Source organism: Lithobates pipiens, unplaced genomic scaffold (genome assembly GCF_037356315.1).
Source record: "Lithobates pipiens isolate NorthernLeopardFrog02 unplaced genomic scaffold, aLitPip1_a1.2 Scaffold_18, whole genome shotgun sequence".
NCBI lineage: Eukaryota > Metazoa > Chordata > Amphibia > Anura > Ranidae > Lithobates > Lithobates pipiens.
In genome coordinates, this window is record NW_027507758.1 from 576,838,223 (window position 1) to 576,944,936 (window position 106,714).

General features: G+C 45.0%; 1 protein-coding gene across 2 annotated transcripts; it reads left to right on the top strand.

Moving 5' to 3' along the window:
• Positions 1–358: 358 nt before the first annotated feature.
• LOC143989070 (cytochrome P450 2K1-like) lies at positions 359–66,449 on the top strand. Of its 2 annotated transcripts, XM_077489081.1 has the most exons (11): positions 359–426; positions 1,618–1,757; positions 9,470–9,662; positions 11,429–11,591; positions 18,349–18,498; positions 19,073–19,233; positions 29,418–29,594; positions 32,040–32,181; positions 52,119–52,303; positions 61,793–61,934; positions 63,549–66,449. In XM_077489081.1, exons 3-11 carry the CDS (start codon positions 9,489–9,491, stop codon positions 63,725–63,727), a joined length of 1,473 nt encoding a protein of 490 aa, XP_077345207.1. In that variant the 5' UTR covers positions 359–426; positions 1,618–1,757; positions 9,470–9,488; the 3' UTR covers positions 63,728–66,449. The 2 variants fall into 2 exon arrangements, with proteins under 2 accessions (XP_077345207.1, XP_077345208.1); XM_077489082.1 differs by lacking the exon at positions 29,418–29,594.
• The last annotated feature ends 40,265 nt before the right edge of the window (positions 66,450–106,714 follow it).

The window sequence follows — 106,714 nt, forward strand, 5'->3', positions numbered from 1 at the left end:
TTCTAATGCTGAAAATTTTACTACACTGCTGTCACCAGCATGCATTTGATACACATATCATCCTATAGGTGTCAGCAATTGATTACCATTAAAGAAAAATACAGTGAATTCTAGGCCTCCTTCCTCTATCTCAGCACTATGAATGTGTCAGATTTCATAAAAGAACTATCATGGTTGCAGTAATAAACACGACCACTGTATACCAATAACCCCTCAGCAGCCGCCTAAAATGCAAACACATAACATAATAAAAAATGTATAGGTATGAGTAGTAGGAAAGACAATCTGAGTGGGATACCTGGTTTCTCTAGGTGCCTACATATAGGAGGGGCTTCACAAGACTTCTTTCACCCTGTGTCCTGCAGGTCTATGTGTGGAATGGATGCTGAGGTCAGCTGTGGTCTATCATCCCATACCATCCCTTTGGTAAGTGTGTTGCATACACATGAAAACATATCATAGACTTTGTGATAGTAGTGCTACTATAACAATCTAAGCCCTTGTACACACGGTCGGACATTCTGACGGAAAATGTCCGTTCGGACCGTGCTGTCGGATAATCTGACTGTGTGTGGGCTTCATCTGACTTTTTCCGTCGGAATGTTCGACCAACAAAGTTTGAGAGCTGGATATAAAATTTTTCTGACAACATGATCCGATCGGACTTTGTCTGATCGTTTGTAGAGAAATCCGATCGGACAAAGTGCCACGCATGCTCAGATCAAATTCCTAGACCAAAGCTATTGGCTACTAGCCTGAACGTAGTCCCGTCGTAACTAATGTCATCACGTTACGAACGATCGGATTTTCTGACCGTGTGTATGTAACACCAGTTTCGAACAAAATCCGACGGATTTTGTTGTCGGAATGTCCCACCGTGTGTACAAGGGCTTAGACGCCTGTGTTGATCTTGGGCCATTTTTATTGTTATACATTTTTTTAGTTGATTTCTAATAATGTAATATATATGATCCTTGATTTGACGCCAAAAAGCTTGTTTGGTTTTGCCCAGGTAGAAACGACTGCATTCACAAAACATAATGTACACCATGCCCTCCGTCTCACAGTTGTCGTGGTGTATTGTAGAGTGTAATCTGCCGTTTGGCAGATACATTGCATGATTTTCATATATCCATGGACAAAGAGCGCATGAACCAAATTGCCAAGTTCCTCTCGAGTTGCAACCTCATCCCTTTAAACCCAAACACATATGAATTACACAGGTTCTGAGACTAATTAAATGCAGATAAGGCACCAAAGTGAGTTTAATTACCACCTTAATCAGCCACAGAACCTGTGTAATTCATATGTGTTCAGGTTTAAAGGGATGAGGTGGCAACCATATCTTGAGGTGGTATCTTCCCTGGCTGTCTCGGTAAAATGGTGCTGTATCAATCTATCCCTAAGTGATCTTACCCTTCTAAAAGTAATATTGGGTTTAGAGCCTGTATATTTGCAAAGGATGGGGTCATTGCTAAGGAGATACTTGTGTGTCTTAAGTATTTCTCATATACATGAGTGTTGGTGGGTATAGTGTTAAACAGTGTTATCCAAAACAAATGTTCTGCTTGGTCACCCTGTGGACATTGTACTGCATGTTGTGTGTTTTTGCTCCAGGGGAGATATAGCCTGGAGCTTTGTGGAGTAGAATATCAACAGGCTGTTAATATAAAGCTCCACACAAATATACAAAGCAGGACAACAGAGAGGAACACCCAAGAAGAGACCAGCCTGTTTTCAGAACACCAGCAGTGAAGGTTAGGAACTCTACAATTGTTGATTTTGTTTATGTTTGTGTGAACAATATAAGCATACACAATATAGATACCGATAGCATACCTTTTCATTGTATCAACGCAAAGATAAAGATTACAGAGCTGATCAATGTGTCCTCCCTACAATTGAGACTACCAGATAAGGAATTGTGCAGAGTGTCCCATGTAAAACCCAAATGGCTCAGGGTAACTATCATGATGCTGTGCCCTACAGCTGAAAAAAAAAAGTCGACACTAACAAGTGAAAACACTGCAGTGTGGATAAATTATAGAGACTGGATGGATGATGCTGTGCGTGGATGTGGATACTGGAGGGGTGGATGGATGGATGGATGGATGGATGGATGATGCTGGATGTGGATACATTGTGGAGAGGGATGGATGATGCTTAGCATATATAAAGGAACCACCTCAAAGTCTTGCCCATAGTGAAGCATATATTACAAAGGGACCCTGTCAAGGTCTTGTCTACAATGTAGTGTGCATTGCAAAGTGTACCTGTCACAGTCCTGTCTGGTGTATGTTAGTTACAGGAAGGTGGGTTCTGGTGTATGTTAGGTTAAGGGTTCAAGAGAACACTCATCCAGGGCTGGTACAAGGATTTTTGACACCCTAGGCGCACCTTAATTTTGCTGCCCCCATTGGCTCCACCCCCTTTGCCCCACCCATGTGACAGAAGGTGCCGCTATACAGGAAGCATTGGCTCTGCTTCCTCTAGTGCTGGCTCCAGTGCTGTGCTGCACCTCTAATTACACTACCAGTCGGACTGAGCTAGTTACATACTGCAACTTGCAGAGCATGCAAACCTGGAGGGAAACTGGCAGCCTGGGCACCCCTAGGCAGCAGTGCGTCCTAGGCGGCTGCCTAGTTTGCCCAGTGGTAGCACCCGCCCTGCATTTATCCATGTACATCCCAATACTGCACCTCTCCTCCCCTGCTACAACCTCTGCAATACACATACACACTTTTCTGTACACTCCTTTTCAGCTTCTGAACTCCCTGACCAGATAGGAGATAAGGATCGTTGTGCAGAGCAAGGAGGCTATTGAAGGAGCTGTGGGAGAGCTGCTCTACCCCCACTTTCAACTACTGCAGAAACTGAAAGCAGGAAAAACCCTGCCTTGGTACCTTTTCCCCAGCCAGTAATGTAGGAATGCCTCTTCCCCTATACACTGGTTGCTTGACAAAGGGGGCGGGTATGAGTAGTAGTCACGCCCATACCCGACATCCCAGCTCTGATCTGACAGGTGAAGTGTCTCATCGGGGCTGCACAGTGGACATCCAGCTGGCTTGCTCCTCCATCCCTGGATGTTATGATATCAGCAACAGGATATGCATGCTCCCTTCTTCCTCTCTGTTGCGGCCCCTGGAGGGGGGAAGGGGGGGCAGCCAGGCAGGCCCTTTGGGATGCTGGGGCCCCCTACAGGAGTACTGCCTGTACCCCCTGATGGCGGCCCTGCAGACAAGAAATTAGAGTGAACATGCAAACATGTCAACGTCTATGGGGCGCGAACATAAAAAGTGCTAATTTTAAAGGCTTTAATGCAAACCATTGCCATAAAAAGTGTTTGGAGATCCAGATACTGCCCCAGGGGACATGTATCAATGCAAAAAAGTTTTTAAAGCAGACATTTTTTTTTCAGGAGCAGTGATTTTAATAATGTGAAACAATAAAAAATATTCCTTTAAATATCGTGAGGGTCCCCTTAGTCTGCCTGTAAAGTAACACATCTTTCCCATGTTTACAACAGTACTGCAACAAAATGACATTTCTAATGGAAAAAATGTCATTTAAAATTGCTTGCAGCTATAATGTATTGTCATATCCCGGCAATATTCATAAAAAAGCTGTTAAAAAAAAGTGTCCCCCCCCCCCCCCAGTCCATTAGCAGGTCTTTCGGGTCTGGTATAGATATTAAGGGTAACTCCAAGCCAAAATTAAAAATAAATAAATGGCGTGGGCCCCCCCCAAAATCCATATCATACCCTTGCCCTTAACATGGGGGGTGTTTTTTGTTGATGGGGACAAGGGCCTAATCCCCACAACCCTTGCCTGGTGGTTTTGAGGGTCTGTGGGTGAGGGGCTTGTTGAAATCTGCAAGCCCCCTTTAACAAGTGGGCTCCCAGATCCCGGCCCCCACCATGTGAATGGGTATGGGGGTGCATTGTACCCCTACTCATTCATCCAAAAAGTGTCAGAAAAGTAAAAATGACAGTTTTTGACAATTCCTTTATTTAAAAAAAAAAAAAGTGTCCCACAATGTAAATCCATCGTCACTCACGGCACCGACGGTCCAGAGAAAAAAAATGAAAAACTCCAAGGGAGGCGTCCCGACGACTGCAGTCTTTTCCCAGTGACAGCTGTTCTATACCTTGGCTATATAACAGCTGTCAAAGCGAAAAGACTGCAGTTGGTGGGACGCCTCCCATGGAGTTTTTCAGTTTTTTTTCTCTGGACCATCAGTGCCGTGAGTGACAAGGGATTTACATTGCGGGACACTTTATTTTTTTAATAAAGGAATAGTCAAAAACTCCTGTCGTTTTTACTTTTTTGGAGAATGGGTAGGGGTACAATGTACCCATAGGTGGGGGGTGGTATCTGGGGGGGCCCCCTTGTCGAAGGGGACTTCCAGATTCTGATAAGACCCCCAAAACCACTGGGCAAGGGTTGTGGGGATGAGACCCTTGCCCCATCAACATGGGGGGGAAAGCTGCGTTGGGGGGACCCCAAAGCACCCTCCCCATGTTGAGGGCTTGTGGCCTGGTACATGGTTCAGGAGAGGGGGTGCTCTCACGCCCCCCTTTTCCTCTGCAGCCTGCCATGTTGCATGCTCCGATAAGAGTCTGTTATGGATTTTAGGGGGACCCCCACGTCATTTTTAAAAAGAACATTGGTGCGGTGTTCCCCTTAAAATGCATATCATACCTGAAGGGCCTGGTATGGATTTTTGGGGTGACCCCCCCATGCCATTTATTGTTAAAATTTAGGCTCAGGGTTCCCTTTAACAACTGTGTTATATATACTACACTGACTGAATATAGAGTCTACATTGAACATCTAGTCTACACTAAGGCCGCGTACACACGGGCGGACTGTTCGCCCAACCTTGTCCGCTGAACAGTGTTTGGGCGGACAGTCCGCTCGTGTGTGGGCTTTCAGCGGACAGTTTCAGCGGACAGTTGGACGGACAAAGTCTTTCGGAAATTCCGAAAAACTGTCCGCTGAAACTGTGTTTGAGCGAACAGTCCGCCCGTGTGTGGGCTTGTCCGCTGTACTTTCGAAATGAGCGGACTGTTCCCGCTCGGAAAGTCCGCCCATTTCGAGCGCGTGTACAGGTAGGCGGGGCCCGCGAAGGAGACGTCGCGGGCTCCGCCGCCTGGAATGGGCTTAAAGGGGAACCCCAACGCCGAAAAAAATCGGCGTGGGGGTTCCCCCCAAGTCCAGACCAGACCCTTGTCCGAGCACGCTACCCGGCTGGCCAGGAAAGGGGGGCGAGCGAGCGCGCCCCCCCTCCTGAGCCGTACCAGGCCGCGTGCCCTCAACATGGGGGGTGCCTTGGGGAAGGGGGGGCCGCGCGGCCCCCCCACCCCAAAGCACCTTGTCCCCATGTTGATGAGGACAAGGGCCTCTTCCCGACAACCCTGGCCGTTGGTTGTCGGGGTCTGCGGGCGGGGGGCTTATCGGAATCCGGGAGCCCCCTTTAAGAAGGGGGCCCCCGGATACCGGCCCCCCACCCTATGTGAATGAGTATGGGGTACAATGTACCCCTACCCATTCACCTGTGAAATGAAGTACAAAAAAAAACACAACACATGGAAAAAGTATTTTATTGCACAGCTCCGGGGGTCTTCCGTCTTCGGGGGTCTTCTCGCCGGACTCCTCCGCTATGTGTGTGTAGCTCTTTTACTAGCGGAGGAGTCCGGCTTTCTTCCTCCCCGCCGCCGGCCTCTTCTCCCGACTTCGGGGGTCTTGTCCCCCTCTTCGGTTCTTCTGCCGGGCCACCGCGCCTGGTCCGGTGGCCCGGTCTTCTGTCGCCGTCTTCCGTTCTTCTGTCGCCGCCTTCGGTTCTTCTGCCGGGCCACCGCGCCTTCTTGTAGCTCTTTTACAGGCGGTGGCCCGGTCTTCTGTCGCCGCCGCTGTCGTCGCCGCCGCCGCCGCCTTCCGTTCTTGTTCTTCTTCTTGTTCTTCTTCTTGTTCTTCTCCTGGAGATGTTGACTCGACGATCTCTCCGGCCGGAATGCCAGAGCCGCGCTGTGCGGTCACTTATATAGTGACAATGGGGCGGTGTCACATGGTATATGTCACATGGGTTGGTCACATGGTGACCCCGCCCCCTTACGATGTCATAGTCCCCATGTGACATCAACCCATGTGACCAACCCATGTGACATATACCATGTGACACCGCCCCATTGTCACTATATAAGTGGCAGCGGAGCGTGTCCCTGGCATTCCGGCCGGAGAGCTCGTCGAGTCAACATCTCCAGGAGAAGAAGAAGAAGAACAAGAAGAAGAACAAGAACGGAAGGCGGCGGCGGCGGCGGCGACGACAGCGGCGGCGGCGACAGAAGACCGGGCCACCGCCTGTAAAAGAGCTACAAGAAGGCGCGGTGGCCCGGCAGAAGAACCGAAGGCGGCGACAGAAGAACGGAAGACGGCGACAGAAGACCGGGCCACCGGACCAGGCGCGGTGGCCCGGCAGAAGAACCGAAGAGGGGGACAAGACCCCCGAAGTCGGGAGAAGAGGCCGGCGGCGGGGAGGAAGAAAGCCGGACTCCTCCGCTAGTAAAAGAGCTACACACACATAGCGGAGGAGTCCGGCGAGAAGACCCCCGAAGACGGAAGACCCCCGGAGCTGTGCAATAAAATACTTTTTCCATGTGTTGTGTTTTTTTTTGTACTTTATTTCACAGGTGAATGGGTAGGGGTACATTGTACCCCATACTCATTCACATAGGGTGGGGGGCCGGTATCCGGGGGCCCCCTTCTTAAAGGGGGCTCCCGGATTCCGATAAGCCCCCCGCCCGCAGACCCCGACAACCAACGGCCAGGGTTGTCGGGAAGAGGCCCTTGTCCTCATCAACATGGGGACAAGGTGCTTTGGGGTGGGGGGGCCGCGCGGCCCCCCCTTCCCCAAGGCACCCCCCATGTTGAGGGCACGCGGCCTGGTACGGCTCAGGAGGGGGGGCGCGCTCGCTCGCCCCCCTTTCCTGGCCGGCCGGGTAGCGTGCTCGGACAAGGGTCTGGTCTGGACTTGGGGGGAACCCCCACGCCGATTTTTTTTCGGCGTTGGGGTTCCCCTTTAAGCCCATTCCAGGCGGCGGAGCCCGCGACGTCTCCTTCGCGGGCCCCGCCTACCTGTACACGCGCTCGAAATGGGCGGATTTGCCTCCTCCTTACGTGGGCGAGTCCGTTCATTTCAAAAGTTGAGCGAACTGTTTGCCCAACCTTGTTCGTCAAACAGTCCGCTCGTGTGTGGGCAAGTCCGCTCATGCAAATTTTGAGCGGACTGTTTGCCGAAACTGTTTGACGAACAAGGTTGGGCAAACAGTCCGTGCGTGTGTACGCGGCCTAAATGCAGTGTGTGTGTGTGTGATTATATATATATATATATATATATATATATATATATATATATATATATTACACACTGCCACTAACTAGCCTGCCTAATCTCAATCTATCTCCATCCACACACTATACACGCCCTCTATGTAAGCAGCCTTATAATGTGTGGACTTAGTTCACCTGAGCCATGATTGGCCAAACTTTTAATGCCCCATACACACGATCAGAAATTCTGCCAGCAAAAGTCGGATGTGAGCTTTTGGTCACAAATTCTGACCGTGTGTATGCTCCATCTGACTTTTGCTGGCAGAAATCCATCCAGCAAAATATTGAGAGCAGGTTCTCTATTTTTCGGTTGGAAAAGTTCCTATCCGAAAATACGATCGCCTGTATGCAATTCGGACATGCAAAAAATCACGCATGCTCTGAAACAATTTGACGCATGCTCAGAAGCATTGAACTTAATTTTCTCGGCTCATCGTAGTATTGGACGTCACCGCGTTCTTGACGGCCGAAAGTTCCGCGAACTTTTGTGTGACCGTGTGTATGCAAGCTAAGCTTGAGCGGAATTCCGTCGGAAAAATCAGTTTTTTTCTGATGGAATTTCTGATTGTGTGTATGGGACATTAAAGTTTGAATAAAGAAGATGCCTTTTATATGATATTGGCATGGTATCATCCCAGTTTTCCTTAATGCATCTACACAGTCACGAGCTGGACCTGCACCCAGTGTGGATTGGGCTGTAAAGACAGACTCACTTGGAGCTTCCTTTTTTCTTTTTTTTTCTTTTTTTTTATTCTATCTCACCATGTTATGAAGTACTGTAGATTTGTAACGTGGCCAAGAGGAGGGTGAAGCAAGTCAGACAGGCACAGCCTGTAATGCTGAAGGCTTTTTTAAGGACACCGGTTTTACAGGAGAAATCCAAGCTGCAAATGGGAGTAGACATCCTAGAAATGAAATAACTATCTAATAACAGCCTTTGCAAGCAGCCTCTGGATCGAGAGCATCTCCCAGTGTCTGGCCTTGAGAAAATCAAGACATAGATGGGTCGATTTACTAAAACTTGAGAGTGCAAAATCTGGTGCAGCTGTGCATGGTAGCCAATTAGCTTCTAACTTCAGTTTTTTTCAATTAAGCTTGGACAATGAAAGCTGATTGGTGTGTATTGTCTACATTGACTGTGATTGTAGCTGATGTCAATTACCATCTGGGAGAGGAGGCTGCAGAGAATCCCTTGCTCTAGGATCTGTTGCGCTGATCTTTGCGTGACAGTGAATGATGCTGCCTATAGGAGATATTGGGTGTGCCATACACTCATATGCTGGTTATTTCTCGCTTTCTGGTAAGGAGATTAGATGTGAGCACGGCGGTGTGTTATGGAGATACACTGAAGTTGGTGTGTGGGTCTTGGCTCCTTTGCTCCCCTCTGTTCACCGTTTGTCCTTCATCTACTTCCTACTTTTTAGCCCTTGTACACACGGTCGGAGATTCCAACGGAACGTGTCCTATCGGAGCGTTTTGTCAGATATTCCGACTGTGTGTGGTCTCCATCGGACTGTTTCCGTCAGAATATCCGACAGACCAACTTTTCCAACTTGCTGGTAAAATTTTCTGACAAAATGCTCCAAACGGACATACTCCGATCATGTGTAGCCTACTCCGACGGACAAAGTGCTACGCATGCTCAGATCAAATTCCTAGACCAAAGCTATTGGCTACTAGCCTGAACGTAGCCCAGTCGTAACGAAATAACGTCATCCCGTTATGTACAATCGGATTTTCCGTCAACTTTGTCCGACCGTGTGTACCAACGGATTTGATTGTCAGAATGTCCGACCGTGTGTACAAGGGCTTAGCGATGCATACAGACTATTTATGCTATATTTTAATCATAATAATTATGCGGACTGCTGTTATTTCTTATGTACCTTACTATTTTGAGCGCGGATATTACCCCTTGTTATTTACCAATATTAAAAATATGAAATATGAAACTTTTCACTGCTTTATCCTAACCAGAATATTTTTTTTCTGATACAACCAAACAAGCAAACTCATATTGTCTATTACAATGAGCAGTGCTCCTTGTTAATTCTCTATGTTGTTTTCCCATTCCCTCTAGACTTGAAGACACATTTGCCATGGATCCTGTGACAATTCTCCTGTCCGTCATAGTCATCTTGTTTTTGGTCAAAACCTATAAAGACCAAAAAAAACAAAAGTACAAAAACTACCCTCCAGGGCCGAAGCCTCTACCACTCATTGGAAGCTTGCATATGATTGACTTACAAAAACCTCACTATGCCTTTATGAAGGTAATAAAACATATTCTGCTGGTCTTTGTAAACAAAATTCAACTTATTAAAAAGAACAGTAAACAAATTACAAATTTTGGTCACATGTGATGTTAGTAACACTAATGCAAAAATATGAAGTGTGGTGAAAGCAAGTGACAATACTAGAGCTAACACATAAACTAGATGAGTTCTAATCCAGATAAGTAGTGTTAAACATGGAGTACTGTGGCCATTGTACAGTAAATGGCACAATAGATCAGTCAACAAAGCTCCAGTAAAAGGACTATGGTAGACAAATATGGTTAATACCTTTTTCAGGTAGACATTGTTCGATGTCCATGTAATCACTGAATTGACAGAACGTTGTCTAGACTCTGCCATCCAACTTAATACCATCATCTGTTTTAACAGGAGAATCACTTCAAGTGGTTTGATCACACTAGGTCCTCCAACTTAAAGACCCTCTTATATTTCTGGTATTTTGGGCTCTATGCCCCACACAAAACCCAAATGAACTACAATTGCCTGTGCCTCTTCCTTAACAGCCATTATCTGCTGCAAAAATAAATGGGGTGATGGAGCAGAGGGTTGGGGATCAACACCAGTCACATTTAGGCATTTTTCCTGTTCAGGTAATAGTAGTAGTTGTAGTAGTAGTAGTATTATTATAGAGGAATTTTACAGTGCCAACAGTTTGTGTAGCTCTTTACAAAATGGAGGCAGGAAGTACAATTATAATACAATTTAATACAAGAGGGCCCAGAGAGCCCTTCTCATTAGGGCTTACAATCTTGAAGGGTGCGTCAAGTGTTACAAAAGGTAATAGCTGTTATGGATGAGCTATACTACCTTCTACTCTAGAAAGTAAAAGAAGCTGGGAGTATAATAGGAGCAACATGAAACTCTTTGCATAAGAATGCATTACAAAAATATATACATTTCATTTAGATAATAAGGGTAGTCTTTAGTGCATGGGAGCCATGCAGACCCCTTTCACACTGAGGCAGTTTTCAGGCGTTTTGGCACTAGCAGTAGCACCTGTAAAGTGCCTGAAAACTGCCTCTCCAGTCACCCCAGTGTAAAACCCAGAGTGCTTTCACACTGAGGTGGTGCGCTTGCAGGACGGGAAAATAAGTCTTGCAAGTAGCCTCTTTGCTACCGCCCCTGCCCATTGGAATGCTTGGGCAGTGCTTCCAAAGCGCCTGAAAAGTGCTTCGGAAGCGCCTCATCGCGGGCACTTTTAACCCCCTCTTGGGGGTTAAAAGCACCCCGCTATCACCTGAAAAGTGGCGGTAAAGAGCCGCTAAAACAAGCAATGCTTTACCGCTAGCGCTGGCACCGCCCCAGTGTGAAAGTATGCTTATATGGTTTAATGGACAACTGTATATAAAAAGGCAATGATACAGAGCACATATAAGCAAAAATTCTAGACGCATGCATTCCAATTTACTGTTTTACATTTTTTGACCATCCTAACTGAGATGGTATGGAGACACTGGCACTAAAAACGATTGCTTGGATTAGACATAAAAAGTAACCAAATGTAAATACTGTAAAGTACATGGCAATTTTAAATAAGGCATCAATCCTATAAACTTCTTTAAAGTGATCATATTAGATTGCATCTAATCTAAAGGTAATGGAATCTAAGGGCTGTTGGTCACGTAAGTACGCATCTCAAAGAAGACCTAAAATCTCCCTGTAGGTATCTATCAGCATGCATGTCATAGTTTCCATGATGTTTGTCAATATATGATAAATTTTTTGTTGCATTGTTTTTATAGCTGTCTGAGGAGTATGGTTCCGTGTATAGCATCCAGCTGGGTACAGAGAAGATGGTTGTCCTATGTGGTTATGATACCGTTAAAGATGCACTTATCAACCATGCCGAGGAAATTTATGAAAGACCATATACTGCATTGTCTGCTAGAGCATCCAATGGAAATGGTAAATCGGAGAATGTTCTATTAAAAAAAAGCCCTACAGTTTTAAAATTAGTAGACGGTACATGTTATGTATTAGAGCTGCATTCAGTATATAAATATCCTGAATAGAAAATTCTAAATTATGTTACATACATATTTAAAACTCAACTCCAGCCAAAACTTTTGATTTCCTTTTGGATAGTATTCAGAAGGGGTTTAGCCTCTGTCAGGTTTTCATTACTGTTTACTAATCTACTAAGAACATTTTTCCTAAAACTAATGTCACGGTTCTGTGATAATGAGCCCTTGTAGATTGCTAACTCGGAGGTTCCCCAGGGTGCGGAGTCTAAGTCCCAGCCTGTTTCTTCACCAGAGCCCCTGATGATGGGGATGGACTTGCAGTAAGGTGGAACTAGGTCGCCCAGCTGAGGAAGTGGAGACCGCTCACCTGTGCAGAGTGCAAGCAGCAAACAAAAGGAAATCCAGGAGACAAGCCGAGGTCAGGGCAGGTAGCGAACAAGCATAGATGATAAACAAAGCCAGGGTACATACCTGGATAGTCAGACACAATACAAGCAGACGAGAACTGTGAAGTTGCTCATTTAATGTGGGTTACCCAGAGCATGTCTTGTATAGGCAAGCAAACTAGGAGGCAGGCTAGGAAGTGATCAAAGGGAAGGAAATAAAGGTCCACAAATTAGCAGGTGATGCCCGTAGGTGAGCACAGTCAAACCACACATGTGAAATGAATCAGGGTAGAGAAGCAATTACGCAAGCAGTAAACTGCAGGCTAACTTGTGACACCTAATTCAGGTTCCTGCACATTCTCTCACATACTTCCAATACACTTCTCTTCTACAGAGGATTTTAAAAGAACACAGTGGGTGGGATGTCACATCTTGGTTCATGAATGATCTGCCTCCCATAACAGCATGAGCACACAGGCTGTAGTAGAAATCTCCTCCTACCTGAACACTCACCACTAGGGCGGACCCTGAAGTTTATCATGTGACCATGGTATACAGAACAGCCAAAAGATTTATAAACTGTGGGCACTGCGGCGGTGGGGGGCGGTTCACATGAACTCTTTTATTTTCATATTACATGGCTTAGTAACCCTTTAACAAAAAAGGGCTGTGCACATTTGAATAGTGATGGACGAACTTCCGACGGGATGTTTCGCGAACGCGGCCGAAAGTTTGCGGCGGGCCCCATTGACTTCAATGGCAGGCGAACTTTACAAACCTACAGGTCATATTTCCAGCCACAAAATAATTACTAGCTGTGCACACCTAGTCCCACCACATGGCCACTGACATAACATGAAGTGAATCTGGGATCAACAACTACAAGCATTATTTATGGTATAAGGAAGTATTACAGAAAATTGATTACTTACAATTTTTTAGAGTATGACATTAAAAATAATTAAACCCAAGTACAAATTATATATATATATATATATATATATATATATATATATATAATATAAAATATATTGCACGTTACCAGTCCTTAACTAGTTGATGACGGCCAGGCGGCGCACCTATTGTGGCAGGAGGCCGTCATATGACGGCCTCCCGTTTAAACAGGGAATGCGCGCGATCGTGCGCGCATCCCTGTTTCTTCGGTGGCGGCGTGTCACGGAGACACCGCTCGCCACCGAAGGGGGTGAACAGCCATTCGTTATGGCTGTTTACCACGTGATCGGCCGTGATGAAGTCACGGCCGATCACAGATGGTCACACCCCGAACGTGCACGGCGCATGCGCGCGAGCACGTCGGTGGCGGCGTGTTCCCCGGGAACACTGCTCGTCACCGACGCTGGTAAACAGCCATTGGCCGGCTGTTTACCCACGTGATCGGCTGTGATCCTTTCACAGCCGATCACAAAAATGTAAACAAACTGCGGTAACGGGATGTTACCGGGTTCTCCTCCTCACACACCGATCGTGTGTGAGGAGGAGATTGCGGTAACATCTCGTTACCGCATACAGTGTACACCAATCATACTGATTGCCCCCCCCCCCCCAATAAAGAGGACCTGTCACCACCCCTCATAGTACCTGTCAATCACAGTCCATCAGAGTACCTGTCACAGTCCATCAGAGTACCCGAGTACCTGTCACGGCCCATCAGGGTACCCGAGTACCTGTCACGGCCCATCAGGGTACCCGAGTACCTGTCACGGCCCATCAGGGTACCCGAGTACCTGTCACGGCCCATCAGGGTACCCGAGTACCTGTCACGGCCCATCAGGGTACCCGAGTACCTGTCACGGCCCATCAGGGTACCCGAGTACCTGTCACGGCCCATCAGGGTACCCGAGTACCTGTCACGGCCCATCAGGGTACCCGAGTACCTGTCACGGCCCATCAGGGTACCCGAGTACCTGTCACGGCCCATCAGGGTACCCGAGTACCTGTCACGGTCCATTAGAGTACCGAGTACCTGTCACGGTCCATTAGAGTACCGAGTACCTGTCACGGTCCATCAGGGTACCCGAGTACCTGTCACAGTCCATCAGGGTACCCGAGTACCTGTCACAGTCCATCAGGGTACCCGAGTACCTGTCACAGTCCATCAGGGTACCCGAGTACCTGTCACAGTCCATATGAGTACCTGTCACCGCCCTTCAGAGTACCCGAGTACCTGTCACCAGGCCATCAGAGTACCCGAGTACCTGTCACCAGGCCATCAGAGTGTGTGAGGAGGAGATTGCGGTAACATCTCGTTACCGCATACAGTGTACACCAATCATACTGATTGCCCCCCCCCCCCAATAAAGAGGACCTGTCACCACCCCTCATAGTACCTGTCAATCACAGTCCATCAGAGTACCTGTCACAGTCCATCAGAGTACCCGAGTACCTGTCACGGCCCATCAGGGTACCCGAGTACCTGTCACGGCCCATCAGGGTACCCGAGTACCTGTCACGGCCCATCAGGGTACCCGAGTACCTGTCACGGCCCATCAGGGTACCCGAGTACCTGTCACGGCCCATCAGGGTACCCGAGTACCTGTCACGGCCCATCAGGGTACCCGAGTACCTGTCACGGCCCATCAGGGTACCCGAGTACCTGTCACGGCCCATCAGGGTACCCGAGTACCTGTCACGGCCCATCAGGGTACCCGAGTACCTGTCACGGCCCATCAGGGTACCCGAGTACCTGTCACGGCCCATCAGGGTACCCGAGTACCTGTCACGGTCCATTAGAGTACCGAGTACCTGTCACGGTCCATTAGAGTACCGAGTACCTGTCACAGTCCATCAGGGTACCCGAGTACCTGTCACAGTCCATCAGGGTACCCGAGTACCTGTCACAGTCCATCAGGGTACCCGAGTACCTGTCACAGTCCATCAGGGTACCCGAGTACCTGTCACAGTCCATATGAGTACCTGTCACCGCCCTTCAGAGTACCCGAGTACCTGTCACCAGGCCATCAGAGTACCCGAGTACCTGTCACCAGGCCATCAGAGTACCCGAGTACCTGTCACCAGGCCATCAGAGTACCCGAGTACCTATCTCCAGCCCATGTCTCATAGAATATACGTTGGGGTGTTTGCTTTCCAAAATGGGGTCATTTTGTGGGTAATTTCACTGTCCTGGTGGTCCAGGACCTTCAAAAGTGTGATGGGTAGGAATGAAATGAGATGTGTCATTTATGCTCCTAGAACGCCTGAACGTACTACTTCAATGTTCGGCCTCTCTATGTGGCCAGGCTGTGTAAAAGTCCTACACATGTGGTATCGCCATACTCGGGAGGAGTAGCAGAATGTATTTTGGGGTGTAATTTTTGCTATATACATGCTATGTGTTAGAAATATCTTATAAATTGACAATTTTGTGTAAAAAAAAAAAAAATGCGTTTAAATTTTTTTCCACATATTCCAAAAACTGCTGGAAAAAAATGAACCGTTCAAAAGACTCATTATGCCTCACAGATTATACGTTGGGGTGTTTGCTTTCCAAAATGGGGTAATTTTATGGGAAATTCCATTGTCCTGGTACTCCAGGGCCTTCAAAAATGTAATAGGTGGTTGAGAAATGAGATGCGTAATTTTTGCTCGTAGAACGTCTGAAGGTACTACATCAATGTTAGTGCTCTGTATGTGGCCAGGCTGTGTAAAAGTCCTACACATGTGGTATCGCCGTACTCGGGAAGAGTAGCAAAATGTATTTTGGGGTGTAATTTGTTGTATGCATATGCTGTGTGTGAGAAATAACCTGATTAATATGACAATTTAGTAAAAAAAAATAAAAAATCTTCATTTTGCAAAGAATTGTGGGAAAAAATGACAACTTAAAAAAACTCACCATGCTACTTACTTAATACCTTGGGATGTCTACTTTGTAAAAAGGGGTCATTTGGGGGGTATTTGTACTTTCCTGACTTGTTAGTGTCTCAAGAAATGAGGTACACCTGATGTACTGAAGGCCTGATCAGAAGTGATCAATTTTCAGTGATTGGCACCATAGTTTGTAGACTCTATAACTTTCACAAAGACCAAATAAGATATACTAATGTGGGTTATTTTTACCAAAGATATGTAGCAGTATAAATTTTGGCCAAAATTTATGAAGAAAAATTACTAATTGGCAAAAATTTATGACAGAAACGAAGAAAAAGGCATTTTTTTTCACAAAATTTACGTTTTATTTTATTTATAGCACAAAAAATAAAAAACCCACTAGTGATTAAATACCACTAAAAGAAAGCTCTATTTGTGTGGAAAAAAGGACGCAAGTTTCATATGGATACAGTGTAGGATGACTGAGTAATTGTCATTCAAACTGTGAGAGCGCTGAAAGCTGAAAATTGGTCTGGTCAGGAAGGGGGTGTAACTGCACTGTACTGAGGTGGTTAAAGTGGTTATAAAGTCTAATGCCGTGTACACACGACCTGACTTTCCGGCAGATTAGGTCTGATGGTCTTCCCGACAGACTTTCTGTGGAGTTCCAATGGACTTGGCCACACATGAATGGACTAAGTCCATATGAAAATCCATTTGTTTTGAACGTGATGACGTAAATGGGACTAAACAAGGGAGTTCCATAGCCAGTAGCCAATAGCTGCCCTTGCGTCATATTTGGTCCATCGGACTAGCACACAGACCAACGGTTTTCCCGATTTATAGTCCGTCTGAATTGAGTACATCAGATAGATTTGAAACATGTTCCATTTCTAGGTCCATTGGAATATTTTTTTAGAAAAATGATCCGACTGGCCCCGCACACGATCGGATTACCCGACAGACTGATCCCGTCGCACCTAGTCTACTGGAAAGTCTGGTCGGGTGTACATGGCATTAGGGTTTTCTACCTTATTGCGTTCTATGTATTAAGGTAAAAAAACTTTCTGTGCTACATATGTCCCCCAGTCACCCCTTATACTTACATGAGCCTCCTCTTGATCCAGCGATGCGCATGAGAGCAGCGGCTCTCCCAGCTCTATTCCTCCTCACTGCACAAATATCAGCAGGAGCCAATCAATCAAATTCTGTGACAAAGAAGTGGGGGGGGGGGGGCAGGACTGAGCTGCCCTGTCTGTGTGTCAATGGACACAGACAGGGTGGCTTGGGAGGGAGCCTGCACAAGTGCCCCCATAGGAAGCAGCTTCCTAAGGGGGTACTTGCCAAAGAGTAGAAGCCAGGAGTGCCGGGGGGATCCCAGAAGATGATGTTACTTTAAAGCCCCACTCCAGGATAAAATCCTATCTCCACCCTCCAGCCTCGAACAAATCGCTAAATTATTTAACAGCAACCTTAACTAAATACCATTTTTGCTTACCAGTAGCCTCGGCATGTAATACTCCAGTCCAAGCTTAAATTCTTCTGTTTACTTCCTGGTTTGGGTGTCCACATCACATCAGGCAGGCACTGAACACTTACTTTATGATAGACATGTGCGCCGTCAATAAACTTGTTTTGTTTCATTCCGTTCCATTTCGTATTAGCCGTTAATTCATATTTTGTAATTCGTGTCCGAAATTCGATTTGGATTCGTACGAAATACAAATTTTCACTAGGTTCATTAACTTTTCGTAACAATTACGAATGTTCATTATGATGAATTTAAAAAGCAAAAAATACCTTTCTCAGTATGGCAGTCGTCAACTCATTATGAGGGGCTCCCACCATCCCTGAGCTGTGCTGACTTCCTCCTGGACCTGTATCCCTGCTATGCTCATTATGAGGGGCTTCCACCCTCCCTGTCCTGTACTGCCTTCCTGTGTTATAACTTCATCATACTGAATAATGGTAATTATTATGACAATTATAAAACGATATTAATGACATTCTTATTTTGTCCGATTCTGAATCTCCCATCGACTACCAGTACCAGTCTCCCACTCCCATATTAAAAAAGGTAATTTTCCCAACCCTCACTCAGCAGCAGCAGCAGAAAACCTCTGATTGGTCAACAAAACACCAGTCACATTTCCGTTGTAATGGAATTTGGATCTTAAATTAGTCGACGAAATTTCGTATTTCGTATACAATTCAGAAGCATAGAAATTCGTATTTTGGATGCTTCCAAATGTACGAATTTTCAGAAATCAATTTTTGATTCATACGAAACTAACCACACATGTCTACTATATAATGGGCTGCAGGGACCTGGTGGCATCACACCTTTGGATCAGTGGTCCCCCGACCCAGAAACAGGAGTTGGAATCAGGATTAATTAATGGCTTTTAAAGTAATTCATTAAAGATAACTAAAAAGGTGCTTAGCCTAGATAAATCATTAAAAATATATATTTTTTTTTTTCAGGTGTATTATTTGCTCATGGAGAGAACTGGAAGGTAATGAGAAGGTTTACACTTTCAACATTACGGGATTTTGGAATGGGAAGGAGATCTATAGAAAACAAAATTAACGAGGAAGCACAATGTTTAATACAAGAATTAAAATCCTACAAAGGTGAGTAAGAGAGTAAGCCATATAATATTTTAGAAACTAGTATAGTTACTTGTTCCTTGTACCCCAAGTAAAGTCCCGGCCCTAATCCGTGAGGCTTTACTGATGTCTGTTCCCCCACTGGGGAGATTTTCCTTTGCTTCCTGTTGCGCCACTATGAAATGAATTGCATAGTTACCATGGGAGGACTAGAGTGAAGGGGAAAGAGGGGTGAGCCAGAGAGGAGGACTGTTTGACTGTGACCCGGGAGCACACAATTGGCAATATCATACTATTATAGGACCTGCCTTTTCGCAGGACACACACAAATCGCAGCTTAAATGAATCAAACCGCAGCAGTCCGGAAGGGTTTCCATCAGGCAGAGAGTAATAAAGCAGATTGTATTTTTTGTATAATAGAGTGAGTAAAAATAAGATGGTTTTGTTAGGAATTTCCACATACAAATCCTAAGGTGAATTAGCCAGGATGGGGTTTCTTGTCCATTACCTCAATACAATGCTGTTGGTTTTAAAAAAGAAAAAAATGTTGAATGTTTTCTACAACCTGGATATTTTAAACTTTTGTTTTCAATTTTAGGGGAACCGTTTGAAAATATGACCATAGTCACTGCTGCGGTAGCCAACATAATTGTGTCTATTTTACTGGGTGACAGATTTGAATATGGTGATCCAACAATACTGAAGCTGATGCGCATAATTAATGAAAATATCAGGAGCTTTGGAAGTATTATGATCAGAGTAAGTGCCAATAAGTTTCATACTTAAATAATTAGGGTAGCTATAAGCATAGGAGGGCATTCTAAGGTGTTGCAACTATAAGCTCTTGTACACACGGTCGGACGTTCCGACGACAAAATCTGTCGGATTTTGTCCGAAACTGGTGTTGCATACACCCGGTCGGACAAAGTTGTCAGAATATCGGATCGTTTGTAACGTGATGACGTTATTTCGTTATGACGGGACTATGTTCAGGCTAGTAGCCAATAGCTTTGGTCTCGTAATTTGATCTGAGCATGCGTGGCACTTTGTTCGATCGGAATTCTCGACAAACGATCGGACAAAGTCTGATCGGATCATGTTGTCGGAAAATTTTATAGCCCAGCTCTAAAATGTTGTCGGTCGGATATTCTGATGGAAACAGTCCGATGGAGACCACACACGGTCGGATTATCCGACAACGCGGTCTGATCGGACATTTTTAGACGGAATATCCGACCGTGTGTACAAGGGCATAGACTACTTTCTATAACCTCATATGCAAATACCATACAGCAACTAAACAGTAATGATGGACACAAATGCCAGATCCCACCCCATAGAGGTGACATCATTCAGGATGCTGCTAAACCCAACCCCCAGAAGTGATATCATCTGGTTGTAGTTAAGCCTTGCCCCTGGAGTGCTGTCAACCAGGTGACACCCTAGGAACTGGCACAATGGTTGGTACAAGTGTTCCTAGAGTATATTATTGCAGTGCCAAATATTAGGGGAATAGCAGTCAGTGATGTTCAAACAATGTAACTTATGTGAGACCTCACTTCAATTGGTAGCGCTTTAACAACTCTTTTTCTTGTCCAATTTTATTAAAAGAAAGTTCAAACAAAGTTTCAAAATTCATAATCATTGTGTTTCCCCACAGGGATTTACAAAATTGGATGATCTGCCTGCTGGTTTACATATACATCACTGTGGCTCTGGCCCCTTCACTTCAGGCCCTTGTCTGTCTTCTACGGACCATTCTCTCACAAATGCTTTGTCCATACAGCTAGCAGCTCTTTGCTGCTCTGACTCCCACTTGTCTCTTCTAAGTGGAGCCCTCCTGACTTCTGGACAGATACTTGCTCTATCTGCCCAGAGCCCTAGTCCTGACTCTACAAAATGACCTGGACAATCGGTGTGCCAGTGCTTCACAAAACACAGGCCCAGGATTGGAGATTTCATCTTCTCCCAGATCCCTACAAAATCTCTGGGCTCCAGGTCTCAAATCGGGTTTTACTAACTGATAATAAAACTTAAAAGCCAGTTTCCTCTGAATGGCACAAGCCCCTAAACCTGCCTGGATAAGAATACTGGGTCATAAACTTGTTTAACACCATGGCAGGGCATAGCACTGCCACACTTACCTAAATTCCTATGTGGCTGTAATTCCTCCAGCATTGGGGTGAAGCTTCTGGATAGAATGTAGATAGTCTATAAGGGGTGTAGTGCCATCTATTTATTATTTTGATCATTAATTCCCAGTGTTAGACACAGTGGGATGCTTTGTGGATTTCCCTGAATACATGTTGCCATTACTAATTTGTCATGGATGAAGTTATAAAATAGTGATATCCATTTTGTATTGCTTTTGGGAGTAGTGTAAAATAGCCAATCATTGTTAGACATTCTTATCTTTGGGATTGGATTTAGTTTTAGAAAATGGGATATCCGTATTCAGGAAAAAATTGTGTTATTTGGCATTTTGTACTCATTCAGTATTTGTTCAGCAGATTTAGGTTGGGGCCCATTGAAGAGATCCAATATGTGTATGATACCATGTTTTGTGAATGGTTTGATGGATAGAATGGGAATCTTGGCTTCTAGGAGGTCAATTGGAAGCTTGTAATCAATCTCGCATGTATTTGGGTAGTGTTGGGCTAAGAGGTATCTCCATGCCTGTATTGACACATGAATTGGGGGTGATATATGGTGGGTATCCCAAGATTTCCAGATGTCACCCATGAGGAATTATTTTAGGTCAGTCGTTGGGATCTGTGTTGTACCCATAGTGGTTTGTTATTCTCTTGAAGCCAGTGTTTAAGATGGTACAATCTCACTGCCCATATATAGTCATATAAATCTGTTAAGCCAGCTCCTCTGAACTTTTTATGTGGTGTGAGGCTGTTTCAGGGGCATTTAGCTTTTTTGCCTTCCCATATAAATTTCGCTATGAGGTTGGACATGGTTTTGAGAAATGGTAAGGTATATGGGTTGGAATGGTAATGTTTGAAGTACATATAAAATTTGTAGCAGAATTTACATTTTGAAAGCTGCTTTTTTGTCTAGCCATGATAGTTCTTTTCTGGACATTTCCTTTAATTGGGATTCCAGTTTGGTCATTAGCGGTATGATATTTGCCTCAGCAAGTGAGGAGGTTGTATTTGTGAACAAGATTCCTAGGTATGTGATGCCTTTTTTACTCCATGTGTATGGGAGCTTGATTTGTAATATGTTTTGGATGTGTGTCGGTATTCCCAGGTTTAAGGTTAAAGATTTGGCGAAATTTACTTTGTAGTATGAGACATCCCCAAAATCTGTTAAGAATTTGTGGGCCTGTTCTAGACAGTACTGGTGAAAGGTTTTTTGACACCCTAGAGGAAACCTAATTTTACCACCCCCTCCATTGGCTCCACCCCTTTGCCCTGCTCATATATACCCCAACTTTTTATTTAGGCGCCCATCAATGCAGCCTACCCGCGCCCATCAATGCAGCCTACCCGCATCTATCAATGCAGCCTACCAGTGCCCATCAATGAATGTTTGCTTGCTCCCATTCATTCGAGAGTCGGGACACAGACACAGTCCTCTGCCGCTGCTGCACCTCTGACACTATGTGCGAAAGGAGGGGCGGCTGCCTGCTGATGCTGAGACTTAGTTGCTTGCTGCAGAGAGGAGAGTAGAAACACCAGTGGCTGGGTGCCCTAGGCAGCAGTGCGCCCTACGCAGCCTCCTATTTTGCCTAGTAGTAGCACCGGCCCTGGTTCTAGAGAAGTGAGAGAATTGGTTAGTAGTAGTATTACGTTGTCCGCAAACCAATTTATAGTGTGCATGCTAGAACCAAACTGGAAACCTGTGATTGAAGAATGTGACCTAATGGCTTCTGCCAGGGGTTCTATTATTGGGTTAAAGATGGTCAGTGATAGGGGGCCCATTAGTTATGTTTATGGACGAAGATAGAAAGCATGAAGAATATTCCTGTGCTGATGGGCAGGAGTACAATTCTAGGATAGCCTTTAGTATAGATCCCTGGAATCCAAACTTGGTTATCACTATTTCCATGTATGGCCAATGGACCCTGTTGAATGCCTTCTCTGCGTCTAAAGACAACAGCAGATAGGGCGTTCGAGTTTTCTTAGCTCGATAATTAACACTTCTAGTGGCATCTGAGGTTTGTCTCCCCTTCACAAAACCCATCTGGTCATGTTGAATAATGGAGGAATGATATATTTATTCACGTTTTGGCTAGTAATTTTGCATATATTTTGATATCTGATTTCAAAAGGAATATGGGTCTGAAGTTGGCTGGTGTGTTTGGGTCTTTTCCCGGTTTGGGTAGAGTTACTATATGTGCTCTCAAAAATTAAAACAAAAAAGTGTGGCGCTTAGGTGGCAACAAACCACATGAACCAGTAAGGCACTAATTCAAGCAAAGAAAATTACATACACTTCAAAAAAAAAAGAAATTATGTGTAAATTCCGTTGTATATTAAGAGATCTTACTCCCAGGTGGAAGAGTGCATGAACCTCATGCACACAAAAGATTAAGGTAAATAAAATTAATTTAACATATACAGTCCATCAAGTGAACGTCTAACAGTCCTTGAAATGTGTAATATCAATCACAATTCCAAACTTGAGGTGACGTGAAAAAAGGTGAAATTCAACTTCTGATGTGTAGAATAATACCACCACCACCGTGATAAAGAAGGGGAGAGGAGGCTTACCAAATGACGTGGACTCAAAGGAAGGCTTACGCCTCTCGAGTCATATGGGCCTGTAGGTTAGCAAACCAGATAATCATACATCTAGTATGTAATCTCCCACAAGTCTTCAGGTCATGAAATCATCCGTAGCGATCCTCCTATAGTGCTCATCCCACGAAAATAGGGGGCTCAGGTATCAAAGACCATGGAAGTAGAAAACTAGCATAGCGTGATACCGTTTTAAGATCCAATTTATTAAAAAATAATAATAAAATTACACTCGCATTTGGTTCAATCGTAATAACATAGTCAGAAAGTAGCGATGTCTGTAAGGGGGTCCACCCGACGCGTTTCAACTAAACAGCCGTCCTCTGGGGTGTGCTCTCAGAATTTCTTGACGGAAGGTTGAGGAATCTGCTGCTTGTGTAAATACTGAACATAGGTAAGGTGATAGTAGGTTTTATAATTTTTGTTGGACAAACTGTCCGGTCCTGGTGATTTACCATTAGGTAGTGTGTCTATAACTGTTTCTATTTCTATGGTAGTAAACGGGGCATTTTAACTATTTCAGTTTTGGAAAGAGAAGGACATTGTATTCCTTGTAGGAATTTTAGTAATTTCTCTGTATTTGGTTGTGCCGTGGAGGTATCTTTGTGTAGGTTATACTGTATAATGTTCCATAGTATTCGGCAAATTGATTTGCTATGTCTAGTGGATTGGTGATCTTGTGTTGGGTGGGATGTTTCAGGAATGCTATTCTGGATTTTGTGCATTCTGCTTTAAGTCTGTTGGCTAAATATTTGCCTGCCCTGTTAGTATTAGTGTAGTAGTTATGTTTCAGGCATCTGAGATGTTTGTTATATTTGTTTTGAGAGATGTTCTCTCATATTTTTCTCTGAGTTTGGAAAGTGTGTTAGTTAATGTGACTGTCGGTGATTTTTTGTTTTTGTTTTGAGTTTCTATAGTGTGGATTTAAGATTTCGATGTGTTTAAGTTTTGACGTGTAGAGTTTATTTTTTTTTTTTTTTTTTTTATTCTCTGGCCCCTAATTGTATGAATATGCCCCTCATGACGGCCTTGTGTGCATTCCATAAGATATATGGGTCAGTTACTGATGTATCATTAGTCAGGAAGAATTCCTGGAGATTCTGAGAGATTTTTGTGTAGTGCCAGTTAGGGGAGGAAGAGGAGACGCCCTGTTCTCTAAGCTACATAGATATTGCAGCGTGGTCCAATCACATGATGTCATGTATTTGGACATTTAGTTCTTATTGCAAGAGCCACTTGTCTGTCAAAAACGGGTCAATACGTGAGTATGAACAATGTCTATGTGAGAAAAAGGTGTAGTCCTTCTCATGAGCATGAATTAGCATACATCTCCATGTACCAAACAGTTCCTCTGTATGGAGTAATGTCTGCAGGCGTGTTGTGCCGTTGGGTTTGCTTGTAGTGGTGTCCATTTTTGGATCCGAGGTTAGGTTAAATATACCGCATGCCAGGAGTTTTCCGTGTTTCATAAAGTTTTTTTTTTATTTTTTATTTTTTTTTTTTGTTTGTTTTTTAGTACTTTCCTGATAAAGCGGAGTTAGTGAGAGATTGGAGCATATAGTGTTACCAGTGTATACAGTTTGAATTTTAAATGCCCAGTTATGATGATGTATCTGCCCCCATTCATCTAATAGGGTTTCCTTGAGTTGAAAGAGGGCGTTTTTTATGGCTAGGCGCACCCCTCCTTTTTTGTGGTTGGATGTACAAGCCAAAAATACATTTGGGTAATCCCTGTGTGTGCAGATTTGGGGTGTTTGAAAGTGAGTTTCCTGCTCACAGAGGATGTCCACCCTCTGCTTTCAGACTTCTTTGCAAATGGAAAATCTTTTAACAGGGTGGTTTAGGCCCTGTGCGTTAATTGAAAGGCAGGTGGTGGTCATTGCATTTGCGGTGCATCTTGTCATATAATTATGTGGTGTAGGTACTCACTGCGTCCACATGGTCTTCTCTGGTATGACTCGGTGTGATGTGGAGAGGTTATGTGAAGCTTGTTTTCATCACCAGATGGGTTTAAATTTGCTTCTGATATGGCTGCGTGTATCAAACAGATAACAAAGCATATGTAGCAGATGACATTTAGGATCAAATGTCATACGCATGTAAATTTAGTTTTTGGCCTCAGAACAAAGGTTTTGAGGGTTAATTTTGTAGGTAGGTCTTAACACCAGTCTGGCCAGGCTGTGTTTGGAAGTTCTGCCTGGTCATGTGAACGGTGAGGTGCACATGACAGGCTAGAACCAGGTCTAGTTGGATGTTTGGCTCTGAGAAGGCCGATACCCAATCAGTGAGAGTGTCAGGGCCCACTGAGGAGTCTGGGAAGGGGTACTTAAGGGGGTGTGGGTCACGTGTTCGGGGTTCCAGAGTTATTCGTGAGACCCGTGTGATCTGGTCTTGTTCCAGGACTGGGGAAGCCCCGTGAGGGGTCCCGGTCATGGGGTGTTCGACACCCCGCAACATGTTCCTGTCAGTGGCCCCTGATAGACCTGTTTGGTCTGGGGTAGGGATCCGTCTGTTCCCAAGTCTCGGAACCTGCTGGTCCAAGGCGCAGTAACCGAGGGAGGATTCAGCTCGTGGAAGTGACTGGGGGAGGACTCTTCGGAGGACGGCCGGCAAGTGGCATCCTGAGAAGTGCCTGGTTACTGAGTTGAGAAGGACACTGACAAATTCACACTTTTCCAGTACCTTTGAGGAGACGGGAAACGTTCCAGGTATGGAGGAAAAAGGTTCCTATTCACCCTTAGTTGATTGTTCAAGTTTGAGTCAACGTACTGACTGCCATGATCTCTGGCTAGAGATCTGTTCAGCCTTGAAGTACCCAGCTGCGAGTGGCTACTCTCTGGGTGGAAATAGAGACTTAGCTAGACCTGCAGTTAAAGGTGCCTGAGTTCTTCACCCTTGCCCTCTGTTCCCTAAGAGACTATGTTAATTGAGAGTTCTTACTTCAAAATAAAACCTTTTAAAGAGAACTTCATCTGTGTCAGTGTTCAAGTCTTTGGGTATCAACCCTGGGAACCCCTAGAAGTGGAAGAGCAGGCCAAGAGAAGGTAACTGGTAAGCCCATAAAGTCAAGACCGCCCTGCAACAGGTTATGGCCGATACACATAGAAAGTAGAAAACATAAGAAATGGATCTTGCAACTGATCCTTGGGCAGATATATCTGTGTTGGTATTTGGAGGGAAAAAAGGAGATAAGAATAGTTAGCTCCTAAAACCGGAGGTGATCTTGGTTAGCTGTGGTGTTTACTTACGAGCTTCCAACATTGTTTTTCTTGTTAGAGCGCTTGTGTGATACCACTTGCCACTCATTTTGGACTGGATGTGGTCTTACTGGGAATGATTGGTATGAGAGTTGGTCTTGGAGTAAGCCCAACTGTTGTAAGGCTGTGATCCCTTCCTTCAGCATTGTTACTGACATTGTGGTCCTGTGTGTGTGTGTGTGCGTGTGTGTGTGTGTGTGTGTGTGTGTGTGTGTGTGCGTGTGATGGATAGGGTTGCATGATATTTCCACTTGTGGAGGACTTCGTGGTTCCTTAATGATTTAGTAATGGTTGCCAAGTTGCAGCGGCATTGTAGTGTATGCCTGGAGAGATCAGGGAGTAGACTTGTATTGGCGTATTGTGGAGGGATGTTGTCTGGTCTTCATGACGCTTGTAGGATTTGTTCCTTTATGTGGTAATAATGAACCCTTAAAAGGACATCCCTTTGGAGTCTCCTCTGGGAGAGAGGAGGATTTGGGGCCCTGGGAATTCTGTCCACTATGAGGTCCTGTGCTATCAGCGTTGGTACCAAGGTGAACAGGGTGTGGGTATATTGGCTTGTACCTCCCTTGTGCACTTGTTGATTCCTCTGATCATATCTGTTTGTAAAGAGGATCGCAGGGACAGTAGCATATCTTTCAGCATTGTGCCAGATATGGGTTTGTCGGATGTGGGGAAGTCGGCTATGGGATCTCCATCCTGCTGTGTCAGGGTTTTGTGGCACACTTACCTCAATCTCTGGGTCAGGCTGCGGCCAAGCTGGTGAGTCCCTTCTTGGCTTCAATTTTGCTGGACTTCTCGTGGATAGACCTGAGCATTTAGTTTCATTCCAACTTGAAATTCAGACAAATTTTTCATTATTCGGAAATGCGGATGCATCCGAATTTACGAAAATTACAAAAGTAACAAATTTAAACGAATCCGAGAAAAAGCAAACACATTTGAAACCAAATTCGAATAAAATAAAAAACGATTTTCTAAAAAAAATACAATAAAATAGAATATAAAATTAATAAAGCAATAGAGTATATATAGAATATTCTTTTCTTTTCTATTTTCTATTCTATAATAGTCTTTTCTATTCAAATTCATTCTATATACGAAATTCGAATTTCAGAACATGGCTTCTGAAGTTTGAATTTCATATAGAATGAATTTGAATAGAAAAAATAAAAGAAGAAAATAAAATAGAAAATAAAAGAATAGACTAGAAAAACAATAGAATAGAATAAAATATAATATATATTATATTCTGTTCTATTGTTTTTCTAGTCTATTCTTTTCTACTCTATTCTAATCCTTTTTATATTCAAATTAATTTTATACGTAATTCGAAAGAGGGGAAAAAAAAAAAGTTATATATATATATATATATATATATATATATATATATATATATATATATATATATATATATAATTACTTTTTTTTTTTTTTTTTATGCTGGTCTATTGTTTTTCTATGCTATTCTTTTTCTATTTTATTCTAATCTTTTCTATTTGAATGCAAATTCATTCTATACGAAATTTGAATTTCAGAAAATGGTTATATAGGAATAGAATGAAATCAAATTCTAAAAAAGACTAGAATAGAAAAAAAAAAAATAAAAAAAAAATATATATATATATATATATATATATATAATATATCCATCTTCCGAAATTGGAATTTGGTATAGAATGAATTTGAATAGAAAAGATTAGAATATGTATTTTTTGTTCTATTGTTTTTCTATGCTATTATTTTATATTATTTTCCATTCTATTTTAATCTCTTCTATTGGAATTCGATTTCATTCTATACAAATTTCGTAAAATGGTTATATATAGTTTACTTTTTCAAATTCAGTCTTTTTTTTTTTTTTTTTTTTTTTTAATGCAGTAGAATTTTTTTCGAATTTGATAGTTTTTTTTTTTTTTTTTTTTGGGAACTCGGTCAAATTTTTTTCGAATACGAAACTAAACGAATCCCAAAAATGAATGCAACAAATTTAACGAAACAAATTTAGTTAAATAACAAAACGAGGAAAGAGGGGGCAAAAGTGGGACTTTATATGAAACAACACATTGAAAGGTCAATTAAATCAATCAATAAAAAGATAATTTATTGGCGATGCACAGGGAGATACTACAGTAGTATTAACAATACGTCAATATTAAAATGCATAGACATATACAGAAACATATAAGATAAAATAATTTAAAAAAATGAAAAATAAATAGAAAAATATATAATAATAATAATAAAAATAATAAATAAATAGTAATAAATAATAATGGAAGGTTAATGAATGAGTAAGAAACAGATATAATGGTAACATAGGTCAATTCATATTAAATAAGCATTAATGTATATATTTCATGATGTAGTAGCATAGTTACACATAAATAGTAGCAGGTCAATAGTATATCCCAAAGTGCATATACAGTGGAGACCAATAAACTGAATTGATGATTTAAATACATAAATAGGACCCATAAGAGAATCTTGGTTGTTGGGGCATAACCTCCAATGGTAAAATTTCCACTCATCAGGAGCTGCTATAAAAATTGGGGGTACCTGTGACAAAAATATATACTGAGTATTAAAATCAATGATAATTGATTATACAGGAAGAAGGAGGGGCAAACATACAGAAGTGGTCCCGTCCACTCTTACCTATAGGATAACAAAAAGTACATCTGGGTCTCATGGTAATAAGGGTTTTACATCCAAGGCATTATGGAGGGGGAATCTGCATTTTTCCGGGAGTTGAGGTAACATCCAAGAAGCCGGCAAGCAGGCTAAAGAGTGAATCATCTGTATCATCTGATGCTGTTTACTTCACTGGGTATATGTCAGGGTTTGCATCCACTTTAAACATAATAATTGGTAGTATTATGCAATTACATGAGTTGCATTTTAAGATATATATATTTTTTTTTCTTCCCTTAAGCTTTATAACATGTTTCCAAGACTGATAGGCTTATTCCCTGGCAGCCATCAAAAAGTATTTAAAAACGTTGAAGTCTTGAAAGCTTTTGTAAGGGAGGTATTTACTAAGCAGAAGAAAACACTGGACATAAATGACCAAAGGAACCTTATCGATGTGTTTCTGGCAAAACAGCAAGAGGTACAAGTCATGTTTTGTAAATTACTGTTTCTTTTTATCCCTTTCATGATTTCGATATGAGGAATAATAGTGATCACATGACTGAGAACCATGATGATTGGTTGTATCTGACTGCACAGCACGGGAACAGAGCTAGTGGCCTACACAGGTGCTGACCACCAGTTCTTAGTGGGGATATTTTTAAATGTAAACCTCAGCATGGGGCATTGTGCTGAGTATTTTTTTTTTCTTAGATAATGGGCATATATAAACCTTTGGCCTTAAAAGTTTATTTTTGATAATCGCTCTAGGAAAACCAGCATTTCAGCCACAAGATGATGATAAATTGCAATTTTAAACATTTTACATGTAAATGATCTTTCCTGTTGCTTCCTACCCTAGTCAGGCTAAGTTTAGATTTGGCTCTGCTGTACTCAGTGGAGTAGAAAACTGTTTTGGTCTGGTCAGGTTTCCCTAAGCTTGGGGCTTGATTGCTCCTGCCTGCCTGCCTCTGGAAAGACCTTTCATAAATAGCTACGAAAGTCAGACACTGAACTTATGGATATTTATCTGACCTTAGCCAATCCCTATGGGGAGGTACCCAGATGGTGGCTGGAGAGAAGGTAAATTAAGGTAATCAGAAGGTCACCAGATTAAAGCCCCATACACACTATCAGATTTTCTGCTGAGATTTTCCTTCAGATTTACCAAAATCATATAATATGAGGTCAAACCTTAGGAGTTTCAATGTGTATACAATCAGGCAGGCCCTTCCACTACATCTGAAGGAAAAACTCAGCAGAAAATCTGATGGTGTGTATGGGGTTTAAGAGACATTTGCTGTAGGGTATCACCTATGGAGGCCAGACTGGATTAGGATCCTATTCTTCCTGTTTTGAGAGTGTTGCGTTGAGACTGAGTTGCAGACAGCTGTCTTTGGACTTTGTAAGACTTTGATTATGGATCCTAGGTATACTTGTGCTTGGGGAAGAAATTGCCAGATGTTGCTGTAAGGGCAAGGACTGTTATGCCGCGTACACACGATCGGAATTCTCGTCGGAAAAAGCTCTGATGGTTTTCCCGATGGAATTCAGCTCAAGCTGTCTTGCCTACACACGGTCACATCAAATTCCGATCTAAGGCGGTGACGTACAACACGTACGAAGTGACTAGAAAAAGGAAGTTCAATAGCCAGTAGCCAATAGCTTCTGTCTTGTAGTTGAATCTGAGCATGCGTGATTTTTGGCATGTCGCAATTGCATACACACGATCGGAATTACCGATAGAAAGTTTTTCCGTCTGGAAAATTGAGAACATGCCATAAATTTTTGGCTGGCGGAAATTCGGACAGCTAAATTCCGATAGAGCATACACACGGTCACATTTTCCGATGAAAAGCTCTCAACGGTCTTTTTCTGGCCGGAATTCCGATTGTGTGTATGTGGCATCAGAGTTCTAAATTGGCTAGCCATTTCCTCTTAACTCCATCAAAGGCTGTTACAAAAATATTTTTGTCTAAAGTTTGTCTTCCTGCTAATTTCTTCTAACGTTTTGAATATACGACACCCTTATTCCTCTCCTGTACAAGTTTTCTTCAATAAATCCAGAAAATGACATCCCCCCTAGACCAGTGGCCCGTGGGGCATTATTCCAACAACTGATATCAATAATGGAGCACTATTCTTCTCATTGATATAAAACAATGGGGCACTATTCCTCCAATTAAAACCATTGAAGGGGCATTGATGTTGGGGCATTTTCTACTTCCACTGGCCATGGTTCAGCCCCCTTAATTCTGAAGGACAGTAAATTGGCCCTTTGCTTAGAAAGATTGGAGACCCCTGTCCTAGACTGACCCTGTGTTTGTGGGTGTGCTTGGAACTGTGACAGTTGTGTGTCAGGCAGCTTTTGTACTAACAAGTAGGACCTGGGTCATTCTCAGCAGCCCCTTCGGGGGTGAATTCCCTTTGTTGCTTACTAATTCATGTCAATATCATCGTCTTTTGTTTTTATATTTTTTATTTGTTTTCTTGTCACATTCATTTTGTGATCTTCAATTAAGCACAATACAAATACTCCATATTTTCTGTTTTGACATGCTTTTTTTATTTTTGCAGAAAATTTAATCTTGATATTTTCTGTTATAAAAAGTTAAGAGGTTTATTAAGTTAATAACTCCAAAGAATCTTTTGACTTCTTTCATCTTTCCCTTCAAATATTTTTTGAATTTAACCACAAATGTCTACAAGTGCACATGTAAATAAGAAAAGTCATTATAATTTGTAATTTTTAAGTGTTGAGGCTTTTTGATGTCCCCTCTAATCCTGTTGACCTAGGCAGTGGCCAAGGGGGGCTTTATGGTAACTACAGCCCTGACTATAACAGTGAGATGTGATGAAATATTGAATTTGTAGGACAGGATATTGATTTTCAATGCAAATTTCATCCCCTATTTTTTATGTGTAGGGGAAGCCAGAATCTGCATTGTACTTCCACGATGACAACTTAGGAGTACTGGTGAGCGACCTTTTTATTGCTGGAATGGAGACGACATCCACCACTCTGCGATGGGGTCTCCTACTAATGATCAAAAACACAGAAATACAAAGTAAGAGAACAGAAATCAAGATTTGCCAAATTACAATATGTGTGTTTTGTTTTTTTGTTGTTTTTTCATCTCAAGTGGCATTGCCATTTACATGCTGTACCCCTGCTTTCACAACCCTGTGTTTTAACCACTTCAGCCTCGGAAGGATTTACCCCCTTCCTGACCAAAGCACTTTTTGCGATTCGGCACTGCGCCGCTTTAACTGACAATTGCGCGGTCGTGCGACGTGGCTCCCAAACACAATTGGCATCCTTTTTTTTTTTTCCCCCAAAAATAGAGCGTTCTTTTGGTGGTATTTGATCACGCCTGCGGTTTTTATTTTTTGTGCTATAAACAAAAAAATAGAGACAATTTTGAAAAAAAAAACATTATTTTTTACTTTTTGCTACGATAAATATCCCCCCAAAAATATAAAAAAAAAGACTTTCCTCAGTTTAGGCAGATACGTATTCTTGGTTAAAAAAAAATTGCAATAAGCGTTTATCGATTGGTTTGCGCAAAAGTTATAGGGTCTACAAAATAGGGGATCGTTTTATGGCATTTTTATAAAATAATTTTTTTTACTAATAATTGCGGCAATCAGCGTTTTTTTTTTTTTTTTTTTTTTTTTTTTATCATCGTGACTGCGACATTATGGTGGACACATCCAACAATTCTGACACATTTTTGCGACCATTGGCATTAATACAGCGATCAATGCTATAAAATTGCATTGATTATTGTAAAAATGTCACTGGCAGTGAAGTGGTTAATCACTAGGGGGCGAGGAGGGGTTAAGTGTGTCCTAAGGGAGTGTTTCTAACTGTCTGGGGGATGAGCTGTGTGTGACGTGGACACTGATCGCTGCTCCCGATGACAGGGAGCAGAAGATCAGTGTCCTGTCGTTAGGCAGAACGGGGAGATGCTGTTTACATTAGCATCTCCCCGTTCTTGAGCTCCATGACATGATTGTGGTATCCTCGTGGCGATGGAGTCCACAGATCCCGCTGGCACGGTCATGGAGCTCACAGCAGGCGCACACGGCGGGAATTTCAAAGTAACGTACGGGTACGTTGCTTTGCCCAGCCGTACCATTCTACCGTCGTATATATGCCGACAGCGGTCAGCAAGTGGTTAAAGAAAGCTTGTCTTAAAAAAAAAAAAAATCATAGAAGCAGTCACCACTAACAATTTCTTTTAAAATGACACTTTCCTGGCACTCATTTAAAGCATGCATGTTCCAGGTCTGTAACATAGAAAACCGATGCCTTGCACATATAGCCAACAACCTTTTTTCTCTTATTTTCACTGACCGACACAGCTCCTCTCTTAGCCATTGGGTTGTTATGCCCACCACTAGAAGAATATTAGGCATTACTTATGTAACAATCAGAACTCCCCTTGGGCAACAACCCTCCAGCCTGCCATGCAGTCATCAGTTTTATTTTGCCTAGTGAAGGAGAAGGACCTATGAACCCTGCGGGCCCATCGGTCCGTGCTTTTTTTTTTTTTTTTTTTCTGCAGAAATGTGACTTTTTGCGCAAGATGATTGATCCTGTGATCTGCTATCAACAGCTGGCTGAGTGACAGGCTGGATACCCTTATCCTTGTGGTCTCCCCAGTCTGGCCATCGAGCGTGTGCAGGCCGCAGCTACGTGCTAGGCAGGCCACGATGAAACCTCAGCTCCAGAGGTGGTCGTGAGCTTTTATGCTCCGGGGCATACATATGACCGGGCTACTGATGTCTGCGTCACAGTGTGCTGGACCAGCAGCCACCCTGTACTGATCAGTGAGTGGGTCTGTGATGGAATGTCTCCCAGCTCTTCAGGACTGGTAAGTACATCTCTCCCTGCCTCGGTGGGGCTGAGCAGCTTGGAAGGTTGATTCGGGGTCCCTCACCTCCCTCTCTTCTCTCCATTTCCCCCTCTCCCTTCCCCCCCTTCCATATAGGGGATGCTTCTGAGCAGTGTGAATGTGTCTGTGCAGGGGCTTTCCAGGGAGGGCTCTCACCTGGGGGGGGTTTGCGCTGACTAGCTGTGTCCTGGGTCCTGTTCTTCATGCCCCTGGAAGGTGTCTGTGAGGCTTTGCTGGTGTCCTGCGCAGTGCTGTGCTCGCCGCCATTGTTTTCTCCCTGTACCTCATGGATCTGCATTGGGGGGCCATTTTAGCTGTGGGTGAAGGCAAGCATGCTCTCCTGGGCTTCAGCAGCCATTTTCCTTGTGATTGTCCCTATAGAGGGCACCGGAGGCCATTTTCTTGTGTTCTCTAGCAGCAGCATGTGCTCCTGCGCTCTAACGACCATTTTCCCTGTGTTTTATGTCCTTGTGCTGAACGCTGGGCGGCCATTTTCTTGAAGCCTGAGTACACTTCAGAGCGGTTTTAGCACCATTTGCAGCTGCTTGCACCGACACAGCACTGTTTCCTCTGCACCTGGGAGCCAACAGGGATTACAGGCACTACCTGCTGAATAGCGCAGAACCCCTCAGGGTGGTGAGTCCTGTGGGAAAGAGCCCCTCAGCCAGAGGCAGTAAGGAGGGTGGGACTGTCACTGTCCCAAGTCCCCTTCGGGTGGCAGATAGTGTAGGGTCAGCATGGCTTCAGAAACTGGTGTTTCTTCCCCCTAAATCCAAGCAATTGCAACTGGGTTGCCTGCGGACTGCGCGGTGCCCCTGGACACCCTGACGGCGGACCTCAATTCGTTCATTGCCAAGATGGAGGCGGCACATGGGCAAAAGGGTGCAAAAAAGCGGCCCCTGTCCTCTGGAGAGAGCTCGGGCGCGGTCCTGCTGAGGCTGGTGACCCCTGCTCTGTCTTGTCAGATGACACTGACCAGGACCATTCGGACAATGAAGATGAGTCCCTGCCCGGGTCCGTGCATGACAAAGCGCTTGTTGGAGCACTTATCACAGCTGTGCAGGATACCCTGAAGATTCAGGAGTAGGGATGAGCTTCGTGTTCGAGTCGAACATACGTTCGACTCGAACATCGGCTGTTCGCCCGTTCAGCGAATTCCGAACATTACGGGCCGTTCGCGCCAAATTCGTGTGGCGCTCACGGCCCACAATGCACTGCGTCATCGCAGTGCATTGCTGGCTCATGATTGGCCAAGCATGCACTGTGACCCCGCATGCTTGGCCAATCACAGCGCCAGCAGCGAGGAGAGCCATGATTGGCCACAGGCAGGATGCCTGTGGCCAATCATATAGTGTGGGGCGTGTACTACACAGCCTGAGCTATAAGACCGCCAGCGCGGCGGCCTTGTGTAGTGTGTTGGCGTCTGAAGCAGTTAGTGGGTGTTCTGTGTACCTTCAACACAGTATACACCGATCGTTATCGGCCGATTTTAGATCTTACTCTTCTGTAGTGGTTGTTGTCTGCGTGCCCTGACCGCAGTATACACCGCTATATTCACCTCACCTATATAGCTAGTGATCTATCTTTTATAATGGAGCTTGCAGTCAGCAGTGTTAGGAGCTTGTGCGTGCTGTCTGCGTGCTCTGTACCCAGTACACACTGCTATATCCACCTACATAGCTCTTCTCTATTTGAGCCATCTGCAGGAGTTATTGGAAGTTGTGTGCGTCCAGCACAGCACAGTATACATCTGTATATACCCCTTTATCTCTGGTGTTCTATAATAAAGGCATCTGCAGGAGTTAGTGGGTGTTTTGTGCCTCCAGCACAATATACACCTGTATCTACCCTTTATTGCTGTTCTCTAATAGAGCCATCTGCAGGGCTTAGTGGGTGTTGTGTGCCTCCAGTACAGTATACCCCTTTATCTCTGGTGTTCTATTATAAAGGCATCTGCAGGAGTTGGTGGGTGTTGTGTGCCTCCATCACAATATACACTACCCAACTGCTGTTTTACCCAACTCCCTTCAGGCCATTACCATGTCTGGAAGGCCAGCAAGGAGAGGCAGACAGACGCGAGCCGATAAAAGAGGGCAAGCAGGCTCTGTATCTAGAGACAACAATGCTGGTCGTGGACACGGTGCATTGTCATCAGTACGTGGCCATGGGACATGCTTGTCCTTCTTTTCGGCAGCTGGACATGTTGAACCGCAACATGACAACGACTTGGTAGAGTGGATGACCAAGCCCTCTTCATCCTCCTCATCCTCTCTCACCCAGTCTCAGGGAACTAGCAAAGCAGCTGCCAACGCATCGTCTTCCCTCGTCTCAATGTCATCATCAGTGACTCCTTCCTTAGACCCACCACGTCCTCCTGAGGAGTCTCCTGAACTCTTTGAGCACAGTGTTGGGTACATGCTCCAGGAGGATGCCCAGTATTTTGTAGGCTCTGATGATGACACTCAGCTAGAGGAAGGCAGTAGTGTGAATGCAGAGAGAGGGGATGCTCAAGAAGGACAGCAATCTGGCAGTCATGTTCCACAAGCTGCAGCATATTGCCAGGTTTGCTACAGCGATGAAGAGGGAGGGGATGATGAGGGCACTGACTCCACGTGGGTGCCTGGTAGGAGAGAAGAGGAGGAGGAGGAGGCACATGTCCAACGAGGCGGGATGCCCTCCGGGGGCCAGCTTAGGGGCAGCACACCGACTGAATCACACCGCAGAGCTCCGCCTCTGCAGGGCACTGCCTCTGCGCGTTATTCTAAAAGTTCTTTGGTGTGGGCCTTTTTTGAGACGAGTGCATCAGCTGCTATTTGCAACATATGTCTCAAGCGTATCTCGCGTGGCCAAAACATCAGCCGCTTGGGCACCACATGCTTGACCAGACATATGTTGACCTGCCATGCAGCTTGTTGGCAATCGTACCTCAAAGACCCACACCAAAGAACAAAGCGGACCTCTCCTTGCTCCTCATCAGCTGGCATCTCCAACCCCACTAGACCTTCAATCCTCTCTGAAACCTGCTCTGAGAGGAATGAAGGTGTAGAATTAGGTGTGTCACAGCCAAGTGCTTCCGGGCACTTTGCTAGCAGTACACCCACGTCTGATTATAGCAGGCGAATGTCCCTGCCCCAGCTGCTGGACCCGCGAAAAGTTCACTCCCAGCCATCCACATGCCCAGCGGTTGAATGCTAGCTTGGCTAAATTGCTAGCACTTCAACTGCTGCCTTTTCAGTTGGTAGACTCGGCCCCCTTCCGTGAGTTTGTACAATGTGCGGTTCCTCAGTGGCAGGTCCCCAAACGCCACTTTTTCTCACGGAAGGCGATTCTGGGTCTCTACCGGCATGTGGAAGGCAATGTCCTTGCCTCGCTGGACAGGGCGGTCAGCGGTAAGGTGCATATTACTGCTGACTCATGGTCCAGCAGGCATGGACAGGGACGTTACCTGTCTTTCACGGCCCATTGGGTCACTCTTCTGGCAGCTGGGAAGGATACAGGACAAGGTGCAGTAGTGTTGGAGGTTGTTCCGCCACCAAGCCTCCAAAATGCTACTATTGGTTGTGACACACCTCTCTCCTCCACCCCCTCCTCTTCTTCTTCCTCCATGGCCTCTTCCAGTGCTCTGTCCTCAGAACCATTCTTCGGATCAAGGAGAGGGACCATTACTGGCTGGCCACTCTCCTTGATCCACGGTACAAGGGTAAGGTTGCCGACCTTATCTTGCCATCGCAGAGGGAGCAGAGGATGAGACATCTCCGGGAGGCCTTGCAGAAAGGTCTGTGCAACGCGTTCCCAGAGACTGGGAGGTTACAAACTCCTGGTCCTGGACAACGTGTTGCTGAGGCATCGGTCAGAAGGAGCGGTGGAGAAGGTGGCCGTCTGATGCTTTTAGACAATTTTTTAGTCCGCAGCCCCAAGGTATGATCGGTTCCAGCAACCATCGCCAGCGTCTGATTTACATGGTGCAGGAATACCTAGGGGCAAGGTCAGACTTGGACACCTTTCCCACCGAAAATCTTCTGGCTTACTGGGTCTTGAGGATGGATCACTGGCCAGAGCTTGCACAGTATGCAATTGAGCTACTGGCCTGTCCGGCATCCAGCGTTCTTTCGGAACGCACCTTCAGTGCTGATGGTGGCTTTGTTACCGATCACAGGGTGCGCCTGTCCACCGAATCAGTTGATTGACTGACCTTCATCAAGATGAATCATTCTTGGATCACCCACAGCTACCAAGCACCTGAAGCTGATGTAACCGAATAATTTTTTCCCCAATCGTCTTTCAGGACAGCCACCTTTGAGAGACACTGGCTCCTCCCCTCTTAGGAAACACCGCCTTCATTTTCATGATTTAAGCCTCCTCCTCCCTTCGTTCCTCAGTTATGGTGTTTCCTCCGGTGGGGAGACACCGCTAAGGAACCTTAGCTGAATCAGTTGGAGAGACTGAAGCTATCCGAGCGGAGCTCTGGCCCCACTCGGCAGTCCGATCGTCTATCGGTCTACTTTCGGCAGTCCGGTCAGCTGGTGAGCTGAATTTTCGTACTGACCATACACTCTAAACTTCGCTTGGGGAAAGCAGGAAGTTTTTAGAGGCTCATCCCTTCGTTCGCCCAGGAGGGTGCTTCAACGGGATAGGCAGTCCGGTCAGCTGGGGAGCTGAATTTTTGTACTGTCCATACACTCTAAACTTCGCTTGGGGAAAGCAGGAAGTTTTTAAGAGGTTCATCCCTTCGTTCGCCCAGGAGGGTGCTTCAACGGGATAGGCAGTCCGGTCGGCTGGGGAGCTGAACTCTTGTACTGACCTTTTTTACACGCACTCTAATCTTCGCTTGGGGAAAGCAGGAAGTTTTAGGGAGGTCCATCCATTCGTTTTCGCCCAGTGGGGCGCTGCAACAGGACGTCCTAGGTCCCCCTGTGTTTGCAGTCGGCTTGGAGCTGGAGGCCGGACCAGATGACGGGCGACGTCAGTTCTGGTGGGGGCGGCCCTCTTGGTTGAACCCGCGTCTTCCGGTTCCGGACGCGGACGGAAGGAGGACCAAGCGTTCGGCTGGTGCAGCCTCTCTTCTAAGTTGCACAGGTAGCTTTGGAGGCACGTTCGTACCACTCTTCCTCAACAGGAGAATGTCCGAAGCAGTGGCTTCAGAAGCTCCAGGAGTAACGGCACCAGCCACTCAAAGGTAAAAGCCCTGGCGAGGGGTTCCCTTACCTTACAACCAGTAGCTCCACTGGTGTTTTTTCCCCCTAGGTGGTCGGGGGGAAGGGCAGTGCGTCTGGGATCCAGATGGAGATTGATCCTAGGGGAGGGCACTCCCGGTAGTCCTCTTAAGTAGTGCTGGTGTTTCTTTTTTTCTAGGATTTTATGCTGCTCTTTTATCTCTATGTCTCTGAAGGACATGAGCAAGTCTCCCCTTGGTTCTAGGAGGGAGCGTCCTTCATATAGAGCCTCTTTGGGGGAATCCCTGGTTCAAGGCACTTGGTAAGGAGTGTATTGAAGCACCGGATAGCTCAGTCAGACCTTTAACCTAAGGGTTCAGGGTTCAGGTCCCTGTTTGGGCGCCATCAGGAAACAGGCAGCAGAACACGGTGCATATCTGGCGGCTTCTGTGAAGGTTCCAGTGGCCTCAGCTCCAGAGCACTCTCTCACCAGCACAGCAGAGTGTTCCACCTAACCCGATGGATGTTCCTCCTGCAGGTTAAGGGAGAGTCTAGAGGGTTCCAGAGAGGAAGTTGAGGAAGAAGTTGACAGTGCCGTCTCAGACTCCCAATGGAATCTGATGGTGAGGGCTTGGGTGGGGAACCCAAAAGAACCTCACGATATAAACTTCCCCCTGGATGAAGTGGATAAGCTCTTGGGAGCTATTCATACCACTTTAGGCATACAAGAGAAAAAGAAGGCATTGTCACCCCACGATCAGATGTACTAGGGCCTGGGGGAAGCGGGTGTTCCCGGTTCATGACGTCTTGATCGATGCCATCAGGAATGGCGGGGTTTCGAAGGAAAACCTTTCTTTTCTGGTGCATTAAAACAAAGGTTTTTTTCTTGGGCGGAAGAGGAAGCTCTTGTCTGGAATAGAATCTCCCAGGTTAGAGGCTTCCTTTCTTCAGATGTCCAGGCATACTGACCTGTCCTCGGGGACATGGGAATACTTTCAGACCCTATGGTTTGAAATGATGGACTCACTTCTGAAGGTTGCATGGGTTTTTTCTCTTAAGAAAATATCTAAGCCTGCCATAGCGGCCACAGTGGTGGCTCATAATATGAAGTGTCGGCTTAGCCAGATTAATGCATGAAGCAATGACCGCAGAGGAGACTTTCTATCCTCCTTTCCCACGCTGCTTAAGGAGTTGGCATACGCTGCTTCGATTCAATCCAGGCGAATGTATGCAAGATCTTCGGCTCTGACCAACTCAGCCTGGAGGGCCTTAAGGCTGAAGACATGGCAGGGGGTCAAGGCATCCAATGCAAAAGCTCTGTGTAATCCTTTTTTACTGGAGACCTGCTGTTTTTGGCCAGGTCTTGAAGCAGTGCGAGAGCGCACGGCTGATAAGAAAAAGGCCGTTTCCCTTAAGAGGAAATATAAAAAAAAAAAAAAAAGGGGGCCTTCCTCCCCCAGTGGGAGATGATCACCTCCAATTAGTTTGTGATGAGGATCATCAGAAGAGGTTACCGTTTGGAGTTTTCAGAGCTCCCCCCTTTTTGAGACTCCTTGTCACTGAGCTGCCAAAATGTGCCCTTCTTTCCTCTTCAGGAGTTAGAGGAACAGGAAGTGGTAATACAGGTCCCAGCAGGATAGATAGGAAGGGCTCCTATTCTCACATTTTTGTGGTTCACAAGCCTTTGGAAAAAGTTCAGGCTCATCCTGAACCTGAAGCGTCTGTGTGTCTTAGTCACCTACAGACGGCTTTCGTTGGTTTTGGTCACTGGGTGAGGGCACCTCTTCCACCAAAACTGTTTCAGGGCATGGATAGTAAGGATGCATACCTGCATATTCCCATCGCAGAGAACCACCAGCGTTTCCTTAGGCTGGCAGTGATAACTTCTGTAGGGGTGCTACACCTTCAGTTCAAAGCACTTCCCTTTTGGGCTATCCCTTTCCTCCTCGTATCTTCACCAAAGTGATGGTAGAAGTTCTGGCATTCCTGCGTCTCAGGGGAGTCTCGGTGATCGTGTGTCTTGACGATCTTCTCCTGTTTGTACCTTCTCTGGCGCAGTCGATTTTGGGATCCACAGGTAACAAAAGACCTGTTGGTGAGCCTGGGTTGGCCTCTGAACCTAGAGAAACCCAACTTAAATTCCTTACCAGGGGGTCACCTTCCTGGGGTAGGTGCTGGGCTCAACAGAACAAAAGGTCTTCCCTCCTTGGAGAAGATCCAGAAGATAGACAAAGCACTGTTGTTTCTCCAGGGCAACTGTCAAAAACTCAGTTAGGCAGGTTGAGTTTACTGACAGCCACGCTCCTAGCAGTTCAGTGGACGGGGTCATGTTACCGTCCTCTGCAAACTATTCATCTTGAAGGTTTGGGACCACAGTCAGGGGTCTTGGGACTCTTTGGTTTCGGTTCCAACTCAGGTAAAGAGGTCCCTTTGGGAAAGGGAGCACGTTTGTTACAAGACCTAGAATGGAGTTTGCCAGTATCCAGGGTGGTTACAACCGATACGAACGGCTTAGGTTGGGGTACACACCTAGACTCCTGTTTGGTACAGGGTACCTGGGAGAGGAAGGAATCTAAGAGATCCTCAAATTGGAGGGAGTTGAGAACAGTAGATCTGGTTCTCAGGACCTTTCAGAGAGTTCTCTGGAGACTTCATGTAAGAGTCATGGAAACAATCCCTTGGCAGTGGCTTACGTCGACAGGACGGGGACTCCTGGAGCGGATCCTTATGGGTCCTAGCGAAGGCCATCCTCAGATGGGCCGAATATTAAAATCCTGTCTTTCCAGTGATCTGTTTGAAAGGAGAGCAAATTCTGATATTAGATTTCCTCAGAGCAACCAGGTTCTCAAGCAGGAGGTTTTTCGAATGGATCACCCAGAGTTGGGGGATTCCTTGGATAGACCTCTTTTTTTTCTCAAGGGAAAACGCAAAGGAAGCCATCTCCTGTTCCATGAACAGGGGAGAGGGGAGGTCGGGAGCAGACACACTAAAGCACAGAGTTAGGGTTTCTCTAAGTGCTATGCTTTCTCCCCTCCCGTTCTGATTCCTGCAGGGTTAGGGAAGTTTTCAGGTGGAGATTACTACCCGTTTTCTAATCACACCTCTTGGGCCCAGGAGGCCGTGGTTCTCCATTCTGAAGGGCCTGTCAGTGGAACCCCCCCGGGTTTTCCCGGTCTAAGAGTGTCTCCTTTCCCAGGGTCCAATCTGCGGTCCCCAGGTGGATTCTTGCAGCTTGGCCACTGAGAAGGAATTGCCGAAGGGCAAAGGGGTCTCAGACTGTTTAATAGCCACTCTTCTGAATGGCAGGTAAATAGAAGCTCAGACCATTTTCTTGAAGGTATGGAGGCGGTTCAACAGCTGGTGCTCAGAGAACTCCTTCAATGTGCACAGCCTTGTAGCCGTTCTAGAGTTCCTGCAGTCAGGGGCAGATAAAGGTTTAGCCACATAAACATTGAAGAGTCAGATTTTCGCTTTTAGCGTATTCCTGGAAGGGCATTTAATATCAGACCTTGGTATAGTAAGGTTCTTAGAGCCTTAAGTAGGCAAAGACCAAGCCTTTGGTCGTCCCCTTCCCAGTCGGGGTCGCTCATTCGTTTTACAGGTTCTCACAAAGAACCTTTTCAGCAATTGGAATCTGGCTTGTTATGGTTGATTACTCTCAAAACAGTTTTTTTGTGGTCGATCACTACGGCAAGGAAAGTGAGTAAACTCGAAACCCTTTCTGTTAGGGCACTCCCTTTCCAGACCATTCAGTTTTTAAGACCATACTGGCCTTTTTACCTAATGGTAGTCTCTAATCCTCAGAGAGTCCGAGAGATTATGCTGCCTATTTTTCGTTCAAAACCAGTGAGAGAACAGGAACACATCTTATTGGACGTTAGAAGATGTGTCCTTCATTATTTTGGTTGCACAAAGTCAGTTCAGGAAGTCTGATTTACTTTTAGTGTTACTTCCAAGGGCTAGGAAGGGTTCCAAAGCCTTTAGACGTACGCTAACCAGATGGTTAAGGTCAGCCATTGGGCAGACTTGCGTGGTTGGGGTATTAAAGCCTCCAGTTAGAATTAAAGCACACTCAGCCAGGACAGCGGCAACTCCGCAGACAAAGTGGGCTGGTGCGTCTCCTGAACAGATCTGTAGAGCCGCAACGTGGTTCAAGTTTTCTACGTTCATGAAGCGCTATAGATTGGATCTTCTCTCAGCCAAAGACCAAGCCCTTTGGTCACAAGGTGCTGCAAGCAGTAGGTCCCACCCTAAGACAAGGTACTCGCTTATCCTCTCAAAGGTGGCTGTCCTGAAAGACGATTGGGGAAAAATGGAGTTACGTACCGGTAACATCCTTTTCCAGGAGTCTTTCAGGACAGCACCGGTTCCCACCCAGGTTTTTTGCAGATCGGGAACTCATCACATGAGACCGTCAGGTAAGACTAAAAGTTTATTTGTTTGACGTGTTCTTGTGTCTCCCCAGTTGGCCGGAGGTACTCTGGAAGAACTGAGGAACGAAGGGAGGAGGAGGCTTAAATCATGAAAATGAAGGCGGTGTTTCCTAAGAGGGGAGGAGCCAGTGTCTCTCAAAGGTGGCTGTCCTGAAAGACTCCTGGAAAAGGATGTTACTGGTACGTAACTCCATTTTTTTTAAATATCACATCCCTTCAAGACTGCCTATGCTGATGCTGAGTGACTGTCCTGTTATGTTGATTGTCTATCCTCTTCCTCCTCCGCTGATATGTTGGAAGAACATTTCTGGTTCTGGGTGATGCCATCAGCCCAATTTTTCTACCACTGTTCAACAATGGCATGTAATTACAATTCTTGATATAATCGTTCACAGCAGGGCGCTCCAGCGCCCACCAAGAGTCACTTTGAGGGCTTACAATGTTGTGGCAAAACCAACACCTTGTTCCGCCATTTCTGCAGAGCATATAGGGCAGGCCCCTACTTTCAAACATCCAACTTACAAACATCTCCTACTTGCAAACGGAAGGAGACAACAGCAAGTGAGATGAAAAAAGATGTACGACAAAACAAATTATACAGGGGTGATAACCCTTCCCTATGTTTTCCAAAAAGCTTAAAAATAGTTTTTTTGACTGGCGCTACACTTTAAAAATGTACCAGTTGAAAATTACAAACAGATTCAACTTAACACAACAAACCTACACAGTCCCTGTCTTGTTTGCACCGCCTGTATACTGCTGTTCTGAGTATATTTGGCCTGGGGGCCACACGCCTTTTTTTTAATATGGGTACTGGGTTCCCCTTAATATGCGTACAAGACCCAAAGGGGCTGGTAATGGACAGAGAGGGCTACCCGTGCCATTTTTCTCAATGATTTTCAACCATATTGCAGGAACCAGATATAACATTAAAACCGCAAGCAGTTTTAAATGATGTTATTTCCGTTTAATGTCATTTTGTGCAGGGACTGTTCTAAACACGGGAAACACGTGGCACTTCACAGGCATACTACAGACACCCCCCAGGCACCTTATTTAAAGGAATATTTCACTTTTTTTCACTTTAATCGTCATTAAAATCAGTGCTCCCGCCAAAACGGCCATTTTTAAAAACATTGTAGGCATTGACCCATGTCCCCTGGGGCAGGAGCCAGGTCCCCAAACCCTTTTTAGGACAGTATCTTGCATATTAGCCGTTAAAATTAGCACTTTTCATTTCGAACGTTCGAGTCCCATAGACTTCAATGGTGTTCTAAAGGTCGTACGAATTTGGGGTCCGTTCGAAAGTTCTGGTGCGAACCGAACCGGGGGGTGTTTGGCTCATCCCTATTCAGGAGCCAGCAGATCCCGCTGCTGATGTAGTGGCCCCTTTTGGGTCCCGCAAGCCAGCATGTTCACCTAAGGTGTTCCCGTATCTGACTTATGACTTTTGACAAGTTCATTTTACAAGGAATGGGGTCACCCACAATGGACCTTTTGTGGTTCCCAAATCCATGGCGGTGCATTACCCCTTTGAGGACAGCCTTCTCAAGAAGTAGTCGGCTCCTCCGGTCGTGGACCTTCCAGTATCCAGGTTAAATAAGGTAACTACGATCCAGGTAGAGGGGACTCCTGCATTTAAGGATCCCACGGACAGGAAGGCCGAGGCAGTGGCTCGTTCCTTGTTTACGGTGGTGGGGTCCGCTGTGCCACCAGTACTGGCATCCACACTTGTGTCGCAGACACCAACTGAGTGGACAAAACTATTGCACCACGAGTTGGGAGAGCAACAGGCTTCTCCGGTCAGCGTGGAACTATCAGACCGACTAGTGCAAGGCCTTAGGTACGTTTGTGACATGGCCCTGGATACTCTTCCTCTGTTATCTAGGGCTTCAGTGTCAGCAGTAGTGTTCAGGCGCCTGATTTGGTTAAAATGCTGGTCTGCTGACCAGGAATCTAAGAAAGCCCTGACGGATCTTCCTTTCCTTGGTGACCGCCTTTTTGGATCCTCTTTGGATGACATTATTAAAAATGCCACCAGTAGTAAGAGTACCCTACTCCCAGAGGCCAGGAAGGCTAAGGAGCCACGCCGTAGGCAAGGGCCCTCATTTTCCACTCACAAATGACTTTTTCGTCTGCCCGGAGCTTTGGCTAAATGTCCCCAGCCCGACAGGATGACCATGGAAGGACAGAAACATCCCTGGAACCACAAGCCTGCAAACAAAAGTGCTACTGCATGAAGATTTGCCCCCGCCCATGTCTCGGGTGGGGGGTCGCCTTCGGGAGTTTGCAGCCTGGTGGTCCTCTCGACTATCTGACCAATGGGTCTGCAATCTGATTTCCTCAGGCTACAAGATAGAGTTTCTCTCTTGGCCGCCAAACAGATTCTTCCCCTCCAGCATACCCATATCGCTGATACGCCGGGAGGCCATCTTGGGGGCAGTAAGGGATCTTCTGAGTCGCGGGGTGGTTGTACCGTTTCCCGGAATCGGAAAGTTTCCAGGGATTCTACTCAAATCTGTTTGGACATACCCCTTCCTTCTTGAGAACTACAATCTTGGACCTAAAAGCCCTCAATCACTTTGCGAACGTGCAGAGGTTCAGAATGGAATAAGTTAGCTCAGTAGTCGCTGCACTCCATCAAGGGGACTCCCTGGTGTCCTTAGACATCCATGATGCGTACATATCCATATGCCTTGAGCATCAAAAGTTTCTGCGATTTGCAGTTGGGGAAGCCCACTATCAGTTTGTGGCTCTTCCTTTTGGTCTGGCATCAGCCCCCCTGAGTCTTTACCAAGGTATTGGCTCCAGTTTTGGCGTTGCTGCGGCAACGTGGGATCGCGATCGTGGAGTAATTAGACAATCTCCTCCTGAGAGTTAGAGGAGGATGTGGCGATCAACATGCAGACCCTGCTAGAAATTGGGTGGCTGTTGAACCTAAAGAAGTCGGTGATTGTACCGACCCAGCATCTGGAGTACCTGGGCTTACTGCTGGACTCCAGGGAAGTGAGAGTTTTTCCTCCTCCAGACAAACTGCAGACTCTCAGATCCGCGGTAAAATTGCTGATGAACCGCAAGTGGTCATCGCTCCGCTTCTGCATGTGAGTCCTGGGACTCATGGTAGCCTCTTTCGAGTACCATATGCCCAGTTCCACACCAGAGTCCCGCAGAAGGAGATTTTGACAAAATGGGACAAATCTCAGTTGTCCCTGGATCAACAGATCCAGGTGAGCCAGTCAGTCAGAGATTCCCTGAACTGGTGGATGAGGTCCTCGGTGATTCAGTCCGGGAAGTCCATTCCTACCTCTGAAGTGGACAGTGATGACAATGGTCGCCAGTCTATCCGGCTGGGGTGGAGTGATAGGGGTTCAGTCGGCTCAGGGCCTCTGGTCGGCGGAAGAATCCAAGTTGCAGATCAATCTGCTCGAGCTAAGAGCGATCAGGCTGTGCCTCTCCACATGGTCGATGAGACTACAGGGGCGTCCGGTCAGGATCCAGTCAGACAATGCCACGGCTGTGGCATACGTCAATCACCAAGGAGGAGCAAGAAGCTCAGCCGCCACACGGGAGGTCGCTCACATACTTCGGTGGGCAGAGCGACACGTACCAGCCCTATCTCCATTACTTTGGCACTCCCGACAACACACTCCAAATCCAACATATGGCGACTAGATAACTCTCTCCTGACTGACATTGAAGTTGTTTTATGAAATTCGAAATAAATCAGGGAAGATGCTGGCCAGAGCCCTTCAACTCAAAAAAGCAGCGACGACCAGTCACACTATCAAAGACCCCTTGGGTAATACCTTTTGTCACCTCCAGAAGGCATAGCCGACCAATTTGTACAATATTTCTCTAAATTCTATAATCTACCCACCTCACACACTAATGGACAGACCCCAGATCGTAAAGAGATGATTGATAACTTCCAAAAAAATTACACCCTTCACCCATTAACTTAGCTGAATCTACAGAATTAGACCACCCTATCTCCATAGAAGAAACAGTAGCAGCCCTAAAACAACTGAAGACAGGCAAGAGCCCAGGTCCAGATGGTCTATCTGTGAGCTACTACAAGACCTTCCATGACATGTTAATTCCCCACTTTACAAAAACTTTCAACTCTCTGCCCTCTTCCCTCTAAACTACGAAAGACGTTTTAGAGGCCCACATAACACTAATACTGAAGCCAGGCAAAGGCACAACAATGGTATCCAACTACCGACCCATTTAACTCCTAAATGTAGATGTAAAGCTATATGCAAAAGTCCTAGCAAATCGCATACTCTCCAAACTGATCTCCCTAGATCAGGTTGGATTTATTCCCAGATGAGAGGCGATTAACATCCATCACTGGCTTATGACTACATCCACACCGGGCTTTTTAATTTCCCCTCGACGTGGAGAAGGCATTTGACAGAGTGGCTTGGGACTTTATGATGGCTGCTTTACTGGCAATGGGTTTTCCAGAACGTTTTCTCCAACTGATACTAGCACTATACTCATTGCCTACTGCCAGAATCCGAGTCAATGGTAATCTGTCGAGCGCCATCTCCAACTCGAACGGCACATACCAGGGTTGCCCCCTTTCCCCCCTGATTCTTGTACTAACCATGGAACCCCTTTTGCACAGAATAAGAGAAAATAAAAAAATGTCATTTGGTCCTCTAACACCCCCAGACTAAGTTGGGATAGAATGATCCTCCCCAAAGCAAAAGGGGGCTTGGTCTCCCGGACATTCACAAATACTACTGGGCCTGCCACCTCACCAGAATCATAGACTGGCACGTACACAGGAACACAAAAGATTGGATCAAAATCGAGGATTCCTTTGCTTGGGTGCCTACTTCACATCTACCCTGCATTGAGCATAAATTGATTCCCAAAGAAAGTGTGACACAGCCACTAATAGGCCCTACAATGCTAATCTTTAAAGCAACACGCAAAACACTCAACCGAACTCCATCACCTGGTCCTATGACCCCTTCAGAACAAAACCCCTGATTTTCCTCCTAACTACTCGGAACACAACCCGATTACTCAGTGCTACAAACCCACACTTAGAGCACAACAATTTATTCAAAATAATGAGTTCCTCTCATACACAGCCATCTCCTCCCGACTTCCAGACTGTAACATACCCTTCTTAAATTTCCTACAGATTAGACACTTTTTCAACAACGCCAAACCCCTTGCCAAATGGCACAGAGACCTTACTCCATTTGAAACAATCTGTACCAGCACTGAACCCCAAAGACCTTTAATCTGAACAATACACTCACTCCTGTTCTCAGGATGTGATCCTAAAGTAAATAACTGCAGCCAACGGTGGGAAAGGGAACTTATACTGGACATACCCAAAGAGACATGGGAATATATGACCATATCCACAAAGGCTCCATCAACATATCCACACAGGAAAATGGTTTCAAAATTGACTCCAGATGGTATCGGACACCCGTTCGGATCCACAAATATCACCCTAGTGTCTCTCCACTGTGCTGGAGATGTAACTCAGCCCTAGGCTCCCTGCTCCATATATGGTGGGACTGCCCTCTTCTACAACAGTTCTGGACAGAAGTCCACCGCATAATCACGCACGCAACAGACTTTTCCCCGGATCAATACCTGCTTCACCACACATCCACGCCCCACTCGACATACAAAAAATCCCTCACCTTACACCTCATCCACGTGGCAAAACAATGTATTCCAGTCCATTTGGAGAAGCTACAGTGGCTGAGTGGCTTAAATGCATAGAGAAAACAGCAGAAATGGAGAACCTAATACACCAATCTAAAGAAAATCCCCAAAAATTCCTAAAAACTTGGGCTTGTTGGCTACACTTTAGAGACTCCACTGATTTTCGTGACCTCCTGAACAATTCACCAATTTAGAACACCGGACAAACGACAAAGACACTCGCTTACCTTTTCGTTACAAACACAAACAGAGCCCCCGCTACCCTTGTCCCATTCTCCTCCCTCCTCCCCATCCAAATCAAAGTCCGATAACTCACCGGCTATCCTGCAAACTGACATGCTATAAACCTCCCAGGATTGGGCCACAATAAATAACCTACCATGTTGAACTCAGCTTGAGGGCTGCACACTGACGGGTATTGGCCACACATAAAATCCTACAAACAAGGGGGACCTTGTCTAACCACATTGGTAAACCAGTACTGACAATATAACCTCTACAGATAACAAATGCCCCCACCCATTCACAGCATGATCCCGATAGAGGTGTCTGGGTCCCGGGGTATGCTCTGGTTTACTTGTATGACTTGTTCTGCACCCCTCCAAGTGCAGCCTTCCAGTCCCAAACAGTAAAAACAACTGCGATTTCATCTGTTTATACCCAATATTGCCAGTATTACCGTTTTTTATTTTCTCTGTTTGTACCCTTAGACCACTTTCACACTGAGGTGCTTTTCAGGTGCTTTTGCGCTAAAAACCGTGCCTAAAAAGCTCACGAAAACATATTTCCATTAAAATCAATCAATCAATTTACTGGGGCAGTGTGCTGGCAGGGCTGTGAAAAACTCCCCTCTCCATTGAAATTAATGGAAATCTCTTCTTCTTCAAAAGCACCTGAAAAGCTCTTCAAAAGCGCTCAGTATTTTTACTGGCAGTTTAGAAGCTCCTCAGTGTGAAAGTGGCCTTACTGTGGAAGAGTGCGGGGTGTAGCAAGATGGTGGTGACGGAACGTCCCTTCCGTGACATATTCTGATGGGTCGCCAAATCTGATGAAACAAAGGCAGTGTGCTCTGTCACTCCCTAGCGACACTGTGCGAAGACTGAGCACCCGCTCTCTTCTGCCCACAGCTGGTTGAAGGGAGGAGGAAGCAGACTCCTCCCTTCAGCAGAAATCGCACATTGCACCTTCTAATGGGTGACACAGTCATTCCTGTAAGTGAAGAGCGGGATGAGTGACCAAATTCTAGCCCCTGCATTTGGTGCCCAGGACACGTGTCTCTTTTGCCCCCCACTTGTCCCAGACCTACTTCCCCTGCAGCACAGTGCTGGCCAATAGTGGATAGGTAGGCAGCCAGCCAATCAGTGAAAGGGAGATATCAGCGTGTGCATGTACATTGTAGTACACACGCACAGATTACCTTATGGAGCAGAGCCCAAGGCTAAGTTGTGAGGCATGATGGTTATCATGCAACTTCCAGGGACAGTCTCCTAAAACTGAGAACTGCCCCCATGTCACCCTAATCACCCTGATCACCATAAAATATACACAATTTGTAAAAAAAAAATCCTTACTCTTTCATTTATAGTAGTCAGCATATACAACAATTTTATCAATATGTCTTTGTCAATATACCTTGAAATCAATTTGGATATAGCAATAAAATACAATTTAATGCTATCGCATAATGGGTCTTAATACCAACTTTTTATGTTTGCTAAGAGGTTAATTGTCTGTGAAACAACTGTATTAGTCCAGACAAGTAATTGCAATGATAAATCCATTCTGACCATTGACACACATTCCTGCTGCCTTCTAGCCATTCAAAATTCCCTCATGTTGGGGCAACAGTGTTCTGTTTACACATACACATACACACACACACACACTACACGTTTTCAGCGTGGCTCTTTATGTTGAAGCAAATGACAGAGAAGGAGGATAAGACAGCAAACCGAGGAATTATCAATACAGTAGAGGAACCAGAGAACCCAGCACTGCCTGCTTTCCTATATTGCGTGCTGTAACTAAGATAGAATTGCATATCCATTCATAGAGCAGAAGACATGTATATCTGCAGAATGATGGTCTGTAGGTACTACATTATTGCTCATTGATCCTAAAATCCCCCTAATAGAGACTACTCTATTTATAAACACAGAATTCTGACTTTGAAACCCAGAATTCTGACTTTGAAACTAAGAATTCTGTAAAAAAATGTAAACTCACAATTCTGAGTTACAATCGCAGAATTTTTAATTTGAAACTCAGAATTCTGATTTCATACTCAGAATTTAGTAAAAAAAAAAAAAAAGAAAAAAAAAAAGGATTTTATTTTTTGAACTCTGAACTCAGAACTGTAAAAAAAAAAAATTATGATAGCCCCCAGGGCTCCTCTATACCTTGGCACTAGGCATTGTGCTGGGGAAAAAACAGGTTGCAGGCAGGATGGATCCTCCTTTGCTAGTCCCGTCTACCTGGAGTCGCGTTCAAAATGAACTGACTTTTTCTGTGTGTGTGGGCAAGTCCGTTCATTTCAAAAGTCCAGCGGACTCACGCTATAGTCCGGCGGGTTTGTCCGCCGGAAAAGTCCAGTCGTGTGTGGGCAGGTCCGCTCATTCGGAAAGTCTGGCGGACCTCCACTGCAAGTCCACCGGATAGTCCAATCGTGTGTATGCGGCATAACAGTACTAAATTGTGGTATTGCTATACTTTTTTTTTTTTTTTTTCTTTTCTTTTAAATGTATGTAGTTGTGTTATTTGTTAAATATACATCATGCTGACATGTGTGTGTTTTTGTTTGTTTTTTTCCGGACAGAAAAAGTTCAAAATGAAATTGACAGAGTGCTTGGATCGGCTGAACCCCAAACTGAACACAGGAAGCAGATGCCGTATACCGATGCCGTCATTCATGAAATCCAGAGGTTTGCTAATATTGTACCCCTGAATCTCCCACATGCAACTGTTAAAGATGTCACATTTAGAGGGTACAACATTCCAAAGGTGAGTGTAAGATACAATGTGTACCGAAAAGGCATGGGACCTTGTGTCCAGAAACAGGGATTGCAGGCCCTTTTTAGTACCCCACTATAGATACAAACTATAAACAGCAGCATGCCAGGTTGTGGCTTTGTAAGCAGGTCAGATCCAAAGGCAGTTGGCATAGCTTGGATACAGGGGAGGCAGGCAGAGAACTGTGTAGGATTAAGATCAAATAAAAGGTCAAGGAAACAAGAAGTCTAAACTGGTATCCAAACTGTGATCAAACAAGGACATTCAGCATCATCTGACCCTCCTTAGCCCTTGTACACACGGTCGGAGATTCCGACGGAATGTGTCTGATTGGACCGTTTTGTCGGATATTCCGACTGTGTGTGGTCTACATCGGACTGTTTCCGTCGGAATATCCGACGGACCAAGTTTTCCAACATGTCGGTAAACTTCTGTGACAAAATGCCCTCGATCGGACATACTCCGATCATGTGTAGAGAATTCCGATCGGACAAAGTGCCACGCATGCTCAGATCAAATTCCTACACCAAAGCTATTGGCTACTAGCGTGAACATAGTCCCGTTGTAACGAAATCACTTCATCATGTCGGATTTTCCGACAACTTTGTCCGACCGTGTGTATACAACAGTTTCGGACAAAATCCGTCGGACTAAATCCGACAGACAAAATCTGACGGATTTGGTTGTCGGAATCTCTGACCGTGTGTACAAGGGCATACTGACCCTGGCTTGGCCTCTTCATTTATTGCAGGGGTGTCCAAACTTTTTTCAAAGAGGGCCAGATTTGATGAAGTGAACATGCGTGAAGCCTAACCATTTTGCCCGACATTGTTTGAACCATTAAAATTCGGTCTAAATGTGTTTGTCCGCGCACCAATACACTGTCCAACAATAATTCTCCTGCCTTTGTGGCTGTGTGTGGTGAAGAGATGAGCTCGGGTGTGTTATTTGGATATACCTTACTTATCGGCGTATAACACACCCATTCACTTTAAGAGGGTATCCTCTTAAAGTTAAACTTCCTATTACAGATTCTCCTGTATGTAATCTGTTGGCACTTGTCCTGTCCCCTCCAAAGCACAGATAAATACTGGTATATATCTTTTATGCCCCCTGCGTCGCTCTGGGATTCGTTGGGGGCCACAAAAGAGATATATAATATATATATATATATATATATATATATATATACAAATTACCATTGGGGCTGTTTGAAACCAGAACTTGAGCCTCAATTGGCCCACAGGCCGGACTTTGGACATGCTTGATTTATTGGATTTCAGCTATTTTAATCATGGAGGCTCATTATCACATGTGGGTGTCATTTACTGCAAATCCAGTCAGCCTAGAATGCCCACTCCTCCAGACTGGCATCCTCCATAGATGCAGTACAGTATATGGATGTTGCCCCAATAGGATAGGAAATGTGTTACTGGCAGGATCACTAAATGAATATAATGAGAAAAAGAAATAAATACGGCCATCACATCTAAGCACTAGTGTTCTGTGCCCAATGTCCCTATATTCATTGACATACCTACCTAGAACAAGTCTGTCCAGGCAGCATGATGACTAGACATGAGCAGTTAATTCGGAAATATCCGAATTAACGAAAACCAGTTTAACAAATTTTTACGAATATTTGAAATTCGAAAATATGAAATAACTAAATAACTTAACTATTACTAACTAATAAATTATAGGTATTGGAATTTCCTTTCAAATTTGGCTGTTAGGGAACTTAGCGAATACGAATTTATTTAAGTTACGAATTATCCGAAATAACGAATGCCGTATCTAAATAAATGGAACTTAATAGTAAATAACAATAATAATAAAAACATTTGATTTTTAATTAATTATTAACCACTTCCCGACAAGCGCACGCTGATGTACGTCAGCAGAATGGCACGGGCAGGCATATTGGCATACAGGTACGTCCATTTTTATATGCCGCCCTGCCATCGCGTGCGCAGCGGCACGCTCGCTTGCCGGTCGGGAGACCCGTGAGTCCGGTCGCGGGTCCCACAGACTCGATCGCCGTGGGGATACCCACGATCGTCTCATGGGGCGGCTGAATGAGGAGATGCCGTTGTAAACAGCATCTCCCTGTTCTGCCTAGCAACAAGTGACGCTGATCTCTGCCCCATGTGATTGGAGCAGAGATCAGTGTTCACTATTTATTATTATTCACGATTTATATAGCGCCAACAGTTTGCGCAGTGCTTTACAATGTATAGGGGGACAACACAATTACAGTACAATACAAAAGGTACAGGAGGACCCTGCTCGTAGAGCTTACATTCTAAAGGGAGGGGGGTGGTGGTACAAAAGGTAATAGCTGCAGATAATGATTTGATGAGGGTGGCTCGGGGACAGTTAGGTGGGTGTGGGATAGGCTTCCCTGAATAAATGAGTTTTCAGGGAACTCCTAAAGGTGGACAGGGTAGGGGCTGAGTGGACAGACTGGGGCAGGGAGTCCCAGAGGATGGGAGAGGCTCTGGAGAAGTCTTGAAGGCGAGCATGAGAGGAGGTAACAAGGGAGCTAGAAAGCGGGAAGTCCTCGGAGGAGTGGAGGGGACGATTTGGACGATATCTGCAGATGAAGTTGGTGATGTAGTTGGGGGCGATGTTGTGGATGGCTTTGTATGTTATGGTTAGCATTTTGAATTTTACACGGTGGGGTAGGGGAAGCCACTGAAGGGATTGGCAGAGAGGGGCAGCAGTCACGGAACAATTAGTGAGGTGTATTAGTCTAGCAGCAGCATTCATAATAGACTGAAGGGAGGATAGCCTGCTTAAGGGTAGGCCATTAAGGTGAGAGTTTCAGTAGTCAAGGCGTGAAATAATCAAGGAATGAATGAGTTGCTTTGTGGTGTCATTAGTCAGGAAGGGTCGAATTCTGGAGATGTTGAGGAGGTGAAGGCGGCAGGATTTAGCCAGTGATTGGATATAGGGGCCATCCCCCCACAGTTAGTAACACGCCCCTAGGAACACTTAACCCCTACACTGCCACCCCCTGGTTAACCCCTTCACTGCCAGTGTAATTTACACAGGAATCAATTTATACATTGATTGCTGTATAAATGACAATGGTCCCAAAAAATGTGTCAAAAATGTCCAATGTGTCTGCCATAATGTTACAGTCACAATAAAAATCACTGATCGCCGACATTACTAGTAAAAAAAATATATTAATAAAAATGCCATAAAACTATCCCCTGTTTTGTAAACGCTATAACTTTTGTGCAAACCAATCACTAAACACTTATTGCGATTATTTTTTATTTTTTTTTGCCAAAAATATGTAGAAGAATACGTATCGACCTAAACTGAGGGAAAAAATTTTTTATATATATTTTTGGGGGATATTTATTATAACAAAAAGTAAAAAATAATGCGTTTTTTTTTTCAAAATTGTCGCTATATTTTTGTTTATAGCGCAAAAAAGAAAAACCGCAGGGGTGATCAAATACCCCCAAAAGAAAGCTCTATTTGTGGGGAAAAAAGGACATCAATTTTGTTTTGGAGCCACATCGCATGACCGTGCAATTGTCAGTTAAAGCAACGCAGTGCCGAAAGCGCAAAAAGTGGTCTGGTCTTAAGCCACCAAAATGGTCCGGTCTGAAAGTGGTTAATAGTATTTATTATTAATTTGTTTTGTTCCACTTGTTTAGATGGGCATTTGTTAGTTTGGATAATTCGTAACTTTGAATACATTCGTCACTAACAGCCAAATTTGAAAGGAATTTTCAAAAACTATAGTTTAATAGTTAATTCTTGTTAGTTATTCTTTTGAATTTACAAATTGCGATCATAATGAATGACCCGAAAAACAAAACTTTTTTATTTTTTCGGCAGTTCACGTTTAATGATCACCTGCTCACTTGGCATCATCCACACACAGCTTAAAGTGGCATTACCTACCTGTTCTGTGCAGTGGTTTTGTACAGAGCAGCCCCAAACCTCTTCTACTCGGGTCCCCCGGCCGGCACTCCTAGCTCCTCTCCATTGACCAGGGCCCCCAATAGCAAGCCACTTGTCCCTGCTCTATGCCATAAGATCATAGAGCCTCGGCTCAACCCTGCCCCCACTCTCTCCTCATTGGTTCACTTGCTGTTATTGACAGCCGTGATAGCCAATGGCTTCTGCTGCTGTCCTGGGACAGCTGAGGCTCTCGTGCACAGCGCTAAATCCAGAGGGGGTTCAGGTGAATATTAGGTGGCTGTGGGGGGAGCAGCACACAGAAGGTTTTTTACCTTTATACATAGAATGCATGAAGGTAAAAAACCTTCAGCCTTTAGAGCCACTTTAACTATTCCATACACAGAAGTTGAATTCAATGCAATTTTACTTCAGCCAATTTCACTACAGAGTATGGTTTTTCCAGTCTTTTGAAGTTTAAGAAGACAATGATTTTCCTGAGCCCTTTGTGAATACCTAACAATGACTAGGATCTCTTGAGGAAGCTATTAGTGAAACCCGTAGTGATCCATTGGTGATGGCTTTCAGAAAGAAGACTACTGTTATGACAGCATACTCCAATATTCCAAAGTCCACCTGTACAGGTTTCCTTCTCCTGCCATATCAGTCATATAGGAGAGAATGTACATACTGTGGCACACCTATGCATTTATTTTTGTAACATGTTTTTATGATGATATTTAACTGTTGATATTTTATTTTTACCTTTTGCGTACCTCTTTCCCTACTGGGATTATAGTGGCAGCCTTAAAAAAAAAAATCAGTTTTTCAATTTCTTCCTTGTTTTTGTTCACATATTTGGATGTGGTGCCACACATTGCGGATTTTGTCTCCATTTCTTCTTTAAAGGGTGACTCCACTTTTGTAGAGGGGGAAAAAAATAGCAATGAAAAAATAATATAGCACATATAATTGTGACACTAATCATATTGTTATTGAATGTTATTACAAATTGCTAGAACATGTGAGCAGGCAAAAAATTTGTACGAACACCGTTAAAGTTTATGGGACATGAACATGAAAAATCAAAAGTGCTAATTTTAAAGGCTTATATGCATGGTATTGTCATAAAAAATGTTTGGGGATCCTGGTCCTGCCCCAGGGGACATGTATCGATGCAAAAAAAAGTTTTAAAAAATGTTTTTTCGGGAGCAGTGATTTTTAATAATGCTTAAAGTGAAACCATAAAAGTGTAATATTCCTTTAAATTTCGTACCTGGGGGGTGTAAAGTTGCGCATGTTTCACGTGTTTAGAACAGCCTGACAGCAAAATTACATTTCTAAAGGGAAAAAAAGTAATTTAAAACTACTAGCGGCTATAATGAATTGTCGGTCCGGTGTTCTGGCATATTCAGTCGGCCATCATATAGCGTCCGCATGCACAGTACGGGGCAGAAGAAGCTTCATAAAATTTCCGAAGCTGAACGGCGCCTGTGCCGTGAGTGGAGGTGGTAGCCCCACCATCCAAGCGGACATAGGGTTGTGAAAATTAGACGGCCCCTCGCGCAGTACACAGCGGACGCTATCTGATGGGGGACCTTATATGATAAGACACCGGCAATACACATAAAAGATCATTGATAAAAACAGCATGGGATTTCCCCACAGGGGAACCCTGAACCAAAATTAAAAAAAAAAGAAATGTGTGGGGGTCCCCCCAAATTCCATACCAGGCCCTTCAAGTCTGGTATGGATATTAAGGGGAACCCCGTGCCAAAATGTAAAAATAAAATGGCGTGGGGGTCCCCCTCAAAATCCATACCAGACCCTTTATGAGGACAAGGTGCTCTGGGGGGCCGCTACCCCAAAGCACCCTCCCAATGTTGATGACATGTGGCTTTGTACGGTTCAGGAGGGGAGGAGCTCTCTCTCACCCCCCCTCTTTTCCTGCGGCCTGCCAGGTTGCATGCTCAGATAAGGGTCTGGTATGGATTTTTGGAGGGCCTCATGCCATTTTGTAAAAAAAATTGGAGTGGGGTTCCCCTTAATATCCATACCAGACCTGAAGGGCCTGGTATGGAATTTCGGGGGACCCCCACGCATTTTTTTTTTTTTTTTTTAATTTAGTTCGGGGGTTCCCCTGTGGGGGGAATCCCATGACGTTTTTATCAATGGACTTTTATGTGTGTTGCTGGACCGATAATTAATTGCAGCCGCGAGTAGTTTTAAATTACTTTTTTTCCTTTCAGAGATGTCATTGTGCTGTCTGACTATTCTAAACCTGGGAAACATGCGTCCCCTTTACAGGCATACTATAGACACCCCCAGGTGAAAAATTTGAAGGAATATTACACTTTTTTTGTTTCACTTTAAGCATTATTAAAATTATGCTCCCGAAAAAACTGAAGTTTTTAAAACTTTTTTTGCATTGATACATGTCCCCTGGGGCAGGACCCAGGTACCCAAACACTTTTTATGACAATACCATGCATATAAGCCTTTAAAATTAGCACTTTTGATTTCTCCCATAGACTTTTAAAGGCTTTCAAATTTGCCGCAAACACAAATTGTTCGCTATTTGGCGAACACTTGCGTTCGACTCAAACTTAGGGACCATCCCTAAAAATTACCTTTCCCTTTCAATCTGCAACCACTGTCATTTTCTGAGAATGCATTGCAATATGGCTACCCAGAGTTGTTCTGTACACAGAGTGTGTACTGACCACTCCCCAGAAACATTATTCTCTGATTGTGTCATTGGCTTACCAATTTTCCCAGAAGTCTGCCTAAGATGCAAGTCAGATTTCAGGCATCCCCTGCAACAAAAATGTCATTTTAGAGACATATTTTCAATAGGAGCACATCTAAAGGGATGCAGGCCCAACAGATTTCCTCACTAGTGCCCTGCAGCTGCGCACCTGACAGTTAATTATGAAACCACTCCCATTAGATCCACTCTGTGCAGAAGCACAGACAAACACAAATGGATTTCTTCAGAATAACAAAATGTAGGAATCTGCAACAAAGGTTGTTATAATCCTTGCAATGTACATAGATCACCCAAAGGATAATGTTTTCTCAACAAAAGTGGAGTTATGCTTTAATGCAGTACAGAGTAGTTTTTCCAGTCTTTTGAAGTTTAAGAAGACAATGACTTTCCTGAGCCCTTTCTCTGTGAATACCTAACAATGACTAAGGAAACATGGAAGAAGAGGGGAGGGCCTAGCTAGGACTAAACTAACTAAATAGGAAAGGCTGGACAGAGAGAGGAACCAACATTTCATTAACAAGTTGCAATGGCCCAAAACTGACACTAGATGTCAGCATACTACAAATAACGTCAAGCAGTTTTATACAAGACATAAAAAATACACCGAAGTGGGGCAGAACAACTAGTATGCCACAGGTAAAAAAAAAAAAAAAAAATCTGGACTGGATTTGGAGGGGAACCAAAGTAAAAATAAAAACAGCATGTGGTCCTTCCAAAATCTATACCAGACCCTTATCCAGGCATGCAGCCTGCCCCCCCCCCCAAACCATACCAGGCCACATGCCCCCAACATGGGGGGTGGGTGCTTTGGGGCACATGACGACAGAAAGAGGAGGTGTCACCAGCTAACAGAGCCAGGTGGCCCTGCCCCTTGCCTGTATAAGAAATGTCAAAGCACAGAGCGGGCATACGGTGGGAGGCCTCCCAGGGGGTGGAACGTTCTTAATTGTTTCTATTTTTCGGGTCAGCGGGTGCGTGATTCTCAATAGATCCATACATCGAGACAATACATTGAGGGACAGTATATATATATTTTTTTAATAAAGGATTTGTCAAAAACTGTCTTGTGTGGTTATTACTTTTGTACACTTTTTTTGGCGAATGGGTAGGGATGGATCTGGGGGCCCCCTTGCTGAAGATGCTTCCAGTTTCCGATAAGCCCCCCTCCTGTAGACCCTGACAACCACAGCCCAGGGTTGTTGGGAAGAGGCCCCTGTCCCCATCAACATGGGGACAAGGTGCCCCAAAGCATCCACCCCCCATGTTGAGGGCATGTGGCCTGGTATGGTTCAGGAGGGGGGAAGCGCTCGCTTTTCCCCCATCTTTCCTGACTTGCCAGGCTGCATGCCTGGATAAGGGTCTGGTATGGATTTTGGGGGGGACCCCACCCCGTTTTTTTGGGGGGGGGATTTGGTGTGTAACCGCAAATCATTTTATATGGGATTGAACTTGTTTTTGCTGTAGCATGTTTTATGCATTTGTGATATTTTTGGTAAAAAAAGAAAATGTGGAAGAATATGTATCGGCCTAAACTGAGGGGGTAAAAAATGTTTTTAGATATTTTTGGGGGATATTTATTATAGCAAAAAATAATGCATTTTTTTTCAAAATTGTCCCTATTTTTTTGTTTATAGCGCAAAAAATTAAAAACCGCAAAGGTGATAAAATACCACCAAAAGAAAGCTCTATTTGTGGGGAAAAAAAGACCTCAACTTTGTTTGGGAGCCAGGGTCGCGCGAACACGCAATTTCAATTAAAGCGACGCATTGCCGAATTGCAAAAAAAGTGCTCTGGTCTTTGGCCAGCCAAATGGTCCAGGGCTTAAGTGGTTAAACATAAATAAAATCACTGCTCCTGAAAAAGTTTTTCTTTTGATACACGTCCCCCAGGGCAGTACCCAGACCCCCATACACCTTTTATTGGCTAATTACTTGCATAATTAAGCTTTCAAAATTGGCACTTATGATTTTCATGTTCGGCTCCCACATACCTCAATGGGGGATCACTGTTCGGGCTAGAACGGGGGGGGGGGGGGGGTGTTTGGCCCATCCATACTCATTCACATAGGAGAGGGGGCAATATCTGGGGCCCCTTTTTAATATTAAAGGAAAGTCTCAGATTCTGCTAAGATCCCTGCCTGCAAATCCCTAGGGCAGTTTGCCTCATTACTAGTCCTTACAGATAATAGTCAGCAAACTAACAATATAACAAACCACTCTAAATGGTATTTTTAACAGACCAAAAAGGACCATACCTTTTTAACCATAAAACCTCTAAACACATCATCGCCCACTTCTCTTCAATAGATAAAGTTTTAGAACTTTAATAAGGAATTTATTGCTATTTCTGTTGGCTAAGGAGATTCATACTCTCCACTTATCTTGATGGCCATTGTTACCTAGACAAAGATGCATAGAAAATCCAGACTTTTTCAGCTGCCACCTTAAGAAGTGTAGATATGAGGCCACTTCCAGTGACAGAGAGCCCCAATGGGTTATGTTCCTTCTACTGTTTTGTGGGGGTTTTTTTGTGTCCTCTTGGGAAGTTTTTCATTGACGTCCTGCTGTGAAGATACAACAGAAATGGAAAGGAAATCTTCCCAAGAGAACAGGAGGTCAGGACAAGTCAGGACAAAAATACTTGAGAGGAATTTAACCATTCCCTGCCATATCCAAAATATGAAAAACGCATAAAATGGTTTTCCATAAGAAATACTGTATTTTGCATCATACTTATACTAAAGCACAGACACTTATAAATTATATTATTGTGTTTTTTTTCCACAGGGGACCACTATCATTCCATTGCTGACTTCTGCCCTTAGAGATAAAGCTTATTTTGAAAAACCAGATGAGTTTTATCCTGAGCATTTCCTCGATTCAAAGGGAAATTTAAAGAAGAACGAGGCATTTATACCTTTCTCACTAGGTAATATTCTTGGGAGCAGGTGATTGATGTTGTGTCATGTCATTAATCAGTAAGATACATTCACAGAAACTCGTAGTATTTCAAGACATACCCATTGTGGTGGAACGTATCCCTGTAAAGTACATAGTAATAGTTGATGCAACTGGACTTGTTTCGTAATGATGAAGAGGTTTTCTAGCTTATTCAAGCCACATCTTTAGTATTAATGAGAGTTAAACCAGGTACACACTACAGGTTTTTTATTCAACTCGCGTTGCAGCTCCGATCGGAGACACTGTACTAACCATGAGAGATTAATCCAGATATCTCCCCTGCTGAGCTGTTATGTTCTGACAGGGGGATGCCCCCCCCCCCCCCCAAGAACACTCCAATCAGCACTTTTTGCCATTGGCTGAGAGTGCTAATCGGGAGTCGGTCGGCTGCTGGTGTTGCAGCATGCATGTCCGACTGAAGCTCGCCAAACGACATACACATGGGCAGAATGTCGGAAGTATTTTTTTTTTTTAACTGGCAAATATCTCCTGACATTCTGCCCATGTGTACGGGGCTTTAGGAACATACTCCGAAATTTTATATCCACACTGGTAGCACAAACACCTTAATCCAACCGTAGAGACAAAGAGGATAACTGGTTTGCAAGATGCCTGGAAGAGGCCATCTAGGTCAAACTGGAACAGCCATCTCTAATTAGGTGTGGGGCCTTCAACACCATCTGTCTTCCACATATAATGTAATTTAATATCACTATCCTGAACTGGCAACCTTTACATCGGCTCTGAACCTTCAATTCGCACCTTTGCCCAAGTAAATCAAATGATTAAGACATATACATGAGATTATGTAATTAGAACAGGGTGGTTCCACAACTTGCACACCTTCCATTAAGGTTTTTGGACAATCAGCATCACATTCCATGGTAACTAGATCTTAGGAGCTCTGGTTCAGACATTCTTATGCTGTAGACACAATAGGATTTTCTGACAACAAAACCGTGGATTTTTTTAACGAAGGATATTGGCTCAAACTTGTCTTGCATACACAGGGTCACACAAATGTTGTTGGAAGTTCCGAACGTCAAGAACGTGGTGATGTACAACATGTACGGCGAGCTGAGAAAATGAAGTTCAATAGCCAGTGCGGCTCTTCTACTTGATTCTGAGCATGCGTGGACTTCTGTGCGTCGGAATTGTGTACACATGCTCAGAATTTCCAACAACAAGTTTTGTTATCGGAAAATTTGAGAACCTGCTCTCAAACATTTGTTGGCGGAAATTCCGCCAACAAATGTTCTATGGAGCATACACACGGTCAGACTTTCTGACAACAAGCTCACATCCAACATTTGTTGTTCGAAAATCCTATTGTGTGTACAGGGCATTAGGCTTTTAACCAATTTATGTTCACTATTGAAACTTTTATTGGAGGAGCTCAGTGAGCTCCCATCACAGATCTCATCTGCTTTACTTTAATCAGGAATTGCTTAGTTTTGAGAATTGGGGCCAGCATGACTCACATTGTTCCACACAGCTGTATTACACTGGCAGCTTGCACATTGACAGCATTCAGAACGCTTAGCATTAAGTTAAGTTTTAATGTTTTCCTGTCCTTCATCAGGCAAAAGAAGCTGTGCTGGAGAAAACCTGGCGAAGATGGAGTTGTTCCTGTTTTTTACAACACTGCTGCAAAACTTCACCTTCCAGGCCCCTCCTGGTGCTAAGTTGGACCTGACCCCTGAACTGGGGTTCACCAATGCCCCCTTACCACATAAGATCTGTGCTATACCTCGCAGCTAGAACATAGCCAAGCCAATCTATAATCATGGTTGACCCACATGAAAAAAAAAAAAAAAAATGGAATTGGTGAAAAACTTGAAATGAAAATCAACTTTTGATCAAACAAATTGATTACATCCATTACAGGGATGTTTAGAAAAAAAGTCAGTGTAGATTCTTTTTATGACATTAGTGATGTTTTGTGGACTAGTCAAATTTTATCCAACTGTTACTGCAGCTTCCTGTATTGGAAATCTGGTTAAAAATACCCCTCACTTTTATACATGAAGCTGCCTGTGGTTTGTAGGTCCTCATTGTTTGATATGTGTTTCTCAAGTGCCAGTCAGTGAAGTTGGGATGTCACATTTTGTTGTGGCTAAAGCCCAACATCTGCAAGAGACTTAGCAGGGATACACATACAAGTAAAAGGCTTATACATCTTGGTTCACACCTATGTACAGTGATGGCCCATGCATTATGGACGCACAGGCACTGCTCCCCCCTAACACCACCGTATGGCCGCATCAGCTCCACACTCCATAAAGACCCAACTGCTGCTCTCACCGCCCGCATCCAGAGTAATGACTGACCAGTAGACAGCGGGTGGGAGGTGTGTTTTCTGGGGGTGTTAGTGTCGCAACGTGGGGAGGTAGGGACAGTTTTGCTATTGTCGCTCCACCATCAGCCCGGGGGTTGGGGCTGTTTGCCAGCCCCCACAAAAAAAAAAATACACTAGCCGCCACTAGCTATGTAGGTGTGACAGAGCGTTTCTGCACAAATTTTCACTTTGCCCTTAGTACAGCCTCTCGATTTCAATGCACAAAAGTGCATGAACCTCTTTAAAAATTGCACCACACCAAAACACATAGGTTTCAATTAATAGCACCGCAGCACACCTGTAAAAGGGCTGCACATTATTGTGCATGTTCCCGCAACGCATAAGTGAACCTAAGATGGCTTGAACATTTTGTGCATTAACATTCAAGCTGCATTTTAAATTTCACCTTTTCCTGGGATCTAATAAAAGATTTATTTTAAAAATACATTATTTATGAATGGATGAGAGGTCAGTACACTGAAGAAAGGACACAACTCACCACACAAAGTTCATATTACAAACAACAATTCCATAGTAAAAGCCACATTTAGGATATAACATTAAAAAAAAAATCTCCTAACAGTCCAGAAATATTGTATTCAGAGTCAGGATGATCAATGCCTGTGTATTTTTTAGAAATTTAAAACTAATGGGTAAAAATATCAAAAAAACAAAAGTGATAATGGATTTTGAAAAATGTTTTTTTGCACTTAATTCTGTTTGTTTTGAAGGTGAGCAGGATTGTGCCTTAGGCCCCTTTCACGCGATCGGCACGCTCGGATCAGCCTGTCCGTTTTTCAGGTGGATCCGAGCGGGTTACCCATTGACTTCTGTGGGCAGGCGGATGTCAGTGGAGATGTGTACACTAACACCCACCTGCCATCCGAATATACTCACAAACAGGCAGGTAAAATCGCATTCATATTCTGGAGATTCCAGAGATACCCTGTCATGGCAGACATAAGATATAGGTCATTCCTCCCCTGATCTGATAGTTCAAAACACTCGGATTTTCAATTCTGTGGTGCATGAACGTCACGTCTGGTTGCCGTACAGCTACATCCCAGGACGTGTCTGTACGGCAACCAGAAGTGACATTCACCCACCACTGGAAGTGATGAGCCGAGTGTTTTGATGATATAACACTATTTGGAGTCTTATTTCTCCTATATTACCCGCTGGGTAAACCCATAGATTTCACCCTATCAAGTGTTATTTATGAACTTTAATATACTATGCACATTATCACTTTTTGGTGTATTACTCAATGTGATTGTAGCCGTATTAGTGCAATTGCGACAGAGAAAATTGAGTACTGTCCGTGATACTTTTTTTATTTGCACTAACATACAATTTTTCAGGACAAGCTTTCGGGGTATGTCCCCCTTCTTCAAGGTCCAAGCAGTACTCAAATGTCGTTGCTGGTAATTCTTTACCTTTAGCACTACCGTTTACCTATTCTCATTTATATTTGGTAGCTTGTTTGTATCATCCCAGTATAACCACTGAAACTGGAGGATGTCCATATACGCCCTCCTGGCAGGAGGTGGTTAAAGCGGAGTTCCACCCAAAAATGGAACTTCCGCTTTTCTGGTTCCTCCCCCCCTCTGGTGTCACATTTGGCACCTTTCAGGGGGGAGTAGATACCTGTCTAATACCGGTATTTTTCTTCCACTTCCGTGCATAGATACCCGAGCCACCCGCGGGTATCTATGCCACTTCCGGCACCTTCTCCGCCCCCCCTCGCTGTGTTCTGGGAGGCGCAAAGGTCCCAGAACACAGCAGGGACCGGTGGGATAGTGCAGCATGAGTCGCGCATGTACAGTATTACCAAAGATGGTGGCGGCAGCCGAGGGACAGATCGGCTTTGGGTGCCGACATCGCAGGCGCCCTGGACAGGTAAGTGTTCACTTTAAAAAAAAAATTAAAAATGGCGGACATCCACTTTAATATGTCAGGATATTGGAAGTAGATGTTATTTTTGTACTAGGTTACAGCATGTAGCAGTAATATGTACATATCATCTTTGTTACGTGTTATTACTTGGAAACTATTTGACACATGTACAATTATACACATTATTTGTATTGATTTATTGCCTTGTAAAATAAGTTTCTTATTATTAAAGAGAAATTTTGCCAAGAAGTATTTCTAATCTGATATCGATTGTTGTGAAATGTAACTTTCAGTGGCATGTTATGGTCCAGCGTAGTGTATAATTTCCCCACAATAGATTATTTATTTAACCACTTAAATTCCGGAAGGTTTTACTCCTGTCTTGACCAGGCCATTTTTTGCCATTTTCACACAAATAGAGCTTTCTTTTGGTAGTATTTGATCACCACTTTTTTAATTTTTATTATATATATATATATATATATATATATATATATATATGTGTATATATATATATATTTATGAAATAACACTGAAAATTTTGGGGGTGGGGGGGGCAATATTTTTTAGTTTCTATTCTAAAATGTAAAAAGTGAAATATATATATCTAAATTATTATTATTATTATTATTATTATTATAATAATATATATTTGGCCAAAATGTATTCTGGTCTTTGGTAAATAAAAATTCCAATAAGTGTATTTTGATTGGTTTGCATGACAGTTACAGTGTCTACAAACTATAGGATATACAGGAAATTTTTTTTTTTTAATACTAGTAATGGCTGCAATCAGCGACTTATAACGGGACTGCAACGGGACAGTCTTACACTAATGCCGGCAGAAAAGGTCCCACGGAATCATTTCATCTTCCAATCGTGTGTGGGCTTCATCTGGCTTTTTCTTCAAAAATTCTGACAACCTAGAAATAGAACATGTTTTAAATCTTTCCAACGGAATCAATTCCTGTCGGGAAAGCCATTTGTCTTTGTGCTAGTCCGACGGACCAAATACGACGCAAGGGCAGCTATTGGCTACTGGCTATTGAACTTCCTTTTCTAGTCTCGTCATATGTCATCGCGTTCAAAACGAATGGACTTTGGTTTGATTGTGTGTAGGCAAGTCCATTCGGTCGGAACTCCATCGGAAAGACCGTCAGAGTTTATTCTGATGGAAAATCCGGTCATGTGTACACGGCATTAGGGCTTTAAAGTCAGTTTGTTTTGAACGCGATGACATACGACGAGACTAGTAAATGGCATCTAGTCGGCAAATGGGGGAACAAATGGTCACAAACGTCTAAAATGCATAGAAAAAGACTAAGTCTAGTGGGAAAGGGTATTACTATAGCACAAGGGGAATAAATAGTCGCAAAATCAAATTCACTATAGGTCACATAAATCAGTGACCGACTAAATTGGGATTCGTGGTAGAAGCACAGGAGTTGTACATGGAAATAATGTTTAGAGCTGAACCGCTTCAGCCCCGGAAGATTTTAATCCCTTCCTGACCAGAGCACTTTTTTGCGATTCGGCACTGCTTCACTTTAACTGACAACTGCGCGGTCATGCCACGTTGCACCCAAACAAAATTGGCGTCCTATTTTTCTCACAAATAGAGCTTTCTTTTGGGGGGATTTGATCACCTCTGTAGTTTTTTAATTTTTTGTGCTATAATCAAAAAAGAGTGTCAATTTTACAAAAAATGCATTATTTTTTACTTTTTGCTATAATATCCCCAAAAAATATATAAAAAAATAGTTTTTTCCTCAGTTTTGGCCAATATGTGTTCTTCTACATATTTTTGATAAAAAAAAATGCAGTAAGATTATATTGATTAGTTTGCGCAAAAGTTATAGCATCTACAAAATAGGAGATAGTTTTATGGCTTTTTTATTATTCATTTTTTTTTATTAGTAATGGCGGCGATCTGCAATTTTTTTTATCGGGATTGCAACATTATGGCAGACACATCAGACATTTTTTACACTATTTTGGGACCATTGTCATTTATACAGCTATCAGTGCTATAAAAATACATTGATTACTGTGTAAATGACGCTGGCAGTGAAGGGGTTAACCACAAGGGGGCGATGAAGGGGTTAAGTGTCCTAGGGAGTGATTCTAACTTTGGAGGGATGAGCTTCAAGTCACATGACAGCAATCACGGCTCTCAATGACAGAGAGCAGTGATCTCTGTCATGACACAAGCCAGAACGGAGAAATGACTCATACATACATAGGCACTTCCCTGTCCTGAGGCTCCGTAACACGATCGCCGGGAGACCGGCGGACTCGATGTACGGGGTGCACGCCTGCTATCCCTGGCTCCTAAAGGGGACGTACAGGTACACCCATTTGCCAACTGCTGCCATTGTGTCAACATATATGGCCGTGCGGCGGTCGGGAACTGGTTAAAGACTCGGGTCACACGTACCTTACTGTCCTACATCTATGATTGCAAACGTATCTATTGCTTCTGTCTTGCATCCTTACAGACTTTAGGTTATGACACAGGAAGGAGTTGACCAGCTGATCTCATTAGCGCTAAGGAGGAGCCGAACACCCCCCCCCCCCCGGTTTACACCAGAACTTGCGAACAGCCAAAAAAAAATTTGGGGCGAACACCGTTACAAGTCCATGGGACACAAACATGAAAAATCAAAAGTGCTCATTTTAAATTCTTATATGCAAGTTATTGTCCTAAAAAGTGTTTGGGGACCTGGGTCCTGCACGGGTCCCCAAAATGAAATATTTCTTTAAATATTGTGTTTGAGGGTGTCTATAGTATGCCTATAAAGTGGCACAGTTTTCCCGGGATTTAGAACAATACCACAGCAAAATTACATTTCTAAAGGAAAAAAGTAATTTTAAAACTGCTTGCGGCCACAGGAAGAGAGGGGGGGATGAGAGTGCACCCCCCCCTCCTGAACCGTACCAGGCCACATGCCCTCAACATGGGGAGGATGCTTGTCTGGTGGTTGTGGGGGTCTGTGGGCGGGGGGCTTATCAGAATCTGGAAGTCCCCTTTAACAGGGGACCCCCAGATCCTGCCACCCATGTGAATTGGTAATGGGTACATACTACCATTTCACAAAAAAAGTGTCAAAAATAGTAAAAATAACAGGAGACGCTTTGAGACAAGTCCTTTATTAAAAAAAAAACATGTCCCACAATATAAATCTGTCTTTCGCTGTCCGACGGACCGAAAAAAGAAAAAAAACGCAACAGCTCTGTCTTAATTGGAGGCTCCCGCCGAGTGATGGTTCTTCTCGGTGACAGCTGTTATAGCTGAGGGCAGGGCCACCCAGTGACGTAAATGAGGCCGAGCTGTTGCAGCTTTTTTTTTTTTTTTCGGCTTGTCGGGGCAGTTCGAGATAGATTTACATTGCGGGACATATTTATTTTTTAATAAAGGACTTGTTCCAAAGTGTCTCCTTTTTTTTTTTTTGACACTCTTTTTGTGAAATGGAAGGGGTACAAAGTCCCCTTACCAATTCACATGGGGGGGTCTGAGGGTCCTCTTGTTAAAGGGGGTTTCCAGATTCTGATAAGCCCCCTGCCCGCAGACCCCCACAACTACCGAGCAAGGATTGTGGGGGTGAGGCCTTTCTCCCCATCCCCATCCCCCCATCGCCCAAAGCATCCTCCCCATTTTGAGGACATGTGGCCTGGTACGATTCAGGATTCACTCTCTTGTCCCACTCTCTTTTCCTGCGGGCTGCCAGGTTGCGTGCTAAGATAAGGGTCTGGTATGGATTTTGGAGGGACCCCTACGTTATATTTTTTTTACATTTTGGCACAGGGTTCCCTTTAAAATCCATACCAGACCTGAAGGGCCTGGTATGAATTTTGGGGGGACCCCCACCCAATTTTTTTTTCAATTTTTGCTTCTGGTTTACCCTTAATATTCATACTAGACCCAAAGGGCCTGGTAATGGACTGGGGGGGGGGGCATGCCTCCTTTTTTTTTTTTCCTATGAGTTTTATCTATTTTGCCGAGACCTGACAATTCATTACAGTCGTGATCAGTCTTGAATTACTTTTTTCCTTTGGAAATGTAATTTTGCTGTGGTGTTGTTCTAAACATGGGAAAACTGTGGCACTTTACAGGCATACTATAGATACCCCCCAGGCACAATATTTAAAGGAATATTTCATTTTTATTGTTTTATTATTAAAATCACTGCTCCCAAAAAAAGGCAGTCTTTAAAACTTTTTTTTGCATTGATACATGTCCCCTGCGGCAGGACCCGGGTCCCCAAACACTTTGTAGGACAATAACTTGCATAGAAGACTTTAAAATGAGCGCTTTTGATTTTTCATGTTCATGTCTCATAAAATTTAACGGTGTTTGCGTGTTCGTCTGAATTTTTTGCCTGTTCGCAAGTTCTGGTGCAAACTGAACTTGGCTCATCCTTAGTGCTAATGAGATCAGCTGAGATCAGCTGTCCCCTGGGTCAGAACCCGAGTCCTCAAACACTTTTTATGACAATAACTTGCATATAAGCTTTTAAAATGAGCACTTTTAGTTTTTCATGTTAGTATCCCCTACACTTTAATGGTGTTCCATGGCTTTCTGAATTTGCTGCGAACACTGCATAATATTCGCTGTTCAGCGAACAGGCGAACACCCAATGAGTCGAACTTATGTTTGATTCCAAAATCTGGCTCATCCCTAATTAGCACACACTCTACATCATCCACCCTCCCATTCCCAGCTGCAGATTTTTTTAATGAAATGTAATAAATCAATGCTCATCCTTCAAAGTAAATACACAATATACAATCATATTGCATAGTGTATGGCCATTTTATACAAGTAAATAGAAGGGAGTAGACAAACACTCAGCTGTCAAGTTAAAAAACGTACCTGGGAGTGGGAGGGTGGATGATGCAGGGTGTGTACTAATGAGATCCGCTGGTCAACTCCTTCCTGTGTCATAACCTAAAGTCTGTAAGGATGTCAATCCAAAGCAATTGATACGTTTGGAATCATGGATGAAGGAAAGTATGGCCTGTAGCCTGTAGATTTGTATGGAAAGCTTTGATATTTTTGCAAAAAAAGTACATGAATGCTATATTGGCACATAGGGGATATATATATCTATATCGGTACATCTCATAGCTTAAATGGTTCCTAAACATGTGGTATATTTTTTGGAGATGATCTGATTTTTAAATTTCTTGAAATATTGTTGTGAAAGCAGAAATAGGCTTGAAAGTCTGAGAAGAGATAAATTCCCCCTGTTTTTAGAACTGAGAATAAAACTAGTGACAATTTTACTCTCATTTCAATTTAGCCCCGCTCTATTGTAAATTTCAAAATGTGGGAATGGCAAACAAGCGGGTCTTGTATGGATATTAAGGGGAACCCCGTACCCAAATTTAAAAAAAGGAAAGGCGTGGGGCCCCCAGGCCCTATATACTCAGAACAGCAGTATACAGGTGGTGCAAAGAAGACAGGGACTGTGTAGGCTTGTTGTGTTAAGTAGAATCTGTTAGTAATTTTGAACTGGTACATTTTTAAAGTGTAGCTCCAGTCAAAAATCTATTTTTAAACTTTTTGGAAAACATAGGGGGCTAGGATTATCACCCCTGCATAATTTTTTTTACCGTCCGTCTTTTTTCATCTCTCTTCTTGTTGTCTCCTTCTATTTGCAAGTAGGAGACGTTTGTAAGTTGGATGTTTGAAAGTAGGGGCCTGCCCTATATGCTCTGCAGAAATTTGGGCCTAAGGTGTTGGTGTTGCCACAACATTGTAAGCCCTCAAAGTGACTCTTGGTGGGCGCTGGAATGCCTTGCTGTGAACTATTATATCAAGAATTGTAATTACATGCCATTGTTGAACAGTGGTAGAAAAATTAGGCCTTTGGTGGTTGTGGTGGTGCTGGTGCCACTATAAGTCCTCACAGTTACTCACGGTGGGCGCTGGAACGGGCCCTGCTATGAAATATATCAAGAATTGTAATTACATGCACCTGTTAAACAGGGGCTGAAAAATTGGGCCTTAGGCACTGGTGTCACAACACTGCAACACCTCACAGAAACTCTAGTTGGAGAGCAGGAATGAGCCCTGCTGCAAAGTATTGCATCAAAAATTGTAATTACACGCCCCTGTTAAACAGGGGAAGAACAACTGGGCCTTAGGCACTGGTGCCACGACACTGCAACCACTCACAAATATTGTAGTTGAGCGCAGCAATGAACCCTTCTGCAAAATATTGCATCAACAATTGTAATTACACGCCCTTGTTAAACAGGGGATGAAAAATTGGGCCTTAGGCACTGGTGCTGGTGCCACAACACTGCAACCTCTCCCAGATACTCTAGTTGGAGTGTAGGAATGAGCCCTGCTGCAAAGTATTGCATCAAAAATTGTAATTACACGTCCCTGTTAAACAGGGGCTGAAAAATTGCTCCTTAGCCACTGGTGGCGGTGCCCAGAACCAAAAATGTTCTTCCAAGCTATCAGCAGGATCATTGAGGAGGAAAAGGATAGTCAGTCAACATAACAGGACAGTCACTCAGCATCAGCATAGGCAATCTTGAAGGGATGTGGCATTCCACATCCCTTCAGCTTGGTAGCTGGTGGTGATCCAAGACTGATTCATTTTTATGGAGGTCATTCGATCAACCGAGCCGGTGGACAGGCGCACCCTGTGCTTGGTTACAAAGCCTCCGGCAGGAGGCCTTGAGAGGCAAGGAAGTCCCCCTCTTACTGCCTCTGTTCTACCTCAAGTGCCCTGTCCATTATTCCACGCAGCGTGTGCTCCAATAGGTGGACAAGAGGAACAGTGTCATTGATGCATGCACTGTCACTGCTCACCATCCTCGTGGCCTCCTCAAATGGTGACAGGACAGTGCATGCATCCCTGATCGTGCCCCACTGGCGTGGGGAAAAAAACGAGCTACACTGTCTTGGTGCCGTAGTCACACAGGTACTCATTGATGGCCCTCTGCTGCGTGTGCAACCGCTGCAGCATGGCCAAAGTTGAGTTCCACCTGGTGGACATGTCACAGATAAGGTGGTTCTTGGGCAGGTTCAACTTCTTTTGGAGCTCAGTCAGCCGAGCACTGGCATTAAATGATCGGCGGAAATGCAGACAGACTTTCATGGCCTGCCTCAGGACATCCTGTAAGCCCGGGTACTTGCCCAAGAATTGCTGCACCACCAAGTTAAGCACGTGAGCCAGACAAGGCACATGGGTCAGTTGTCCCTGTCGGAGGGCGGAGAGGAGGTTGGTACCATTATCGCAAGCCACCATTTCTGGCTTAAGCTGGCGTGGCGTCAACCACCTCTCAGCCTGCCCCTGCAGAGCTGACATAATATCTTCCCCAGTGTGGCTCCTGTCCCCCAAGCACACCAGCGCAAGCACAGCATGGTATATTTTTTGCCTGCGTACTTGCGTAGCCTCTTGAATGCCCACGGAGCACTGCTGGTTCCGAGGACAAAAGCACAGGAAGAGGCCATGGAGGAAGAAGAAGAGGAGGGGGTGGAGGAGAGAGGTGTGTCACAACCAGCAGTAGCATTTTGGAGGCGTGGCGGAACAACCTTCAACACTACTGCACCTTGTCCTGCATCCTTCCCAGCTGGCAGAAGAGTAACCCAATGCGCCGTGAAAGATAGGTAAGGTCCCTGTCCATGCCTGATGGACCATGAGTCAGCGGTAATATGCACCTTACCGCTGACCGCCCTGTCCAGCGAGGCATGGACATTGTCTTCCACATGCCGGTAGAGAGTCGGAATCGCCTTCCGTGAGAAAAAGTGGCATTTGGGAACCTGCCACATTGCACAAACTCACGGAAGGGGGCCGAGTCTACCAACTGAAAAGGCAGCAGTTGAAGTGCTAGCAATTTAGCCAAGCTAGCATTCAACCGCTGGACATGTGGATGGATGGGAGTGAACTTCTTTCGACAGTCCAGCAGCTGGGCCAGGGAAATTTGCCTGGTACAATCAGATGTCGGTGTACTGCTAGCAGAGTGGCCGCAAGTACTTGGCTGTGACACACCTAATTCTACACCTTCGTTCCTCTCAGTGCAGGTTTCAGAGAGGACTGATGTATAGTGGGGTTGGAGATCCCAGCTGATGAGGAGCAAGGAGAGGTCCGCATTGTTCTTTGGTGTGGGTCTTTAAGGTATGCTTGCCAACAAGCTGCATGGCAGGTCAACATATGTCTGGTCAAGCATGTGGTGCCCAAGCGGCTGATGTTTTGGCCACGCGAGATATGCTTGAGACATATGTTTCAAATAGCAGTGGTGCGGTTTGATGCACTCGTCTCAAAAAAGGGCCACACCAAAGAACTTTTGGAATAGCGCCCTGCACAGGCGGAGCTCTGCGGTGTGATTCAGTCGGTGTGCTGCCCTTAAGCTGGCCACTGGAGGGCATCCTGCCTCATTGGAGATGTGCCTCCTCCTCCTCCTCTCAGGCACCCACGTGGAGTCAGTGACCTCATCATCCCCTCCCTCTTCATCACTGGAGCAAACCTGGCAGTATGCTGCAGCTGGTGGAACATGACTGCCAGATTGCTGTCCTTCTTGAGCATCCCCTCTCTCTGGGCTCACGCTACTGCCTTCCTCTAGCTGGGTATCATCATCAGAGCCTTCAAAACGCTGGGCATCCTCCTGGATCATGTACCCAAACTGTGCTCAAAAAGTTTGGGGTCCTCCTCAGGAGGACATGGTGGGTCTAGGGAAGGAGTGACTGATGCCATTAAGACAATGGAAGAGGACGCGTTGGCAGCTACTTTGCCAGTACCCTGAGCCTGGGTGAGAGAGGATGAGGAGGGCTTGGTCATCCACTCTACCAAGTCTTCGGCATGTTGCGACTCAACACATCCAGCTGCCGAAAAAAAGGATAAGTTTGTCCCATGGCCATGTGCTGATGACGATGCACCGCATCCACGACCAGCACTGTTGCCTCTAGACACAGAGCTTGCTTGCCCTATTTTATTGACTTGTGACTGTCTGCCTCTCCTTGTTGGCCTTCCAGACATACTAATGACCTGCAGGGAGATGAGAACACCTGCAATTGGGGTAGCTTTAGGTGCACACTGAGCAGATGACACAGTACACCGACTGTAATTACTGCAACTGCCTGCCTGTTGTATAGGATCTGACAAACACGAGCAATTGGGGTAGCTTCAGGGGTATACTGTATAGGAGGCACAATACACCAACTGTAACTGCTGCAGCTGCCTGTGGTATAGGAACAGAACAACTCCAGCAACTGGGGGTAGCTTCAGGTGTATACTGTGCAGGGGGCACAATACACCCGCTGTAACTGCGCTAGGTTCAATCACAAGAAATGTAGACACTGTCCCTGCCTATCCTTCTCTCTATGAACGCCGCAACACACTACACAAGGCCGCCGCGCAGGTTGCCTTATACAGTGTGGCTCGTGTACTAAACCCCCTGAGCTATAATTGGCCACAGGCATCCTGCCTGTGGCCAATTATGGCTCTCCTCGCTGCCAGCACTGTGATTGGCCAAGCATGTGGGTCACAGTGCATGCTTGGCCAATCATCAGCCAGCAATGCACTGCGATGCTACACAAATATGGCGCGAATGGCCCATAAAGTTCTGGCTTCGCCAAGTGGGCAAACACCCAGTGTTCGAGTAGAACATGCATTCGACTCGAACACCCAGCTCATCCCTAGTAGGCAGGTATAGCAGGTCAAGGTAGCAAGGGAAGCAGGAAGAACACTTAGCTGTTCATGTCAAATTCCAACTTAAATAGGCAGTTTGGTGCAAAGCCAATACCAGGTTTGCATGTGTGTACACAGATTCCATTTTGTGCACACACTAATATGTTTGTGTGTGCATGTGCGTGTCCAAAGCCCGTCTTGCAGTGAGCCTTTGTTCAGAATTATGAGCATTCGCATGAGCATGTAATAGCCTTCTGGTTCCAAAACGTACTGAGCTTCTCTTATGCCATGTACACACGACCGGACTTTCCAGCAGACTAGGGTCCGATGGACTTCCGCCGGAATGCCGGCGGACTTTCCGAATGAACGGATTTGCCCACACATGACCGGACTTTCCAGCAGACAAGGTCCGCCGTACTTGCCGGGGGAGTTCCGATGGAGTTCAGGTGGACCTCTCAATGAACGGACTTGCCCACACATGGACTAAAGTCCGTTCATTTTGAACATGCTGAGTTACGATGGGCCTAGAAAAGAAAGTCAATCTCGCCACTTTTATCGGCGAGATTGACACCTTGCGAGCCCCTTGCGGAACCCCCCTACGCCGAAAAAACGGCGTGGGGGCAGGACCGGACTGGGAATAAAAGCCAGCCCTGGAAATAATTTCATACCAGCCCCAGTGATGTAGCGTGGGTTGTCGGCACCCAAGGTAAGGCAAGTAATTTGCACCCCTGAACAACTGACATTTAGTGCTCCCTGAGTCTCTTCCACTCATACAGCATTAAACCCCTTATGGTAAATTTTAGGGTGTACCACTCTCTCTCTTTGTTCTCCTTTCTTTCCCATTTATCTCTCTCTATTAGGGATGAGCTTCGTGTTCGAGTCGAACGCATCGGTCGTTCGTGCGTTCGCCGAATTCCGAACGTTTGGGCCGTTCACGGCAAAATTCGTGTGGCCCACAATTCACTGCGATGGCGCAATGCATTGCTGTCTCACGATTGGCCAAGCATGCACTGTGACCCCGCATGCTTGGCCAATCGCAGCGCCAGTAGCGAGGAGAGCAATGGTTGGCCACAGGCATCCTGCCTGTGGCCAATCATAGCTCAGACTGTGTAGTGCACGCCCCACACTATATAAAGCTGCCTTTCAGGCGGCCTCGTGTAGTGTTTGTTAGCATCTGAAGCAGTGGGTGTTCTGTGTACCTTCAACACAGTTACACACCAATCGTTTTTGGCTGATTTACTATTTTGCTCTTGTGTAGTGGTTACTGTCTGTGCCCTGACCGCAGTATACACCACTATATTCACCTCACCTATATAGCTAGTGATCTAGCTTTAATAATAGAGCTTGCAGTCAGTAGTGTTAATGCGTGCTGTCTGCGTGCTCTGTACCCAGTACATACCACTATATACACCTACAAAGCTGTTCTCTATTTGGGCCCGATTGACATCTGCTGGAGTTATTGGAAGTTGTGTGTGCTTCCAGCACAGCACAGTATACATCTGTATATACCCCTTTAACTCTGCTGTTTTCTTGTTATTGTCTGCGTGCCCTGACCGCAGTATACACCGTGATATTCACCTCACCTATATAGCTAGTGGTCCATCTTTAACAATAGAGCTTGCAGTCAGCAGTGTCACTCAGGAGATAGTGCGTGCTGTGTGCCTGCTCTGTACCCAGTACATACCGCTATTATCCACCTACATAGCTGTTCTCTATTTGGGCCCGATTGACATCTGCTGGAGTTATTGGAAGTTGTGTGTGCTTCCAGCACAGCACAGTATACATCTGTATATACCCCTTTAACTCTGCTGTTCTATAAAAAAGGCATCTGCAGGAGTTAGTGGGTGTTGTGTGCCTCCAGCACAATATAAACTACCCAACTACTGTTTTACCCAACTCCCTTCAGGCCATTACCATGTCTGGAAGGCCAGCAAGGAGAGGCAGACAGGCGCGAGCCGATAAAAGAGGGCAAGCAGGCTCTGTGTCTAGAGACAACAGTGCTGGTCGTGGACGCGGTGCATTGTCATCAGCACGTGGCCATGGGACATGCTTGTCCTTCTTTTCGGCAGCTGGACATGTTGAACCGCAACATGCCAACGACTTGGTAGAGTGGATGACCAAGCCCTCTTCATCCTCCTCATCCTCTCTCACCCAGTCTCAGGGTAGTAGAAAAGCAGCTGCCAACACATCGTCGTCCCTCCTCTCAATGTCATCATCAGTGACTCCTTCCCTAGACCCACCACGTCCTCCTGAGGAGTCTCCTGAACTCTTTGAGCACAGTGTTGGGTACATGCTCCAGGAGGATGCCCAGTGTTTGGTGGGCTCTGATGATGACACTCAGCTAGAGGAAGGCAGTAGCGTGAGCACAGAGAGAGGGGATGCTCAAGAAGGACAGCAATCTGGCAGTCATGTTCCACAAGCTGCAGCATACTGCCAGGTTTGCTACAGCGATGAAGAGGGAGGGGATGATGAGGGCACTGACTCCACGTGGGTACCTGGAAGGAGGGAGGAGGAGGAGGCACATGTCCAACGAGGCAGGATGCCCTCCGGGGGCCAGCTTAGGGGCAGCACACCGACTGAATCACACCGCAGAGCTCCGCCTGCGCAGAGCGCTTCCTCTGCGCAGAGCGCTTCCTCTGCGCGTTATTCTAAAAGTTCTTTGGTGTGGGCCTTTTTTGAGACGAGTGCATCAGATCGCACCGCTGCTATTTGCAACATATGTCTCAAGCGTATCTCACGTGGCCAAAACATCAGCCGCTTGGGCACCACATGCTTGACCAGACATATGTTGACCTGCCATGCAGCTCATTGGCAAGCATACCTCAAAGACCCACACCAAAGAACAAAGCGGACCTCTCCTTGCTCCTCATCAGCTGGCATCTCCAACCCCACTAGACCTTCAGTCCTCTCTGAAACCTGCTCTGAGAGGAATGAAGGTGTAGAATTAGGTGTGTCACAGCCAAGTGCTTCCGGGAACTCTGCTAGTGGTACATCCACGTCCGATTATAGCAGACAAATGTCCCTGCCCCAGCTGCTGGACCGGCGGAAGAAATTTACTCCCAGCCATCCACATGCCCAGCGGTTGAATGCTAGCTTGGCTAAATTGCTAGCACTTCAACTGCTGCCTTTTCAGTTGGTAGACTCGGCCCCCTTCCGTGAGTTTGTACAATGTGCGGTTCCTCAGTGGCAGGTCCCCAAACGCCACTTTTTCTCACGGAAGGCAATTCCGGCTCTCTACCGGCATGTGGAAGGCAATGTCCTTGCCTCGCTGGACAGGGCGGTCAGCGGTAAGGTGCATATTACCGCTGACTCATGGTCCAGCAGGCATGGACAGGGACGTTACCTGTCTTTCACGGCCCATTGGGTCACTCTTCTGGCTGCTGGGAAGGATGCAGGACAAGGTGCAGTAGTATTGGAGGTTGTTCCGCCACCACGCCTCCAAAATGCTACTATTGGTTGTGACACACCTCTCTCCTCCACCCCCTCCTCTTCTTCTTCCTCCATGGCCTCTTCCAGTGCTCTGTCCTCAGAACCAGCGGTGCTCCGTAGGCGTTGCAGGGGCTACGCAAGTACGCAGGCAAAACGATGCCATGCCGTGCTTGCGCTGGTTTGTTTGGGGGACAGGAGCCACACTGGGGCGGATGTTTTGTCAGCTCTGCAGGGGCAGGCCGAGAGGTGGTTGACGCCACGCCAGCTTAAGCCAGGAATGGTGGTTTGTGACAATGGCACCAACCTCCTCTCCGCCCTCCGACAGGGACAACTGACCCATGTGCCCTGTGTAGCTCACGTCCTTAACCTGGTGGTGCAGCGGTTCGTGGGCAGGTACCCCGGCTTACAGGATGTCCTGAAACAGGCCAGGAGAGTCTGTGTGCATTTCCGCCGATCATTTAATGCCTGTGCTCGGCTGGCTGAGCTCCAAAAGGAGTTGAACCTGCCCAAGAACCGCCTTATATGTGACATGCCCACCAGATGGAACTCAACATTGGCCATGCTGCAGCGGCTGCACACGCAGCAGAGGGCCATCAATGAGTACCTGTGCGACTACGGCACCAGGACAGGGTCAGGAGAGCTTGGTTTTTTCTCACCACGCCAGTGGGGCATGATCAGGGATGCATGCACTGTCCTGTCACCGTTTGAGGAGGCCACAAGGATGGTGAGCAGTGACAGTGCATGCATCAGTGACACTATACCTCTTGTCCACCTCTTGGAGCATACGCTGCGTGGAATAATGGACAGGGCACTTGAGGCAGAACAGAGGCAGGAAGAGGAGGACTTCCTTGCCTCTCAAGGCCCCCTTTATCCAGACAGTGTTCCTGCTGTGCCACCCATCACACAGGAAGAGGGTGAGGAGGAGGAAGAGGAGGAGGAGGATGATTGTGTCAGCATGGAGGTGGAGGCTGGCACTCAGCATCAGCAGCAGCAGTCTTATAGGGATGATTTACAGTCCCAAGAAACAAGTGGACTTGTACGTGGCTGGGAGGAGGTAGCTGCGGATCATGTGGTCCTTAGTGACCCAGAGGACTCCGGACCGAATGCCTCAGCTAACCTACGCTGCATGGCCTCCCTGATCCTGCAAAGCCTGCGGAAGGATCCTCGTATTCTTCGGATCAAGGAGAGGGACCATTACTGGCTGGCCACTCTCCTTGATCCACGGTACAAGGGTAAGGTTGCCGACCTTATCTTGCCATCGCAGAGGGAGCAGAGGATGAGACATCTCCGGGAGGCCTTGCAGAAAGCTCTGTGCAACGCGTTCCCAGAGACTGGGAGGTCACAAACTCCTGGTCCTGGACAACGTGTTGCTGAGGCATCAGTCAGAAGGAGCGGTGGAGAAGGTGGCCGTCTGACTGATGCTTTCAGACAATTTTTTAGTCCGCAGCCCCAAGGTATGATTGGTTCCAGCACCCATCGCCAGCGTCTAATTTACATGGTGCAGGAATACCTAGGGGCAAGGTCAGACTTGGACACCTTTCCCACTGAAAATCCTCTGGCTTACTGGGTCTTGAGGATGGATCACTGGCCAGAGCTTGCACAGTATGCAATTGAGCTACTGGCCTGTCCTGCATCCAGCGTTCTTTCGGAACGCACCTTCAGTGCTGCTGGTGGCTTCGTTACCGATCACAGGGTGCGCCTGTCCACCGAATCAGTTGATCGACTGACCTTCATCAAGATGAATCAGTCTTGGATCACCCACAGCTACCAAGCACCTGAAGCTGATGTAACCGAATAATTTTTTTTGAAATACCACATCCCTTCAAGACTGCCTATGCTGATGCTGAGTGACTGTCCTGTTATGTTGATTGTCTATCCTCTTCCTCCTCCGCTGATATGTTGGAAGAACATTTTTGGTTCTGGGTGATGCCAGCAGCCCAATTTTTCTGCCCCTGTTTAACAGGGGCGTTTAAGTACAATTTTTGATGCAATGCTTTGCAGCAGGGCTAATTCCTGCAAAAAAACTAGAGTGTATGGCAGAGGTTGCAGTGTGATGGCACCAGTGCCTAAGGCCCAATTTTTCTGCCCCTGTTTAACAGGGGCGTTTAAGTACAATTTTTGATGCAATGCTTTGCAGCAGGGCTAATTCCTGCAATAAAACTAGAGTATATGGCAGAGGTTGCAGTGTGATGGCACCAGTGCCTAAGGCCCAATTTTTCTGCCCCTGTTTAACAGGGGCGTTTAAGTACACTTTTTGATGCAATGCTTTGCAGCAGGGCTAATTCCTGCAATAAAACTAGAGTATATGGCAGAGGTTGCAGTGTGATGGCACCAGTGCCTAAGGCCCAATTTTTCTGCCCCTGTTTAACAGGGGCGTTTAAGTACAATTTTTGATGCAATGCTTTGCAGCAGGGCTAATTCCTGCAATAAAACTATAGTGTATGGCAGAGGTTGCAGTGTGATGGCACCAGTGCCTAAGGCCCAATTTTTCTGCCCCTGTTTAACAGGGACATGTAATTACAATTCTTGATATAATATTTCACAGGAGGGCCCCTTCCTGTGCCCACCCAGAGTAACTGTGAGGACTTATAGTGTTGTGGCACCAGCACCACAACCACCAAAGGTCAATTTTTCTACCACTGTTGAACAATGGCATGTAATTACAATTCTTGATATAATCGTTCACAGCAGGGCGCTCCTGCGCCCACCAAGAGTCACTTTGAGGGCTTACAATGTTGTTGCAAAACCAACACCTTGTTCCGCCATTTCTGCAGAGCATATAGGGCAGGCCCCTACTTTCAAACATCCAACTTACAAACATCTCCTACTTGCAAACGGAAGGAGACAACAGCAAGTGAGATGAAAAAAGATGGACGACAAAACAAATTATACAGGGGTGATAACCCTTCCCTATGTTTTCCAAAAAGCTTAAAAATATTTTTTTTGACTGGAGCTACACTTTAAAAATGTACCAGTTGAAAATTACAAACAGATTCAACTTAACACAACAAACCTACACAGTCCCAGTCTTGTTTGCACCGCCTGTATACTGCTGTTCTGAGTATATAGGGCCTGGGGGCCACACGCATTTCCTTTTTTTAATATGGGTACAGGGTTCCCCTTAATATGCGTACAAGACCCAAATAGGCTGGTAATGGGCAGGGAGGGCTACCCATGCCATTTTTCTGAATTATTTTCAACCATATTGCAGGAACCAGATATAACATTAAAACCGCAAGCAGTTTTAAATGGTGTTATTTCCGCTTAATGTCATTTTGTGCAGGGACTGTTCTAAACACAGGAAACACGTGGCACTTCACAGGCATACTACAGACACCCACCAGGCACCATATTTAAAGGAATATTTCACTTTTTTTTTTTCACTTTAATCGTCATTAAAATCAGTACTCCCACCAAAACGGTAGTTTTTAAAACTTTTTTTTGCAGTGACCCATGTCCCCTGAGGCAGGAGGCAGGTTGCCAAACCCTTTTTAGGACACTATCTTGCATATTAGCCGTTAAAATTAGCACTTTCCAATTCGAACGTTCGAGTCCCATAGACTTCAATGGGGTTCTAACGTTCGTACCGAACGCGGGGGTCGTTCGCAAGTTCTGGTGCGAACCGAACCGGGGGGTGTTCGGCTCATCCCTACTCTCTATCATAATTACACATACACACATAATGCGAATTGTATATGTGTAAAAAACAAAATCATACACACCCTAAAAATGCATTTACATTCAAGATGGTGCTGATAAGACCAACAAACAGTACAAAACAGCGCGCGCATTCAAAATTACATTTAAATCCTGCAAGGCTATTTAAAAACACCTGAACATATTTCAAAAATATGAGAATTTGGTCACACTATATGACAGCCCACTTACTGCATCAAAGTACCCCTTAATTAGTGGGTCCTACACTGGTAAAAGAATGAAAGATCCTGCATCTAAACCATTGGACATACACTCCTCTTTATTTTTTGAATATGTTCAGGTGTTTTTAAAAAGCCTTGCAGGATTTAAATGTAATTTTTGTATATGTGTAAGACACACTACAAGAGATGGTCAGAGATTGTGAACATGATACAAGAGATGGTCAGAGACTGCAGACATTATACAGGAGATGATCAGATACTGCAGGCATGATACAGGAGATGGTCAGAGACTGCAGACATGATACAGGTGATGGTAAGAGACTGCAGATATGATACAGGTGATGGTAAGGGACTGCAGACATGATACAGGTGATGGTAAGAGACTGCAGACATGATACAGGAGATGGTCACAGACTGCAGACACGATACAATAGATGGTCAGAGACTGCAGACATGATACAGGAGATGGACAGAGACTGCAGACATGATACAGGAGATGGTCAGAGACTGCAGACATGATACAGGAGACGGTCAGAGACTGCAGACATGATACAGGAGACGGTCAGAGACTGCAGACATAATACAGGAGATGGGCAGAGACTGCAGACATGATACAGGAGAAGGTCAGAGACTGCAGACATGATACAGGTGATGGTAAGAGACTGCAGACATGATACAGGAGATGGTAACAGACTGCAGACACGATACAATAGATGGTCAGAGACTGCAGACATGATACAGGAGACGGTCAGAGACTGCAGACATGATACAGGAGACGGTCAGAGACTGCAGACATAGTACAGGAGACGATCATAGACTGCAGACATAGTACAGGAGATGGGCAGAGAATGCATGTATGGCTGAGTGTAAAAGCGTATAGTAGGGCTGTGCCACTCTACTTAAAGCAGCACTTCAAGATCAAGTTAGTAATCCTCCTTTTAAAGTACAACCAAGTGGCAGAAGACTAGGGATGAGCTCAGGTGTGTTCCCATGGTCCACGCACTGAGCCCGCCAGGAAGTCTGCGCATCGCTGCGCTAATCACAGGCAGTGAGACATTGCCCCTATGTGTGGCTGCAGAGATCAGGCAATGTCTCACTACCTGTGATTAGCACAGTGCTGCACCGACTTCCTGACGCACTCAGCATGTGGACCATGCAAACACACCTAAGCTCATCCCTACAGAAGACAGCAACACACATCCAATTTCCAAAATTCTAATTGTCTTACAGTGATCTGGTCAGGATTAGTGGAGAACAGTAAACAGTTAATGAGTCCTTGAAGCTTCTAGCCTGAATCAGCAGTAGATCATCCAAAAAATATCAAACTGCAGCACACACAGACTTCTGGCTAAATAGCTGAGCTGAAATGGTTAACAGACAACCATTTGTGACCCCTCATTGTACACAGAATGCCAGCGGCTGCAGCGTCTCCCAGAGATCTTATCAGTGTTCAGGTTAGGAAGCTAAAAAAAAGAGAGTACAGAGCCAGACAAGAGGGAGGGGAGGCTGATCAGTAGGGATGAGCTCAGGCGTGTTTGCATGGTCCACGTGCTGAGCCCACCAGGAAGTCGGCACAGCGCTGCGCTAATCACAGGCACACTGCCGAAAAGGCATCGATTTCTGGATAACACCGGCTGGCCAGCATTACATATGACATTGCTCTGTGTGCTGCAGGATTTCCTCGGTTTCAGGTACTCGGTATCTCCCTCCCGATGCCCCCATTCATCCCCGAACCAGCACCTGTGTACATTTAAATGTGGCAGGCTGCGGGGGGGGGGGGGGGGTTACACTGTCTGCTGCATGATGGTTACTTGCTCCTTCGGCCCTCACTGCTACACATTGCCTCAGCCAGCCCCTCCTCCTGTTCACTGCACAGCCGCTTCTCTCTCAGCTGTTCTTTTTTTTTTTAAAGTTCCAGAGCTCCTAGCTGACAGGGCCCCAGGGCAGGCGGCTTACCGGGAATTTTCCCACTATCCCGGTAGGCCAGAGTGGCCCTGCGTGGGGGTCCCCTCAAAATCCATACCAGACCCTTATCTGAGCATGCAGCCCGGCCGGTCAGGAAAGGGGGTGGATAAAAGCGAGTGCCCCCCCTCCGGAGCCTACCAGGCCGCATGCCCTCAACATGGGGGGTGGGTGCTTTGGGGAAGGGGGGCACCCTGCGATGACAAAGGAGAAATCCGGGGCACCGTTAGCAAAAGAGCTGCAAAAGAGCAGAAGATGTGGAGCCTGGCAGAAGAACCGGAGAGTGCGGTGAAGTCAGAAGAAAACCCCCGGAGTCGGAAGAAGACCCCCGGAGCTGCCTAATAAACTGCTTTAAAAACCTGTGTAGTGTGTTTTTTTATTGACATTTTCCCCCCAGGTGAATGGGTAGGGGTACGATGTACCCCATACTTATTCACATAGGGTGGTGGGCCGGGATCTGGGGCCCCCTTATTAAAGAGGGCTCCCGGATTCCGATAAGCTCCCCACCTGCAGCCCCCGACAGCCAACGGCCAGGGTTGTCAGGAAGAGGCCCTTGTCCTCATCAACATGGGGACAAGGTGCTTTGGGGTGGGTGGCCAGCAGGGTGCCCCCTTCCCCAAAGCACCCATCCCCCATGTTGAGGGCATGCAGCCTGGTATGGCTCAGGAGGGTGTGGGCGCTCTTTCGTTCCCACCCCCTTTCCTGACCGGCCGCGCTGTGTGCTCAGATAAGGGTCTGGTATGGATTTCAGGGGGACCCCCACGCCATTTTTTCAGTGTAGGGGGTTTTCCTTTAAAATCCATACCAGACCTAAGAGCCTGGTATACCCCTGGAGGGGCATTTGCACTCGTTGCGATAGGAAAATTAGTTTTTCCTATTGCACCCAGCACGAGATTTACAGTACCCTGTCGCCGAGAACCAGCGCCATAGGATCGCGCTGGAAACACTCTTACGGGCAGGTGCTGTAGCCGCCTGCGTGTCATATTTGATCCGTCAGACCAGCATACAGACGAAAGGGTTTTCCGCTAGAAACTGGATCCGGCGGAGTTCCGGCGTGAAAATTTAAAACATGTTCTGTTTCTAAAGTCCATTGGATTTTTGGTAAGCAAAGGTCCGATGGAGCCCACACATGATCGAATAGTTCAACGGATTTGTTCCGTCTGACCTTTGCTGTCAAAAAGTCCAGTTGTGTGTACGCGACGATTACAAGCTTAATCCAGCAACAGGTACAAGAAAACAACCCACCACCATCAAAGTTGCAGTCTGCTGGACACCATACTCGTACCCAAGCAAAATATTACTGTCCAAGATTAGTTTTTAATTTTTCTGCTGCTAGTTTGAAGGCATGTCCCCGTGTTCTTGATCTTAGCTCCTCCACTCTCCATTTCTGTACCAAGTTTAAGAGAGAAAGGGAGCAAAGAGTGGGTATCAATCTGCTAGCCATTATATCTCATATTATTTCTCACGTCTTTGGCCTGCATTTTACAGACCAATTTAAAAAAAGCTCTGATATTGAGCCTGCATTAGTTCATGGAGTTCTTTCTGCATTAAGCAGTAGAGAAAACTCTGTGTATAGAGGAGACCTGGTCATGTGACTGGACTCTCCTCTTAGCTTTATGCACAGCATCACAGCTCAATGGCTCCTTGTGCTGTTACTTTCCCAATCTGAGCTCTGCTGTACAGGGGCTGTAAGAGGCTGCTATCAAGTCAAATTTGGTTACTTTCAGAGTGCATTAAAAATAAAATACATGTAATGATTTATTAACACACATAACGCTGCATTAATAACAATGTTAAATAAAATGTTCAATCTCTGGGGAGCATTCTTTTATGTTTTTTTTATGTATTATTGCATTCATCTTATTGCATATTAAACGTTTGTTCCTGCCATGGTGGTTTTGCCACTGAATTAAGTTATATCTTGTTTGTGATCATTGTTTGCTATTACACATTCAGACTATACCACCCACATATTTACATTACCTCTGGGCCTGCTACACTTATGTAAACCAGAAACCTGTTTTCTATACCTTGTCTGTGCTTGGTACAGTCCAGATCGGTGTTGGTTTCATAAAGGGCTGCAGGAATGCGTCTGTGTAGGTGACTGAAGACAGCGCTAAATGTAAGTCTGCTATAGGTAAAATAAGTTGAACTGCATCCTTGAAAAGTCATGCTCGCTCACAGCTGCTATGGGGCCTAGGGACAGAAGGGGGCCCTATGAGGCGGGCTTTAAGACAAAGCTGTGCGCTGGTGAACTCAAAGCTCCTACAGGGAAGCACAGTGGTTAAGTGATTTGCAATTCCACCTAGCAGCACCAAGGTTGTTGGTTTTAAGCCCAACCTTGGCACTACCTGCACAGACTTTGTATATTCTCCTTGTGCCTGTGTGGGTTTTCTCTGGGTACTCTGGTGTTCTACCACACTCCAAGGACATGCTGGTGGGTTAACTGGTTCCTGTATAAATTGGACCTAGTATGAATGTGAATTAGGGACTTTAGACTATAAGCTCCTTAAGGGCAGGGACTCATGTGAATGTATAATAAATATGTAAAGTGCTGGGTAAATTGAAAGCACTATATAAGTACCTGTAATAAATAAATTAAATATCCAAATCTTTATAATTAATGCTTGCAGAGTTTGCTGTTGACTCTGTACCCCCTGTGACATTTCCAGTCAAAACAAACTGACTTACAGGACGAGATTTTAGAATCATATCTACTAGTCATAAATCCCCTTTTCAGGTTGTGCAGTAAGGATCATTTGTTTAGCTGTCTTAATAGTGTATATTTATTTCTTTCAAAGGTTTATATTTGTTACAGGGTAAAGTCCATACAGTAAACAGTGACAACTTGTCGTCTCAATTGTACATGTAAAACGAGGTAAACATGTGAGAAAGTACAGGCAAACAGTATAAACCGTTGAGGTCAGATCAAGGACTGTATGGCAGCTGTGTTGATAAAAAAAAATGATCTATGTCTGGTACGAACTGGCATAACTACTATAAGTGAAGAAAAAGAGAAAAACGGGTCTCCGCCTAGATCCCCCGACACCCCAAATGGGATCACACTGTGTCGGGGTAGGCTGGCGCCCTCAAATTATATATATAAAAAAAATTAAAATAAGTAGGAAAATGAACATTGGCTATCTCATACCAGAGCACTTCTGATTTGCCAGCTTATCAGCCCATGAGAGATTCTCCATCTCCTCTGCTGGGTGGAAAATACCAAGGCAGGTCCCAGAGAACTCTTCATGCTAACCATCAAACATTGCCTAAGAGACGTTTATAGGTAATTATATTCCTTTCCGGACTAAACTTAGTCCAAAGAATAGATACAGAGAAGGAAAGTGAGAACAAAAGGCGAGAAAAGGAGAAAAAAAAGAAAAAAAAGGGGGGGACAGAGAGGGGGTAGGGGTGGGGAGAGGGTCACTACTCGCACAGGGTTCAATAAGAGAAGTTCACACATATGGAAAGTTGGATAGGCCCATTAATCGGGGCCAGGGCTCCCAGGTGGGTATGAATCTATCAGATATGTCCTCCAACAGACTGGCCAGCCTCTCCTGAGACATTATCCAGAAGATCTTTCTTTTGGCTAACGTTAAAGAAACCCCTGGTTCCTTCCAGTTCCTGGCTATGGAAATTTTGGCTCCCAGAAGTACAAATTGGGCTAATCTTCTGGAGGGTTTAGAAAGATGGGGGATGGGAACATTAAGAAGAGCTACCGTGGGAGGCCTGGGGACAGTGGAACCAACCAGTCTTTCAATCAGACTAAAAACTTTCTTCCAAAAGGGGCGAATTCTTGGACATTCCCACCAGATATGCGACATTGTCCCTGTAAGCAGACTGCCCCTGAAGCAGAGTGGGCTAGCTGTTGGAAACATGTATGCGATTCTGGCTGGCGTGTAATACCATCTGGTTAGTACTTTTGTCCCTGCTTCCATAAGGTTTGTGTTGAGCAGACCCCGGAAGGATTTAGCCCCCATTGAGTGCCATTTGTCTAATGACCAATGAAAAGAAAAGTCAGTTTCCCAAGCAACCATATAGGGCACCTTTGTTTTGGGAGCGGGGAGAGATGTGTACACCAAGGAGATCCCCCCTTTTGGTCCATGGCTTGACCGCACCAAAGTTCATATTCTGTAAAGGTCGGGGGGTTTGAGTCCCCTTTGCAAAGGGAGTGCAGAAAATGTTGAATCTGATGAAACCGAAAAATCTCGGTCTTAGGGAGGCTTAGTTTCTTGATACAAAATTGTAAGGTGATAGGTCCTGTTGCTGTAAAGAAGTGCCCTATCCTATAAAGGCCCTTATTGACCCACCATTTGAAGGCTAATACATTGTATCCTGGAGGGAAGCCAGGGTTGTTAAAAATGTGAGTTAAAGGTTTAATTGTTGAGACCAAGGAGGCAGAATAGCGCAGGGAATCCCACAGTTTAAATTAATGTGAGAGGGTTGGGGACAAGATTGCGGGTCTGTTTTTCTGGGGGGTCCACAGTAGGAAGTCTAGGGTAAAAGTGGGGACTGCCTGATTCTCTATATGGATCCAGTCCGGTTTCTCATATTTGGAGTAAATTACGGATAGCTGTGTTAGTCTGGCTGCTTGGTAGTATCGAAACAGGTGTGGAAGACCTAATCCACCTTTCTTTCTGTGGGCAAAGAGGATGTTGCGGGCTAGTCTATACCCTTTCTTACCCCAGATGAACTTTAGGATTTTGTTTTGGAAGGTTGAGATATGATCCTTACGAATGGGGATTGGGAGGGATCTAAACAGGTAAAGTAATCTGGGCAATAGTGTCATCTTGACAGCGTGTATCCTGCCTAGCCATGATATGGGGAGTTGGGACCAGTTCTGAAGATCTGTTTCTAGCTTACGGTACATCGGGGGATAGTTATGACTGTATAAGGTCTCTATCTTAGCTGTGAGATTTATGCCTAGGTATCTAATGGAGGAATCGTTCCATTGGAAATTGAACTTCTGTTTTAAAAGTTCAACAGTGGAGGAAGTTAGAGAGACATTAAGAGCTTGGGATTTACTGTAGTTCACTTGAAGGCCTGACATCTTGGAGAAGGTATCTAGCAGTGCGTTTAAATTGGGCAAGGATGTTATGGGTGAAGTGATGTATAGCATGATATCGTCTGCAAATAGGGCACATTTGTGAACATGGGATCCGCATTCGACCCCTTTTATGTCCTGGTTTTGTCTTATAGCAATAGCGAGAGTCTCGATTGCCATTGCGAAAATTAATGGGGACAATGGTCATCCTTGCCTGGTCCCTTGTCTTATGTCTATGGGTTTGGAATAGAAGCCTTGAATTCGGATCCTCGCTGTAGGAGTAGAGTAGAGAGCCTGTATTAGGCCTATGAAACGTTGTCCGAAGCCCCATTTGCGGAGGATAGCAAAGATGTAAGGCCAGGAGACCGAATCAAAGGCCTTCTGTAGGTCAAGCGAGAGAAGCATGCCCGATTGCTTAGGTCCCCCATCCCAGTTCGTTTGAAGAATTGACATAATATCTATGGTTCTCCTTATCTGATCTGGACCCTGTCTGCCTGGAATGAAACCCACCTGATCCCTGTGCACATATGCGTTAATGAAGTCTGCCAACCGGGTGGCGAGGATTTTGGTTAGTATTTTAATGTCGCAGGTAATCAGAGAGATTGGGCAATAATTCCCGACCTCTTCCGGGTTCTTATCAGGTTTTGGGATAACAGTTATCAGGTTTCGGCGAACTTTTTGTAATAAGGATTGATGAAGGTTACATCAGAGGGGGTGGGGTCACCCACACGTCACTGGGGAACCCCTGGCTTCCCTCTCCAGCATCAGAGGGGCGGGGTCAGGTGACGGGTGGCCCCGCCCTCCTAATATAAGAAACGTCAGCGCTGGGATCTCTGCAGTGTCTCCGGAGTGGAGACAGAAGAAGGATGTATGGACAGCGCTGGACTGAGAGATCCCCCGTCGCTGGATATGATCATCCATCGCTGGACCCCGGAGACCCGTCGCTGGATAGCAAGAGTGGATTAGCACCGCTGGAATCTTTTTTTTATTTTTAATAAAGGAATTTTTCAAAATTGTGTTTGTCTTATTTAACCATTTTGACACTTTCTTTGTGAAATGGTAGGGGTACTTTTGTACCCCCTTACCATTTCAAACAGGGGGGGGGCTGGATCTGGGGGTCCCCTTGTTAAAGGGGGCTTCCAGATTCTGATAAGCCCCCCACCCGCAGACCCTCACAACCAACGGCCAGGGTTGTGAGGATGAGGCCCTTGTCTTCATCAACATGGGGACAAGGTGCTTTGAGGGGTCACAGACCCCCAAAGCATCCTCCCAATGTTGAGGGTATGTGGCCTGGTACGGTTCAGGAGGGAGGGGGGCCGCTCTCTCGTCCCCCCCTCTTTTCCTGCGGCCTGCCAGGTTGCGTGCTCGGATAAAGGGTCTGATATGGATTTTTAGGGGGACCCCCACGTCAATTTTTTTTAAAATTTGATGCGGGGTTCCCCTTAATATCCATATCAGACCTGAAGGGTCTGGTTATGGATATTTAGGGGGACCCCCACGTCAATTTTTTTTTTTAATTTGACACGGGGTTCCCCTTAATATCCATGTCAGACCTGAAGGGCCTGGTAATTGAATTTAGGGGAACCCCCACGCTTTTTTTTTTTATCAATGAATGAATGAATTGTCGGCTAATGCAGAGAACACTCATTGAGTGTTCTCTGTATTACGGGACCCGACAATAGCCGCAAGTGATTTTAAAAGACTTTTTTTCCTGCACAAATGACACTTTGTGCAGGGACAGTTCTAAGCACCAGAAACATGCGCCCCTTCACAGGTATACTATAGATACCCCCCAGCTACGAAATTTAAAGGAATATTACACTTTTATTGTTTCACTTTAATCATTATTAAAATCACTGCTCCTGAAAAAACGGCCGTTTTTAAAACTTTTTTTTGCATTTATCCATGTCCCCTGGGGCAGGACCCGGGTCCCCAAACACTTTTTAGGACAGTAACCTGCATATTACCCTTTAAAATGAGCAAATCTTGTGTTGCTGTTAAAACATCTGTAATAGATTCTGGTAGGCCTCTAATTCTAAAGTTCAGTCTCCTGGATCTATTTTCCAGGTCGTCAATGCGTGAGAACACTGTATCTAATTGATCTTGCAAAGTTTGAATGAGCCCAGTGTTTTGATAGGAGATAGCTGCTGTTTGTTCAATTTTGTCTTCCATAGCATCTATCCTGGATCCTATGTTTTGCAAATCTGCTCTGATGTCCCCCGTTGCTGCGTTAGCCGCAAGACCCCTATCTAGGAGTGTGGAGAACCTGAGAAACAGTTCTTCCATGGATGACTGAGGGATTTGTGTGGTCGGACCCTGAGGACCTGGGATGATTAAGGCAGGGGGGACGGCCTGGGATAGGGCTTGATCCCCAAATGCTTGGTTAAGTAGTGATTCTGTAGAGGTGGGGGAGGGAGTCCCCAGACAGTGAGGCCCTGATGTGAAGTATAGAATAGCCGGAGCTATGACCGATTTGTGGTCTGGAGTCAGCTCTAGGTGTTGTGGGGAGGGCTGAGAGGCTGTGGCTGCTGCGGTGTCCATCTTGTGACTCCCTGATGATGTGGTGGAGTTGAACTCCCCTTGTAAGCTCCTCCTGGCCCCCGTTCTGTGCATACAAGGGGGTCTTATTGGGCAGGGGGGTCGGGAGTACCTCTAGAAGCAGTCATTTGTCCCTCTGAAGCGGTGGAAGCTTCTCCTCACAAGTACTTATAGTGCGGCGGCCATCTTGGTACAGACCGCGGAATGGAACTCGACCTCCACGAGGCCTGCGATCGTCCTGGTTTGTCAGGGTGGTATCAGGGTGATCACCGGTATACAGGGAGTCCAATGTGTGGTGCTCGGAAGTAGTAGCTTGGCTGGGTGGCCTGCTAGTAGTGCTGGAGAGGCAGCGTGGCGCGGAGCTCCCGGCTTATGCGGCCATATTGGAACCCTCGCGCATGCGCACTCCAATAGTGTATATTTATTGCCTTCAAATCTTTTGGTCAACCTGGCCAGCTCTGACATTTACAAGTTGAAAGCTGGCCATGCATGGATTGAAATTTGACCAGTTTAGCAGGGAAATCTTTTTTTCTTGATCATACATCACGGGACACAGGAGCTTCATTACATAGTGGGTTATATAGGCACCTCTGGTGATTGGACACTGGCTAACCCCTAATTAAACCCCTCCCATATGGGAGGCACCTCCGTTTTTTCACCAGTGTCTAAGGTGGTTGGTCACGTAAAACATGTGCTATGAAGAAAGCTCTATGCAGGTCCCTGCAGGGGTCTAAGGGCTTTGATAACCAGATCCATATCTCGGGCCGATATTTGACTCCCGGGTGATATGGTACCCGGGCCTCGTCATCCGAAGAAATTAGGTTTTGCCTGTAAGTCCTCTCCTTTTGGAAGACTGGGCTCTGGGAAAACCAGACTTGGTGTACTATTTACATAGTGGCACGGAAGTTTCTGGCAGTCTTTTACAAGGTCCAGGTGTGAGTAGTTGAATGTCTTACCTGGTTTCCGCCACTAGAGGGAGTAAGAGCAGCCTGATGCATACTTACATGCCTTTCAAGTATACACGCTCAGTGAAGCCAGTCTTCGGATGGCTCACATCTTCCGCTGCAGACTCTGCCACAATAAGGTAAAGAGAGGTCCCACGTAGTCTGGGGGTCCTGCGCGGCTCTATAGGTGGTCCTCTTCCCCCCCCTCGGATGCCGGCACGCTGGGTGCGCTCCCATACCAATGGAAGGGGGGGTGTGGTTGCGGGACGTGCACACCAGCGTGCATGGCGCTTTACTGCGCAGGCTCCAAAGCAGCAATTTTAAAAAGCCCAGAACGCCAGGGGGCTGTAAGTGGAGGACACAGAGCTGTGGGCAGTAAGCATCCTAAGGGGTTGGATCCAGGCAAACCTAAGACACCTACTCAGCATCAGGTTGTGCAGTTTAAGCATATATGTTTATTGTGAGACTTGTAGCACAACAGTGATTGCACTTTTGTACTAGTACCTCTGCTTTGTAGCTTAGGACTATGTCTCCTCATAAGAGGGTCTCAGGAGGAGGTAACAAGGGCACTGGTAAATCACAGCCTAGGTCTAGGGGTCCTAAAGATGCCTGTAGATTACTACCCCCACTTGCAACACTGGAGCCAGCCTCACATGATGAGTGAGTGCCCCTGTCAGGTTTTGCAGCCTCTCCTAATGTTTCAGCCCCAGCTTATGTCACTGAAGACTCCCTTAAGGCTACAGTGGAGGGTTTTGAAGGGAGAATCATGAATTTTATTTCAGCTTCCCTGAAAGATAGCAAAAAAAGGTAGATCCCCCTGCCTCTGCTGAAATTCCTCTTTCAGATGACACCTCTGACAATGAGGAGAGATCCCTATCATGGGACAGGGATCAAGAGCAGTCAGATGAATCAGAGGAAGAGGAGAGAGTCCCCTCCTCCCAGGCACTTAGAAAGCAGGTTCAATATTATACTGAGTTGGTGCGTACCACTTTCAGAATGCCCGCTGCTGAGGCCGCTAGATCCTCTGTTTCTTCCCTGGGGGTCATGAGAATCCCACAGACTTCCTTTTCCTTTCCAATTCATCCCTTAATGGATAAATTGTTGTATGAGGATTGGGGACATCCCGATAAACTGTTTGCTCCTCCTAAAAGGTTTTCTATGCTTTATCCTCGGGAGGAAAGTTTCACCAAGAAATGGGGGGTCCCCATTGAATAGAAACCTGACCTGTCCTTTGGTAAATGCTCAGGTATTTAAGGATCCAACTGATAAGACGCTGTAAACGTTATTGAAAGCCTCCTTTTCCATGGCCGGCGCAGCCTACAGTCATAACTGTAGGGTTGTGTCAGTTCCTCAAGGAACAGGTTAAGCAGATGCTTGGCCTACTTCCCAGTGAGGAAGTGGAGAATTGTGCAGAAATACCTCAAATTCTGTGTTTTATGATTGATGCGATTTTGGATTCTGTCCAACAAGCATCTCGTTTGTCTCTCCTGTTGGTACACATGCGAAGGGCCCTATGGCTAAAAAATTGGGCAGTTGAGCTGTCGTGTAAAAAATATTTGACTGGGTTCCCGTTTAAAGGGGAGTGCTTATTTGGGGAGGAATTGGATAAATTCGTCCAAAAGATTACAGGGGGTAAATCTACTCTCCTACCAATCAAAAAGAACAAAGGTCCATCATTTAGGCGTTCTCTTTCTCCCGGAGCATCTAGCTCTAAGCAGAGGAAAGGCCCAAGGTCACGCCCAGGGGCAGAAAAAGACTTGGGGGCGAAAGCCTGCGAAACAGAGCCCAAAAGCTTCTTCGTGAAGGGGTGCCCCCACTCGGCTGAGTCGGGGGAAGGCTCCTGCAGTTTGCAGAAGCCTGGCGGGAAGAGATTCGGGACAAGTGGGTAACCTCCTCAATATCTCTGGGCTACAAGCTAGAGTTCCAGGAGATTCCACCTTCTCGCTTCCTAAGGTCAAGGATCCCCAAGGATCCAGTAAAGCAAAAAACGCTACTTCTGGCCTTAAATCACTTGCTATCCCAGGGGGTGATAGTGGAAGTGAACTCAAAAGAACAGGGTTCAGGCTTTTACTCAAATCTCTTCACTGTTCCAAAGCCAAATGGAGATGTCAGACCTATCCTGGATCTAAAGGATCTGAACCAGTTTTTGCACATTCGGTCTTTCCGAATGCAGTCAATACGCTCTGTGGTCTCTTCCCTGCAAGGGGGAGAGTTTATGGCATCAATAGATATCAAGGTTGCATATCTTTATGTGCCAATTTTTCCCGCACACCAAAAGTATCTAAGTTTCGCGGTAGATCAGCGCCATTTTCAATTTGTGGCCCTGCCATTTGGTCTCGCCACAGCTCCTCGAGTCTTCACAAAGATTCTAGACCCTCTCTTGGCAAACCTAAGAGCTCAGGGTATAACCGTGTTTGCTTATCTAGACGATTTGCTACTCATAGAGCAAACAGTAGCGCTCTTGAACCACAGTGTTACCAAGACATTAGAACACCTGAAACACCTAGGTTGGATTATAAACCTAGAAAAGTCATCCCTGCAGCCTGCTAGCCTGCTACCAGGTTGGAGTACCTGGGTATGGTCATCGACACCGCTCAGGGCAGGGTGTTTCTACCAAGGCCAAAGGCCATGGCTATAGGGGTTCTGGTATGCCTAATTCTCAGCAGAAGGACTTCCCCCATTCGGCTGTGTATGCGACTGTTAGGGAAAATGTAGACAAAAGGTGTATATAGAAAGGCTAGTGGTCATGTGCATCCATGAATTAAAAAGGTACCACATCCCAGTTTAGAAATTTAAAAAAAGAAGGGGGAAGATAGATGAAGGGGACTGGAGGGTAACCAACCCCCGGGACTTTCTTAACGGTACCAGATGTGTACAGACAATGAATAAAATCAATAAAGTTTTATTTAATGTACAAAAGACATTTCTCACATGAGACCAACAATTTTGTCCATATGTATATAAAATGACAAATACAAAAGCTGGTACAGAAGCCTATATAACTCCACAGATTACCACATTTTTGTATATGATTGAGCCTGCATTGTTTCTTTCCTACATGTTTCGCTCTTTTGAGCTTCCTCAGGACAATTGCAGCATACAGCAGTAGGTAGAGAAGTGAAAATATACAAAACATGAAACATAAAAAATTCTGTGCATACATAAGACCCCAGGGGGACACATAAAATGTCCTCCCAACAGCCTAACACAGCCAATTAGATAAATATGGTGATAGATCCATTCAAATCAAATTTACTACCCAGAGAAGAATGAATCAACTACCTTTACAGTAATGGAGAAACAGGACATAATTTTGATAAATTAAAGGTAACTCGTTGCTTGGTTGATGGGAACAGACGCTCACTTTTGTTAGTGGCATCCCAAATTTGTTGAATAGACAAATAATGATATAATTCTCCAATTCGGAGATTACAATTTCAGTTGCAAACAAAAATAAATATAAATATAAAATGAAATAAATAAAAAATATATAATAAAATAAAAATGAAAAACAAAAACATCTTACCCCATATAGTTTGTGAATTTGTATGATTCAATATCGTTATTGTGAATATTGATTGTTGCTTAAGCGAGAAGATTTCTCCTCTTTGTGATGTGATGAAAACAGCGCTAGGGATCCCCAACATTCTCCATGAGTCTGCAGAGGCACGAGAAGAAATTATATAATATAACTGGGCCATTTGAGTGTGACACTCATATGGCAATCAAAAATCAGTAGTAAGAACATACCTGGATAGAACCCAGAAATGGCTAAGTTAGAACCAGTTAAATATTGCCAATGCCAATAGGTTAAATGTATCGTCAGATGGAGATTTAACAAAATACGTTATTGAACGCGAGGTACTAGTCTGTGCAGATCTAAAAAACAAAAAGTAGAGGATAGAGACCACATCCTTGTTATTAATGTGTATTTGCCTTAAAGGCATGGATAAAATAATTCTGGTTGGGACCCGACGATCAACCTCTGAGTCCCATCCAGAACTATGCCGTTCCTACCTGTTATAAAGTAAGATGAATGCACTTGAGATGGTTTGGGTACTTAACCGTTGGGGAACAGCCCCACACGTCTTCTCCCGTTGCTTGCCTAATCGGCACTGACGGGGCCGGCTTCTTAACTCGTGCCTCCAGCCCGGCGGCGTCTGACGTCACCGCCGGGCTGCGGGCACACCTGTAGCGAGGACCTCGTGACTGCGCGTACATTTCGTACTGCGCATGCCCGGAGGACGTGGACCACGTCCGTACCACGCATCGGCCATTTTGATATCTGGCCAAAGTCAGGGAATTTGCCAGCAGTTGTCTTATCCTGTACCCGCATTTGTATTGAGCATAGCGCTCAATAAAAGCAGGCGACCATGATAGAAGTGGGCATTACGCCCTGGTCTTCTTCCCGGACAGAGCAAAACAGGTTGCAAATATATACGGGGATGGGAGTGGCCCAATACAATCGCCAATCCCCAAATGATCCCCGGTTATTAGTGATGGCCAAAAAAAACACAGTTATCTGCAACTAATGGGCAATAGAATACCTCGCATTAAAGAAACGGGGCAGGTTGACCAAACCCATAACTGGTTTGAATGGGTTATAGGTCAAACCCGCCCCGGGGTGCCCGTACAGACTCTTGAAATGGAGAGCATGCAGAGGATCCCACATAGAATGTATAATATTCATCACAGTCCACTAAATATGAAATATGAATCATAAGGTACTCAAAATTCATAAAATATATTTTCACATCCCAGGGGCACAAAAAAAAAAAATTTTTTTTTTTTTTTTTTAAATTAATAAAATTTCTCAAATCCTAAATTCTAAAGAAAAGGTTTAAAACTAATCGCATCACTGAGTCCAGGAGATCGAGTGGCTTCCAAATTAAATATCCACCGAGTCTCTCGTTGTAAGAGAGTGTGGTTATAATCACCCCCTCTTTCTCCCGGCAGGACGTATTCCAGTGGGAAGAAATGCATGAGGTTATCATTGAACTGGTGATACAAACCAAAATGTCGGCTAATTGGGGTTTCCATCTTTTTTCCACGCACCAGGGACACATGGTCCCTGATGCGGTGGAAGAAGGAACGTTTGGTTTTCCCCACATAGAAAGCATTGCACTGACAGATCATGATGTACACTACCCCCACTGATTGACATGTCACAGCAAATTTGGGCCTAAATATATGACCATTGGGTAGGCGTATAGATCCTGATGCATGCAAGTATCTGCAAAAACCACATTTGTGGCAGGGGGTACATCCTGTTTTTCTTCGTCCCACCGTCAAAGGTGGGGAAAAATGGCTTTGTACTAAGGAATCCTTCAGGGATCGTGATCTCCTGTAGGTAATGCCCGGATATTCCGGGAGATATTTGGCTAGAAGTGGATCCCCCTTCAGGAGATACCAGTATCTCTGGAGGACTCCTCTTATTTGCAAGTGTTGCTCGTTGAATGTGGTAATGAATCTGACATCTCCAGTGGTCCTAGGTGGTCTATGACCATGTATTAGGGAGGCCCTATTTTGTTTCCTAGCTTGCGTATATGCCCTTTTTAGGCTCTTATTGCTGTAGCCCCTTTGACGAAGGCGCAGTCTTAAGTTCCTAGCCTCTAGGGCAAAGTCTTCATGATTACTGCAATTCCGTTTCAGACGGAGATACTGTCCATATGGGATACTCGCTATCAGAGGGGACCGGTGTGAACTGAATGCATGTAGAAGCGAGTTTGCCGCAGTGGTTTTTCGGTGGAGAGTAGACTGGATCCCTCCCCCTAAATCGGTGAAAATTTGCACATCGAGGAAAGTTATCCTAGAAAGACTCTTTTCCATGGTAAATTTTAAATTAAAGGAATTGGTCCCCAACAAGTTCACAAAAATATCTAGGTCTTTCTCACTACCCGTCCAAATAAAGAAAGTGTCATCAATCAATCTTCGCCACATTGGAATTGAATCAAAAAATCGCTGCAGATTTTCTTGGCGAAAAATTTGGCGCTCCCAACCCCCCAGGTACAGGTTGGCATATGAGGGGGCACATTTGGTCCCCATAGCCACCCCCTGCACCTGGTGGTAATGGGAGCACCCGAACATAAAAATATTATTAGTGAGAATGAAATGTAAAAGATCCAGGATAAATTTAATGTAGTTGGGAGGGATGCGCCCATCCTCCACTATAAAGCCTTCAACTGTCCGGACCCCCAAATCATGAGGGATCGAATTGTACAGGGCCTCTACATCCAAGGTCACTAGCCAGGTCCCCTCTGATAGCGAGATCCCTTCTAAAGCCCGCAGCAGATCAGAGGTATCACGTAAGTAGGACGTCAAATCCTCAACATAGGGACGTAAGAAATCGTCAACTAAGGCACTTGCGTGCTCAGTCAGGCAACCTCTTCCCGAGACAATGGGACGGCCCGGGGGTTTCAAAGGATGCTTGTGCACCTTGGGAAGAGCATACATTGTTGGCGTTTTGGGATTGGAAACATGTAGGTACTCCCAAGTCTTTTTTGTAATGGTTCCCTGTCTATAACTAGATTCGATAAGTTTACCAAATTGGGCATTGATATGACCAATATGGCTCGCTGGAATTTTTCGATACCATTGTTTGTTTTGCAAGAGATCTAAAACCATGCTCTCATATTGAGTGACATCCATTATTACAAGGTTGCCCCCCTTATCTGCTGGTTTAATAACAATGTCTGTGTTGGCTTTTAACATGAATAGGGCCTCCTTTTGTTGTTCCATTAGGTTTGATTGTTTTGATCCCACCCATTTGGTTTTAGTTATTTCTTTAGTAACCTGTTGCACAAATGGCCATATGTTGGGATTGTTTTGCAACGTGGGAAATTTTTGAGATCGTGGTTTGTATTCTTTCACTATGTATGAAGAGTAACGATCCTGAATGGCATCTGCATGTCTCAGATCAGATTCCTGGTCTGCAGCCAATACAGACGCCTCTTCGAGATCAATAGAGTCAATTCCTCCCTCATCCCATAGTTCCATTAGGTCTTCCATGGCCCTAATCTCAGAGAGGCTAAGGCCATCCAATGATGTATTGGTTTGTTGTGCACTGGGTTTAGAATTTGATGATTTATCAAAGATCGCTTTGAACATAAGCTTACGAGCAAACAGATACGTGTCTTTCACCAATTCAAAAGTATCAATAGGTTGTGTGGGACAGAAAGAGAGGCCCAGTCTTAATAAAGAGATTTGGGCCTCTGTGAGTGAACTCGAAGAGAGATTAATTATTTCAAAGGGATTTTGTTGTGTCTCGGATGACTCGTGGTCTGGTCTACCAATTTGGGAACCGGTTGGCTGAAAATAGGGGCTGTGCGAAAACCCGACTCAGTGGTGCCCATGGCCCGCCCCCCATCTCTTTGGGGCGAAGCCATGGGCACCTGTGAGTCAGGCACCGAATTGTGATGTGAAGGTGGCAAACTGTTAGATTTTGTCGCAGAAGCTGCTTTAGCTGCTGAGGCTCTAGTGTGAATGGAGGTGTTTGATGTGAGGGGAAGTTAATTTACTTTTTGAAGTCCCTTCATTCTCATTGATACGCTTCGTGTGACGTGTTTTTTTCTCCAACATTCGTTGGTACCGTTAAGAAAGTCCCGGGGGTTGGTTACCCTCCAGTCCCCTTCATCTGTTAGAGAAAATGGTCGCCTCCTTCGAGGCCGTTCCATTCGCCCAGTTTCACTCAAGGCCTTTGCAAAGATGCATCCTTGCGGCTTGGAACAAGAAGCCCCAGGCCTTGGACCTTCCTATGTGTCTATCCCCAGGCACATGCAAGAGTCTCGTTTGGTGGTTACAGACCTAGAATCTGCTGAAAGGCAAAACTTTTCTTCCCCTTCCATGGAAGATTGTAACTACAGATGCCAGCCTGACAGGCTGGGAAGCAGTGTTGGAGGAAGTATGCACGCATGGAAAATGGTCTGCGGCTGAAAAGCTACTGCGCATAAATATTCTGGAAATTCGGGCAGTTTATATGGCCCTCATGAACTGGTCATACAGACTACAGGGTCTCCCTGTTTGAATTCAGTCCGACAATGCCACAGCTGTGGCCTATATCAATCACCAGGGTGAGACCAGGAGTCTGGTTGCACAAAGAGAGGTGAATCGCACACTTGCTTGGGCAGAGAGGCATGTTCCATGCCTTTCTGCAGTCTTCATTCCAGGAGTGCAAAATTGGCAAGCGGACTTTCTAAGGCGCCAACAGTTATGCCCAGGAGAATGGGCTCTACACCCCGACATATTTCAGACCATATGTCACAAGTGGGGCACTCCAGACGTAGATCTGTTTGCATCCAGATTCAACAGGAAACTGGAAAAATTTGTGTCAAGGACAAGAGATGTACTTGCTCAGGGGTTAGATGCTCTGAAAGTTCCCTGGGATCAGTACAATCTAATTTATGCCTTCCCACCATACCCGCTTCTGTCACGGTTCCTGGGAAGAGTCAAGAGGGAAACAAAGTCAGTTCTTTTGGTAGCTTGGCCCAGGCGATCATGAAATTGGCAGTAGGCAGGCCTTGGATCCTTCCTCTCCAGCCAGATCTGCTCTCGCAGGGTTCAATCTACCATCCTGCTTTACACAGTCTGAATTTAACGGTTTGGCTGCTGAAACCCACATTCTGAAAGACCGTGGACTCTCGGAGTCAGTCCTTTCTACTCTGGTCAATGCCAGAAAGCCGGCCTCCAGCTTATTTACTACAAAATCTGGAAGGCATATGTTTCCTAGTGTGAACCCAGGGGATGGCATCCTAGAAAGTATGTCATTAGCAGGATCTTGGCTTTCCTCCATTCAGGCCTAGAAATAAATTTGGCCGTAAGCACTATCAAGTTGCAGATTTCAGCCTTGTCAGTTTTTTTTCCAGAAGCCACTTGCATCACATTCTCTTGTGCGGGCTTTCATACAGAGGGCCATGCGGTTAAGGCCGCCAGTCAAACCTCTGGTATGCCCATGGGATATGAATTTGGTTCTCTCGGCTTTGCAGGGACAACCATTTGAACCATTGCATCAGGCTTCATTATTTCTTTTGACTAAAAAATTGGTTTTCTTGATAGCCATATCCTCGGCTAGAAGAGTGTCAGAGCTGGCAGCTCTCTCGAGCAAGGAACCTTATCTAATTATTCATAAGGACCGGGTAGTAATGCGTCCTAATAGGTCCTTTCTGCCTAAGGTGGTTTCAGGATTCCATTTGAATCAAGATGTAATCCTACCATCCTTTTTCCAGATCCACAGTCCGCTGAAGAAGAATCTTTGCACACCTCCCTGACTCAGATCTGTAAGGCTGCAACTTGGTCATCAGTCCACACATTCACCAGATTTTATCAGGTGGATGTTAGAGGGCAAAAGGATACCGTATTTGGGCGCAGTGTACTGCAGGCTGCGGTTTAGATCCTCTGGTCCATGGCGGTCTATATTTCTGATCTGTGTCTCCCTCCCCTCAAACTGAGCATTGCTTTGGGACATCCCACTATGTAATGAAGCTCCTGTGTCCCATGATGTATGATCAAGAAAATAGGATTTTTATATACAGCTTACCTGTAAAATCCTTTTCTTGGGAGTACATCACAGGACACAGATCTCCCGCCCTTCTTGGGTTTTACGTGGTTTTGTTATTGCTTTGCTACAAAACTGAGGTGCCCACGTATGGGAGGGGTTATATAGGGGAGGAATTCTCCTTAATTGGGGGTTAGCCAGTGTCCAATCACCAAAGGGGCCTATATAACCCACTATGTAATGAAGCTCCTGTGTCCCGTGATGTACTCTCAAGAAAAGGATTTTACAGGTAAGCTGTATATAAAAATCCTATTTTTTTTACAAACACTTCTAGACGCCAACACGGCTAAACGTGGCTAAACGTGGCTAAACGTGGCTAAACGCAGCATGTAAACGGGCTAAATGGACGATTTTAGACGCCGGTTTCTAGCTGTCAAGTTAAATCGTTAAGGGGAGGTTAAACAATGTTCCATGTACAGGAAGCCTACTTCCCATTCTGGCTCACAAGACACCGAAAGATACTCAAACTAAAAGATAATGGAAATTTTACCCTTCCCCTACTCTGATAAAAAAATTATAATAATAATTTTTTTTTTTTTTAATCTCTTTTGCTATTGGAAGTTTTTCCCTCAAAGAAGTTCTCCTAGTTCTTGACCACAGGTCTTTGATGCCCAGATGCCCAGGGCCAATGAGGCAGAATTATGCGTTGGTTCATTTGCATACCTAAATCATTTTTTTATTCATTTTTAGGACATATATTACTTTTATTTGGTACTAGAGTTGGGCGAACGGTTCGGCCCGAGCATGAGTTTGGGCCAAACATTGGCTGTTTGCCCGTTTGATGAACTTCAGAATTATCGAGGCATTTGACCGTTTGTTTGGCCCCCCGAATGACTACATGCCACCGCACAGTGCATTGGAAGCCCTGACTGACTGAAACAATGAAAGCTTTGCCCAATCAGGGCACAGAGCACTGTCAGAGCCATGACTGGAGAAAGTAATGATAACTCAATCCAATGATGGCTTATTGCTCGTAGTCCCACCCCACATTCTAAAAATATTCTCCCCATAGCAGTCATTTGCAGTGTGATATCGGCATGAAGAGAGATAAAACAGGGCTCTGTTCAGTGTTACTAGCGAGTTAGTGTGCTATTCTGATTCTATTGTCAGTGTAGAATATCAGTTTAGTGTGAATCTAGTGATAGTTCAGTCAGTGTGAGTGTAGAGTGACCATTCATTTTTACTTTAGTGTCAGTTTTCGTGAGTATCGTCTAAGCATTCATTTTACTTTAGCATCAGTTTAATTTGTCATTTACTGCACATTTAACGCAGTATATTTCAGTGTGTTAGTGCACGTTTACTGCTGTATATTTCATTGCATCAGTGCAGCTTTACCGCAGTATATTATGTGTTAGTGGAGCGTGTCTGTGTAGTGAGTACTCAAGTTAAAGTGCACCAAACAGCGCTTTCCATTTATTAAAGTGCATTGACATAAAAAACATCTTTATTACAATTTGTTAATAAGTTAATAATCATGTCTGGGAGGACAGCAAGGAGAGGCATACATTCCCATGGCACTGTAAGGGAGCCAGCAACGCATGTGTCCACAGACAAAGGTGGACCTGGTCAGTCCTCAGGCAGGGTATAATTTCCCCTGTTTAGTGATGTTGCCTGTGCCGTACAGCCACAGCATGCAGAGGAGGTGGTGGAGGACCTGCTTGCTAAATCATCATCATCCACCTCATCCTCCATCACCCAAGCAGAGATTAGCGCACATTTCAAATTTAAATAGTACTGTACAGAACCAAAAGTAATGGAACAATTATAATAATAACAATATATATAAAAATGGATACAAAATTAGAATCACAGGGCTGAATACACTGAAATATACATAAATTAATCCAATATCAGAGGATAATTGAAATCAGTGCAAACAATGTATAGTCCATGCAAAAAACTGTATAAATAATAAAAGTGAAATAGTGATGATTTTTTTTTTCCACACTTGTTATGTCCATCCAAAGTCTGCGAAAGAGACACCAGAATTTATCAAAAAATAAAAATAAAGAAATATTGACTGGAAAATTTTATTTTTTTGGCTTTACAAATGTAATTATTGCTGCAGCAGGTTCTAAACATGGTACAGATGTGCCACCTTACAGGCAGACTAATGCCGCGTACACACAGTCGGACTTTCCAACGGGAAATTTTCGATGTGAGCTTGTTGTCGGAAAGTCTGACCATGTGTATGCTCTATCGAACATTTGCTGTCCAAATTTCTGGCCACAACTGTTTGAGAGCAGGTTCTCAAATTTTCTGCCAACTTCACTTTGTTGTCGGAAAGTCCGATCTTGTGTACACAAGTACGTCGCACAAAAGCTCACGCATGCTCAGAATCAAGCAGAAGGAGCCACACTGACTATTGAACTTACTTTTTCCCAGCTTGTTGTACGTCTTGTATGTCACCACATTCCCACGTTCAGAATTTTGGGCCAACATTTGTGTGACCGCCAACATCCTTCGGGAAAAAAATCCACTGTTTTGTTGTTGGAAAATCCGATCATGTGTACTGGGCATAAGGGGACCCAGCAGGCCCTATATTTAAAAGTTTTTTTCATTTTTTTTTTGTTATTTCTCATATTTATGGCTCCACTTGAAGCATCAGTACATCATTGCTCATTTAAAAATTATGTTTTTTTACAAACATTTCCCTTTGGAAAGTCCGAAGGTGTGTACATGGCATTTGTCTGCCTGTAAGGTGGCACATCTGTACCATGTATAGAACCTGCTGCAGAAATAATTACATTTGTAAAGCCAAAAAAAAGAACATTTTCCAGTCAAGCTTTCTTTATTTTATAAACAACGGCTTGGGGCACCAGAGAGTATGATGAGGCCACAATTTAGTGCACTCAGAACAAATTAGAGATTTTTTTTATAAATACCAGTGTCTCTTTCGCAGACTTTGGATAGACATAACAAGTGTGGAAAAAAGAAAAATTCATGACTATTTCACTTTTATTATTTATACAGTTTTTTACATGGACTATACATTGTTTGCACTGATTTCAATTATCCACTGATATTGGATTAATTTATGTATATTTCAGTGTATTGAGCCCTGTGATCCCAATTTTTTATACATTTTTATATATATTGTTATTATAATCGTTCCATTACTTTGGTACTGTACACTTTAAGCATCAGTACATCACTGCTCATTTAAAAATTATGTTTTTACAAACAGGGGGTCGTTCAACCCATCTCTATTTGGTACATTGTTTTAATTAAATCCCTTCTCTGATTTTATTATGGACTGACAAAAACATCTTTTTTTTAAAAATTTTGTTTTCATTTTTTTAATTATTATTTCTTTTAATAATGTAATTACAAATATTACCAACTTTGTGTGATGGGAAAGAGAGACATGCAAGAAGCATAAGACAAAGGGCACTGCCAATTTTTTTTTAACACTAATTTCCCTTTCATTTGTTTTTTCAAAGCAACAAATAATACGATTTAAATGTTATATTAAAAAGTTTTGTGAAGTAAAACACTTTTGATATTTAAATCATATATATG

What these genes read in the sequence shown, in the direction of transcription:
- LOC143989070 (XM_077489081.1), top strand. Translation starts at nt 9,489, where the DNA reads ATGGATCCTGTGACAATTCTCCTGTCCGTCATAGTCATCTTGTTTTTG. An exon ending in CTCACTATGCCTTTATGAAG is followed by an intron (nt 9,663 to 11,428) that starts GTAATAAAACAT and finishes TTGTTTTTATAG; the next exon opens with CTGTCTGAGGAGTATGGTTC. An exon ending in AGAATTAAAATCCTACAAAG is followed by an intron (nt 18,499 to 19,072) that starts GTGAGTAAGAGA and finishes TTTCAATTTTAG; the next exon opens with GGGAACCGTTTGAAAATATG.